At 51.1% G+C, this 142,690-nt stretch overlaps 2 protein-coding genes across 6 annotated transcripts in view; both read right to left on the bottom strand.

Moving 5' to 3' along the window:
• Positions 1-30,989: 30,989 nt before the first annotated feature.
• Positions 30,990-110,269, bottom strand: Fbln2 (fibulin 2). Of its 5 annotated transcripts, none has more exons than XM_076940118.1 (18): positions 110,158-110,269; positions 69,529-70,820; positions 52,129-52,240; positions 50,687-50,816; positions 48,537-48,717; positions 46,595-46,804; positions 45,992-46,105; positions 45,302-45,403; positions 43,271-43,411; positions 39,572-39,706; positions 38,336-38,473; positions 37,330-37,473; positions 37,088-37,216; positions 36,732-36,857; positions 35,039-35,155; positions 34,490-34,618; positions 33,340-33,463; positions 30,990-31,911 (listed from the first exon to the last, which is right to left on the bottom strand). In XM_076940118.1, exons 2-18 carry the CDS (start codon positions 70,805-70,807, stop codon positions 31,554-31,556), a joined length of 3,669 nt encoding a protein of 1,222 aa, XP_076796233.1. In that variant the 5' UTR covers positions 70,808-70,820; positions 110,158-110,269; the 3' UTR covers positions 30,990-31,553. The 5 variants fall into 5 exon arrangements, with proteins under 5 accessions (XP_076796233.1, XP_034367432.1, XP_076796234.1 ...); XM_034511541.2 differs by lacking the exon at positions 110,158-110,269 and adding an exon at positions 90,128-90,241; XM_076940119.1 differs by lacking the exon at positions 110,158-110,269 and adding an exon at positions 84,458-84,681.
• Positions 110,270-127,635: 17,366 nt separating this feature from the next.
• The window catches only part of Hdac11 (histone deacetylase 11), a 17,775-nt gene continuing 2,720 nt past the window's right edge, over positions 127,636-142,690 (bottom strand). Inside the window, exons 4-10 of the mRNA XM_034511993.2 lie at positions 136,961-137,077; positions 136,373-136,415; positions 134,747-134,823; positions 133,716-133,778; positions 133,119-133,215; positions 130,042-130,220; positions 127,636-129,335 (exon numbers count right to left, since the gene is read on the bottom strand). Coding sequence (XP_034367884.1) covers positions 129,120-129,335; positions 130,042-130,220; positions 133,119-133,215; positions 133,716-133,778; positions 134,747-134,823; positions 136,373-136,415; positions 136,961-137,077 — 792 coding nt within the window. The 3' untranslated portion in view covers positions 127,636-129,119. The remainder of the gene's footprint in view (positions 129,336-130,041; positions 130,221-133,118; positions 133,216-133,715; positions 133,779-134,746; positions 134,824-136,372; positions 136,416-136,960; positions 137,078-142,690) is intronic.

Genomic DNA, 142,690 nt, shown 5'->3' with positions numbered 1-142,690 from the left:
AGCAGGCACAAGTCCTCACTCCACACAGTAGTAACTGGCTCAGGAGTACTTTCTTGGATTGGCCACTTACCCAGCCCTACCTCACTTCCGGTCCCTGGGATTGTCCCTCAAAGAGACAAGTTTTAAGCACTTGCTGCCGGTGACAGTTTTCAAAGTGGAAGCACTGGGAGTCTCCTGCATTTGACCTGCTCACATGCAAGTCAAGCATCACTGCCAAGAACATGGGGCTGTGGGTCCACAGAGCCCATGACCTGCTCCATCCCAACTTAATCCAGGGTTGTGATGTCATGTCTTTCTTATCCTGAAGCCACTAAAACTGGGAACTGTCACATGTGACTACCAGATCGTCATCACTCAATACTCCAGACCCCAGTTTAGTCTCTACTTCCTTCTCCCCTCAGTGTCCCCACAAATGCTGTAAGACAGGTTATATTATGATAGGCTGTGAAATTCTAGCCTTCAAAGCCTTAGCTAAGACTAAGACTTTGTTGGACTTATTTGGAGACAGGGACTTTGAAGAGTAGCTAAGCTAAAACAAGGTCGTAGCATAGACCCTCATGTCATTCAGTTGGTGTCTGAAGTCACAGGAAGACAGCAGCCTCAAGCCATAGGGAAGGGCCTCAGAAGAAACATCTTTGAAGGCAGCTTGGTTTTTTACTCCTACCCTGTGGATCTGTGAGGAGTGGGTCTCTGTACTGTGATGTCATAATGGTCTGAGGAAATCTCACACTCTTTGTCCCTACCTCTGGGCCAGGCATGCAGGCCCTGCCATGCTCAGAACCCATCTCTCACCACCCCACCCCGTGTGCCAGCTGTAGAGCAAGTGTCCACCTCCTACCCATAGATGAGATGAACCACACTTCTTCACAGGAGACAGTGAGATAACATAAATTCCACAATGGGTCACAAAGGAAGCCATGCTGACAACCCTACATCCCAAAGAGCGTTCTTTCTAACTGATGGGTGGAACTGGAATCTGCCCTCCTTGGCTGCCCAACCTCACATATCCAGACCTATGTGGGGCTCCTCAGAGACACCCCAGGCCAGCCTGCAAAGACCTGTGCTCAGCAGCAGCTGTGCTGCCCGTACCTCACCAGTGTGGTTCAACTCAGACCCTTTTTATCCTGTTCTGCTGATTAAGAGACAAAGCGCTCACTGTGTCAGCAGGCCTATTCTGAGAGAATCCAGAGAAACTTAATGAATATGCAAATTGATGCAAATGAGCCAGTGTGAAGCAGAGAGTGGTTCCCTTGACGCTTTTTGAGAGCTGTGCTTGTGAATAGGGGAAAATGCCTGTGAGTAGCAAGGCGATGGTCGGCATGGAAACAGGGCTGCCAAGGTGCCTAGGAGACTTCAGTCAACCCCAGAAACAACTATGTCAAGCATCCCCCTCAGCAATCCTGCTCACACTTGAGTCCCCACTTGAGCTGGCGAGTGCTCTGGACAGTGGAGATAAGCTTCAACCCTGAGCCCTGAGAGCAGACTCAGGACATGTGAGCCCCAGAAAGCAAAGCTGGGAGCCCTTCCAGTCTGTAGAATGTCTAAATTTCAGGGGTACTATCACAGGGATTGATTCAGCCTGAAGGCACTGACTGTCCTACCCATCCCTGGACAGGGAGCAGCAGGGCCAGAGACCTGGTCCAAAAGACTTACTCCACAGAGCCCAGGTTAAGGCCAATGCAGAATCAATTCTTAACAAAACATTCTGCCCTTCCTGAGGAAGGACTCCTCTCCAGACTCAACCCATATAGCATGGTGGGCTATTTTTATTTGTGTTCCGGGTGAAATAAAACAAGTTAAAGCAGAACATGAAATTTGAAGATTCCACCTTAAGGGGAAAAGAAAATTCCCCCTTGCAGTAACAAATCTCTAGAGCTGGTGCACTGTGGAGTGGAGCCCTCCCCTCTGAGACAAGTCCAAACGCTTCAGCATTATGAAAACTCGGAGGACTGCTATGCCACTGAAAATTTATGACCCCCAAATCATTCCTAAAAGACTGCGCACATTCCCCACCGAGGGCCACCTTCTGGTACAACCAGCTCTTCTCTAAGTGAGCCAAGAGGGCCACAGCTGCCACGTCAGACACACTCGGGCTGCCTGAGGCATCTGTTCTTTAGGGCCAGGAACATTTTGTCTGTGTGCATCTGCCTAGAGACAGCACTACAACATCCTGGAAGGTCCCCTTCCGGCCCCTAGAAATGACAGTCACCTCCACCCTCAAAGTAACAGAGAAACTCGGTTCCAGCCTCAAACCCTGAGACTACCCTCACATTCTCCTCTGAGAACTGCTTTGCCTTTGAAGATGAACCGGAACACACATAGGCTGAACTTCTAAGGCATGTGGCTCCTAAGCTTTGGGGATGTGGGTGCAAATGGGAGTGGCAGTGCAGGAAAACTCCTTGGCCCACACAGGAGTGGAGCTGAGATGGACCCCTAGTCTTCGGGAATCCAGAGCCATGGCTCTCACACAGCAGGTAAAGTAAGGCAGACAGGAATTTGAATCTACAAACCCAGGTCCAACCTTCTCTAGCACTAGACTGCCCCTGACCCAGGAACATATTTGAGATGACATTTCTGTCAACTCAACGCTATTACAGCAAGTGTGTCCTTTTGTGCCAAAGTAGCTTCAGAGACAGATTGCACAGTTGGTCCCAGTTTTCCTGCCCTCTGTCCTTATATCCCCACCTCATCCCTCTCCCAGAATAGCAGTGTGTTGATGGCACTTCTCTTTGTTTCCCTTTGAAAGGGGCCATTGCCATACTGCCCCTGTTTCTATCCCAGCAGGCCTTCTTAGGGTCAAGTTCTCCCTCCATAGTTCCCCAAAGTAATAGCTACACACCAGACACTTCCTGCAGGAGCTCTCTAGACCCCACAGTCACTTGCTATGAGGCTTAAAGTAATAACACCCAACAAAAACAGGGCCGGAGAGGTCACACAGCCCAATGACAAAGTGCCAACATTAGGGCTCTTCCCTGGCTCTGCCTGACTTACCAGCAGCAGCAGCAGCAGCCCCTCCCCCTGTCCACTGCTTTCATCTGGCAGGCATGAGGGTAGGCCCTGAGCTTACCAGGCTCAGATGCAGATAACCGTGGCATTCCCTAACAGACAGTATGCCAAGGCCTGTGCAAAGCCCTCTCCATTCACACTCTCTAATCCACTCTAAGGCTCAGAGATGCTACATAACTTGCCCGAGGCCACACAGTAGGTAAGGAAAAGATTCTGATGATGGTTAGTTCAGGTGAATTAGAGGTCACAATCTAGGCAACTCAGAGGCCTGTGGAGGGCCCTGGCAGGGGTGCACAGAACATGCCCTCTATGTAAGAGGACCACTCCTCATTCAAGTCTGCAGATGGAGACACTGGGATGATCGTGCTTTCTGATTCTTTGAGAGAAGGTGGAGATGCTGGGGTGTGGCTCTGTGATGGAGTTCTTCCAGTAGCCAGGAAGTTCCAGGTTCCAGCACCAGCATCAAAAAAGAAGGGATGAAGCTAGATCTTTGTGTGGAAAGCTACATATAGGAAAGAAAAAAGTCATCAGATTGACTGGATACTAAGGCTGCCTGCTACATGAGGCTTAGGATGCTTCCAGTTTGAGAAGGTGTGTGCAGTCCCCCACAGATGAGGAAACTGAGGCCTGGATGGGAAGGCAGTAGTATTTACACCATTCTTGGCAGAGCCCGGGGCCAGCTGGTGCCTCAGCAAAACCACATGAAAACAGCAAATGCATATGTCATTGTCTCTAGCCCAGGTACACAGGGTGCAAGGCAGGATAGCAAAAGCTGAGGCTGCAGACCTCTCTGGGTGGCTGAGACACACCAATGTCTCAATGTCTCCATTTGCAAAATGGAGAAGAGCAAAAATGAGAAGAGCTCCTTGTGAAGGCAATGAGGAGGGTTTCCCCTTAATTGAACAGAGCTGGCTGGGCTGCAAAGCTGGAAGGGACACCATGTAACAGTCCTCAGCTCTAAAACGTGTCACGAGGCTTAATCCTGTGTGACCCTCTCCGAGGCTGGCACTGGGACCACTTGTTGCACATGAGAGGATAGAGCTGAACAGAATTCACCAGTGGCTGGAGACCCAGGGCCAGTGGCATCCCAGACTGTGTACTGCCAGCCCCCAAGTCTCTGGGCTGTCACCACAGCACAAGCTCACTCCCTGCCCCTTTGAAGTTCAAAGAATGGGCCTCACCCCTCCAAAGCAGGCAGTAAATCAGGCAGGAGAAAGGAACCTGTCCATCCCGACTGAGTTATGGCAGCCACAGCGAGACAGCCCTCACCCTCTAGGCCGGGCAGCTCCACCCTCACCTGCCCCTTCTGCCCCTTTCCTGGAACTGACCAGCTTCTCTGTTCCCTGCCAACCTAAGACCCCAGAGCACCTGACTAAAGGCCCCACAGGGCCCTTCCTCTGACCCCATCTTTTACAGGATGGGTTGCAGGCCCCTTTATTCTCTATCAAGGAGTAAGTCAGCACTTGCTTGCACTGGTGTTGGGGGCTCACTGCTATACCCCAGCTAGTTCTCTGACAGAGACTCACAACAAACTTCCTGTGGCTTTCCCATTTCCCTCTGGGTCATGGGTTCTCCATCCCACAAGAGTTGTGCCAAGATGGGGAGAGGGCAGCAAGTGTGGCCTCTGGGCAGCGCTCTGTGTCTCAGGGCCACCGAGGGAGGTAAAGGACACCCTGCCACTGGGATGGAAGGGTTTGCTGGTGTGGATGCACACACATGGTTTATGCATAGACACAGTGAGCAGGTCTGGAACAAGAGTGTGCACACCTGGGGAAATGAGGATCATATTTGCCTGTGACCTCAGGGCAGAGGCGGAACTTTCAAACAGCTCCTGAGGCATCGGAAGGAAGGAAGCAACTGGGGGGTGCACACACGTGTGGGTGGGTGGAGACTGTGATGGCTCAGGGTGTTGAGGGGCATAGGTGTGCTTCAGGAAGGAGGCAGAAGTGTAAGAGAGAGTGAGAGGTGGGGAGATACCCAAAGCATTTGTTATACAAACAGTAGGACCTGAGTTCAGATTCCCAGCATCTTCCCCAGGGATGATGTGCACACCTGTGACCCTAGTGATATGATGGGGGTGGGAGGACAGGTCTCCAGCGCTTACTGTCCACCAGCCTAGCCAACTGGTGAGCTCTGAGTTCAGTAACAGACTTTTCCTCAAAAAAATAGGAAGCTTAAAAAAAAAAAAAAGCTACAGAAGACATGGGCCATCAACCTTTGGTCTCCTTGTGCAAACACACACACACACACACACACACACACACATATTGCATGTACACACTCTAACAGGACACACAGAGAGAACATGAGATGAAATGAGGGTTGTGGGAGAGAGTGTAGATGTGTCAAGAACTGTAAGATAGTGTGGCAGTGTGTGAGGTTGTGTATACAGGAGCTGTGTGAGGATGGGGGTCTCTTGAGACTGGAGGTCATTGTGTGTCAGAGTGTGAGTGTGTGTGTGTGTGTGTGTGTGTGTATGTGTGTGTGTGTGTGTGTGAAGAGTTGCCAAAGAATACAGAAGAATGGTGAAGGATGGGCCAGCAGCATGACCAGTGTCTAGTATTTGTGTCTGAATGGGGCATCTGCCTAGACACTGTCTCTAGACCTCCACCCCAATGCCCAGAGCCCAGACCCTGGTGGCCCAGTAAACCCTGGATTGGACTTGGTGGTATGGGCTCCATGGGCAAATGACTCTGAACAGGCCACATCACTAGAGCATTGTTCCTCCTTCTCAGCCAAGTGGTTTCCAAGAGATGGTGGGCAGGTGGATGGTTTCCCTGCCCTGTCCTGCCAACCCCTCCCCAGGGCAGTAATTGTATCTCTGGTGGTACACTTTCAAACGACCTCTCAGGCCAGGATGTGGCAAACTCAGATTAAGACAGTTTGAAACCATCTATCTGTCTGCTGCCCACTGCTTGCTGCCTGAGGCCCACCCCAGCTGTTCATAGCCAGGAGGCATTTAAATCGAAAGTCAATCCTTAGAGCACTCACCAGATAACTGCTCAGTGGTCACTATGGTCCAGTGGGACCCTCTGGAGGGCAGTCCCTCTCCATCTGTCCATCACTGCCCTGAACCTATTACTCACTCTGTAAATGGGAATGATTGTTCTACCTTCAGATGAAGGATGAGAACACAAGATGGTGGCTGAGAAACGCTGATCCAGGGTCCATGGTGGCTACAACATGGTCTGGGGTCAGGTTCTAGCCCCTCTAGGGAGAGGATGTTCTAGCAGATATCACACTAGTAATCTGGTTAGTGTCCATGCAACAGCCATGCGTTTCACCGCTAACAGGACTCTCATATTTCAGCACATAGTCCCAGGGAGTGCCAGATATCGGGGACACACAGGAATAATGATGCTACTCTCATAACTGTCTGTCTGTAACTGGCCAAGGAGTGACCATAAGGGATTCTGCTGGAGGCTTCTGGGAGCAGGTGTTTACCTTGATAACCCAAGTGTATGCTGAGCAAACCCCCTTGTACCCCCATTCTTGCACTTCTTAGTTTGAGTCTAGGTGGTGGCTGCTGCTTGGAAGTCTTCTTGAGAGCAAAAAGCACGACCCTAAAAAAGGATCAGTGGACACACTGTGGAAACTCCATGGAGGGTGGGAGGAACCGGGCCCCAGATGTCTTGGTTGAGCCCTCAAGTCCTCATAACCCATTCAGCTCCTGACCTTGTAAGGTAAAAGTCAGTGCCCTTGGTGAGTGGGTTCCCACAGCATTCTAAGCAACCCAGGGACACACCAGCATCCACCAGGTGGGCAGGACACAGAAACTCCTCCTAAGCAAAGAGGCCAGTGTGCCAATAATGGGTGGCACTGTACCCTGACACAGGACAGGAGCAGGCAAGGCTGTGGGTGCAAAAAAGGGGTGGAGTAGGAACCGCCCCACCAGTGTTCAGGAATGTTGAGGAATGGCTGAGACAGAGGATAAATTTGAGTGGAAGACAGGATAGCAGGAGAGACTGGAAGTGAAGAGGCCAGGGAGACTAAGAGGAGAGCCTCTGAGGCCAGATGGGGAGGGAGAAGAGCAGAGGAGCACAGAGATGTGGAACCAGAGAGGAAGATGAACAGAGGTGCCGAAAGAAGACTGATGGAGCAGAGAAGAGCCATCGTCTCAGCCCTCCATGTCTACCTAACCCCCGCCCCATCTTTCTGCAGTCTATTTTTTAGGAGGTCAGAGAAACTTCAACTAGTCCAACCACTCCCCCATCACTCTCTGAGCAAGTTACAAACCTTCACGACTATCTTTGGGGCCTGATGATCTATCAGCTCCCCACTACTACCACCTCCTTCCCTGGTCAGTGCCTGCTGAGGCTCAGCCATTTGGCCCTCCCACCCCAGGCCCACCTGAGTGCCTTTCCACTCACTATTCCCACTGTTCTGAATACATCCCTTCATGAGTCCCCCAGGTTCCATTCCTCACCCCTTTTGGTGAGGTCTTCTTGACGACTTTCCAGGGCATAGTCCCCCACTCTACCGTCTGCATCTCCTGCCCCACTGTTTCTTTCCACGGTCCAGACATGAAGTGTACCATGTATCAGCTGTGTATTCCCAGCTACTCCATGAAGGCAAGACTCTGCCTGGACACCAGTGTGTCCAGAAGCCTAAAGTAAGTGTCCAGTACCCAAGCATGCATGCATGCTTGAACGCATGCATGCATGATGACCCGTGGGCGGTAAGAACTGTTAATCAGTTCTTCTCGGCCTCACAATGAATTCAGACCATGGAAGATGGATGCAGAGATGGAGGTAGCCGTGGGTGGCTATATTTTCAAGAAGTTTGTCAACAAATAGAGAAAAGAAACAGGAGGGAGTTTAAGTATTGCTCTCAGGTGCAAGTCACCTAAGCATGTTTGACCCAGGAGAAGGAACTGATAGTATGGTCCAGGGGAGATGGATGAGAAAGGGGTTCAACCCTTGAAGTCAGGGTGGATTGAAGAATTTACAAAAGGTGTCCCTGCCATGGGTAACACACCCAGGCACAAGGGCAAAGTAATTGCATGCAGATGTGGGTCATTCTGAGAGGACGAAGGGGCGATAGTCTTTACGAGCAGGAGCAACAACAGTGCTGTCTACCAACACGCATCAAATGCCCACTCTATACCAAGAACTGGGGACAATTCCACTGTGGCATAGTCAAAAGTTGGTGCCATAAAACCTATGGCTGTCTTTGGGAGTAATGACAATTATGCCAGCTCTGGTTTCTCTTCTTTTATAATCTGTGGACGCTTCGAAGGTCAAAGCCCAAACTGCCAATGGATTTCCAAGACTATGCTCTATAGGGCTCTGAAGCCCGTGCGTGCTCATGCGCATGCGTATGCGCATGCTCACTTACTGTCAGGTCTTACATCCTCATAGGTTTTTTTTTTTTTTTTTTTTTTTTTTTTTTACTCCGCTGTGACGCCCCAGTTTTTGTTTGTCTCTGTGGTTTTCTCACAATGAAAAGTCAGGATCCACATAAACTGGACTTCCCTCCTCCGTTGCTCCAGCACAGGTCTGTTGGGGCCATGAATTCCACTCCCTTGGACGCTGCCTCTTCCAGATATCCCATGTTCCAAGAAATCTGCAGAGTTCCAGTCATCACATCTACATCAAAGCTAGAAAGAAGAGCAAATACGGAAACAGGCAACAAAAGGGGTCTATAAGAAGCCCTTCTAGCAACGTCTGCCTAGAACTCACTGGGCAGCACTGGTCTGTCACAAGGTCTGTCCGCAAGGAAGGCTGAGAAATGAAATTCTTTACCTGAGCACGTGGCAGCTCAGACTCAAATCTGAGTCCCCATCCTGATATACAGGAAATAGGCAGGGACAGCCCCATGTTGCCCCCACCTTTCTCCTTCCTCCTTCCTCCTCTGCAAGGAACACAGATTTCAAAGTGCTGACGTTATGTTGCAAGGCCAGGCAGCCTTACGGAGTGTCCGTTTGACCTGTGCTGCCTGGTCTTCAGTTTCCAGAGCAGGGCTGGGCACAGAGCTGCCTCGACAAATATTAATTGGCTCAAAAGGACCTATGCTCCTCTTGGATGGAACGGGTGTCGTCAGACCTATTTGTGTGAGAAAAAAATAGCCACAGAGCCGCCATGCTTACTTATCATGTTCCCTCGCAGAGCAGTAAAAGAGCCTGCTAAGGTCACACTGAAGATCGTGGCCAAGATGAGAACCTGGGTGTTTAGAGGAACATTTCAGGCCCAAAGTTGTCTCCGGCAGAGCTACGGTTTCTCAAGACACTGAAATCTCACTAGTGACCATGGACTCGGCCATGAGTCACAGTGCTGCTGGAAAGCCGGGTAGATGAAGAAAATAATTAATAGCTTTCGATCAGATTCAGGGCGAAACTAGCAAACAATGAGCTTCAGGTGGGAGGGGTTTGTTTTCCCCTAACAGTCCGTCTCCGTGGGTCACAGCATTGTCGGCGGTGAGGCTTTCCAGTAGACCATGAAGACCTGCACATGCCCAAAATATGTAATCCCTTAATAAGTGCCCAAGAAACCCCGCGCTGGCGCCCTGACAAGTTGCCACCCGAATCCCAAGAAGTGTTCCAGCCCCCAGAGTGGAATCAAAGTCCCCGTTATTAAAATGGGTTATTTATGGCTTACGGCAAGTCCTCCAGACCCCTGACAGCTCCGGAATGAGCTCAGAAATGAACGCTTTGATATTATCACGGTCAATCCATCTCCCGGGTTCCTTTACCTCTCGTGCATGGTTTCTGTGTTTTTATTCCCCCAAAAGGCATGTAGGGAAGAGGAATTTCATTCAAAGCACAAAAGAATAATGAGGGCTGCATTGGCACCTTCCTCAAGCTGCCCTCTGATCACAGCCCTTTCATGAAGGCACAGATGACTTCCTCTGGTGAAGGTGGCCAGGGGACAGAGCACCCAGGGACAGCTGGACAGCTCCAGGAGACCACCTGCTTTCGCAGAGGCGTGGATACCTGCCACTACCCAGCAGTCAGCCTGGGCTGAGTTCCTTCCCAGAAGCCTTTGGTCTCAGTGCCCCCCTCTGCAGAGGGCTAAATCAGGATCACAGTGTCTTTTAGTCTCTAAATCCTTGTGTGTTTCTTCCTGGTCTACTGATGACAGATGACAAAGGATCACCAGAAGCTTCTTGAGGCCAGAATGGTTTTAGGGAGCCTCAGAAGAGAAATTCCAGGTTTAGGAGGTAAACTGAGGCCCTGAACTATGTTGAGGCCTTGCAAGCCCTATGGGATGATGGCCACCTCTCTGCTCTCTGGATGTCCCTTCAGGCTGTGAACACTGACCAAGCCAAGCAAGATATGTGAGCCAGTCACTGAGCCTCAGTTTCCCCACAGGACTGAGTGGCGAAGGGCTCCAACTTGAAGAATGGAGGTGTAGACACGGTTCCCCAGCAGCCGGTGCCTTTTGCTAGTGTTGCCTCTGAGTTTCCTCAGGCTTCTCAGCCCATGAAAAGCAAGATGGCCACCAGGTTCGGCGCTCTCAGGAGGCCCCTCACTGGTCTGTTTTAGTCATGTAGTCACCCCCAAGTATCCCATCGCTGGGCCCAAGCATGCTCTTATCTGATTGATCACGTTGATCTCATGTGTCCTGGAGCATGGAGTGATAATTCTCTTGTCTTCCCCTCACCTAAACAGTGATCTTCCCTCAGAAGGCAAAGTGGGAGGTCATGGTGGGCTGTAGGATCTCGGCATGGGGGTTCAGGAAGGGGTGTGTGACTTCCAGGCTAGCCTGGGCTAGAGAGTGAGACCTTTCTCTTGTTCAAAAAAAAAAAGAGGGAGGAAGAGGAGAAGGAAAGGGGTGGAGGAAAGGGAAGAGTGAGGAGAAAGAAGATGGAAGAAGGTAGGAAAGAGGAAGGGAAGAGGAGAGGGAAGGCATGAGGGAGGGGGAGAAGCAAAGGAGGTGCCGGTAAAAATCCACTAGAGACCCAGGGCTTTCAACATGTTAGCATGTACACAGCCCGCACCTGATGTGAGGGGCAGTCGCCTACTTTGAGGGACTAAGGCAGACCAACCCTATTCACTTGCTGCCTTTCCACTCTCTTACAATAGCATGCTGGGCTCGTTACTCAGGACCCCTGTCTGGCCATGCTACCCCCAATGCCAGGAAGATGGTAAACGAACGTGACCCCATGTATGAGTTGCTCTAGTCCCTAGCTTCCAAGGCTAGGACTGGAGTCTGTGCCACCACCACCAGCCTGAAGTCAGAGGCTGCCCTGCCCTTTCCTGATCCACAGTCATCAAAATCATCCTATCTGAGAGCTAGGCCCCATCTCCACCAGCGGGATGTCCACCTCCCTCTTCATCCCCCGGGCGGATGTTGATGCAAGCTCCCACTTGGTGGGTGATTCCTGCAATAGCAATAGTGCTTGCTTCTATCACAGTTATCAGCCTACTGTTAAACATCTGGATGCATGCATGCATGGGCAGATGAATGGACGTATGGATGCATGACAAGCATGGGCAGGGTGAAGGTATGGATGCATGCATGAATGTATGGGTGGGTGTGTGTATGGGCAAATAGGTGGCTGGGAGATTATACGGATGAGTGGATGGATTCACCAGTAGATACACGCATAGGTAGATGGGTGAGTGAAAACGTGACAGGGAAAGAGATAGGGATGGGTATGTGAACATAGAGACAGAAGGTGTTCCAAGGTAGCCCACCCCTCTCCCAGAAACTAGAGCATGGGCAAAGCCCTTACTCAGCCGGGGCTACCTCCCTCTTCCAGACAGACCATTGGCAGAAAGGGTCCCAGCCCACAAACTTGCCTGTCTCTCTCAGCCACTAGCATTTTGATGTAGCCCTGCAAATGTTTGTGGGAAGTAATGCGTGGACCTCTGAAGCCAAGAAGCCTAGTTCCTCCCATTTCTCCTCATTCAGAGAGGTGTCCCTCGCCTCACTGACCCCTCTAAAAGCACACCAGACTACACCTGCATTGTCTCAAGGTTATTAGCTGAAGAATCAAGAGTGGAGGTACCAATCTTCTCTCTTCCAGTGGGCTCTACACCTTAGGTAATATAATCTGGGGACGTGTTTGCTTATTTATACCACAAGGTCTGAGATTCTGAGTACCCAGTACCCAGCTATGTCTTCCCCTCTAGCCGCGTGCAGTCATAACATATGCAATGTCATAACTGACTTTATGTCCAGTTCCTTGCCCTTCACAGGTTTTCTGCCGGTGTCACAAGGCCACCCCATGGCTTCAGACCATCTCCATCTTAGCCTGGATGTCATCTTCCAGGCTTGAACAGAGAGGGGGGTCATCTTCCCTGGCATGGATGACAGCTCAGTGACAACCTCAGTGCCAGAGTGGGCCCCAGCTCTCCTCTTCCCCAAGGTTCCTTACCAGGCTCTACTTCTCCCCTCAGCCTGGGCTTCAGTCCCCCACCTACCAAAAGCTTCCAAAGACTCAGTCACCAGTACACCCCACCCTCCATCACCAGTGACACTGACAGATGCAGAGAACCATGTGTGTATTATGCCTTACAGGGAGTGAGGTCTTCAGAGATGGGCTTGCCCCAGGCTCTCCAAGCACACCAAGAGAAGACTAAATGCAGCCATCAGCATACCCCTGAGTTCCTAGACAGAACACAGTAGATTCTGCATGAGGACTCTCCATTCTAGCCCATGAGTCACGTGGCCTCTCTCTGTAGCCTCTCAGGAGAGCTGAGTTTGCCTAGACATAAACAGGAGAGGAAAAGGACTCGTAGTCATGCAAGTATCATGAAAACAAAAATGAAGTCACCCATGTTGGGCTCAAAAGCACTCAACCGCTGCTGAGCACCTGACCTTTATCCCTCACCACACACACACACACACTTTGAGTTTCTTCCCATTATACAGCTGGGGAAACTGAGGCTCAGAGAAAGGCATGCTGCTCTCCTGCCCTCAAACTGTAACCAATAAGTTTTGTTGAGTAAGAGTGCCCACCTTTGGGTCCCTGCTGACCTTTTCCTAAGTCTACAGTCACCCCCATCCTCCTTCCCAGGAACCAGTCCTGGCTGGAAGAAGCTATAATGGAGGCGGGCTTCCCTGCTTTCTCTGTGTGAGACCACTGCAATGCCCACTCTGATTTTTACCTGTTACTCAGATTCTCAATGGTACTGCACCATGATGACTAAGAGCTGGGGGCAGGACAGGGACCCTGGTAGACCTGGGATGTCTAGGCTGAAGGAACAAAGTTGTCTGGCTTAGAGAGAAGGGTAGGAGGCTGGATTAGGGTTGAGGCTCTGTGCTCCACCTGAAGGGCTCAGGGCGGTAAATGAGGAGAGCGGGTATACTAATTTCCATGGGCTCCTTGCTGAAGGAGCTGGCCTGTGGGTCGATGTGCTGGGATGTGGGGCAGGAAGACACGGGGACTCAGTTGTTGCCAAGAGGTATTGATTCCAGGCACTAGGCACTGTGCTGGGACCCAGCCAAGAGATGAGGTCATGAAGGACAGGACGGTGACTCCGGGGGCGGTGGTGTCCCAGCCGATGACGTGATTGCCAGCCATAAGGAGTCTGCCTGGAAGACGGAGCCTCTCTCCTTCCTTCTCCTTGGCAGCCTCCTCATCCTAGCATGGGGGGAGGCCCATCGGGGCTGATCCGCCTTCTAATATGCTGTGTGACCCTGGGCGGGCCATCACCTCTTTGGGTTTCTAGGGGTACCTCATAGCTCCAAAAATACCTCCGGAATGGATTTTGAGCAGTTCCCACCTATGGCTATCAACAGTGTCCAACTACCACACATAGCTGCCTCAGTTTCTCCACCTTATAACTTAGGTCCTGGGGGCAGCCTTCTTCCCGTCTCCACCTAGATGGCCTCTGTGGGGATGGTGGAGTAAGCAGTGGCAGGTTAGAGCCTGGCTGTGTCACAGGGGGTCTGTGCGGTATGAGCTAAGTTGCCTTGCATTCTGTGCCTGGCTTCCCACCATGAGGCCGGTACAGAACTTCTCTGCAGAGGGCCTGACACTGAGCAAAACCTGAGACACAGGAGTGGGTAGCATCCTGTCCCATGTCCTGGAGGCTCCACTTTGTCCTTCTGTGTCCAGCATCCAGCAAACCTGTCCCTTGTCTGGGGCAATGTGGTCCCCATCCTCAAGAGTGTGTGTACCAAATCAATACAGGAGAGCATTGGAGACCAACTCCAGGGCCACGTGACTAGAGCAATGGACCAGAAACCACGAGCTCCAGGCCCTCTCTGAGCTACAAAACCACAAAGCCACGAGTCTCCTTAACTCTCCGTCTGACTTCACTCAGAGACAAAAGCTTGGCATCTATCTACAATGCAGGATTTGGTGTCTATTTTCCAAGGCATGGCATCTACGCCCCAGAGCTTCGAGTCTATGTCGAAGCTTCAAGTACCTACATTATAAGGATGGTGTTTACACTGTGTAGCCGGCATCTGCAATGGTTTTTGGATGTCATAATGCAGTCCTGGATCTCTACAGTCTAAGCCAATGAAGGGTTGATAGTCTTTGGGGTGAGGACAAAATCAGCTGCGAGAAGATGAGGACTGAGTGGGAAGTGTGGCTGTGGGGAAGCCAGTGGGCCCTCAGGAGAGAGATGGATGGCCTGGGGGTCCATAGTGTCACTGCCATGGCCTCAGGTCTCAACACCTCTCCTGTCTCCCAGTGTGTTCCACCTTCTCTGGCCTGCCTAGAACTTTGACACTCCAGGCACAGCTGCCACAGGGCCTTTGCACTGGCTAGGCTCTGGAACACCTTGATCAGAGGGCTGGTTGTCCCCTTTCATCTCTCAGGTTTCTGCTCAGGTGGTGCTTTCCCAGAAACCCTCTGGCCATGGCACCAGCGAGTAACTGACCAGCAACCTCTGCCATCACGCTACTTTTTACTTCCCACTTGGGTATGTGCCTGGAACCCACACCAGTCTCTTACACAGAACATGAACTTTAGGATGGGAGCTGAACTCCCATGCAGATAACTAACCCTTCACATTCACCCCGGTGACCCCATGGCAGCTGTTTCCCAACAGCCCAGGTTCCGGGCAGAGCCTGCCCTCTGGAGTCTGTGTAGAGCAAGGCTCCATCCAAAGAGTAGGCATTCCTGGGTGCCCCTCCTGTGCCCCTGGCAGGCTGCACATTGGGCATGTGTGAAGGCAAGTGGGTTCAGTGAGCAGAAGGAGCAGCCCGTGGCGAGGGAGATTGCCATCCAAGGGGATCGCCATCACCAAAGAGGGAGTCTCAAGGTTGCACAGGGCTTCGTTCCTCAGTCTGTTGTATAGCTTATTTTTCAGAAACCTGGGACATGGCAGCTTCTTTGAGTCCGCTCCTCAGGCCCTGTAGCACAGTCAGCTGCAGGCTCCAACTCTGATCTTCATTTCACTCTAGACCTTCAGTCTTGCATCCTAGAGTGGTCTGTGGTCAATCCTCCAGATACTTGGATGTAAGCAAAGGTTGCATACCAGCTTCAGGAGATTCTAAGATACCTTCACTTGTCTCCTTTTCCTTCTGTCCTCCTTTGACCTGCTATGTAGAATTAAGATAGGATGACCAGAAACCTGGCAGCCATATTGGGAGTCCTCCCTGGTTTGGTAGAACCAGGAGATAGAAGGAAGTTGGTCCCTTTGTCCAGCATATACCACCAACTAGGAAATTTACATATGAAAAAGATAGACCCCACCCCCATCGTGTCTAAGCCAATGGGGTTTTCTTTCACAGACTAGCTCTTCATTGCATGGAGGGTTTCATGAGGTCCCAGTTAGATGTGTATTGTGTGTTAGCCAGACAATGACCCGGGACAGAGCCAGGCACAACCGGAGCACCTACCTTACCCTGTTTTGTCAAGTCACAAAGACCTGTTCCCCAAGGTTTCCTTGGCCAGTCCCCTCCTCCTTCCTCCTTCCTCCTTCATGTCCCTGTGGCCATCACAAGACCTAGGGTCAGCCAAGAGGGTGGTGAGCCTGAGCAAGGCCCTGCTTGCCCTCCCCCCACCTTGTCCCCTGTGTCTCATGGGCTGAGCCACTGACTCAGATTCTACCAAGACCGTGCACTCCTGACTCCTGATCTACTCTTCAATACAATTTCAGGACAAAGACCATGAGGTGCCCTCTTCTTACCAAATGGTCCCCCAGTTGCTGCTTGGACACCTCAGGGGAACGGTTACCTGCTGTGGTCTAGCCAGTGCTGCTGAGCTGGGACAAGGAAGCTGGTCTGTAGTCCAGGGCTAGAATCAGCCTCCTGCCCCGGGGTCTGGGTACATCTCCCCACTCCATCACTATCCCAGACCAAGACCAGGATTCCCAAACGCTGGACTGCTGTAGGCTCTGGATACCTGCTGTTGTGACTTCTGCACCCCAGAAGTGAGCTCCATCTCCATTTGAGGGGTTCTGAAGCTGGGGGAGGGTTTCAGAGGCTCCCTTCCTTGCTCCCCCAAGACAAAGAGGAGGATTAAATCACTGAGACCAGGCTATGCCCCTGCACAACCTCCCAGGCTTCTCACCACTCACCTGCTTTATTTCCTCACAGGCTCTCATGGAGCCAACCTGGTTTACAGATGAGGACAGTGAGGCCCGAGAAAGCAGAGAGAGGGGCAGTGCCCAGCCTGGCTCTTTCTCCATCCCACCCCTACCCCTACCCGCCCAGTGCTGTCCCGGTCGGGACAAGACTCCAACTTGCAGAAGAGATTAGGACTAAGGAGAAAGAACGCCGTCCTGGCCCCGCGCATGCCCTGAGTATTTAAATTCTTTTTCATAATTATCTCAGATAGTAATTACTGCAGAAGCAGATGCGCTTATCGCAGACAAGAAGCCACCTGCCTTCCCATTTTTGTCAAAAGTGGAAACTGACATTATTTTTTGCTATTTGCTTCAATGGCTGTTTTCACTGTAAATAGCACCTTCACCACAAGAAGAACAACCCTGGAGACATAGGGGGTGTCCAAGCCTCCGGGTGAATACCCCAATCTGGCTGTGGGCACTGCTCAAGGACTTGAGGGGAGAGAGGAGCATACTTCCACAAAACATACAGCTGGGGTTCACTCCCAGGGAGAGGCGGGTACCCCTCCCCCACCACCCCTCCCCTCCCCCGCCCCAGGGCTGTAACCCTCTGGACTCACCCACCCACCACAAACATCAGTGTCCTGGACCTTGAAAGAATTGGCTCCCATGAGAAGTTCTCATAACTCACTCCCCCCCCCCCGGGAGGATGCCCCTCCATGGACTGGGCACTCAAAGCTCTCTCCTCTCTCACAGCCTAGCTCGGGGGTCTTCAGTATCAGGAGCAAGAGGCAACCTGAGAACCCTCCATCAAGGGAAGGTCCTGCAACCAGGCAGGATAATTAACCTTCAGGAATCAGGTGGGAATCCCAGGCCCGAATCAGCCAGCCTCTCTGGTCCCCAGTGTCCCCTCTCTCAAATGGACAATCCCAGAGGATCTTGACCACCTCTTTTCTAAGAAGAACCAGATGAATAAATCATTCCTCCTGAAAAGCTTTTGGTGTGAACACCTGAACACGGGTCTCTTTCCACTCTCAGCCCAAGTCACAAATGGCTTTACTATTGTAATTGTCAAGAACTACACTTTATCGTGGTGGGTACCTGGCAGGCATTTCTCATTAGGTCATTTATCTTGTCCCCAAATCCCACACTATGGGTCCGTTCTCAGTCCTCCTTTTCACTTGAGGAAGCAGTCTCAGGGTGGCTGAGTTGTCCACAGCCTCACAGTAAACCTGCTAAAGCACTCAATATTCTGTTTCCGAAGATGAAAACCTGATTGCTCCCGTTTCCCAGACTGAGGCACCGAGGTTCAGAGAGGTGTACCTCAAGTTGGAGGGAGTAGAGACCCAAGCTTGAGCACAGAGGAACTGGAAGGGAGTCCTGAGGACTTCAGCCTGGCTTCTGGAAGAACCCCCTACTAGGCGTGCCACCTGTCTCTCCTCACTGCTGCGTTCTGCTGCCCCCGCGTGGTCAGAAAGGTTGACCGGGCTTCGAGCTACGAAACCTCTGGGGATTTGTTTGCTGGAGTGTTGGTGGAAGTGCGGGACTTGGTCAGAAGGCAGGAGTGGATGGGTAAAGACTGCGAGCACAGCCCCGCCCTGGATTCTCAGTCACCGCCGACTCCCTGTAGGCAAGCCGCTTCCTATCCTTTGGCCTAGCAGATCTGTCTGGGACAGTCTTCCCTCGCTTTATCTCTTTCCCACAGGGTCCCCCAGCCCCACTCATTCTTGTCTGTCACCATTTGAAGCCATGATGCGGATGTATTGATTGTCTTTGTGCAGAAATGAACCTGGACTAGGTGCCTCGCGGTAGAGGCTTGGACTGGGCTCTCTTCATCATCCTACACGCCTCTGACCTGCGAGCTTGAGCTGATTCAGCTTCAGGCCCTCTTTCGTAGGATCAGGCAACAAGTCACAGCCCCACATGATAAACGCTGGCCCGCTGAGAGATGCCGCCCGCTACTATAGCTGCACTCCGGTGGGCAGCCTCCGAGGGGCGTGGGCTATAAGGCGCAGGAGGACAACCAGGTGCACAAGGACCGAGGGTGACTGTCTCTGCTGGGACAAAGAGGATAGTCTGGAACTGAATTTGCCTCCCAAATCAACCTGGTGGAGCCTCTCATTGATCTTGCCTTCCCACACGGAGAAAAGTTTAGTCTAAATGCTTTCTGGGCCTCATGAACACCTGCCAAGACACGGTGTCACCTGCTCAGCGACCTGCCTCTCTGTGTCTCCACTGCGGAGGCTCCCGCATGGCCCAACCCACTAGTCAACCGTGCTGTGATGGGCAGGAACCTGTACATCTGGGAGTGATCCAGGTTTCTCTGTCGCAACCTGGTGAACCCGCTACTCGGCAGCAAGCTCTTCTCACGAGGCGGGAAACCCAGACACCAAGAAGTCAAGGGTCTTATCTAGGTCTCACAGCTGGGAAACCACAGAACCGAGATCCGATCTCTGCGGGGAGGGTCAGGGCGGTAGGCTGGAGAGTCTACGTCCGCTCTCTACTGAATCCGTTTGCGTACCAGCCCTGCATTCTGGAGCGGAGACCTGCAGTCAACAGGGCTCAGAGTATGTGACCTCCTGGTAGTAAGTTCTAGGATCTGAGCCTCCGCTCTCTGTGGACCAGCGCCTAGCGCCCCAGCTCGGGGGTGTCTTTCTGCCAGAGCCACCGCTCGGCCACACGCACTAACGGACTGCGATGCTCGCAGCGCCTCCTGGTGGCGTCCCGCACCCTCGGCGGCCGTGGCTTTGGCGCACGCCCTAGCTGAGCTCTCCAAAGGCGGCTGGCCAGGCTAAGGACTGGCGCTCACTAGCTGAGCTTCACCACCTGCCGCTGGAGGCCGAGCTCTTCCTGAGAGTCCCGGCAAGCCTGCCCGGTAGCTCCGACCAGGCTGAAAGTCAGAGCCCCGGGTCACCTGCGCGACTGCACCTCGGCCTTCCAGCTCGCCGTGAGCAGCTGCTCCGTACTTGGGTATATGGGCCCTGAGAAGGGACCCGGGGTTGTCCACCTGTGGCCTCGCTGACTGCAATGCGCACCCGCAAGGCCCACATCCTGCCCCTGTGGGCAGGAGCAGGCAGCGGCGCCCACCCTGCTTATCACTGCCGGAGCGGAGCGCGGGAAATGCCAGGGCCCGGGCACGGAAAAGGGCGGAGAGCTGGTCCCTAAAGCCACGTGGGTTGGGAATATGCCTCTGGGTCAAGTGCCCAGGGACCTGATTTTCCGGCTACATTGCCCTGTCCTCGAGAGCTTCACATGCCGGTGACGCAAACAGCAATTTGAGGAGGGCAAAGGGGGAGGGGGGGAGTACAGCCAAAAGATTCCCCCCCCACACACACACACACACATTGCGCAGGCGGCCTTGCCTTAGCTACTGGTCTCTTTACAGCCAGACCTCCGGCAACGGGGGAGGGGGTAGCTGAAGGCAGGCCCAGGTCTAACAAAGGACTGGATGGCTCCCTAAACCCGAGCCAAGCCTGTTTCTATGGTAACCCTCTTCAGGGATAAAGCAAAGGCTTGGTTCCCCAACATGATGCTACTGGCTGTGAGAAGGGGAGCCGGGCCTTAGAACACTGGTAGGGAAACCGAGTTTGGGGGAAGGATAGGAACATGTTGCAAGTTTTCCTACTACCCCAGACACCCAGGCTTCCCACCGAAAGCCCATTTTGTTTCCTAGAGCACCTGTTTCCTAGAGCCCCTGTTACTTCACACTGAGGACAGGAATACTATCCACAAGTGAACAAGCTGTGAGGAAGGCAAACTTCTCTAAGAAGACAAAGTGTAAGGTGGTGGGGAGGGTCATCATGGAAAGACCTGGTGGCCAGCACATGAGAAAACACATGGGGAAGTGAGGCCTTCTGGAAAATAGGAAAGGACAGGAAAGAGGCCTTCTAAACATCAGGAAGCAACATCTGGGGCTGAGGAAGTAGTCCCAGACCAGGCAGCAAGTTTAGGCTACTGAGCACCTCAGGGAGATGCAGAGGCAAAGGGAAAGTGAATCCGAGAGGTGAGCTCCAGGGACATAGAACCCCAAGGTGGGCAGGGGTAGGTTAGCCCAAGTGGCCAGGCACTCTTCAGAGAAAGGGCTGTGTTCACAGAAGCCAGTCTCCTGCAGAGACACGGTAGAAGTGCACACTGGGGCACTGGGGGCTAGCAGCAAGGGAGGCAGGGCAGTGGTCTGTCCAGAGTAGCCAGGTCTGCACACTAGGATGACCCTCATTGGATGGTCTGGGATAGAGAAGCTTATGGAGGGAAGAGGTTGAGTTCTGAAATGTCCTGAGAGTTCGTTCTGCAGGATTAACCGGTAGTGTGAATGTTGGGAACAGAGAGGGAGCGGAGGCCAGGTTCTAGAATGTTCTGGGGCTCAATAGAAAATAGGAGGGTGAAAGAGGAGTCATATTTCTAGCCCAAGGCAACAGAGTTGCCAACGGGCTATCTGCTCTCCCTCCTGTTCCAGCTTGGACTACCATATGCACAACTTTCACGTTCACCCCTCCCACCAGCCCACCCTTCTCATGGTCACCCAGCCCACCCCTGCATTTTGCTCCGGACATTTGACAAACACAACTGTCTAACTAGCTGGTAAAGACCTTTTTCCTGAGCTACATGTGCAAAGTTGTTTGTATCTAAGAAACATTTCTTTTGCTTTGTGCCACGCCTGGGGCCACTAACTGGGACTCAGTTTACCATCAGCCTAGCCCTGCCCACCTCAATCCCCTTTCTCTTCCATGCAGAACCTCACCTTTCTCCTACCTGTTTAGAAGTTTCCTCTCTAGCACCCATGTCTGGAGCCACAAGTGGGACATTGTGCAAAGGCCATGTGGTCTGGACGGGACTCCCCAAGAGGACAGGTTAGTCTGGGGGCACAATTTATATTGTGCAGGTAGTGCATGGTGAGTAGGCCAGAGTATGACTACCAAGTTCACAGTGGAGAAGCTGAGGCTTCCCAGCCTGAACCACAGAAAGAATGGCCCAGACCTGGGTCATGGCATACTTTGCCTTCTTGGTGCTGGTGGGCTTCCCCCAGGAGTTCTTGTCCCCCAGCAGTGACAAGACGACCCTTATTCTCTTTGGGCCTGACCTTTGGAGGCAGGATGGTGTTCAGAAAGCCTTGGTCCCAGCTACCACCCCTCGGGCTCTAGCACCCTCCCACAGGAATGGCTCAGCTGGCCCAAGGGCGTCGGCCTGATGACTCGGCTATGGGTGGGAACTTCAGGCATAAACCCTGACCCTGATGCCAAAGCCCTGGAGCCAGCACAGAAGCACTACTGTCCTTTCCTGTCCCCACCCTTCCTGAGCTTCAAAGGGTGAAAGTCCTAGAACAGGGAGGGCAGAAACCTTAACATCAGCGAAGCAGGACTGGCCTTGAGCTTCCGATCTGATAAAATGGACAGAAAGGAGGATGTTAGTCTCTGACTAACCTACCAGGACACTGACAGTCTCAGAGGCTGAGACCTATACCTGAGGCCAGTGTTTAATTATCAGAAGCCCCTGCCGAGGAGAAGCCAGGAGCAGGTGCTTCAGGGGTAGGAAGGGGATACCCAGGCAACTCCTATTCCAACTTCTGCACCAACCTGCCCCTTCCCCTAGCCCTGGCCCACTCTGGATCTTTTGGCAAACTCCGAATAGCGGGAAAGAGCCACCACCTTCCTCCCAGCTAGTTTGTATTCCGGCAAGAGCACGTCTGTATTGTTGATTCACCCAGTATTTATCTGTGCCTGCTTTGCTCTGTGCCTGGTGCTGGGTGATGGGGACAGAGAGGGGAGGCTCATTTGTACACACCCTGGGAAGTGCTACTAGCAGGCACCTAGAAGGCAGTTGGGGAAGCACCAACTCTGTGGAGAGTGGTCAGGGCTGGGCATTGCAGGACGTATAAGAGTTCCCAGGCTCTCCAAGCAAAAGGTCCAGAATGGGAAGAGGGGTTGCAGGGAGCTGGGAAAGAAGAGTGGCCAAGGTGACTGGTACACAGTTCAGCAGGGAGTGATGGCCATAAGACTGAAGAGGGTGGGGCCAGGATGCTGGGCTGTGAAACTCGAAATTTGTATTACAAGCAAATGGGGACTCGTGGCGAGATTTGCACAAGACGTGAAAAGTAAGGCATTCCCTGCTAATTCCCTGCTAGCTCCTGACAACCCCTCCTGAGGCAGCAAGCCTGGGCAGATAGACTGAGAAAGACCAGCCCCACCCCAGCCTCTCATCAGCCATAGCTGAGGACCCTGTGTGATCCTGAGAAGAATATGCAACCTCTCTGGGCCTATTAGGTGAAGACAGACATAGAAGGGAGGATGATTCTGGTGAGGGGTAAAGATGCACATGCAGCCACCCATCCCTCTCAGAGCAGGCAAAGTGGGCCAGGCCTGGATCACTTCCTACCTCTGGGGATGGCTGGGAATGGGCCTGGGAACCACAAAGACCAAACTGCACAGATCTGCAGGTTGGGTGCCACCGACCAGGCTCCCTGCAATCATATGCATTTACTGAGAGACACCCAGACACCAGGTCCTCCAGGCATCCAGTGTAGGACAGGCCCCATTTACAGCCACTGCCCCAGCGCAGCTGTCAGATCTGCCTGCTCTCATGTGGGTGGCCAGACAGACTCAGCAAATGCTAACTAAGGTCAGCACCCCATACTGGCCACACACAGGAGTCATCTTTCCAGAGGGCCTCTCCCCCAGCATGTACACACCCGTGCCAGTGTCTGCACATGTGGGCTGGCAGCTAGGCACACATAGTACTTCTTAAATGCCAATTACATAGAAATTACAGTTGTCAGAATACCAAGAAGGCCATGGTGAGGCTCCAGTGGGCCTCTTAACCCATATGGTGCACTCCAGCAGCAGGTCTCAAACCAGTATAATTTCCATATACAGAAGGAAAATAGGGAATGGGGGCTCTGAAGAGCCAGACAACCATAGCCAAAGCAACAGTGATTTTTTTGCCTGTGGCAGGAGTGACAGGAAAGGTAGCATGTCCATTAGAGTTTGAAAAGGGTATCATCTGGGCTCTGCACGCCCTTGCTTATGTACTCCTGGGCTACTTCCCAGCAGAACACTGGCTAGAATCATGCTTACCCTATCCGCACCAACCTCTAACAATCCCTCTCTTGGCCGCCAGGTGTCGCCACACACTGCCTATGACCTGGAGAGGCCACAGTCATGGAGATATCAGGTTCCAAGCTACATGAGATTGTTGAAGCTCTGTGGCAGTCCCCAGAATCTTGCTGTTACTGGTCAGCCAATAGGGCCCTTCTTTATCCAGATATGAGTCAGAGAAGGCAAAGAGAAACACTCCAGTTTGAACAGTCCTAGCCCTTGAGTGCTGAGGCGCTGGGAGCTGGACTGGCAGATGTCAGAGCCAGAGGCTGCAGCTAAAGTCCTGAGATCCAGGATTCTATTACTCTAAGATCCCACTAGAAACCTAAAACTGCAGGTGGCCCTGAGTCCCATGGATCTTGTGTTTTTGTTTTGTATGCACACACATTAATAAAATGAGCTTTCATTTTATTAATGGAACATAGTAAGAGATTATGACAGAAATAATACAAGGCAGTAGCAATACCATGGAGCAAACACTATGGGGCGCTGTGATAAAAGCAATGTGACCGCTCTCTCTCCTCTCCTCAGAGAAAGCTTCTTCCTTACATGAGGGAGCACTCACAGTTCTTCATTTGACGGGAGCACTTATGGATTCTCTTTGCCTGAAGGGAGCACATTTGGCTTCTCTTCCCTTGAGGAGAGCACTCCCAGGTCCTCTTCCCATGAGGAGTTGTGTCAGTCACTTTTCTGTTGCCATGATAAAATACCATGACCAAAGCAACTTATGGAAGGAAGAGGGGTTTTGGCTTATGGTTTCAGAGTGATGAGAGTCCCTTAGGGGAAGTATGGCAGCATTCAACAGTCACAGTGACAGGAGCGGGAAGCTGAGCAATCATGTTCAAGCACAAGCACACAGCAGAGAGAGTGTAGAAGTAGGGATAGGTCTTGTGCTCTCAAGCCTCTCCCGCAGTGTAGCTCCTCCCACAAGGCCACGCATAGAAACCTCCCCAAACAGGGTCACCAACCAGGGATCAAGTGTTTAAATATTTGAGCCTATAGGGGCATTTCCTATCAAACCACCACAGGGAAGCACTCCCAACCCCTCTTCACACTGAGGGGAGCACTCCTGGCTTCTCTTCAACACATCTGGGTTCCCGGCATCACTACCCTTCCCCTATGGAGCCAGCCAAGAAAAACAAAGGCCACTTTGCTGGGTATGGTGGCCATGTCTGTAACTCTAGCGCTTGGGAAGTGGAGGCAGGAGTCTCAGCCACCCAGTGAGTTCAAGGTCAGCCGGAGCCACATGAGATCCTATCTCAAAACAACAAGAAGAAATTGAAATTACGCAACAAGGACAACAAAAAACCAAGCTTCATTTGAATGGTGGAACTGGAGTGAGACAGTAGATTCTACAACCAAGATGTCAGGTGGTGCCTGCCTAGGAAGTCATGGCGACTCACGTTCCAAACACGACTGGGTGTGGAAGAACGGCTTGTGCTACTCTACGTGGAAGAGGTCAAAGCCAGAAAATTGGGAATTACCTCTTTTAAATCTTTTACTTTTAAAATTAATTTTCATTTTATGGGTATGGGTGTTTTGCTTACATGCATGTCTGTACACCACATGTGTGCCCGGTGCCCATGGAAGCCAGAAAACCTCCTGGAACCAGAGTTGTGAGTTGCTGTGTGGGTACTGGGAACTGAACCATCTTCACTTGTGGGGAGCACTCCAAACCCCTCTTCCAAAGATGGGAGCACTTCCAGATTCTCTCCACGTGAAAGGCCTTTGCAAGTGCAGCACACACTCTTACCACTGAGCCATCTCACCATCTTAGCCTTCCGGCGTGTGCACGCATGCTGTGCGTAAGTGTGCAACACCTGTGTGCGTCAGAGGTTAACCTGATAAAGTCAGTTCTCTCCTTCTACCCGGTACCTTTACCCACTGAGCCATCCCATCAATCCCTGGATCATTTGTTTCTGGAACTTTCCCTGTAGTGTTCTTGGGTGGCTGTTGATCAAGGAGAACAGAAAGGGAAGACAAGATCTCACGTGAGGGGACTGTGGCAGCTGGGTCTCACTGGCAGTTCCCTGATGACAGAAACAGGATATCTTTTCACATGCTTATCAGCCATCTGCACGCATGCTTGCTGAGGTGTCTGCTCAGCTTTTTGCCCGTGTTGTAATTGTGTCATTTTCTATTGTTACATTTTAAGAGTCCTTTGTATGTGTTGAACAATAGTCCTTTATCAGCTATGTCATTTGCAATTATTTTCTGCCAGCCTGTGGCCTCTCTTATTCTCCTAACTTTGGCCACCCTCATAAAATTTGAAACCTTACATGACCCTTAGTAAGCCAGTACCCTCTCTGCTCATCTCTGGGAAATAGGGGCTGAACCCTCCACTAGGTTGTGGAGGGTGACATGAGACTTGAGCCCGCACCATGGGGCTGCTGGGAACCCTTGGTGAATCTGCATCTCCTTGATTCTCTAGACGGAGTGTGATGCTCACAGACCAGGAAAGCCCCAAGCCTTGACAAGGGGGTTGTATACCAGGAAGACTCTAACATGTAGATAACCGTTAGTCCTAGGTGGAGCAGAGAAGGTGGCCTTAAGGAGACTGTGGTCCAGACATACCGTTTAAGTAAGGACTGTTTGTTTGCTCCAATTTCTCACAAGGACTACCACTCCCTTTCCCCCACAAGCATCCCATTTAACCTCCAACTGTCCCCATAGACCTCTGTCCTTAGCTTACACTAAACCTGCCCCTCAGGGTCACAATGTGAGGTTTCAAAACCTCCCATACCACTGAAAACACCTTTCCCCTAAAACCTACCTGCCCGATTCTGTCTTGGCTAGTAATCATTGGAGGATTGGCTGAGTTGGGATGCAGCCACAAGGGGGCGCCCTTGCTCTCCTGTGCACCAGAACTCTGCAGGATTGAAGAAGCAGCAGACTCAGTTTCAGCCCCAGACCTCCTGTGAGCCCCATTCAACGCCTCCAGAGGAGAGGCTGCCCTGCCCACATCAGAACAATTCTGTGCACAAAGAGCTTTGTAATGGCTCCAGGCTATCCTGCAGAAACCATGTGACCTTCAAAGGCCACCAAATCAGAAACTCTCAAGAGAACAGCTTGACTTAGGAAACTCAGAACAAAGAGGCCTGGGGCTTCCAGAGAAGTTCAAGGCCTAGAAACACATGTAAAATTTCTCACTATTTACTTGTTGCTCCAAACTTCTCTAAATGTCCTGTCAAGAAGCCAGGGGCCACCTGCCACCTCTGCTGCAGGATGAACCCTGGTTAATAGCATATCTGAGTGGCTTAAGTAGAACACCCCAGGTATCTGTGCTATGGACAACCCCCCACACACACACACACACACCTGCACCTACCCGTAGACCAACAAGTTAGCTCTGTGCCCTTCAGCCTGCCATTTTGAGAAACACATTTGCAAGCTGTTGTGGACCACCATTTGCAGGGAAGCCTTATGCAAAGACAAGTCAGAGCTTAGACACCTGCAGACAACATGCACTCCTACATGCGTGTCCTCTACAGAAGAATCCTCACACAAGCCGATTTCCATGGTCATGCTGCCCGGGACCCCACAGCTCTAGTCTAATCCTGAGGATGACCCCTAGCAAACCTAAAGCCTATGATTCATTCCCAGTCCTCAAAGCTGCTGAGATCCAGCCAAGATCATGCAGGATAGGCTGTGGTACCCAGGAGGGGTCTGTGATGGTCTGAAACAGGCACATGGTTTTCATCAATGTTTCTTAGCACAAGAGAGCCAAGCTAGCCTTGAGCTCACTCTAGCTGACAATGACTTTGATCCTGATCCTTCTGCCTTCATCTCTTAAGTACTGAGGTTATTGTGTGCATCACCCAACTGCCATTCCCAGTGGAGTTAGGGCTCTCAAGGAGTTGGCTCCTTGGAGTAGAAAAAAAAAAAGAACAGGAAGTAATGAAAATGTAACTCAAAGTCCTCTGACAGGAGTTGGGCCAGCATGGGCCGAGCCCTCCCGCCTCCAACTGCTTCCACTGAGGGAGAACAGCTCTACCCTTGGAGCCTCCTCCTCAGGGGGAAAAAAAAAAGGCCTGCTGCCAGGAGCACAGTGAAGGTGATCATCAGAGCAGACACACCCATAGGTGAGAGAGAGAAGGACAAAGGGGTCACAATCCAATAGGGGTCATTTCTATGTCAGTGCGGAGGGAATGAACTGGACAGCACAGTCTCATTCTCTGAGACAAGTGAACTGATGGAGTTCCAGCTGTTCTCCAGGTTACAAACAGTTCCACTTAACTCCAAGTGAAGAGGACAGTCAAGTCAGTCATGGGAAGACAAGCAGTGAGTGATGTGCTCACATAAGCGGAGCTCTTGAAAGTTGACCTCACAGAAGCGGAGAGCAAGATCTGGGGAGGGCAGAGGAAGGGCATCCAGTGAGGGATGCAGTGTGGTTGAGGGGAAAATGTTCTGGTGGGCCATGGCATAGCCCATGGGGATGGGCTGTAACTAATTTAGTGTCTCAAAGTAGCCAGAAGAATTAGAATGTAGTCTGCTTAGAGAAACAATGAAAACCTAAGGTTGTATATACTGTAACAACTCTGTGTTGGTTATTCCTGTGGTGGTTTGATTGGGATGCTCCCCAGTCTCAGCATTTGAACACTTGGTCCCCAGTTGGTGGCGCTGTTCGGGCAGGGTTAGGAGGTATGGCCTTGCTGGAAGCAGTATCACTGGAAGCTTAAAGACAAGGTGCTGTTTTCTGGTTCCTTCTCTCTGCTTTGTGCTTGCAGTTCAAAATGTGAGTTCCCAGCTTGCTGTTCAAACTACTTTGCTTGCTGTTTGCTGCTGTACTTCCCGCCATGACAAACTGCTGTCTCTCTGGAACTGTAATCCCAAAGAAACCTTCCTTTTATTAGTTGTCTTTCTCCTGGTGTTTTATCACAGCAACAGGATGAATAATACATGTCAATCAAAAATTATTTTTAAGTCGGGTCTGGTAATCTAATTCTAGCTACTCAGGAGTCTGAGACAGAAGAATGTCAAACTCAAAGGCCATCTAGGCAACTTAGAGAGACCTGATCTGAGGTTTAAAAAGAAAAAAGATAGTAGCTTAATAGTGGAATACGTGCCTTGCATGCACAAGACCCTATGCTTACATAAATAAAGTGAATATATATTCACTAAAGGCTTTACAGTGACCATGGTCATCCCTAAAGCCACGGTCACACAGTTTCATAAAGCTATGCCTGAGAGAAAGCCTGGGAACCCAACACCACATGTACATGAGGATATGGCCAGGGGCTGGACAAGACGCTCTTCAGACAACCTGTATGAAAGCCAAGATGTCCTCATGGGGCTCCACTGGACCAGAGAGACTCAGTCACACCTGGCAGATGGGAGTCAGGGGAGCAATTCAGTGGTGGCTAGAGAGCCTGAACCACTATGAAGAGTGAAAATCTTGTGTCTCCTGGAATGTAATGAGGAGGGATGGATGGCCAGTAATATGGGGACTGCTTCAGCAACTGGAGCTGTGGGGTGGGAGCCACAGAGACTGCCTGGAAGCACGACTCCAGACCAGTTGCTGACCAGCGTGCAGTCAGGTACTCCTGGGCTGCACGTTCCCCATCAGAAGTACTGCTGGATGCAGGCAGCTGAGACAAAGCTCTAAAGGAATCCTGGGGGCCTAATGCAGAAGGTGCAGGGGGAGTAACCATGATCTGGCAGGATAGCCCAGGCTGTGGGGGAACAGGGGTAGCTGCTATGACCTCTGTTGTGTTTGTCAATGGAGCTCCATCTAGTCCTGCAGATGGCTGTCACAACAGAACTGCTAGCTCTGGGAATCTGAAGGGGTGAGGGGTAGGTCAGTGGCAAGGAAGCAACCTCTGCTATACTCCTGGGGAGAGGGGGAGCAGTGAGGAGAAAGGAAGGAAGAGAAAAAGCCACTGGCGATGACCCTCCATGAGCTGTGACCGCAGAGTTTGCTTGACATGTGCCTGTTTTGTTTCCTTAAGATTCACTTGTTCTTTCTTACGTTTGTATGTGTTTTACCTGCATGTGTGCATTTGCATCACGTGTGGGTCTGGTGCCCACAGGGGCCACGAGACGGTCTCAGATTCCCTGGACCTGGAGTTCTAGATAGTTGTGAGCTGCCATGTGGGTGCTAGTAACCAAACCTGGGTCTTCTGTAAGAGTAGTGAGCTAGCCCACACTTATGGTTAAGGGTTACTAAGTCATCTCTCCAGCTCCCGTGCTTATAGTTTCCCTATTTAAAAAAATTGTTTAGAAAGTGTGTGTGTGTGTGTGTTTTCAAACACATGCATGCAGGTGGGTGTGTGCGAGAGCTCACCCATGTGCATATGCAGGTTTGCTTGCACGTCTGTGTGTTTGTGTAACAGAGCACATGTGGTGCAGAGGAATGTCAGAGAACAACCTGTGGGGATCCATTCTCTCCACCATGTGAGCCCTGGGAACTGAAGCCAGGTCATCCGGCTTAGTAGAAGACGCCTTTACCCACTGAGCCATCTTGCTGGCCCTCATGCTTGACTTTTGTTTATTTGTTTGTTTGCTTGCTTATTTTTAAAGTTTCCATCACAGCTTAAAAACAGGAGACTTTACATCCAAATGTAGTTTGCAAACATGTCTTAAAGAATGCTTAGCCACTGAGGGCTATGTGCCACCGCCCCCAGCAGGCCACTCCTTGGGTTCTGCCCACCACTCACAGTAAGAAAGAATATTCTATTCCCTGCCAGAACTGGTGGCATGACACATGTGTGCACAGACACCTACAATGCTGTTACCATGTGTGAAGCATTTCGACCGTGTCTACTCTGTCCTCATCATTCAATTTCCCTGGTGTGGTACTGGGTGTGGTACTCACACATACCAACCAAATCCTCTCCCACTAAGCTACATTTTCAGTCCCCAGCCCCCTGTCTTTTGTAACTCTTTGGGACAGAGTACCATTAACTCTCAGTCCTCCTGCCTCAGTATCCCAAGCAGCTGGGATTGAAGACCTGCTTGATCCAGTCCAGCTTCCTACCACAGTTAATATACTGGCTGCTGCTCGCCACATGTACCTGTTCCAGACTGCTCACAGGAATCTGTCCCGTCCCAGAGGACACTAAGGGCAGCCATGTGGGCATGCCCACTCTGACCTTCACAGTAGACCTTAAGGATATCCCTTCTGCTCTCTGGGCCTCAGTTTCCCACATTCTCATAGCTGCCTTCTTAGCTGACACCCAACAGAGCTGAAATTCACGTAGGCTCAAAGAAAACCTGTCTCCTTCAGTTCTGCCCACATCCATTCCAGACCTGCCATCACCACACCCAAGGTGACCCACCAAGCTGCTGAGTCCACATCTGGGAGAAGGAGGCAGTAGGGGAGCAAGTGAGCACAGGAGAAGAGACAGGGAGATAATAGAAAAGGCCGGTTAGCTGACCTGTGGCTCTCACTCTGAGCTCATCTGGTAGGCTGGGGACCCTGTGACATTCCAAGACTGGTGTCAATTTTCAATGTTTTACAAAAGAAAGGAGACAAACAGGCTGAATAACCTTTCTGTGCTATTTGATCATTTTTAATGATGTATATGTACTATTCTTATCATTAAACAACAACAGCAAAAAAAAAGTTTTAAAATGATTTTTTTCTTTCTTTCTTTTTTTTTTTTTTTTTCCTTTTTGAGACAGGGTCTCTCTATGTAGCTCTGGCTAGTTAGAACTCCCAGTGTAGACCAGGCTGGCCCGGAACTCACAGAGGTCTGCCTACCTCTGCCTCCCCAGTCTGTGCTACCACACATAGCTGATTTTTTTTTAATTGAGGAACACAGTGGAAGCAGGCGTGGAATGTCAGCTTTAGCCATAGTTGAGGAGTGGTGTTCAGAAGCCCCCACGGCTGTTTCCAGTTTGCAAGCCATCATCCAGCCTCGGGTGACCTTGGCCTGTACTCAGTGCCTGTTGGGATGCATCACCCTCCCTCCAGGGTAGAGACTCAAGACCAACCAGGTCAGCACGATTAAGTTAAGTTACAGAGTCACGGCAAAAAGCCACTAAGAAGTGGCGCGGCTGCCCACGGGTCCAGGCGCCACCTGGAGGTAATTGCCTGACATGACACCTCATGGGGCAAACGTGGTGAAGAAGATGTACATCTTGGCCAGGAAGGTAGTGACAGAGCCCTGGCGCCACAGCTTCATCTCTACGTCCAGGGCAAAGTCCCGTGGCTCCAGAACGGACCGCTGCAGGGATACCACACCAGTGTAGGCATTGAGTCTGCGTGTGACGAAGTAGCCCTCTTCGTTACCCTTGGTGATGGTCAGGGAGATGGTGTCCCCAGCAAAGGCGGGAGCGGGGCCGATGCGGAAGATATGCGCGGGTACCAGTAGGCCTGTCTGGAAATTGAGCTGGTAGTGCGTGATTCGAGCTGGTGAGGTTTGACATTCCGCGATATCCTGGCATGTTGTGCGCTCGCACTTCCTGTGAGGGAAGGATGCTTGGTCAGTGGCTGGGGACCCTCACTCCCATTCCAGATGTGGACAGACCCCAGCAGCTGGCTCAGGCACCAGTGGACCAGGGGGTCAAATGTGAGCTCTACCCAGAGAAATCTAGCAGCCACACATACGTTACTTTGCCCCCTCTGGGCCTCGTTCCCACAGCTGTGAGATGATCTCCTGTGGGGGTGTGGCTGACGTGCCTGGCACAAGGTCCCAGCAAGCCTGTCAGCAGCTCTTTTCATCCATATTTGTCCCTTCTTTTCTTCCACTTCCCCCTTTCATCATAACCCCCTGCCCAGCACAGCCTGCTGCCAGCCACACCCAACCTGTCTCCTGTTGTAGCACTAGGTGCTCTCCCTTCCCTGTTAAGTCCCTTTAAGTACTTCAGCTCACACATCTGGTGTCCTGCACAAGGGAGGCCACAGCCCAGGCAGCCCTTGGAGAGGCTGAAGACTGAGCTGGCCAAGGAGTGAGACACCAAGGCCTCAGTCTACAACCTGATGACTGGTTGCCTGGCCAGACCTTGCAAATGCAGGCCAGCAGCCAGATGACCAGGCAGGGACAGGAATCATGGTGGGCTCAGGAGGCCCAGACATGGCAGCTATCCCATGAAGTTGCTCTGGTGATGCTGCTCTGGCTGCTGGTCCCCAGAAACCCCCAGGAGGTAATGAGCATATATGGTAACACTGGGAGTTTGTTACACAGAATGTAATGCATGTAGTGTGTGCCTGTGTGCGTGCGTGCGTGCGTGCGTGCGTGCGTGCGTGCGTGTGTGTGTGTGTGTGTGTGTATAGTTCCCAGCAAATACTGTGTCTGTGTTAAAGAGTCTACAAGGCTGATTAACTGGTTCTGACTCTGAAGAGTTGGAATGTTACAGGTCTTGTAGTCAGATTATCTTGAGCTGTCTTCAACTCCCTTAATATCCAACCAGTGTCCATCTGTGTGTGTGACCTGCATGTGTCATCAGGTAAGTCCTTTGGGGATGCACAAATAGACTCCTAGCTTACGCTAACCTGAAAGTTAAGAATGTTACCAAACAATACCCAAGAGATCCCCCCAGTTTGTGTAACCTGAACGTATTTACCAGTGTTTTTTAAAAGTGTGTTCATTTCTAAGTCTTTGTTTTGTTTCCCTAGAAACTTCATAAAACTGTTTTCATGAACATGCTATTTGAGTCAGCCTGAATCCATGTTCCTGAGACACAGCCATTCATATCTGGCAGTAGATCAAACTTTCTCTCTTTGAGGTGACAGCCCTCTTTTTTTTAGCATGGACAGTTCTATATTTCCTTTCATAGTGCTTTATAGGAAACGGTAGGAGGTGGCCATGGCAAGGACCACCACCTGACTCTTAGCCTGTGGCACAGGGGCAGTAAAGGGCCCTGGATCACACCAGGGCTGAAGGCACTCACGTTTCTGAGACACGGACATAGTTCGGTGGGCAATCAAAGCGCAGGCAGCGGAAACTACCCTGGATGTTGTGGCAGGTCTCAGCCTCAGAGCAGTTGTGGGTACCCAGTGCACACTCATCAAGGTCTGGGGATGGAGAGTAGGGTTGTTAAGAGAATCCTTATGGCCTAGGAACCCAGCCTGAACCACTCCCACCAACACTGGAAGCCTGGGTTCTGGGCAGCTGTGTGGCCTAAGAGCACATCTGCCCCATCTCACCATGGCAACACAGCAGCAGGGTCCTGGCTCTGCTGGCTTCTCAGAGTGAAGTTCATGATCATCTACTGCATACCAAGTTTCACCACAGCCTGGGATGCTGAGCCAACTGGCAGCAGCCACAGCCACCAACCTGAATGCAGAGCTGCCTACCTGCCCTACCCAGGCCCAAGTACTTCTCCTTCAAGACACACAGGGGCAGGGAGAGCTAGCCACCAAAGCCCACAGATCTGCTCACTGGACAAGGCCAACCAGGCTCCAAGTCCCAAACCTCTCCTGAGGGGGAGTCAAGGTCCCTCCCACACCCACCTTGCCTTGCTGGCTGGCCAGGTCCCTTAGAGTCATAGCTTAGAATCCAGTTCAGAGGAACAGTCAGAGTTGCAGATCTGGTCCATCTTGGGACTGTCTCCCCTACAGCAAATCTGACAAACTACTGAAGCAAGGACTTGTGTCGCCAGTGCCAGGATCCACATTCCCCACTTCCTGACCTTCATAGCTGTGGCAGGGAAATATCAACCTGCACCAGACTAATGTTGGCCTCTCTAGGACTCCTTCCCTATCCTCTGGCCTCTGGACAGCACACTTTCCTGTCCCAATAGGCCCCTGGACGGTTTGGCAGAGATTTAAGGACAGCAGCTCAGATTTTCGAGGTTCTCCTTCTAGTATGTTCATAGATAGTCCCCTGCCTCCTCACACCAGGGTAAGGTGCAGATTCAAGGCCAAGCCTGGAAGCTGGCCTGAATGGCAAGAAGCCATCACCTTCCTTATCCCAGGCCTGGACACCGGGACTATTTCCCTGACCACCGTTGTTCTGAACACGTGGGCTTAGTCTAAGCTATAAGCCTGAGGCAATTCACAGCACCTGCTGTGTCTGGCAGAGCAGAGGCTGTCACTCACCCTTGCAGGACCTCCCGTTGGCCATCATTGTGTATCCCTGCTCTGGGCATGCACACTGGTAGCTCCCAGGCACGTTGACACAGCGGAAGGTACAGAGAATGCCAGCGCCCTGTGCACACTCATCGATGTCTGTCAGAAAGGGTCAGCTGGTGAGCCTCACCCATCCACAGGCACAGCCGGGAAGCCCAGGAGCCATTAACAAGGGAAGACAAAAGGGCTCCAGTGGTGGGAGCGAATTGCTCAAAGCCACATAGAAGATGCGGAGCAGAATGGGAATGCACCTCCCAGGACTGTGCACTACTAATAATGACAGCACCACCCAAGGGCTATTTAGGTGCCAGCCCGACTTGGGCCACGTACTCCTGTTGAGATCAGAGTATCATCTCACTTTACAGAGAAGGAACTTGAGGTCAGAGTAGAGAGACTGAAGGACTCACAGCAGGCAAACTGTGGGCTGGGATATGAACTCAGACCCCACACTAAATCCCCTGGGACCCTGGCATATGGGGAAGGGGCCCCTTCTTCATGTGAGTCCTGGGAGGGGCTCACCTGTGCAGGTGTGCCCATCCTCTGCCAGCTGGTAGCCTTGTCGGCAATAGCACTGATAGGACCCATAGATGTTGGCACACTCCTGGCTGCAGCGCCGAGTCTCACACTCGTTCACATCTGTGGGGACAGGGTCTTCATCATAGTGAGTCCTCCCAGACTGTATGCTGGACTGGGATGGCTCACCAGTATCCTTGTTTGGAGAAACATTCCTTTTGGCCACACTTTGAAGAAGGTGGGGCCAGGCAGGACACTCAGCAAGGGCAAGTTTTCTGTCCCCAGGACAAACCCAGGCAAAGCCTGGTGCTACCCTGCTGGGAACATGCAACTACTGGAACTCTTGAGTCACCTAGGTACAAGATTGGCCACCAAGAGCTGACACTGTGTTGAAGTGGGGGAGGGTGCAGGAGCTGGTATAGGATGAAGAAGGGAGAGTTAGTTCATGGCTTCCTCAGAGCATCTGCCCACTGAGCTGTTTCCGATTAGACTGTGCCGGGCCTACACTGGACTTGGGGAAATGGCCATGAAGAAGACAGACAATATCTTCACCTGGAAGAGCTAGCTCACATGTGGAGAGAAGAGGGAAGGGGAGGGACTGGTAAACATGATGGGCAGCATGCCTGAGCACATCAAGAGACATGGGGAAGGCACATCAGAACAATGGGAAGGGGTATCTCACAGAGGTCTGTCTCATGTGGGCTGCAGCCTTAAAGTGGTCAGGGAGGATGCAATTGGAGGGACAGGACGATATTGCTATCTAGGAAAGAGGCTCTGCAGGTGGCCAGCACAGCATGTGCAAAGGTCCTGAGGTGGGAGCTTGCTGAGTGTTTTTAGGAAACATCAATGAGGCAAAGGTGGCTGAGGCAGAGGAACTGAGGGGCATGCAAAAGGAGGCAAGCCACAGCCAACTGTGTCTAACTCTTGAACTTTACATCATTCACTAAAGACAAGCAATGTGTCAACATGTGGCTTGTCCACTCTGCTGTGCTGTGCATCTGACTGTCAGAATCCATGCTCAGTTCACCTCCAGGTCTCCAACAGGCAGCCAGTGGAAGCACAGAGGTGAACACAAGAATCATGCCTAGGCAGAATGCGGGGGAGGTAGAGGCCCTGTCTGCTCCAAATTGCCCACACCAAATCTGGTATGAGGCATGCCCACAGTATAATGACACTAGTGGGTAAGAGTGACTATCCCAGTGTCTTGATATAGCCAGCCCCCCCCCACACACACACACCCCAGGGCCACAGAGGTCTTAGCAGATTGGTCTCACACAGAGGAGAATGATGAAGACCAGTTAAGAAAATGGAGCCAGAGATGCCATGGTCTCTCAGTTGAAGCTCAGCTTCTCACTGAGCCACCACATGGTTTTCTTCCCCAGTGGACCTGATCCAGCTGCACTAGGGAACTACTGTCTGTGGGAACTCTGCGATGTCACCCCCCCAACTACAGGCCCATCACAGACTTGAGGCACAGCCTGTGCCCACACTTGGTTTATCTCGGTGTGTGCTCCAAGGCATCATCCCTGGGAGCCATGTGACCCTGCTTCTTCACAGCTCCTGAGCTCTCCTGGTTGCCCCGTGCCATCTTGGCAACAAACTCCCCGTGATCACAGCAGGAATCAGAGGCTGTCTGTCCAAGTGGGAGTTAGGTGCATGGGGTCACAAGCCAGGGGTCAGAAGTCAGGGTGGGCAGTACCTTCACAATGCTTGCCATCTGCGGCCAAAAGGAAACCAGCAGCACAGGAGCAGCGGTAGGAACCCGGCGTGTTCTCACATGTGTGCTGGCACAGGCGGCCCGGCGAGACCCAGCATTCGTTCACATCTGCGGGGGAGAAAATGAGCAGCAGGCACAGAGTGGCCAGCCAGCAGGGAATGTCAGAGGGTGCAGAGGACCAGGAGGACAAAGCAGTAAGCGGGCTACAGCATGGAATCTGAGCCAAGAGGAGAGGGGGTAGCTTGAAGACAGCCATTTGGGGAGGTCCAGGCCAGAGAGCTGCTACAGAGGGGCAGGTTCTTTGTGCCCAGGGAATCCCAGACCCCAGTATCCCTTACCAATGCAGGTCCTGCCGAATGCATCCCTCTGGAAGCCAGGTTTGCAGTCACATCGGTAGGATCCAGGGAGGTTATGGCACAGTTGGCCCTCACCACAGCGGTGCACACCTGTCTCACACTCATTCACATCTGTGGGGCAGGCAAGCAGGACACCCTGAGGTCCGGACGGCCCCTCTACGGGGCCCCTTAGGCAGAGAGGTAGATGGGGAGGCCGTGTGGAGGCAGGGAGGCTCCAGCCTTACCCACACATTCAGAGCCCTCCTCGTTAGTGTGGTAACCACGACTGCAGACCAATGGGTTCCTCTGACAGGTGTAGGAGCCCACTGTGTTGATGCAGCTGAATCCTGGGCGGCAAGGTGCCAGTAACGATGTGCATTCGTTGATGTCTGCAGAAGCAACAAGGTGATGGGAAGCCTGGCTTGCCCCTCCTCCACTCATCTGGCCAATTCCGGGCTTTAGGCCTAGACTATACCACCCCTGGCACTTGAAAGTCCCACCTCCAGAAGTCACAGTCAGTGGGCTGACTACAGTCTGTACAATCTGTCCAATGGAACAGCTAAGCAAAGGGAAGACAAAGCTGATCATGGCTATTTATTATTATTATTAATCAAAGTATAAATGAATTCCTGGTGTTTTTATGAACATGGCTGCCTATTTGGTCTCCTCCCCACTAAACAGTTCAACAAACACTACACCTCCCCACCCCCGAAGAATCCTGGAGCATAGTAGGTACTCAGAAAATGCAGCCAGGCCTTTGTCTCTCTGTGCTACTGTCCCCCTTGCCACCTGTGTTCTAGCAGAAGACAATCAGAAGCTGTGGGGATATGGTATGCTCTGGCTGTTTAGAAGGAGTGAGTGACATCTCGGACCTTCTCAGGACAATGAGGCCAGCATCTGTCACACTGTGTGTCTCAACCATGGCATGGAGCTAATCTAAGACCCTCACAGTGGTCTTGGACAGTGAAGGCAACTGTGGGTTTCACTTCAGTCGGGAACCCCGTGATATTGTATCCCAGACAGTTCTTTCTAGATCAAAATACATGATCTGTATTCTTTTAGTTTGGTCCCACAAGTAGGTAAACTGAGGCCCTGAGAGAAACAGCTCCAAGGTGAGCAGAGTAGCTATCATTCTGCACATACCCACTCAGTGGGTAGAGACATTGAGGCTGGGAGAAGGGAGTAACCAGCTAGACCCACCACAGCTCTAAAGCCCACAGGATTTGGAGCCGCAGCCCGCAGCCTGCTTACCCACGCAGTTGCCCTCGGGGTCCTGCAAGAAGCCATCCATGCAGCGCTGCCGGGCCTGACAGTAGAAGGAGCCCTTGGTGTTCTGGCATGAGAAGCCTGCCTGGCAGTTGTGTGTGCCCGTCACACACTCGTCCACGTCTGCCACACAGAGGCTGGGCATTAGGGGCAGGAAGCAGGGCCCTCACAGCCAGAGGTGGGAGGCAGGAGGCCCCACCCTCACAGCCAGCAACCCTGCCACACTTCCCAGCTTCACACCATTGTAACCTCAGCAGCCATGAAGGTTTGCATCCCAGTAAGGTGGCAGAGTGAAGTCACTGGGGAGGACCAAGTCCCAGGAGTAAAAGTGACATAACCACATGCCCTGAACTTCTCCATGGTCCTTGCCATTATTCAAAGCATGCAAAGTGATTACATTTACCCCATCCTCACAGCAACACAAGAAGTACATTCTGTGACTGGCCCATTTTATGGAGGAGGAAACTAAGGCACAGGCAACCTTCCATTGCTACAGAATGCCAGGCAGTCTGGCTCTCTGCCACCCATCACACTACATCAGTGAGGAGCAGACAGAAATGTGTGAGAGACTGTATCCCAAGGTCAAGTCACACACGTCACTGGAGCACAGAAGCTCACACCCGGGACTCTTGCCACCATCCTTCCTCTATGTCACAGGCCTCTATGCTTGCTGTTCTCTATGCCCATGACATCTTTCCAGGTAGCCTCCCATTGTTTATGTCTCAACTACACTGTCACTTTCCTGAGAGCCTTTCTAGATGCACACCAGAGACACATCCTTCCACCTCCCGTGGTCACTTTGCCATCTCCATATTCCTCATATCCTCTACCTTGAGGTCACAGAAAGATCACCTCACACCAGTGAGGGTACCCAGAACCCCGGCTGGCATTAAAAGAAGCTTAAGAAATATGTAAGGCACTGAAAAAAAATTACTCTTACTAGAAAGCTAGAATTTTCCAGTGAAAGAGATATGAACAATCCTCTGTGGGGCTCCACTTCAGTGTGAAAATGGCGAAACTGAAGCCAGGAGAATGATCAGCAGGTGGTAGGAAAGCCGGGGCAATGCTGCCCTTGTCCCTGCTCCCATCCCTAGCCTCAGACCCCCACCCTCACCCCAAGGAAAGCCAAGTCAGGAATGTGGGGGAAAGACAGGGCAGGGGTAGGGACATCCCTGGGGTGCAGTTAGCCTAGGGAGCAGACGTGATTCAGCCCTTTCTTACCTGTGCACTCGCCGTCTGTGAGGACATAGCCCGGCTCACAGGTGAGTGCCTTGTAGCATTGGAAGGAGCCTGGCGTGTTCACACAGTGCTCGGCCCGGGTGCACGTATGCAGGTCCGTCACACACTCATTGATGTCTGTGTGGAGATTGAGGCAGCTGTCAGGGCCTGCAGGGGCTCCAGGTACATAGGCCTAGCACAACCAGGCATGGGGAGACAGGAAGCACCAGGCTCTGACCTCAGGTACTCACCATGCAGGGAGAAGCACGAAGCTGATGTCCCCTTATCCAAGTATCCCTTCATTCAACAAAGATTTATCACACCCTTCTATGTGTCAAGCAAGGCTCTTGGCAAGAGGGCTGGGTGTGTGAACAAGACAGAAATGCCTGCCCTTGGAGCAGATGCTTGCATATGCAATGGGGTTGCTCAGAAGGGACTATGGGGACCACAGTGGGAGGAAGGTAGGCTGAGGTGAAGACAGGGCAAGCAAGTGTAAGGCAGGGACGAAGAGCACTGTCAGAAGACATCTGAGTAGGAAGATGAAGAGGTGACAGCAGGAGCCGCTCTGACAGTCCAGGCAGAAGGAACAGTTATATGACAGCCCAGGCAGGTTCAGGACTAACCCAGAGGCAGGTGTGGCTGTAGGGGAGAGAAGAAATGTGAACAGATGAGGTTACATCAAGGAGAGGATGGGAGCCATAGATGATTCCTGGCATAGGGTGAGGGAACCCTGGTAGGAGCTGGTGAAGAGACCAGGAGGAGATGTAGTTTATCCACAGAAGGATGGCGGCCACTACACTGGGAGAGAGCAGAAGCAGCCAGAGCGACTGATGGCAGAGGAGGAGGTGAGAGAACCAGGAGATCAGAAAAGCTTTGGGCTGAGCAGCTGGATAGATGCCAGCACCTGGGGAGCAGCCCGTGGGAGCAGGTGCTGAGAAGGTCCCAGAGTTCTCAGGGGCTAGGAGGCAGCTAATGACCTACCTCTGTGCTCACAGGGCTAGCCCCCCCCCCCCCCCCGCCCGGGTTCACTGAAGGAGCCAAGGGTAATGGTCAGGTGGCTGAGGTCACTTGAGGAAATTGGTGCATGAAGAAAAGGACAAGGACAGACACTGGGACACTCTAGTGATAAGCAGCGGGGAGTGGGGAGATTGCAGCCAAAGGAAGCAGAGGTGACAACCTGTAATTGCCTCCAGGCCGGGGTGAAGACCCCTTCAAGCTCCACCCAGCCCTGCGTCTCCTACCTGTACCTGGCAAGTAATGGCACTAGGCACATCCTACTTGCTCAGTGCTACACTGGCCAGTGCTCATTCTCCACCGTGTCCCTGTGCCACACAGTGGGTCAGCACAGCCTCTGACCCAGGTGGCTGGGTCAAGGCAGGCAGGTGGAGACACAGATGAACGGGGGTCCTTGGGGCTTAGATCAGAGGGCTGTCTGCCCTGGTCCTGCAATGACAGCTGCTTCTCAGGGGGTAGTAACATTTGAGTTGGATCTATGAGGATAACTAGGGGACCAGGTAGGAAAGTGGGGGTAGGGGAAGAAACCCTTCCAGGCAGAGATGACATAGACAGGAATGAGGATAGGGAAAGGACAGTTTTGAGTCAAGCTTGCACGGAGGTCTGACCAGGTATCACAAAGACATCCAATGTACAGCTGGACAGGCACAGGGAGGTGGGCACCCAGGACCCTAGGAGTTTCCCACAGCTAAGAGGCCTCAGAGTATTGAACGACAGGACCCACCACTCACAGAGGATCCCTAGGGGTCAGGAAGCTGAAAGAACTGATCAGACTCACTGTCTTATAATACCGGCGTGGCCATTTCACAGATGAGATCTCTCTCCCCAAAGGGATGTCACTGGACTGAGTTAGGCAGTCAGCAAAGATGGAACCCAGGACGCTTGCCCCACGCTACTACAGCCTTTTCTCACTGCCTGCCTCCCGCTGCAGAGATGGTCCTAGAGCTGAGGCTGTGCCATCCCCACTCCCTGCGGTCCAGCTCAGCTGCAGAACTCTCTCAAAAGTAAAGCACAGAGGGGACCCTCGCGGAGGCCACACTAAGCTGTCCCCAGCTTCTAGGCCTCAGTAGCTCAGGGAACCCTGCCAGAGTTCCTCACAGGTACTAATGCACCTGACCTCCAGGGTGACCTTCATCTTCCTGTTTCATGGGGGTTGGGGGGACCTAGGGTTCAGAGTGATTATGAACTTCAGTGAGCCCAAACTTCATCCCAGCATGATCTCTTGCTCTTCCCCTGTCTGAGTTACTGCATCTGAGCGGAGCAATTGGGGAGCCCCCAAGCCCCCAAGTGATGTTTGCTTGAAGCAAGAGGAGAGTGGCTGATAGCTTGTGCAGAATGAAGAGGAAAGAAATGCAGAGCGTGCTCATAAATCTTGCTGAATGGAATGTATCTTGGCTTTCTCATCCTCGGGCTCATCTTTCAGCTGCTAAGGACCCTGCAGCATAGGTCTTAGCTGCCAAGCCAGGGAGTGGCAAGTCAGGGGACATCCTGAGAAGGGGCACACATGCCTCCCAACACGCACACACAGACCCAGCCCACCCAGGAGGAGCTGCCACCACCGGCAAGCACATCAGGAGGGCCATGTTGTACCGTGGGTGCAGCTAGGCAAACATGTCGGCCAGTGCTGCCACCCAGCAGTGCAGGGGAGGAAGAGGACATGTCCAGGCTGGACATGGTCCCCAAGCACAGGCAAGACAGACAGGACTCTGGCCGCAAGCCCTGAGCACTGTGTGCCCCGTTCCCACCTCCACACTTTTGTCCCAGCTGTCTCCTTCCTGCTTTGTGCCTTTCCCCATCTCCAAGTCCTGCCCATTCTTGGGAAAAGATGGACATATTCCTCCTCCCCTGGGTGCCATTGGCAAGAGCGAAATCTCTCTTTGCCTCTGTTCTTATTATTGCATCAGCCAGTCTGCCTGACTTCTCCTCTATTCAGTGTTATCTCTGAGATGCAGGAAGCCAGGGCTTATTTTTTTTTTTCCCTCAGTGAGAATATCAGGTAATACACAGACACAAGACAGTATGGAGTCCTTCCTTGCCCGCAGAATTCCAGAATCCCAGCCCTGGCCTATATAGGCCCAGACATGTGTAGGTTGACACAAGGCTCACATCCTCCCTGTCCATTGAGGGAAAACTCAGAGGGAAAAGTGCCATCTGCTGAGTCACACAGCAAATGGATGCTGAACTGGGTCAGCTGGACCAGCACGATCTACTTGCCTCTCGGGAGATTCCAGATAAACCTGCAGGCAATCTAACTGGCCGAAGTAACAGGCTGCATGAACCAGACTATGTGCACACAGTGCATGTACCACAACCCTCATAGGTGTCAACAGCTTCCAATAGCTGAGAAAAGACAAGGTCCAGAGCCTCTGGGTCCTGCCTCCCGCCCAGGCTTCCCTGCCTCCACACTGCTACATGGCCCTGCTGCCCACATCTGGCCTTCCGGTCTCTGACCCATCCCTGAGATACCCTATTGGCTTCTGAGTCACGGGCACATCTGGGAACACAGCCATGGAGAACAAGCGGGACAAGACACCAGGACACAAGGGTATGACACAGAGCTCAGCAGGCTGCTGTGTGGGAGCACACATGCAAAGGGTAGGCCCTTTAGCATGTGGCACTGTGTGGTGGGTTGGCGTGGAGCAGAGCAGACAGCCGTGACGTGGGCGGCAGACAGGGGCTCCAGCTTACCCACACACTTCCTATGTGCGTTGAGGATATAGCCCTCTGCACACAGCACTGTGTGGTTGACACAGTAGAAGGATCCCAGGGTGTTCACACAGAACTGTTTCCAGCTACAATCGTGAGTGCCCATCAAACACTCGTCTTGGTCTAATGACAGCCACGGAAGGAAAAACAGAAGGCTGTTAGAGAGGTAAAGCTGCAAGGCCCGGCTGCCAGGGGCATCCAGGGAGAGATAAAGAACCCGTGTGCACCTGTCAGGGGACGGCGGAACCTTGGACCCAAGTTGAGTTTGTGAAACTCAAAGATGTTAAGAGCTGCCACTGCTGCCCAGTGAGGGCAGATGGAGAGAGGCTCAGAGAGGGCAGGCAGCCCACAGTAAAACCATGGGCCGCAAGCTGCCCCAACCCATCTCTGTAGTGCCCAAGTCTGCAGCAACCAAGGAAATCACAAACAGAAGGGTCTGAAATTTCCAGGGCTCTGGGGGCCAGGCCAGTAGCATTCACAGAAGGGGATGGAGGGCTCCTGAGGCTGCCAGGCTAAGGGCTATGCAAAAGGCCTCCATGAGAAGCTTTATGAAGTTTCTCTAGAAACTCAAATCTGTAAATATTTTTAAAATCCTCAGGCTGTCCCAGCTGGGAATTCCTGTGATTATTCCTGAGAACAAAGGGAGGCAGGCCTCCTCCTGTGTGTGGGCTGTACATTCCCCTACAGGTGTGCTTTTGCAACCTCTGCCTTGTACCCTTCTGCTCTTCCCCCTGGAGTGCTCCACGGGGCGCCAGCAGAGGCAGTACACTGGGCCTCAGGCAGCAGGTCACTGAGAGGGGTTAGAGCTGAAGACTTCTGAACCAAGATACTTTTCTCAGTCTCCAGAGCCCTGGGGCGAATCAGATCCCAGAGAACACAGAAGACTTCCCCTGGGCCTGTTGTCTCTGCCATCAAAGAGAAAGGCCAGTCAGTTCTCACCAAGCTATGTGCTTTAGCTGCCTTCTCTGGACTCACTGGAGGGTGTCACTCACATACAGAGTCTCTAGAGTGATTGAACTTGGGATCTGAGCTTCAGAGAAGAATATGGGCATCCTTTTGGACAGACTTGAACATTATACACAGATATTCAGACCATGTCTTCTGAGCCTGAGCCATACATATCCTGGACTTGGCTCTCTATCCTGCTTCTGCCAAGACAGGAGGGGTAAGGTCCTAGGACCCCTCAAGCGAGTTCAAACAAAACTCACCGAGGAAGCCAACCAGTAGGAGCCAGAACCACTGTTCCCATCGTACCCTGTGTACTGAGAGATCCTAATCCGTGGTGGCCCCACTGAGACATACCCTCACCTATGCTGGTCACTGGGGTAAAGGGGATGGACTTTGTGACCATCACTTTTCATGTACTTGTGAACAGCAGAGGAAGTTCACTGTCACCAATGTCAACTCCCCCTCCATGACCGAGGCCCTTCTCCCCACTGCAGGGATGTAGGGTGGGAGTGGGGGAGGTAAGGTCACTTCTGGATGCCGCCCCCGACACATTGACACATCGCTCCCATCTCTCTTTCTCCACCTCGGGCTGGAGCATGGATGAAGTCAGAGATCACAAAGCAAGCTCAGCCTTTAGACTACACCAGCCCTCAGGGAGCAGTGAGTTGAGAATGGTCTGTATCTGGCATGAGTCCTCATTAGAACACAAGTTCAAAGCTTATCCAAACCCCTAATCAGGTTGTCTGGAGGTCCAGCAGAATTCCCAGGAATCTATATCCAATGGGCCTTCAGGTGATGTGGGTAAAAGTTCAGTTCTGAGAAGCATTCAGTCCTTAGAAAGCAGCGGGGCAGCCAGACAGCAGCCCAGAGCTCCAATGGAGGGCCAATACCAAGGGCTCGGTGACACCGGAGGGAACCACCTACACTGTCCTGCTGGGCTTCTCTGTCACAACAGCTGAACCTCATGATTAGGGTGAGTTTGAAGTCCTGGTCTCCCCTACCCTAGGCTCTCACCACAGGCCAACCAGACCTGCAAAGCTTAGAGGGTAACCCCAAAGTACTTACCTTCACAGGACACACCATCTGCCATGATGTCGTAGCCAGGGAAGCAGGAGCACACGGCTGTGTCTCCAACAACACGACACACCTGCCGGCAGGGCCCATTGTCTGAGGAAAAATTCCTGAGTCAGAATACACAGGCCTTGGCCCTTGGCCACGTTGCTCATCCCCCAGCTCTGAGGTATAGGTTGGAGTTTCCACTGCAGGCCCAGAGAGGCAGAGGTGTGAAAAGGTGAGAGCCTCAAGCCTGTGCCTTTTCATAAGGTCCCCAGAAAGCGGCTCCAGTCCCAGCTGGCACAGGGGACAATATTTTGAGTTTCTCTCACACACCACTCAGATGTCAATTCATCCCTCGAGTGCCAGTGAGGTCAGTGAAAGACAAAAGCAGAAGGCAGGAAGGGAAGGCTTCCCAGCATTCCTGAAGGAAGGCTTGGTTTTACAGGAATGAGACAGAGTAGGTGGTCCTCCCTGACCAGGGTCACATAGAGACCCAGAATCCCCTGATGTCTCCTTCTTCTTCTTCTTTTTCCTCCTCCTCCTCTTCCTTCTCTGTCATCACCAGATAGGCCCTTTCACAAAGCAGAGGCACCAGATAGCCTGGCCCAACCTACACACACCCAGCCCCAGAGCCTACCACCCCACACGGCCCAAACACCTGCAGCTCAGGCCCTGCAGAAGGGCCATCTTTCCACTCACCTTTGCAGGTGTTGGGCTGTGGCACTGGCAAAGGGATGGTGTTGGGAGATACCTGGGCAGACTCAGACCTCGGTGCAGACTCTGGTGCAGTGTCCAGCTGTGGGGCACCTCCATCTATTGTAGGTAGAGCATACAGCAGAGGGGGGGCTCACGTCTTCTGCCAGGGCTCGGACACTCACCATACCAGGCACTGACTGATGACCTTACTGAAACTCCCTTTGCTCATTCACAGGGGAGAACACTGAGGCTCGGGGTACAGACACACCTTGGGCAAGAGCTATCTCACAGCTACTAGGAAAAGGCAAAAGAGTGAAGGGAGAATTAGGGGGTGTCTAGACTAGAAAACAGCTCCACCCATACAACTGGCATGGAGAAAGCCCTGGTGCTGGGGACACAGCTAGGCCTGCTGAGGGTCTCTGAAGCCTGAGCCTGCTCCAGGCCTGTCTTCAAAGGGAGCTCCAGGCAGTCTTCAGAATTCCCAGGGCTAGGAGCCTCCTCTGGCTTCTGCCAGCATCAACACAGGGGCAGCAGGAAGAGAGGTAGCCGAGGAAGGCTACCCTCCATTGGCAGGACAAGCCTGTCCCTGGGCTGTATACAGCTTACCTGGGCGGCAGGTGCGGCCATCACCTTGCAGCTGGAATCCAGGGAAGCAGGCACAGCGGTAGGAACCAACGGTGTTGATGCAAAGGTGCTGACAAAGCTCCCCGGGGAGCAGCAGACACTCATCCTGGTCATCTCCCGGAAGGCTATTGGGCAGCTCAGCCTCTGTGCCCAGTGACAGGGCCTCCCGGCTTCCCATCTCCGTCTCTGAAACTGGGGTGGTTGGTCAGCACTTGGAACATAGCCAACATGGCCAACGGGTGGCTGAGCCCACAGGACCCAGGAAAGCAGTTGGGGCTCAAAAGATGATAAGGATGGAGAAGTAAAGGAGGGAGAGAAGGAGGAATGGATGGATGGCCAGATGGGTGGGGAGGTGGATAGGGGTGGGGTAGATGAATGGATGGATGGACAGATGGGTAGGAAGGTGGAGGGGTGGGGTAGATGAATGAATGAGTCTGAGTCTTCATCACCTGGGTCCCCTTCAATAGGATAGGGTCGTGCTTAAGGGGGATTCTGACTAAACTGGAGCCATAGAAAGAGTGCTAGCGTAGGTTGAGACAAATGAGGATGTGATGTCTGATTGCAGCATCCTTAGCTGTGTCAGCAGTAGGTCTCTTTGGGTCTCCAGGCCCTGGGATGCACTGTCTATTCCCCAGAGGGCAGCAGGTGAGTGGATGACAGGGTGCTCTGCACTGGCCAGATGCAACACGAAACAGAATGTTGGCATAAAACTGCATCATCCAAGGGCATGTCATAGGGAAGGTGGGGCATCCATCCTGAGGGGCCCTAGCCTGGTGATCACAGCTCTGTCCTGAGGATCTGTCTGTGAGCAGACAGAGGCAAGGACAAAGGCTCAGGGATCCTGGAGCCCACCAGCATGGACTTCCATGCCAAGCCCAGTTCACTGTCATCTGCATGCCCTTCTGACCAACTTCCCAGCAGAAGAGAAACAAGGAGGATATGCCTGAGGCTATTTTCAAATAGGTCTTGAAGCAGTACAATTTGCTCCCAGCACTTGCATCTTCCATACTTAAGCTACTCAGAAGTTCTACACAGGAAAAGACACGATGCTACAGTAGGTGGTTAAGTAAGGGGATGGATGGACCTTGCCAAGCTGTGTGGTCCACCTGGTGTCCCACCCCCACCCCCACCCCACCCCATCCCTGCGCCTTGTTTTGACCTCTGATGCTGGGTTTCCTCCTGAACTCTACCTAAAACCACTCTCTAGGTAATAGCTTGTTCTTCATAAATTATTGTCTTCAACCAGCTTCTTGGGTGAACTGGTGGATAGGTGTGTGGGTGGGTAGGAGAAAAATAAGTGAATGAGTAGGGGAGATGAATTAGTGATGAATGAGTGGAGGTGAATTGAGAGATGAATGAGGAAGTGGAACAATGAATGGATGGACAGATAGGCATGTGGATGGACAAAGGTGTTTGGATGGATGGATGAATGAATGGATGGGTAGGTAGGTGGGTAGGTGGGTGGGTGGGTGGATGGATGGATGAATGAATGAATTGATAGATAGATAGATAGATGAATGGGTAGATGGATGGGTGGGTGGAAGAATGGCAGATAGACAATGGCTTGATGGACAGATAACCAGATAGAGAATGATATAAGCAGAACATGGTGACCAACTCGGGAAACAGAGGAAGGGTATAGAGATGGTCAGAGCAGCCAGGGTGGTGAAGGGAGGGTAGAAGGGCAGATAGTCACTGGTGATTGGTGAATGGTACAGAGAACTGTGTGGGACTTCCAGGCCAGCACAAACAGGATTAGAGTCCAGTCAGCAGCTGCAGAACTCTATAGAGCAGAGCTCAAACCTCAAACTACATACAGTAATAGACCAGGGTCCCCACTGTGGCCCGAGGCTACCCAGCCCAACCACCCTAGGAGCCCATCTGTCCTCCTTCAACTGCCTCCACCTGGGAGAACAGCACCCACCTCTGCGAGGAGTGTCCTTAGGCTCTGGTGGTCGCCGGACCTCAGGCACTATGAGGGGCTCTTCACCTTCACAGCAGGAGAGCATGACATGGTTGCAGGGATAGCCCAGGTTGGGGTTAGACTCACACGACTGGCCCTCGGCCCGTACTCGGAGTCCCAGGCCACAGCAGTCACAGCATTGCTGAGGGAGACAGACCGTCACGACCAGGCCCTCAGAGTGTGCCTGGCTTCCCACAGTCTGTGTGCCTGTGATTCATTCAGGGTCCGTGGGCACATCCTGGGGCAGTCTCTGTGGTGAATTAATGTTGTCTGGTTCCTCTGTCTGCCTGTGTGCTCTCCCAGGGTGGAAGGTGGCCCACCCCTGCATCCCAAGTCTGGAGAAGGGTAGGACTAATGTTAATTTTCTTTAATGAATGAATAAATGTCCCTTGGAAAGAACTACAAATGAAGACCAGGCATGCTCACCATGCCCTACCCTCAGAAGCAGACACTAATCCTTCCAGCTCAGCAAAAAGACAGCATTTCCCAAGTGCCCTTGCAGTCTGGGTGACTTCATAAAGTATTCAGGAGAGGATCTACTTGAAAGTGTACCTATCTTGCTCTCCCTGGTCATCCTCCTTAGAGTAAATGTGTTGGAGCTCCTGGTGTCACATCAGGTTATGAAGGGACCTGAAGCTAACACTACACACTGACCATTCAACAAACAAACAAACAAACAAAAACCAAAAAACAAAACAAACAAACAAACAAACAAACAAAAAAACAGAGGTTGAGTCCCTAAGAATATGCAGACCTACCCAGTCCAGACTACCATCTTCCATGGGGAAATCTGGTTTCCATTGTCAAACTATGGCAGTGGACTGGTGCAGCAAAAGCCCAGCTGACCAGCCTCCCCGGCATCCACACTCTGGAGCTGAACAGCTCAGACTCAGAGAGTGAGCATGCACCATCGACCTGAGGTGCTCAATGACTTGCTTTGGTCATTAGGGTGAGACAGAAGTGATCATGTGTCCATTTGAACCTAGGCTTCTAAACATCTTATATGTCACTATAGCTTGAGTTTGGCCTATGCCCACTCCAGACCTCAGGACGGGCCTAATAGCAGATCCTGGGTCACTGAGGACATGCCCTTGAAGGGGACTTGGAGACATTGGTCTCTTCTCTCTTATATGAGAAACTGGCTCTCCTATGCATACCATGCCATGCCGTGCCACTTCATCACATGCCAAAAGGCAGCAGGGCCAAGTGAGGCAAATGGAACCAAAACCTTTCACTCACAAAAGGGGTTATCTCTGGCATGTTGTCAGAGTGAGAAAAACTGAGCAACTCGTATGCTTTCAGTCACTTTCCTAGGGCCCATCTGAACCAGGCTCAGCCAGCCCACTGTGGGAGAGACTGCAGGGAATGGAGACAGTTCAGCTGGGCCACCTGACTCCTCAGCAGCCACCAGCCAATGACAGCTACACAGGCCCAGTAGAACAAGCCAGCCACAGGCACAGATGAGTGACACCCTTTACCTGATGCTTCAATACCCACTGCCCAAAACCTCATGAACCCAAGCTCCAGGTATGGGCACTGGGCCAGGATAGGGATTCCTTGCCCATGTCTTATGCTTGGGGAAACTAAAGTTGAGAGAAGGGGTCTGGACTTGGGATAAAGGTAACCACAGAAGAAGGACTCTATACCTGCCTGCAGGTGATCCTATCCTAATATCAGGTCCTCTCCTCTTCCTCCTGCGCTCTCCATTGCCCCTGATGTAGCTTGGTTCTGCCTGCCTCCAGCCTCCAGCCCCCAGCCCCCAGCTCCCAGCCCCCAGCCTCCAGCATACACATGCAAAGAAAGCCAGCATCCTAGGATTTTCCATTGCTGGCCACCACACTGCTCCTAGAACCGTTGTGCACTCCAGCACAGCCTCTGCCCACAGACCTTTTCACTACCTCAGGCACACACACCTGCCACACTCAACCTACTCTGCCTCAGAGAGAGCAAGATGTCCTCTGGGTTGTGGATGGGGTTCAATACATTTATGGATTTGTTGGCCAATGCTATGACTGTTAACATTTTCTGGGCAGGTGGTGATTCTGTCCCCATCCCCACTCCAGGATGTGGTGTCACACATCTCTGCCATGATTGCAGCCAGTGGGACTTGCCTTGTACAGGGAGACACCGCAGGTATCATTGTCCTCGGCTCCACAGGTCTCACCCTCCTTGGCCCCCATGACCCCAGCCACACAGCTCTTCTCTTTCAAGTAGGAGATGCAGCATTGCCTCTGGGCTATCCTGAAACAGGGGAATACCTCAGTCCCTAGTTGGTGGGTCCCTCTCTAGGAGGGTGACAGTCCTTGACCTCTGGAGGAAGGTGTTGGCATCAGAGTTTTACTGCCAATCCTCAGAAAGTAATAGAGACCCAACCTCAGAAAGGATGGGGTAGATCTGCTGAGAGAGTAGTGCCTGGGTTCTTGGTCATCTCCTGCCCCTCTCCATATGGATAATCTGTCAGAGAGGTGGTTGGTGAGTCAGCCAAGCATGGGTCATGAGAGGGGGGACTCAGCACTACTTGGGAGGGACATGTGCAGGGGCCAGCTGTCCAGTGATGGAGTTGTGGTCTGTGTGGTGGTGAGTTCCATCTCAGGAGGGATGTAAGTATTTACAATGGCGGCAAAGGTCAAAACTTACGGTGTCTGATCAGTGTGCATGTCATTCAGTAACCCCAAATGGGAGTGGCCAAAAGGAAAGAGAGGGGACAAGGTTAGTTCTCTAAAGAAGGCCAGGCATGGTAGTGCATGCCCTTAACCCCAGCATGTGGGAGGCAAAGGCAGGCAGATCTCTGTGAGTCTGAGGCCAGCCTGATCTACATAGAGTTTCAGGTCAGCAGGGCTATATAGTGAAGCCTCATCTCAGAAATGGAAGAGGAGGAGAAGGAGAAGGAAGAGGAGGAGGAGGAAGAAGAAGAGGAGGAGGAGGAAGAGGAGAAAAGAAGAAGAAAAAGAAGAAAAGGAAGGAGGAGGAAGAAAAAGGTGAGGAGGGAGAAGGGAAGAGGAAAAGGAAGAAAAAGAAGAAGGGAGGAGGAAAAAAGAGGAAGAAGAAGGGACAGGGGCAGGGAGGAGGAGGAGAACGACCAGGGACAGAACATGGTGGACATTAAAAAATATGGGTTCTAATTCTGACCATACTAGTGAGCTGTGCAGCTCCAGGTGAATCACACTGCTTCTCTGAACTTCATGAGTAGGCCATGAAAGTTGAGAAAGAGAGATAACAGAGGAGCAATCCTGGCAAGGGATTGGAGACACCTGGAGCACAGGTGTCTGAGCCACAGCAGAGGTGGCTCCGGGGGAATTAAGGTGGCTGATCTGAGGGAGGGAAGCTGCTGTGAGTGGGGAGCCCTGATGCCCCAAGGTGATGATGATCCTTTGAACTTGCTCTAAAATGGCGCACCATTTACTCACTAAGCTGGGTACAGATCCATGTGGTTAGCTGACACTCAGGACTGGTCAGTCTTCAACATTCACTTGGCAAAATGGCTCACTGCCACCCTCATACATCTGGGGCCCAGGGAAGGCAAGAATAGTTCTGCCCACCCCAGGCCACTTACCTGCAGACGTCACTCTGGGCACCATTCTCGGGGATCTCCTGGCACTCATCGTTGTCGATGGCCCACTGCTGGCCGGCAGCACAACACGTCTCCATCAGGTCCTTGGTGGAGCCTGTGGGTTGCAATGAGGAGCTGTGGTTGGGTTTCAGGGCCACCAAGTGCAGTACATACTGCAGGCTCTGTGCAGGGGAACCTCTTACGGCAATCCCCACCCATCCCTGTCCTGCACTTCTAGCCCTTCCTTTGTAAGGAAGCACTGGGGAGCCTTGGTCCTCCAGCAGGGTGTGTAGAGCAATGGGTAGCCAATGACTGGCTCCAAGAGCAAGCATGTGTGTGTGTGTGTGTGCGTGCGTGCGTGCGTGCGTGCGTGCGTGTGTGTGTGTGTGTGTGTGTGTGATGGGTGTGTGTGTATGTGTGATGGGTGTGTGTGTGTGTTTGTGTGTGAGATGAGGGTGTGTGTGTGTGAGGGAGGTGCTCACTACAAAGCCCACAGGACCAGCATGCAGAGGCAACAGCTGACATGTGATTTGTCTAGCCCCTTCTCCAACCCCCAGACTGTTTTTGCCAAGACATGTTCCTAAATAAACCTTTGCAGACACAAGAAGCCCTGAGTTTCATTCTTCTGATCCAAGTAGCCCAGATGGGACAGGAGACAGAAAAGAGCCTCAGGGGTCTTGTGGAATTGTATTAAGAGCTATCTTAAGTTGCTTTTCTCAGAGATTTGGTTATAATGATGAACTCTAATTAATAAAAATGAATACTAATAACAATTATTATAACACAATGACTAAAACCAAAATTGGTGTATTCAAATAGTGGTTCTTCTTAACACGGTAATAAAAAATTAGTAGAAAAATATGCCATTTAAAAAAAGAAATCCAGAGGAGGTTTCTGGGTGGTGGGAGGAAGTGGGATAAGGGGATAAAATCTGAAAGGTAAATATAATACCCAATTTTTAAAAAAAAGAGATGAAAAAAGGGAAAAAAGAAAGAAAAATGAGAAAAAAAAGAAAGAAAAATAGGAGATTTAATAACAGAAAGGAAAGGATTTAGAAATTTAGGAGGCAGTTTATGTTAATGGAAACAGCATCATAGAAACTGGAAAATCACACCCTCATAGAAGCACAAGGATGGGGGATGGGATAAGGGGTTCCTGGGTGGTGGGGGGAATGGGATAAGGGGATAAAATTTGAAATGTAAATATTACAACCAATTTTAAAAAGGAAAAAAAGTTGTTAGAACCAACATCTTTTTAAAAATGTCAGCCCTCTAGGGAAAAAAAATTTTTTTTCTTGATACTAAAACTTGTTCTGAGAATTGTATATTGCAGAATACACAGCCTTGGTGTATCTACTCATCAAGCAAGCTGAGCAGACCTGCCCAAACCTCCGATGTCCTGGAATTCCATCTGGATGCAGTGAAGACACAGCATCAGAGGCTTATCAACTTACTCTTCCCCCTACTCCTCTTCTAGTATCTCAATGCCCTTAATCAGCTTGAAGAAGTTAAAGAAGAGTCAGCACCCTTATTCCCTGGGCTTGGAAACTAAGGTGGTTAATATTGATCTGTCTTTCTAGGGAAAAGTAGTGGTTCTGTTGGAACAGGGAGGATTAGCTGGGACTCATTGCATAGCCATAACCTATTGGTAGAAATCTGTATAATTGTTATCAAGATGAGGTTATAATTTCTTAAATGGTACAAAATTTACTTTGATTTCAAAATTAAGGTTTTCATTGGTATGAGCTTCTTATTGATATAAAAGTGAGATGAATATTGATACTCTCATGGGCATTGTGCCTGTATAACACATTTAGGAATACAAGGCTTAGACCCAGTCCTTCTTTAACTTTTTTAACTGATTTGGGACGGTTAGCCTATGAGTTAAGGGACTATAGCAAATTCATGGCTTGGGGTTTATTGTTAGGGTGTTTTCCATATTTTATTTAGAAATAGCTGAGAGGAGTGAACAGACAACAGTCCAGGTTACCTTACATGGATAGTTGGTTTTCAAAACGTCAGAAGTCCATAGAATTGACGTTACAAATATTTATATATTAATGTTCATTTTGATTAGAGACCTGTCTGCTCCTGACAGCTTCCTGTCGTGGATTCTAAGAAGAAATTGAGCATCCTTGGAATTACTCCAGTTGTGTGGTGACAGCCACTAGGCAGAATTGCCTCTTTCCATCTACAGACAAATTACTGTCCAGAAAAGGACACACTTGTAGAATAGTCGACTGATTATATCTGCCTAGACAGAGTAATCAGCCCTTAATAATTCTGCATCACTAAGGTCTGTCAGATGATTCTGGGCCAGAAGGCTGAAGATTTGATGCTCCAACATTTGGTAGTATAGGGGCTTTCCAGGTGTTCAGCGGTCTCTATAAATTGGCTAAGTTTTAGAAGATATGCTTAGTGCTTCCCATAATTTCAGTTAACTCAGTCATTCTGGATTTCTGACGGGGTTGAAGACCTATAGTCTCATAGCCAATCCTGGCCATTTACTTTGAGAGAAAAGATCTGAGTGGATGGTTTTCAGCTGACATTCATTCTAAAGCCAAGAAAAAAGCCAGGTTCAAAACTAAATGTTTTAGTTAGGAGAGATGACAGAGGTTCTGGTTAGTCAACAAAATGATGGACTGGGTATTAGGTTTATCTTGTACCTTACTGGTACAATTAGGAATAATTATGCTCTAATTGTATTTTGAGAGAAAAGTTTTATTTTAACAGGAAGGGTGATATGTAGGAGGAGCTAAGGGGCAAGGAGTACAGAGAGGAAAAGACGGAGTAAGAAGAGGAGAAGATGAAGGAGAGGAGAAGCTAGGTGATGAGAGAGAGAAAGAGAAGGGGGGGGCATGGAGGCAGATGTTCACGTGTCTCCACCAGTCAAAGATAGTTTATATATCTAGGTTGGGTATTGGGTTACACTTCTGATTGAGCATTACCAAACTTATAAAGCCTTTGATTAACATTTTTTAAAAAATTGTATAAAAGCAAAAAGGAAAAGGGGGCATGGGATAGGGGTTTTCTAGGGAGAGGAAATGGGGAAAGGGGATGGCATCTGAAATGTAAATAAAATATAACATTAAAAAAAAAGAAATCCAGAAATACCCAGCAGTAAGCATGTTGACCAACCTCCTCCTCCTCCTTCTTCCTTTTAGATCTATTTTATGTGTTACTTTGCTTGCATGTATATATGCACACCACATGAGTGCAGAACCCAAGAAGCCCACAAGATGGCATCAGATCCCCTGGAACTGTAGTTACTGGTCATTTTGAGCTGCTATGTGGATGCTGGGAATGAACCTGGTTCTCTGCTAGAGCAGCAAGTGCTTTTAACCACTTTTTTTTTTTTTTTTTTTTTTTTTTTTGAAACACATACCATGTACGCATACTTGAGAGGAGGGACAATGTACTCAAGATGTGAATTCTCCTGTATTTAAATACAATTGTATTTAATTTAAATACAATTATAACCGAACACACAGTCTGCTTATGGGACTTGTCAAGGTGATTATCAAATTCACACAAATAGCCAGGCCAGGGTAGAAACAGCCTGTAATTCACACTCATAAGTCTGTGCAGCAGGATTGGAGTTTAAGACCAGCATGGGCAACCCTGTGGGACTCGACTCAAAATGAAGACTTAAACACAAAGAGGCAGAATTGTGGCTCTTAATCAGGCTGGTTTCTTTCTTTTTCTCTTTTCAGGGATCAAATCTCCTCAGAGAAGATCTCTCTGGCACCTATGTACCCCAACCCTATCACAACACCTCACTCAGCCTCCATTTACAATAATGACTTAGTATCTAAAAGTACACAAGCCAAGCATGGAGGTACATACCTATAAAAACTAGCCCTCTGGAAGCTGAGGCAGGAAGATTACAAATTTGAGCCTGAACTCCATAAAGAAAGCCTGTCACCAAAAGAAGGCAGAGGAAGAGGAGGGGGAAGAGGAGAGGAAGAGGAAGAGGAGGAGAAAGAGGAGGGAGAAGAGGGGGAGGAGGAGGAGGAAGAAGAGAAGGGGAGGAGGAGAAAGAGGAGGAAGAAGAGGAGGAGGAAAAGAAGAGGAGGAGGAAGAGGAGGGGAGGATGAGGGGGAGGATGATGAAGAGGAGAGGAAGAGGAAGAAGAAGAAGAGGAGGAGGGGTAGGAGGAGGAGGAAGAGGAGGAGGAGGAGGAAGAAGAAGAAGAAGAGGAGGAGGAGGAGGAGGAGGAAGAGGAGGAGGAGGAGGAGGAGGAGGAGGAGGAGGAGGAGGAGGAGGAGGAGGAGGAGTGTGATGTCCATGTGACCGAGATGCAGAGATGGTCCGCTGGCTGAGGACCTGGGCTTTAACACATAATGAGCCTATATGGTGGGGACATTTCATATCTAAACCCTAACACTTTATTTCCCTTTTACAGGCTGGAATCTTCCCTCCCTAAGGCTTTTCTAAGAAAGCCTTATGGGATTACCAGATTGCGCCAGATCCTGGGGTCCTGGCCAGGCAATATATGATAGATGCCCTAAGAGATAACAATGACAGCCCCAATGAGCTGAGCACCAGTAACAACTCAGGCACAAGGCCAAACACTCCAACTGCTGTTATTCCCTCTGCCCAAGAGGAAGTGGAGGATTAAACAGCCCAGCCTCACTTTCCCTCTTGCCTTTCCCTCTCCAGGCACAGGCAACTTGGTCCAGCCCATTTGAGAGAGCTCACTCGAACCGAGCCTCCAGCAGGCCAAGGTGCCACCTTCACGTGGACTCAGTGGTCTTCTAGTCTCTTGATCTCAGGCCAGATTTCAGCCTGCACTTGGTAGACTTCCACTATTCCCTGGCTTCTCCCACCCTTGCTCTCTCATTTCGAAAGCATCTGGAGCTGTGACCTCATGCTGGAAGGTCAACCTACTGGGAACATGAGAGAGACTGGGTCTAATGTGGAGTCAACATCCAAGATACGGAAGGCAAGGTCTACCTCATAACTCCCAAGGTGCCCCTGAAGTGGCTCCTAAAGGCCTGTCTGCATCATGACCCCAGACACCCTAGCCCCTCTCTCTGGTGATTTCTTGACCTCTGACTTCTGGCCTGTGGAGTGAACATCCTCCTCACACTCTGACAGTAGTGATATGCTCCAATCTCTGGGCTTCCTGTATCACCTTGCCTTGGCCACTCCTACAGTTCTACCTAACTTGGTCACAGGAATTTGTACCCCACCAGCAGCACACTTGCTTCAGGTTGCCCCTGGCTTCCCAAAGCTAGGGTGTTTGTCTCCTTCTGATCCCTAAGCTGCTTCTTGTGCCAGTGAAGTCCCTCCATGGCTGTTCTAAGGACATACCTCCTAGGGCCACCTCTGAATCACACTCAACACACCCACATGTCTCCTTGCCTCCTGACCCTCTGCTCCAACCGTCCTCCAGTCACTTCCAGGGTGTCACCCAGGTGACTGTCCACACACAGGAATCAGACGAGGACTCTTCAGTGCCTGTGCAGCCCCACAAAAGGCTTCTGCCTCTTCCTTCCTCACTTGTCCCTTCTCTCTCACAAAAGGCTTCTGCCTCTTCCTTCCTCACTTGTCCTCTCTCTCTCTCTCTCTCTCTCTCTCTCTCTCTCTCTCTCTCTCTCCTCTCTCTTTCTCTCTCATCACTCATTCCTTAGTGTCCCAGGCTCATTTCTGCCCAGGGCAATTGCACTTGCTATGATGTCTGCCCAGAATCTTCCACCCTTCGCCCTCACCTGCCTTTCCCCACCTCTACTCACAACCAGGCCAACCCCTTTCCCCTTAGGGATCACTTTTCCTCAGAGAGGGTCTCCCCAACTTTTGTGCACCCTAACTCTACCATATCACTTCACTTAGCCGTTCTCATACTGCACTGGCCTTGGGTAGCTCTGAGTCATTTGGGGGCACCTTGGAGTTGCAAAAAAGTCATTACAGGACAAAGTACCACTCCTGAGTGTGACAATCAAGGTCTTCAAAGCAGTCCTTGACCCTCTACCTCAGCCCCCTGCTTACTGCTGCCTAGGTTGGTGATGGTCTGTGCTAGAAGCAACCTTCTCTTCCCTATCCACCTGGGGAATATCCATTCATCAGGCCTAAAGAAGCCCATTCAATATGACTTTCCAGCCCCTCTATCTGGCCAGTACCCACCTGCCTCTGGGCAGGCCAGGCAGCTCCTGCTTCTAGCCACACACACACACACACACACACACACTGCACCATGATATCCCTGCCATGTGACACACTTATGCCAACACCATCTTTGGAAGGTCTTGTGTCCAAGAATGGGCCTGGGTCACCTCAGGTCTTTAGTGGGCAGCACAGGGTCCAGCACTAACTAAAATATCACAGATTCTGCTTCTAGGAGGAGTGTTCAGGATCTCAGCACCCACCATAGTTCAAAGTTCACACCAGCCCATGATGCCTGTATGTGCAGTAAAGGGGCCACCCTTGTGCTTCAGCACACGTAGTGTGATGCGTTGTACCTTTCTGAATGAACTAAACTACCACTGGAACAGAATCAATCCCTGGGTGGAAGACTGGGCCACTGTCCATTGAGTGATGCCCATCTCCTCTTTGGCTTCCTCTGGGTTGGGTGGGCCTCCCTATTCCTCCCAAGGATGACTGAGGTCCCTCAGCTCCTGCTGAGCAGTTATGTCTCAGCCCTGGACCACTCTGCCATGGTCTTCAGAGACTCAATGCCCAGCCAGCCAGTATGATAGATCCAACCCGCACCTCTCACACCCCTGGGTAGCAGAGAGAGATTGATAGTGTGGAAAACTTGCCCTGCCACCTGCTGAAAGGGAAGCTGTGCAAATTTATTTTGCATAGATTTTGTTATCAGAAAGAAAAAAAAAAAAAACAGAAATAGATGCCCAGGGGCCCCAGGCCACTGAAAGACCCATGCTAGAGATGTCTTACAAGGCGTGGTCCCTATGCTTCAACAAGTCTAGCCAATGATGGCCACAACTCCCGTGCAACGTGCTCGTATCCCACAAGCATGACGTGGGGAAAGACAATGGCCACAGGAAGAGACAAAAACAGGAATAGATAAGGTAACAGGAGTAGAAAATCCCGTAATGAAAACAGGCCTAAGATTTAGAAAACATAGAGCAGGGAGCCCACCGCAGATCACAGATCGTAGACAGCACATGTTTCCACTCAGATTCGGAGACGGAAAGTAGTGTAGCAGGCACCAGGGGCCAGGGCTTAGTGCTCAACAGGACAGTTCTAGCTTGGGAAGATGAGAAGTCTCACTCCACTATGACTTCATTTAATGCTGTTGAGCTACAGACTCGATAGCTGTAAATTTCATGTTATTTTTGAAAAATGCATTACAGTACAATATAAAGAACTGTGATCTGACGCTTCCCTTGCCAGGAATGTAATATACTGACACACACACCCCCGGTGAACCCAGCCAGGAGTGTCCCAGAAGCATGATGTATTTGTGACAGCAAAGATTCCAGAAATACCTAACAATCCACGATGAAATAATGAAGCTGCTCCCAGCCAATAGCACGCAGGTGTTAAGGAGCCAGAGGCGTATGTGTGCTTGAAATGAAATCATTCCTGAAGGTATTTCAGGCAGAGCTCAGGAGCTATATAAACTGATATTTATCTTAAAGGATTACATGGATATACACCAGACTTCTGAGTGGAGACCTGATATCTAGCCACAGATGGTATCTTAGGGAGGAGCCCAGCCTTCTGTATACAGCAGACAGGTATTAGCCATTCCAGAGCAGAGATCCGGATCCTTTGATCAGAGAACAATGGATGTCCCAAACAATCCAGGCCAGACACCAAGACCCCTGGACAGTCCCCTTTCCCTGACATGAAAGCCCTGAAGAATTCTGGCTTTGAAAATGCTGCGGGGCATTTTGTCTCCTGGCAGGAGGGCAGCAGTAATGTTTGCTTTGTGGCCTCAACACAAAGCCCAGAGAATGACAAGGCATTGTAGGTCCCACCAGACTTCAGGGACACGAAGGCATTTACAGCAGAAGCCAGGGCCAGCCCTTCCGGGCCACCCAGGATCCCTGAGCATCTTTCTGAGGCCTGAAAAGTAAGCAAACCAGCAAGGGTCCTGGCCTCCTCTCTGCCTTCTGCCCCAGGTTCATGGGAGGGGGCAGAGGAGCCGCTGGGATGTGGGTCCATCTGAGCCCACCCAGCCTTGCTTCTCTATGTCTAGGTCTCCATTCCCTTGTTCTTTCCAGGTGTGTTAGCACACACATGCTATGAGCCTGCCTTCCCTTAGGTTCACTTAAACCTAGTCAGTCCTACTGTGTGCTGTGCTGAGCCTGCACTTGTGGCCCTATCCTAGGGCTCTCAGTAGAGGGTCCTGACACTGCTACTTTTACAGATGGCCAGACAGATGCCTGACCTATGGTATACCACACATACTCACAGGCAAATGAGAACAAAAAGGGTCAGCTACAAGGAAAGGTAGTTGTCGACACCATTCTCAGGAATGTGACTTAAGACCAAGAAGGTGGTAGTTATGGGGATGAGAGTGATGGGAACCCACCCTCTATGCACACACATGTAAACTTAGTGCATGTAAACTTTGGGGTACCATGGAAAAGCATTGAGAAGCATCAATCATTGCCACACACCCTCCAGTCAGCAGATCCCCACCTAAGTGTGCAGTAAATACTCAGGGACACCTCCCGCTTCCCAAAGACAGAGAGACATGCTGCCAGCAGCACAGCCCCCAACTGTCCATCAGCATCAGAGCAGATCAACAAGCTATGATTCACTCCCATGGCAGAAATGCTGAGACATTCCAGTTGCCATCGCAACGGGGGCTGCAATTAACTGCTCTATACAGGGACATGGATAGCACCCAAAGTGTTTCCTTCCTCCAAAAGAGTCAGGGGCAAGTCATTCCCATTCTACAAAATAAACTCAAGAATTGGCAAGGACACTGGCAAGTCAGAGCAATGACTTTAATGGGGCCAGGAGAGAGTAAGAGCTGACAAGCTAGAAGCAACACCTGGGAACACTGGTTTCTGTCTGCTGGGTGGAGCACAGGTGTTATCTCCTTGAGCTGTCCAGCGAGACCCAAAGCACTGCTGTCTGCAAATTAAGCCCTGATAGGAGATTTGGCAAAAGCTTGTTCCATTACACTACATCAAAAGACACTTGTGAGTGCTGTGTGTATTCAGGAGAGTTTCAGAAAAAGCAAACCCAAGGGACGTAACCACCAAGGTAAGCCAAACAATGGCTAATCACCCTTGATTAGATATTGCCTTTACAAAACAAGCTTTACAGCCCACCTGGGGAACAATTAGAGAAGGCAGAGCCTTATATGGCATTAGGGAATTAACTGGGTTAGACAGAGTATCTATTTTTTAGAATTTTAAGATACTGAGCCAAGACTGGAGATGTTTCCAGCGTGCACGTGTCTAAAGGCTGGTCTTCCTATCCACCGACTATGCAGCTGTGGACACAACTAACTCAGTGTAGGAGAATATTTCTAAAAGACCTGTATCTGTGTTGAGCAAAGGTGCACAGACATTCTTTGCTTGTTCCTCCAGACAGTGCAGGATAGCAGCTATTAACACATCGTATTCACCCTGTCTCTTAATAATCAGTGATCTCCAGGTGTTTGAAGTAGGATTCACACTGGTTTAGTGCATGGGTTTCATGTAAGAGACACAAGCATCCTCCAACTTAGGTACCCAAGATAGAGAGGGGGTGTTCCTGGAATCAATTCCCCGAGTACTACTGAGACAGTCTACTGATTAGTGGCTCTCTCTCTCTCTCTCTCTCTCTCTCTCTCTCTCTCTCTCTCTCTTTCTCTCTCTCACTCTCTCCTGTCTCAGTCAGGGTTTCTATTGCTGCAATGAAGCACTGTGACCAAAAGCAAGTTGGGGAGGAAAGGATTTATTCAGCTTACACTTCCACATCACTGTTCATCATCAAAGGAAGTCAGGACAGGAATTCAAACATGCTGGAGGCAGCAGCTGATGCAGAGGCCATGGAGGAGTGCTGCTTGATTTTCCATGGCTTGCTCAGCCTGTTTTCTTGTAGAACTCAGGACCACCAGTCCAAGGATGGCAACACTCACAATGGGCCAGGCCCTCCCCCAAAATAACTAAAAAGAAAAAACCCTACAGCCAGATCTTATGCAGGCGTTTCCTCCAACTGAGACTCCCTCCTCTCTAATGACTCTAGCTTGTGTCAAGTTGACATAAACTTAGAAAGGATGGTGACTCTGTGCATGTGTGTGTGCATGTGCGTGTGTGTGCATGTGCATGTGTGTGTGCATGTGTGTGTGCATGTGTGTGTTGGGTGATGCTGTCTTCTATGTATGACAACACTATTGCTACCTTGAAATCAAAGCTGCAGTGATTGTGCATGCAGTACATTCTGAAGGGTGGGCCTCCTAGCATTCCTTTGTGGAAGTGAAGCATGAGCCTTGCCCATTCCCCAAGGATGTACCAGCAGTTAGCAATTGCTGCTGGGACACACACCCTGTTAAGTTGTTCATGTTCTTATAACTCCTAACATTGCCCAGGCCAGGGGCTAGAGGAGAGGCCACAGCCTGCCAGCTATGCACCAGCCCTGCCCTGCCTAATGCTGCCAGTGCCCTATAACAGTTACAGAGCCTCCATCTGGACAATAGGGACACATTTGCTTGCACAGTATAGCTGGACACTCAGAAAGATGGCATACAGGGCTAGAAAATACCAGGGCAAAAGGCCAAGTGGTTAGTCAGCACATTTCTCTGCTTCATTGGCCTTGGGACCTTGGACAGTTCCCTTCACCTCCCTAGGTCTCGGTCACCCACTTATAAAATGGGTATAAAGATAGCAAACCTCTGAGGATGCCTCTTAAAATGATCTATACATAGCTACCATTCAAGCTGGTACCTGAGACATAATCTACCCACCTGCTCTTGCTAATGGAACCTCACAGCCAGGCAACACTGTAGGTAGACAGGATTGGAGGCTGGACATCTACACACAGTTGGCAAATCAATGTCAGGGGAAGACAGTGTGAGAGACAGGCAGGGAGGAGCACTCAGCTGGAAGGTGGAGCACAGAATAAGAAGGGGCAGGCAGGGAGGAACACTCAGCTGTACATCTGGAGGCAGCTGGAATGACAAACAGATGGGTAGGGCAGGAAGTTTTCAGCTAAACACAACCCCAGCAGGCCTGGCCCTTAGCTCTGTAGCCAGAGGAACAGGCTTCTGACCAGCAGAAACAGACACAGATCTGTTCAAACAAAAGTACAAATCCATCCTCCTTGTACTCCCAGAGCATAGCAACCCCGCTGCAGAGAAGGCAAGGAACACACTACACAGCTGTGGGCAGCCACTCTGAGCTGGCCATTGCATCAGTAGATCTAACAGGACTTCCTACATCTCCAGATACAGAACTGAGGCTCAAAGTGAGTCCCTTGCCTGAGGTCACACAGCCAGGAGGAGCAGGGGCTTGAATCCACTCTCTGAGAGTTAAACTGGGCTCTTTCCCAGTGTAATGCAGCACCAAGCTGGAAAGCATTGTGTGGTCATGGGGGTGAAGGCCCTGCAGAGTTTAATCAACGCTGCCTTCCGAAGGCAGATGAAGGAGGCAGTGAGGCCACTATAAACCCCTTTTACAGGGCAGCCAAGTGATTTACCTGAAGGTTATACAGTTGAGAAAGAGAGAGCTGAGTCATCCAAGCTAGGGAGACTCTCAGCAGGACCAGAGGACCAAAGCACTTGTAGGGATCAAGAGGAAAATGCTTTTGTTGTGGGGAGCAAATACAATAAGGGCCCCTGAAGCCCCTGCCACAGGGCTGAGGGCTGACACTCAGGTATAGGAAAAGTCTTCGCCCAATCTCCCAACACTGCTCATCCCTCAGCGTCTGCTGAGGACTTTGAAGTACCTTCCATCCGGTCATTGGGCCTGGCCAGTTCCTGACAGGGCTGGCTAAGGAGAGCATCAAAAACAACCATGTTGCTGGTACTGAGTCTGCACACAAGGATCTCCTTGCACTCCTCAGCTGTGGGTTAGGATAGACTGGAGCAAACCGACCAAACATGAGAAACCACAGAGCACAGACGAGTCAATTTGGGTAAAGACAAGGCAACAGGGAGCAGGAACAAGTCAACAGAGCAGAAACAAGAGCACAGTGGAGAGACGAGACAATGGGGATCAGAAACAAGAACAAGCAGAGCAGAAACAAGACCATGTAAAGTGGAGATGAGACCAGGTGGGGCAGGCAGAGAGGACATCTGTGAAGAATACCAGAAGAACCAGCAGTGGTATGGCTTGGGAAAGTGGCAGAGAGATGACCCTATAGCCCTGAGGGTGGCATGTTGCCTGGAAATCCTGGTAGAGAGGTTTCTGAGTATTCTAGACCATCTGGAGTCCACACTTCCAATGGGCAAATGGGAGTGTGAGTAGCAGCCAGAGGCTGTGAATGCTGGGGCAGGACATGGTGTCTCTAGCATGATGGGAATATTCTGGAATTAGATTTAAATGACTTTTGCATTTCTGGAAAAATATTAAAAGCCACCAAACTATGCACCCAAATGCAAGGGACTTTATGGCTATAAATATGTTCTCAGTAAATCTGGTTTTAAAGAAAGACATTATAGAAACAGAAAATCTAGAGAAACATGGTCCTAGTGGAGTAACAGCTCTGGGCGACATCATGGGGACATCCCACTTATGGAAATGACAGAAACTCTAGAGAAACCTTGATTCCCGTGGTCTTGATTCCTCAGGCATTGTTGGGTACATCTGTGCTGGGTAGTGTGTACTGTCAACCTGACATAACCTAGAGTCACTTGGAAAGATGGAGTTTTAGCTGATCAGACTGGCCCGAGGCCATGTCTGAGAGAGACTGTCTTGATTGATGATGATGTGAAGGACTCAGCCCACTGTGGGCTACACCATCCGTAGGCAGGTGGGTCTGGACTACATAAGAAAGCTGTGTCTGAGTTTGAGTCAACAGACAGTGTTCCCTTGTGGTTTCTGCATACGTTCCTGCCCTGGCTTCCCTCAGTGACGTACTGTGACCTGGAAGTATAAACCAAGTAAATGCTTCCTTCCCCAAGGTGTTTTTTGATCTTGGTGTTTACCACAGAAAGCAAATAGGATAATACCTATAATCCCAGAACTTGGGAAACTGAAACAGGAGAATGGCAAAGTTTAGAGCCGGACCAGATTACAGAGTAAAAGTTTGTTTCAATACAAAAAAAAAAAAAAATTAAAGAAACCTTCCAAAGGCCCATCCTTGCCTTCAGACCCTCACCGTAGGGACAACTATAAAATGTAACCAGTGGTTATGGTACTAGAGCCTAGGAAATCTAGATGAGCTAGCCACCTGTGAGTCCGCCATGGGATCTAGAGCCCACTCTTCTCACAGGGAGGCAGAATCTATCTGCCACCATCTCTGCTATGATCTCCAGAAAAGCTCCCTGACCTGAGACGACAGTTTGCTATGCTAGAGATGGCATATCCTCGTGGTGGCTTCCCGAGCTGTCTCTTCCTGCTTCAAACATGGTCTCAGAGTAACAGGCCAGAGTCCAGCCGCCAACCACCAACAGCAACACCAGACCTGAGGTGGAGGCTCAGCAGTAACCAGTCTGTCTGGTGGGAAGGACAGCTTCTCCTTGCCTGCTCAAGGGCTGGCCCGTGGTATGTGGGCCCAGGATGATCATACCTGCCTAACAGTCCACAGCGTCAAGCAGAGTGGATCTGCTAACATCCTGAATGTCTCACTTCCAGTATCTGCAATCCACGGTGATCACAAGGATTTTTGCTACAGAAGCTGACAGGTAGACCAATGAGGGCAAGGATGGCAGGTCAGCAAACCAAAGGCAGGGCACCAGGATCACACTGCTCAGTCATCCCTCAGGATTCTAAGGGCAGTGGACCCAAGAAACTTCTGCAGAGCCCCCAAATACCAAATGCTCCAGCCCCATACACGAGCCTGCCTGGCCTCTACACGGCCGTTGTACACTTTAAATCATCTTTAGACTACAGTCACATATAACTATGCAGAGTGAACAGCTGTCACACTGTTGTTTGGGGCATAAGGACCAAACTATATGGTCCATACGGTTCCAATTCTTTTCTCAAATGTCTTGCATCCAGAGCTGGTGGAAGGCACCCTGAGGTCCTCCCTGTCTCCAAATCTCAGACAGGAAGCTCAGCACACTCGCTGCAGCTGACGGGCTACAGTCAGGGCCTTGCTGAGGACAGGAGAGGCTGCAGAAGCTGGAGATGCCATGGACATCTCAGCATGCACACACGTCCCAGCAGCCCTGGTGCTTCCAATGCCTAGGCCCTGTGAGCTGGCAGTAGGGAGAACAGAGATTAGCAGAGCCCCAAGTTTCCCTTCCCCCACAATTCTTCCTCATATAAGCCACAGGATCTCCTCTTAACAAAATTTCACTTCAATTGGCTGCAGAGGCTTTATATAGACACTCCCCATACCTGGAGCTCCAGTTTCACAGCACCCCCACCCCACCCCAGTAGCCACACTAACACAGGCACTCTCTCCTCCAGAAAGCCTCCCTATCCACAGAAGAAGTCAGAGCCCCCCCCCCCATGGGCACAGGGCACTGCCACCTCATCCCCAGCCTCCCCTCACTGAAGCCTTCACACTGGTGACCGATGAGCCTGGGACAGCAACCTGGTCACCCAGAGCTCCCGCAGGGCAGAGATGTGGATTTCACTAGGCAATTTGTATTCAGCATCTTAGAAGCTGGGTCACTGGACAAAGAGCAACGCAGGCGTCAAGATGACCCTGATTCTGCTATTTCCTATCACCGTGTCCTCAGGCCAGAAGGCAGAGCTCTCTGGAACCCTCTGGGCTTTGGTGGGGATGAAAAGGCTTAATAATCACTGAGAGAAGCTGGCATCTGAATTTGAGCACCAGTGTACAGACACCTGCCCTGCAGAGTGAGGCCCCCCAAGGAAGGAACTCCTTCCTGTCTGGCTTTCTGACAGCCTCTTCAAGGTCAGGGTCACCTCCTACTGTTTCTGTGGCTCCCTCTGCTATACCAGCACATCAGAGACAGCACCCTCCCAAAGTCTCTTGAATGACAGCAGAAACAGACGTCAGAGCCCTTCTCCATGGCTCAGAGAGGCAAGCATGTGGCTTCCATTTAGGCCACATCTGGACATGCTCAGGTCCAGGACAGCCCAGCTGAGGCAGTGGGGATCCCTGGTACAATTCTGACTCCCAGGCAGGCTCCCCGCCCCAGATGGGCCTGGACAATGGATGAAAACCACCTTCTCCAGGCCCCAGGGCTGCCATGGCAACTGGGCTGGGGTCATTTCCGGCCTGCCTCTCAGTAAGCCCAGAGGGTCGTGTAGGGCAAAACTGTCTCTCCAGCCCCTCCCCCACCCATGGCCCCCAAACTCAAGTCCTAGAGCAGTCTGAAGACCCTAAGTTCCAGACTCCACTTTCCTCAAAAGCTTGGCAGACCATCAAGAGCCCCACCCGAGTAAGGCCTGCTGTCACCCACCCTCACCAGCTGCATGCCCAGCTGGCTGCACCTTTATCTGTTTAATGAACTCTACCCTGCTAGGCCCCTAAGGGAATGGCCTTGTTCTCTAGCTCAGCCCCGGCATAGCCAGGGCCCCACAAACGCCTGATTAAGGAGAGAGCTGTAACTGAAGAGCAGACGGGAATAAAATCACTACCGTATCTCATAATCCTCAGTGAGCACTCAGTTCATGCCAACCACAGCCACAAATGAGCTCACTGCAGCCTCAAGGCAGCCTCAAAGCAGGGCGTCTACACTGTCTGCAGATGGAGAAACTGAGGTATAAAGGGCCGAGCCGTTTGCCCGTGGTCATGGAGTCAGCACATGAAGTGGTAACCATGGCGAGCTCAACCAAAGGCTAAGCGAGAGGACAGTGGCTGGGAACCCTCTCCAGCCTGGCCCTGCTCACTATAGTCTTCCCGGCCTTTGCATGAGCTGGGTGCTTGTTAGGATGGCCCATCAGTTGATGGAGGTATTCCAGGCCTAGCTTCCACCAGCCTTCACCAACACCATAGCCCAAACACATCTGAGAAAGACAGGCACAAAGATTCACAAGGTATGCAAGGCTGGCCCCAGGTCCCACAGGGCCACTGGCAACAAGCAGCTAGGGAAGCCAGGGCTGTTTCTATTCTGGAAACACAGAGGCTGCAGGTCCATGGCACTAAGCATGCACACGCACATGTGATCTCTCCTCTCCTCTCCTCTCCTCTCCTCTCCTCTCCTCTCCTCTCCTCTCCTCTCCTCTCCTCTCCTCTCCGTTAGAGCTTCCCTGCTCCCTGCACTTCCAGGCTCAGAGCTGGGTGGAGAACAACTGGGGCTCCCAGTCAGTCACAGGCCTCCCATTTATAGCCATGCCTCTCCAGCAGGCTGCAGGCAGGGAGTTGCAGGAAGGAAAGCAGGCTGGAAGCAGAGGTACTGGTGGTATGAGGACCCCAGGAGCCACCTGGTGTGAAGAAGAATAAGGAAGAGGGGAGGTAGACATGGTCTCCCACCAGCTCCATCCATCCTCCAGCATTTATAGAGTACCAACTACGTGTGAGTGGTGCTGGGGCCCCCAGGCTCAGCACAAAGTCTGGCTTGTGTGATGCAAAATACCAGAAAGCAATAACCAAGGACCCAAGTAATTCTGTCTATAATGTAAGCTGTGACTGAGAGAGATCAAAGCTGCAGGAAGGAAGGAGGGTCACAGAGGTGACCTGGCACAGAGCAAAGCACCAAGTCATCCAGACATCTGCAAGAGCATCTCAGGCAAAAGCTGTAGCAAATGCAAAGGCCCCTGGGTCAGAGGCTGCCCAGCCAAGAACCCAGTGGCCTGGGCTGACTGTGGGAGCATGAGGGGCCAGGAGAGGAGGTGAGGAGGCCACTGGGTGGATGAGAAGGACATATAGTCACCACAAGGACCTTAGCTTCTACTTTGTATAAGGTGTGAGCCACTGTAGTAGCAATGAGAAGAGAGGACTGATGTGTTAACCAGACTCCTGCTAGAAGAAGCAGCAGAGTTAGAGCCACGACACAACATGCCCCCTTTGCCACCAGCCCACAGTGGGGCCTCTGTAGGAGGGCCTTCATAGGCAGTTGACTATTTAGATCTGCAGAGCCCTGTGATTACTGCTAAGACACTGTTGGACTCTGGTAGGCAGGACTGGGCTCTACTCTAACGAAGAAAACCTGTGCCTTCAGCCAGAGCCCACCATGGGCCCTGTACCTCCTAGAGCAAGGAGCTCTCTGTGCCCCTCTGTCTCAGATCTATGAGAAAGCAGTTGCTGAGACCTCCCCTGGCCCATGCCACTCTGTTTTAGGCCTGCAAGAGAGCAGCCACGGGAACCTCCACCAACTCATAACACTTTGTCCTAGCCCTGAGAGATAGCAGTTGCAAAGAGCCCAAAAGATAGTCAGTGACAGGCCCTGCAGTTACACAGGAAAAGGTCTTACCATCAGGATCACCTCTGGGGATAGAATGTACTGAGTTGGGGTCTGTGTCTTCTTCTGCCCGGGATCGAGGTAGCAACTTCGGATGCTGAGGTATTTCTTCAGGCATCTCTTGGGAGGGTGAGACCTGGGCTCGGTCAGGTGGCAGTGTAGATAGAGTGGGGCGACTGCTGGACTTCACTGGGTCCTCTGAAGAGCTGTCAGTGGCCAGAGATGGACCAAGACCAGCCAGGCCTGACCTAGGAAGAGGTGCAGCACCCTCCTGCATGACACTACGAGAAGTGGCCTGGGCATCAGGAATAAGGTTTTCCTCAGGTCCTGCCTTGGCTTCAGCCTCCTTCTCCTGGACAGGGAGACCAGGTCTGGCTGGGGATGTTGTAGGCAAGCTGTCCAGCCTTCCAGGACTACCAGCTACTGGTGCCTCAGTGGCCAGTATCTCCTCCACTTCTTCCTCCTCTTCCTCTTCAGTGTCCAATGTCACTCTCCTGGCTTTAGCCTGCACGGGTGCTGGGGGACCCAGGGCAGTAGCTGCCGTGGGTCTGGGGAGGGCAACTGGCCATGGGGTTACTCGGATGGAGGATGGTGGCAGATTCCCACCTCCCAGAGCAGCTGGGGGGCCCTCTGCACCTTCCTGGACCTCATTCACAATGGCCACAGTAGCTTCTGCCTCAGCCACCTCCTGGTCATAGCTGTAGGGGTCTTCATACTGCCTCTCGGAGTCACCCTCCTCAGCATCTGAGAAGTTTCCGTGGCAACCAGGAAGCTGGTAGCAAATGAGCTCGCCACCAGCGTCAGGACAGTGGCAGGCCCGGCAAGATGAGAGGTGGACGGTGTGGCCGGCAGCATACTTACGGCCACTGTGGACACAGCCCACCTGGCCACACTGCGGGCAGCTGTCAGATACTACCACCGCCTCAATGCAGTTGGGTGGTAGCTCGGGGCACAGCATGAACTGGCAGCTGATCTTGCCACCACCCGGTGGGCAGGAGCATTCAGTGCTGCCAAAGTCCACAAAGTAGGACTGGCCGGCTGGTACACGGCCATCCACAAACCCTCCCTGCACACAGTCATAGTACTGGTAGCCTTCACAGGCACAGCCCTGCTGCACACAGGTAGCACAGCAGGCTCCTGGCTCCAACGCCTCCTCGATGCAGTTCTCCAGCAGGGGACACTCGGCACCTGTGCAGTCCTGCCACGGGACGGCCATGCTTGGGCTCGGAGTCAGAGCTGTGACCAGAGCCAATGCCAGCCACACTCCTGCAGATCCCTGGAGCAGCATCATGTCTCAAGAGGCCCTGGAAGGATAGAGACAAAGCCTGTCACACCAAGGACACAGAAGAGAGATGAGGTGCATGCCCCAGCATGTCTACACACAGCATGCAGCCGCCTCTACCTCTAGGCATGCCCTCCTAACCCACACTCATGCTCTTTCACACACACACACACACACAGAGAGAGAGAGAGAGAGAGAGAGAGAGAGAGAGAGAGAGAGAGAGATACAGGGAAGACACAGGAACAGGAGCATGTGTCACTCAGGTGCTGAAGCAATGTGGCTTCACATCTGTGTGCTCAAGGTGACTTGAGCCTTCTGAGTCATCTAGCCCAGTCTCACACACAGGTAAAGCTAAGCGAGTACACACGAGTGTACGGTCACTCAGTCTATTGCTGTGTCCTCCCTCTGCCCAGTCACCCAGATATACCCATGGGTTATCCTGCACACACTCCCAAGCCCATGTCTGCATACAGCAGCCAGAACAGTTTTCCTCCTCTAGACACCTGACTGCTAGTTAGTCATGGGGTGACATGGGGGTGGGGGGTGCTGGGTAGGAACAGACCCCCTGCAGGGTGGCACAGACATCCAACCTTGTGTATACTGTACCCCCAGCCCTCAGAATCCAAAGCTCAAGATCATCTATCTCATGAGACCCTGGGACTTCAAGGTCAACCTGGGATGCTCCTGCCACCTCCTTGTAGCGTCTCACTGTCTCTGTTCTGTCCACTGCCAAGGCCACAGCTCTCACTATTCTGCTGCTCCATGCAACACCTCCCACCTGTCCTGCCTGGTGCCCAGCTTATCCCTCTCCCCCTGTCATGCCTCCCTGTCTCCCTGGGACACCAGAATGGTCTAGGAGCCACTTCCATGCATACGGACTGTCTGGCTTCCAGGAGCCTCTCACTCCACGTTCTCCTCAAATCCCTCCACAACCACTCAAATGCCATCTTTCCACCAATCCTCCCTCCTGCAAAAGTTACAGGTCCCCACAGGCAGCGAGTGACCCGGTGTCAGGGCAGCCCCTGGACAGCACAATCCCCTGAAGTCACAAATGGGGACTTTCACACCATCAGTTCCTTCTGAGGGTACCTGTTTGATGTGTGTGTGTGTGTGTGTGTGTGTGTGTACGCACGTGCATGCATGCATGCACGCACACACAGGTATGTATGTGTATATGCATGTGTACACATCTGCACATGCGTACAAATATTCTGGGGGGACACCTGAGTGCACACATGTATATGTGTAAGTGTGCCTATTGCACATGTGTGTGATTACAAAGAACAACCTCAGATTTTATCCTCAGAAATGCTGTCTACCTCCTTTGAGACAGGGTCACTCACTGGCCGGGAGCTTGACAATTAGGTTAGCCTAGCTGGCCACTGAGCCCCAGGGCTCCTCCCGTCTGGCTCTAGAGAGCTGCAGTCACAGGGACATGACACTGAGCCCAGGTCCTGGTGCCTGTCTTACTAACTGGGCAAGCCCAGCCCTGTATTTTTAATCTTTCAAAAAATGCAACGAAGTATAGTCCCTGAACCTCAATATTTATCCTATTTTATAAGGGAAGATACCTTTGTTCTAGAGACAGATCTCACAGTGTATTCACAGCTGTCCTTGAACCCAAGAGAATCTTCCTTCCTCTGCCTCCCAAGTACTGGGGTAGTAACAGGTTTGTACCACTCCATGCTACTCTCACTTCAAACATTAAGAAGATGCTAACTTCTTGAGGGTCCGAGGTGAGAAAGAGGAGCAGAAAGAGCACTGAGCTTTCCAAAGAATGGATGTGCTTGAGTTGCTCAGCTCTCTCTGAAACCAGCCGGGGTAAGTATGGTCTGTCCGCATGGCCTGAGCCCTGAAGGCAGCAGCAATGGAATAATGGCAAGTTGGTCAGTATCAGCTGAAGGCACCAGGAATCTGTGCTAGGAATGTCCAGGGGCTGAGAGTTTGTCAATTAGATGGGCCACCTGGCTGACCTCCCGTGGGGCAAGTGGACCGTGCCACCAGACAGAAGAACTGGTAAGCTTGAGTAGGCTCAAACCCCAGGGAATCTCAGAATTGAGAACAGCAGGTGTAGAGCCAGCTCCCTGCCAAACTACCTGATCTGCAACATGTAACCATGACACCCCACTGAAAAGACCATGACAATCGGTAATGTAGCATAAAAACCGGGAGTTCTCCATGCTGTTGAGGTATCTAGATAGGCCCTGAGCCTTCCTGGGCACTCCTCTCCACAAAAGATATTTAATCCCTGGTTCACCCTTAGTAAGAATTATGCATTTACATCCTCCATCAAATAAAAAGATTTGCATGAGCAAGGACCATCTCCTTCATCAAGGACCGCAGTGGGGGTGGGGCTGCATTGGAAAAAGCCATGCCTAAATCTCCTGGAGAAGGGCTTCTCTCTCTCTCTCTCTCTCTCTCTCTCTCTCTCTCTCTCTCTCTCTCTCTTCCACCACTCGGAATCAAACCAGATTCTGCCTATATCTCAGCAATCCCCTTCTTGCCTGGCGGTAGAACCCCTGAGGGGAAGCTCAGACTACAGACGCCTCCCCTTCCAGTCTCCAACTCCCAGCGGTACCTCAGCAGCATCTGGGCACACAGGAAACTATGAACCATAGCATCCAACTCAAGACTGCTGTTTCTCACCTGGGAAAATACTGACTGGGACCCCTCTTACAGACTGTGTTCTGCCTCCACTGAGTGGCTTGCTGGTGACACTTGGGCACCCCACCAGCAAGGCAGACACACAGCCTAGCAACCTCCCAGAGTTGATGGCCCTGAGGGTAGATGGTAGGTGCCCACCTGTGCTTTAAAACAGTAAATAAAGAGAGAAACTGGGAGGAGTCGGGAAGCCTGGTAACTCAGGGAGCCGGGGAAGGTTTCTGAAGGTTTCAGGAGGTGGCATCTGACTGAGGCTGGTTGGCTTGCTGGAGGCAAAGTGCTTCAGGTTCTGAACAGCAAGTGCACAGGCTCGAGGCAGGAGCAGAGGAGGCAGATGAGGAACTTGGATAGGGAGGAGCAGCCTTGAGGGGCCTGGCGACAGGTGAGCAAGAGAGAGAGAGAGAGAGAGAGAGAGACAAAAGCAGGCCAGATTTCTGCTGATGAGGGACAAGTGGGATACCAGCAGCCCAGGTTCCTGACAAAGACTGTGTGCAGTCCCCAACAACCCCCTTATCATCTGAGAAAACATCCCTGGATCCTCAGGGGGGTGCCTGAAATCTCAAACATCTCCATGTTTGTTGTGACTACGTGTTGTGACTTTAAATGGAAGCACTTTTAGCAGCAAGCATCCTTCCTCCTTTTTTGCAAACCTTACCCCTTTCCTGTCAACAAGCACTTCATCCCTTTTTGGCATATCAATTACCATTGTCAGCTCTCCTGTCAGCACTTCTGTGCTTTGGGGCTATGATTAAGTGGCATGGGACCACTTAAAGACAAGATCCATCACAGCTATTAAGTGACTAGCGAGAAGGTAGTGAACACAGTGTGGATCCACTGGACAGAGTGGCTCAGGTCCCAGGCAGGAGGGCACTAGATGTCATCACTTGTCCCAGAATTCACACCATTTCAAACCTGTGATATTCACTGCTGAGATTTTCTACTTGATATTTTAGACCATGGTTGGCTGCAGATAATTTAGTTGTGGGAGTTGAAACTGTCAACAAGAGAGTATTCTGCATGTGACTTGAGTTACACAGTAAGATGAGTCCTTTGCTTCTCCAATTCTGACAACTTCTGACTCTGACAAGAAGAGGCCTGCTAGAACTAGGAAATAAAATCCCAGGACATGCAGTCATGCCAAGATTTCAGAATAGCAATGAACACTAGTTTAGGGTAAGTATGCCCCTGCAATATTTAGGACATGTTCATTTGCTGTGTATCTGAAATCCTGTTTTAACTAGTGGCCTGCACTAGATGGGCAGCTCTGGATGAAAACTTCAGCCTGGTGCTGTATGCCTTAAAACTTCTCAAGCATTTGGAGGGAATCTCCCTTAAATGACAGGCAGCTACAGAAAACCCTGGGGCTTGCAAACAGCTGGGCTGACAGCTGGGAAATAAACATGCAAGCCCTTTTGGTTGGTTACTCAGAACAAGCCCTGGCCAGGGGGCCACCCTAAGGCTGCCAGACCCATCCTCACATCCAGGCAGGGGACAGCAAGCCAGCAGCCAGCCCATTGAGTGCAGTTCCACCCACGGGACCTTGTATTATGACACCAAACTGTCCACACTGCCACAGCTGCTCTGAACGAACTCAGCCTCACCGGCTCTCTGTGAGATCTGAGAGCTTCCAGTCTTGACTCCACAAAGACTTAGGCTTCTCCTCTGTTTGTGATATAGTCTGCCATGTAGCTCTGGATAGCCTGAAACTCGCTGTATAGGCCATGATGGCCTTAAACTTCAGGGTAATTATTCCTCTCCTTTGCCTTCTTTACCCGCTAGGCAGTGGCCACTGTGTCCAGCCTCTAATCACCCTCAATGTATCCGTCTCTTCAGATCCAACCAACAGCCTACAGTTCCCCAAGACCCTCAATGTTAAGAAATGTGTCCTAAGTCCCCGTTGGTCTCAAGTCTGGAATATGGATGTGTACGCAATACATGCCTCAGCAGGTCATAGCTCCTGGGAAACCAGGGTCCCAGCCGCAGTGCAGCACCATGGATCCTGCAGGGTAGAGGGTCCAGAGCTCAGCCCTCATACTACCAAAGGCAAGGGACAGCTATGCCAAGATGAGGAGACACCTGCCATCCAAGAGCAAGCAGCTGGAGAAAGTACAGGTGTGAGTCATTAGTGACCAACATTTGACAACAGGTGAAGGGAACTGGAGCCATGCAGAGCCGTATCTAGCACACACATAGACACATAAAGAGACAAAAGCAAACACATGCCCTGCACAGACCCACACATACAAAAACATACAAAGACACATAGAACACATACATACAGCCAGAAACACAGTCAGACACAGACACACAGAAAGAGAGAGAAATGCACACAGAGACACACACAGACATACAAATGCACACACAGAAACACACACATACACACAGACCCACACATACAAAGACACACAGAACACACACACACACATGCACACATACAGTTAGACACACAATCAGACACACAGAGAGATGCACACAGAGACATACAAATGCACACACACATATACACGCAAAAGCACTGATTAAAAGCAATTTTAGCTTGGTTCTAAAATTGTCCAGAACCTACTTGAAATGCATAGATAATCCTGGGTTCGCCTAAGGTCCAGAAAGATAAGACCGTGTCTTTTAAAACTAATCCCAAATGCCCACACTCACCACTGCATGCTGCCCACTGGCAGAGAGGCCAGGAAAGACAACCCACTTATCCTGACACTGGAGACTACCAGCCTCAGCAAGGACGTTCTGGCACAGATGCCCCTTGAGGACATGATGTCCAGTAATAAGCTAGCCAAAATGGACACCCACTAAAGAGTCCACTTACAAAGCTACACAGAGCAATTGGACTCAGACGGAACGCAGACTGGCGAGTGCCAGGACACATGGAGGGAGCTGGTATTGAATGGCCAGAGTTTCTGTTCAGGATTAAAGAGTCTAGAGACAGAGATGGTGAGGGCTGAGCAACACTGCAGCTGCTCTTAATGATGCTGACCCACACACTCAAAAAGGATAAAAATAGTGTGTATATTTTCCCAAAACAAACAAACAAACCAACGTGCACGCGCGCGCGCGCGCGCACACACACACACACACACACACACACACTCACTCCAAAGCCAAAAGCTCAAAGAGAGTGACTAAGTCACAGAGAGGGGACAGGGAAGACCTGACAGGAAGCAACCACTGCTCCTGAAGCATGACTTTAGTAGTAAGCTTCCTGGCAGGCAGTGCCGAAAGGGAAATTAGAGGGTGACCTGGCAGTCCTCGTCTGATAAGAGGAAGTCATTAGTTCACTGAGAAAACAAGCTTATTCTTGGCACGGGCCATTAGTCGGGAGCTTCGAGGTTAATCAGGTTCATACAGTGCCAGACCCCAGGCTGCGAGGGCCTGGGCATGCTTATCTCATTGAACTGCATTCGCTGAGGAGACCCACAATCAGACCTGAATGACAACAGGAGCCCAAGTCCTTCAGTTCAGCAAGCACGTCTCCACCTCACCCCCAACAGCCCTGTGCCAGATGCCAAGCTGGGACAGTGAAGATCAACAGAGTTCCTCCCTCTGAGCCATAACTGTCATCCCAGCACTTTGGAAACTGTGACACAAGATCATGATTTCAAGGCCAGCCTGGGCTACATAGTTGGACTACTACCAACAATAACAACCAGAAAGCAAACAGATAGATAGATAGATAGATAGATAGATAGATAGATAGATAGATGGAGGGAGGGAGGGAGAGAGGGAGAGAGGGGGAGGGAAAGGAAGAGAGAGGAAGAGGGGAAGAGGGGGAGGAGAAAAGGAAGAGGGAGAGAGGGAGAGGGAGAAAGGGAGACTGATTCTGACTTTTATGGAACCAATAACCTAATGTAGAGAAAAAGCAGGAAAGAAATCAGGAAGACAATTGGAGATTGTGACAGAGAACTAGACACACTCTCGGTAAAAGAGGACAGAGGGGGCTGAGGAGGTGACCTTTCAACTGAGACTCAGCCCCCTCCCAAAATGTACAGCCATCCAAAGGTCTGGGGGATGGCAATGGGCAGAAGAAATGCATGTGCAAAGGCCCTGGGGCATGAATCAGTTTGACTCCCTGTGGGTGGCTGCAAGAGAGACAGCAGGAAATGGGAAATAGGCAGCAAGAAAGTAGGTGGTCAGGGACAAGGGAAAAGTGGTGCATATGAGGAGCTCGGCAGAGCACGGGGCTCATGCTCTTCTACATAAGGACACTGGGTAGCAGCATGCTTGGAATTCAAAGAGAAGCTGCACACATCCCCTTCCAAGGTCTGAGGACAATCCCAGTCCTAGAAAGCAGGAAATCTAGAAAAACCCAGTCTGCCAAGTGGGCATGTCCAGCCTCCAGCCTGCAGCCTGGATGGTTCCAGCAGATCTGTGAATGTAGCCCACTGTGGAGAGCTTTTGGGGCTGCTTGGCAGGAATCTGACATTGGCCAGGGACAAGGAAATGGGCTTTAGGCAAGAATCTGACATTGGAGCCATGACAGGGAAGTAAGTTCAGGCAGTAATCTAAGTCTTAGGCTAGAGCAAAGAAGTAGGCTTCAGGCATAAATGACTGTGGGCTAGGACAGGGAAGTAGGCTCAGATATGTTTGTCATCCTGATGAGCCCTTAGAAACAGTGATCATGAGAGTGATCACAGGAGTGATCACAAGGGACTTTGCTTATTGCCTTGTTTGTTCCTTGACTATTTGTATCTATTGTATTGTTGGTTCCTCAACCTAGAACTGACCTAAAGGTTTGCATGTAATTAAAATGGTTTAAAAGAAAAGTGGGGGAAAAAATAAACCTGCCTCAGCCTTCAGCCTCAGAACTGGCTGGGGTCATGCTGCAATTTTGTCTAATCGTCTTTTTTCTTTTTAATCCTCACTCTTGCAATGGAGAACCTGTTGACTGACTGAGTTGGCTTGGTCAGCCCACACAACTGTAGGCAACAATGGCAAAAGGCTGGACACCCCTATTTATAGGATGCCATACCTCCCTGTCACCAAGTCTCCTGGAAGAAGGGCCCACAGAGCCACAGTGCCTTCCAGGGACAGACTCTTGATTCATGAAGGTGGTGCCACCCAAGGGTCTGCTCTCCTGCTGTACCCCAGTGCTGAAGCACGCTCTGTACGTGTGCTTTTCCTCTGTAAAAATGCTTTACAAAAGAAAAAAACAAGTCGTTCAGAAAAAGGCAACAAAAGAGGTCAGGGAGCTGGGGAATGGACAGATGTGGAAAGGATGTGAAGCCACATACGGCTGCCAACTGTCGTCAAGTCTGCCTTCTATCTGGAACTCTACTTCCTTTCTTTCCTGTGACCCAGAGTCACAACACAGGATGGTGTGATTGGTCACAGACCAAGGATGCTTGGAAGGAATCAGCAGGGACTCAGGGAAGAGTCTGGGGTCCTCTGGGGCACAGAACTGGAGCAAAGGGGTGGGCCAGGAAGTAATGTGGACGCTGATGATGGTGAGTGAAAGGTTATAGGACAACGAACCCCCAATACTCTGGGAAGAGAAGGAGGGAAATGCCAGGTCCAAATGCATGGATTGAGTCATGCCCCAGCCTCAGGCATGGTGGAGCATGCGTATGGTCCAAGCTACTTGAGAGGCGGAAGAAATGCTGGAGCACAGGTGTTTGGGGCCAGCCTGGTCTACATAATAATAAATTAAATCTTAAAAAAAAAAAAAGAAAAGAAAAAGAAAAGGACAAAAATTGAATAAGCTTGCTTGGCCCCATGTGAGATTCAGGGTGCCAGGCAGCTCCTCACCCTCTCTCCAGCCCCTGGGCTTTCCTTCAAAGGGGTGAGCTCATGAGAAAGTTGGAAAAACAAACTCTCAATAGAGCAGCCAGGCTTCACCCTCCCTTCCCACTCCTCCCTAAGAAAGAAAAGAATAAAATTCTGCCAAGTGTCGGGTGAGGGCTGACCCTTGGATTCATAGGTATGAACTGCTAATCTCATAACCAGGACAAGCAGGTGAAAAATTACACAGCTTAACGCCCAGCACTCTTCATTAACCTTCGAGAAAAGAAAATGTTGCTTTTGGCTCGGGGGTGCTCCATCCGTGCCTTCCCCTGTTACTAAAGCCTACAAAGGGGAAGCAGTCCCAGGGTGGAGCAGTGAGAAGAGCTTGCCTGAGCCAAGACTGATCTCAGCATTCCTACCTGGGGCTCCATCCAGCCTACAACTGTGCACCCTTGACCTTCCTCTAGCTAGCTCCGGGTCTGCCTGGCTGGCTGCCTCCGCTGATCCCGCTCAGTGCCCTCTTAAACACTGAAGCTCTATGGGACACAAAGAATGGATGTGACTACCCAGCACACCCCTCTGTAAGTACAGCCCCTAGATTACCCTCTGGGGCTCACTGCATGCAACTCAGCACGTCTCACTTCCCATGCAACAGTGCTCAGTGGTGGTCACCAAGTCAGTCAGAGCTTACAGGACCCAGCTCAGGGGAGACAGTGGAGAACAACCTGTGTCTATTGCCCTGTATGAGGCATCAAGAATCCCTAAAATCATCCTGTCCCCAGAAGGAAACTGAGAACACTGGAACCAGTTCAGATGGAAGGAAAGAAGAAAGGAGGGGAGAGAGAGAGAGAGAGAGAGAGAGAGAGAGAGAGAGAGAGAGAGAGAGGACAACAGCTGCCTGGCACCTGCACTAGCTACACCTAAAGTTAATTGAAAAGCCAAACCTTGCAATGATCTAACTCCAACGGGGTTGTCACTAGCTCACAAGTCTTAATAGACATACAGGCTTATTCTGTGGAGACAGTGACTTACTTGTGCCTGGCCTCCCAGTTGAAATGAAAAAGTCCAAAAATCACTCTCCAAGCCATCCATCTCTCCCAAGCTGCCTCCCTCTGGAGCCCTTCAAAGAACCAATTCCTAAGAAACCAAAAGATTCTTCCTGGTTCCTCAGCCCTCCTCTTATCATTATCCCAACCTGAGATGCTTCTCCTCTGAAGTTGCAGCCCCTAGTCCTATCCCATGCTTACAGACAAGCCCAAAGGGTTAGGAAGTGGCTAAAGGGGGAGTTAGTAGATAGTAGTGGGTGGATGGATGATAGATGGATGGATGGATGGATGGATGGATGGATGGATGCATGGATGGATGCATGGATGGATGGATGGATGGATGGATGGATGGATGGGTGCATGAATGGATAGATGGGAAAGTGGATGAGAGGCTAGGGAGGTGGGTAGATGGATGAATGCATAAGTTGATGAACAAGAGAATATATAGGTATAGGTAGTAGGCAGGTGAATTGGGTGTGTGTTGGGTATGTGGATATATGGGAGGGTTACCGGGGAGATGGTAAATGGGTGAGTAGATGAGTGGACAGGTAGATAGTGGATGGGTGGGCCGACAGATGGTTTGGTGGGGAGTTGAGTGTGTCAGTGAATAGGTGAGTGGCTAGTTAGCTGAGAGGATCAAAAGAAGAATAGATGGATGAAAAGGTGAGTTAATAGATGGACACATGAGCTTGTCCCCAAAAATGTGGATAAGAAAATGGATACTCGTGAGCACAGGGAGCTGGGCAGGCAGGCGGCCAATGAATGGAGGACAGACGGATGGGAAGGTAGATTCATGGGTGGCGGTTGAGTGGATGAGGACATGGAGGATGGAGATGGGTGGTGGCCGGGTACATCAGCAAGCAATGAATGGAGTTATAGGCCGGTGGACAGTGGCTGTATGCATGAGGGTGAAGAGTCAAGCTTGCCCATCCCATCCATGTTACAGACCAAGCAAAGTCCTGAGTCATATAGTTCTTTACTTCCCCAACACAGCCCGAGGCTCCACCACTGGCCAGCACCTCAGACAGCTCCCTGCCCTAGGGACCAGCACTGGTACTCAGGCCCTGGAATCAGGCAGGCCCTGTTGAGGTCCCAGCACAGTGAGCTCCCCTGCTGTGTGTCTGCAAGTGAGAGGCTGAGGCTTTCTGAGCTCAGCCTCTAGCACGGTGCAGGGGAACACCACCATCCTCACGGGAGCCCGAGAATGAAATGGAAAGCCTTTTGACAGAGGCCAGCATGAGACAGCACAGACAGGGCCCCTCAAAATTTCCACCCTATTAAAAGATTGTTTTAAAAATTGCTCCAGGCCTTGAAAATGGAATGTGCCTCCCCCCCTCCCATTATAAAACCAGGAAAATCCTGAAATCTAAAGCAGACACAGACAGTACAAGAGAAGACCTCACTGCCCACTCCACTAAATGCATCAGACGCCAGAAGCCACACAAGGCTGGAAGTCAGCATGGCTCTCCATACTGCCAGGCAAGAGCTGAAAAAAAAATTCTACACAAACATCTCTAGATGCTGAAATAAGAGCAATAAAACCCAACACTGTGGAATTCAAGCCTCTGAGAAGAGCCAGACCATCTCTTCCTAGAGAATGAGATGGCTTTTCAAGGATGGGGTTGGAGCCAACAGGGCTGTCGATGACATAGACCCATAGTCTCTCACAGCCCAGGCTGCAGAGCCAGAGGCCTCCCTCACCCACAAATTGCAGGTCCAGCAAGAGCCCACTATGTGACAAGATAGGGAGGGCCACTCAGGGGCTGGGTCAAGCTCTCACCTGCCCTGGCTCTCTCTGAATTGTCTTTCCTTTTTATTCGAAGCCTTTTTGGGAGAAACATGAAGATTAGTTCTAGGGCCATGTTTGTGTAGCCACACAGGTGATGGGCTCTGGCTCACCTGGCCACTTCCCACCTTTTCTGAGTAAGAGCCAGCTCTCCAACTCTGGATGTCCAGCATAGCCACTCCCCTCTCCCCAGACCATAGAGCCTTCTGGGTTCTTCTGTGACTGACTGGCTCTCTGCACCCATCTTCCTTAGCTGCCAACACAGCTGAACAGAGATGCCAGCCAAAGGAGAGAGCAGCTGGTTTCTCTACAGCTCCCAAGGGCCTTTGCCAAGTAACAATTATTGGCACATACCTGGAATTTGGGTATTAAGATTGCCAGAGAAGCAGGTAGTGTGCTAAACCCAGCAAGATCTGGTCCCAGCCCTGGTACAACCACCAGGCCGAGGATCTGAGAAACCCTACCCTACCTCCCATCCTGCCAAGAGTCCACCACTGCTGAGGCAGAGACAAGGGATCGGGACCAAACTGTATGTTCCTGAAGATGGGGCTCAAAGGGAAACACAACCCACGGGTGCAAGGCATGAAAGCAGGTGCCCCAGTGCCCCAGAGATACTCCCCTGCACCATCACTGTGGTCCTGTGAGGGTTGCAAGGTAGTATGGAGGCTGAAGAACCCAGTGACTCATTCCACAGGCAACTGCACTCACATGCACACATACAGGGACACTCGTAAATAAAATTAAAATAAAAGGGAGTGCTTGTCTACATAAATAAAATTAAAATAAAAGGGAGTGCTTGTCTATGGGTACAAGTGATTATGGGGGGTGTTCCTGTGTGTTTTCTTGTGTGCATATGTGTGTGTGCATGTCAGGGACTGGAGTGTACTGGCAGGTTGTGTTAAGAAGACATTCTATATGTTGAGATCACATCTCTCAATGCCCTGATCCTCGGGTCTCAGGAGAACTTCCCCTTTGGTTATCTACCTTTCTGTATGTTCTACACTGTGTGTTCTCTCTCTCTCTCTCTCTCTCTCTCTCTCTCTCTCTCTCTCTCTCTCACTCACTCTTTCCCTCCCTCTCTCCCTTCTTCCTTCTCTCTCTTTCTCTCTCTCCTGCGCTCCCTCTCTCCCCTTCCCCTCCTACCTCTTTTTCCCTCTTCCTTTTCCATCCCCTCCCTCACCACCTCCCTGGCTCATCTCACTGACCAGTTCTCACAATATAGGTCAGACCCAAGGGAAACAGTAGGGAGTGTGCAGGGCTCTCAGGGGCTCCATACTGCATGTTTTTCTGATGTGATTTTAGGTTGAGAGGACCCTAAAGCCAGAACTTTCTAGATTTTCTGAATGCTCTCTTAGATAAAAGTTAGGGCTAAGCATTCAGGCTGGGGGGGGTCACAGGTAGGGGACAATGGACTCTGGGGGCACCAAGGAGCATGAGGCCAAAGATCAACTTGACAATGACACCTCAGCAACCAGAAGAGAGAAGCCACCATTCAGTGCCGCCCACCTGCCTCGAGTGTGTTAGGGGCGGGGCATGCAGATTATGACCATCCTTCTATCTCCAAAAGCCTCTGGGAGGAGGCTGTCACTCAACCCATTCCCCAGATGGAGACTCTGAGGCTCGGAGAGATATCCTGTGACTAAAGTCAAAGGCAAGTAGCCAGCATTTTTCCACACATCCCACACACTACCCAGCCCTCTTCACACTTCAGAGCCTCTTTCTACACACAAGCCATTCTTGAGCCCAAAGGTCAGCAGAGCCAAGAGTGCTGTTCTCTCCTCAGAGATGAGGCAGCTGAGGCCCAATGGGATGAGAGACCTTGGAGGATCAAGCCTGACACAAGCAATGTCCTCCTGTGGATGCAACACACGGTGCTCAGTGCCCCAGCCCCCACCTCCTGAGGCTCCCACCATCCCCTTGGCCTCTGCCCAGTACTGGTGGGTGGCACCATTTCCTTGCCAGCTGGAAGACATGGGTGGGGACCCTGGCCAGGGACAATACAGTCAGGCTCCCACCCCGAGGAAGGAAGCAACCTTCCCCTAGACCTGCACTTTCTCTGCAACAATCAGTCCTCATGCAGAGGCATTTCTGTACCGTTTCCAGGTTACAGTAACTTAGAAGACAATGGCTGTAAATGACGCACAGCTTGACCCTCAAGGGGCCCTGGGAAAAGACAAGCCAAAAGGAGGCGGGTAGCACCCACCACTGAGGACATGGAGAAGAACAGAGCTGGCTCTGGCCCACTTCTCCTCTCTAGTATGACTGCCGACAGTCATGTTCTCTCAGAGCCTTGGTCTACCTGCCCTGTCACCTCAGACTTCTGGCCTTGTCCCTCCATGTTCAAAGTATTCTCAAATGCCTGTCACTAGCCCTTTGCCCATCTCTGGGGAGTTCTTTATTCCCAGGGTCCTCCCTTCTCATGATCAAACTACTCACCAAGAGAAACAAGACTTTCTCAGGGCCTCAGTCTCTCATTCTTTCTTCCCATGGAAGTGATGGTTGCACCCTGTCCAGGAAGGTCTCCAGCTCCCTGGGGCTCGTCTGGATGTGGCTGTCCCATGAAGTGGCCTCCAAGACCTCTGAACTCCCTGCACTCTCCTCCAAATTGGCTGTGTACATAGGTAGAGTGTGCTGCAGCCCCCAGCCCTCAAGACTGCCACAAGAGATGTCTTGTCTTCCTCGGTGTACCGGCTTCATTTGGCAAGAAAACGTGGGGAGATAACACATGAGCCCCAACTCCAGCAAGCACCTCCCTGGGCATTTGCACAAAATGCCCTCTCAACACTCAGCCATCCCTAAGTGTGGCCAATCAGTTTTCACTTCTCCCATTGAGGCCGACATTCCACAATCTCCATTTACCCCATCAGTGTGCAGAGCCACCCTGGCAACAACTGTAGTAGGGGTAGGAGATAACCTGATGAGGGAGAGGAGACAACCCAGATGTCACCTCCAGCTTGCTCTCCTCATCACAGCCGTGGGGATCTTGCACCTCAACCAGACCTCTCCCTGATCCATCAGAGTCCCCTAGCAGTGTGGCCTCTAGTGGCCAGCTCCACCTGCATCAATAACTATCCACTTCCATAATCCTCAGTCATGGGGCTGGCAGAGGTCTCATTCTGTAGCTGGTTCTGGTCACTTGCTCTTGACAGGTACTACCTTCTGGCAGTAATACCCAGGGTGGGGTCCCTAATGTTGAGTCCCTGTCCTAGGTATTCTCACCCACCCATCTGCTCACAGGGACATGTGTACTAGTCTGCCTCCCATCCCTGTCTCCCACCAGATCAAGCTCTGTGATGTGGAAGAAGTGGCCTGGGTTCACTGGGCTATCCTCAGCACTCTGAAGCATTGACATACAGTGGGTGCGCAGGAAGCACCTGCTGCGTGAAGGCACTGCAGTGCCCAGTTTTCAGTTAGGAAACCCAGGCTCAGAAGCTGAGTGAGGCCACGAGCCTGAAGAAGCACAATATTTGGGGAGCAGAGCCGTGAACCTCATAGGAGGTCAAGAGGGATTTTCTTTCTACACCAGCCTCTCCCTGTGCAAGAGTGGGGTCTGAGCTGCCCCCCTGGGCTGAGCGATATGCCTAAGACCAAGTGAGGACATGGGCTTCCAACCAAATGCCAAATGCCCATTCTAGCCCTCGAGGATTAAACAGGAGTGCACACCCCAGGAAAGGAGGCAAGAGGAAAGGGGGAGGGAAAGAGGGGGGAATTTCCTTTTGCTCATTGGCTAGACTTTGCAAAGCATGACTTTGGCACCATACAATGTAATCACCATGGAAACTTTCACAGGTCGTGCCAGGGAGAAGTCCATCTGTTCATGGAGGTCACGAACACAGGGATGTGAATAGCAACTCTACTTGTCTCCCAACACTTCACAAGCGAACACACACTCACTGGTGGTTTTCAGCTTTGTGTAGTTTGGAGGTCTATTTTCTGTGTCACTAGGGGTCGCTCCCAAGGCCTGTGCTCTCTACCCATAGGCTCTGCTACTGATAATACCAACCAACCTCTCCCATATGTTCTGAGCCGACAACACTGACAAGGCCCCAAACCTCAAATGTAACAAGGCATACAGTGGGAAGTCTCACCTCCCTTGCACTGTCCCTCCCAGGTGGGCACAAGTCATACCTCTTCCCTGGGGTAGTGGCTGCTGTTCGTGCAGGCCTGAGTGAATATGTATTCTGATCTGACAAAAGGCAGCTCAGCTATACAAGTGGCACCTCCTCCTCTTCTTCCAGCAGACCTTCTAAATCTTTCCACATAGCCTACCCTCTAATTTTCACAGCTATATAATATGCCACAAAAGACTATGCTGGCCTCTGACCAGCTCATGTCACAGGAAGCTTAGTGATCCCTGCCAAACCTGGCTCCCCATTCGCGTGCATTTTTTCAACATGAGACCTGCCCTGACCCACCAGGCCTGGCTCTAAAGAGGGCTCGGTCGTCACATAGTACCATTCTGTAGAGGCATGAAGCCTCTGGAGCCTGCACACATCCAGAGCATCTTCACATGGGCCTGCATCTTGGGGCTTTCTGGTTCAAAACTTCCAGGAACTTCCGGGGCTTGCTGACACACTCCTTTAATTGGAACACTGAGAAGGCAGAAGAAGGGAGATCTCTGGGAGTCTGAGGTTAACCTGGTCTACATAGTGAGTTGAGGACAGCCAGAACTACATAGCAAGATCCAGTCTCAAGAAGCAAAATAAAGCAAACAAAAAACTTCTAGGAGATTTCAAACTCCCTGCTGTACACCCTGCATCTTCTCTGTTCCTACTGTCCTCTTCCCACAAAAGCTCCACCTCCTCCCTTTTTCTCCCACACTAGCACCAAGGAGAATCTTCCCTGGGCCCCTTGCACTAGCTGTCACTATTGTTCATATCTCAGTTTAGAAATCCCTCCTCAAAGGGCTCCTTAAGCTCACCCCTAAGCCTAGGCTACAGGATAAGGGCTAGACCAGCCCTCCAGCCTTTGCATAGCAAGATAGCCTTTGTTCTGTTTCAAAACAAAACAACCAAATACACACACACACACACACACACACACACACACACACACACAAGTCCACCTAGCCATATGCCTAGCTGTCTTTCCTTCTTTCCACAGTATGTTCCTATCTGAATCCCACCCCACCCTGCCCCACCTCCTCCAGTTAGAAAATCAGCTGCATGGTAACGTGCACAGCATCTGCTTCACCCACCCTGTCTCCCACCAGATCAAGCTCTGTGATGTGGAAGAAGTGGCCTGGGTTCACTGGGCTATCCTCAGCACTCTGAAGCATTGACATACAGTGGGTGCGCAGGAAGCACCATGAGCTCTGCATCTGTACCTGGCCAGGACAAAACGCTAGACAGTCATCCCCATCTCTGCTTCTTCACTGTAAGCTCATGAGCACTGGAAAATGCCAGAAATCTCTACTGTACAAAAGAAAAGACTGAGGCGCAGAGAATAGGGTGGGGGTGGGGGGCAGAGCAGGGCCCCACCCCTAGACTACCTCCCTAGCTGGAAATCTCCAAGAAGCACCAAGGAGAGGCCAGTGAGTGGCTGCTCCTTCCTCATGTCCCCTGAGCCATGGACAGGCAACCACATGTCACAGGGGTGCCTGGCATACCTACGATCAGCCTCATGCAGAAGATGAGCATGGAAGACCACAGAAATTTCAGCTTGGAATAACACAGTGGCCACCATAACCTGAGCCACCCACCCATCAAGCAGCTGCCTGCAGGAACATGAGCTTGGCCTGCGTGGTATCCTGAGTCCCTCTCTGTGTGGCATTTCGCTTGCCAAGGCCAGCTAGGGAAATAAGAAAAAAAAAATATTCACAGCCTAGCTTCCAAATATAAGGCACAAGGCCAGCAGATGTCCAAGAGGCCGCACCTGAGTGGTGCCATGGAAGTATTTCGACTTTGTGATCTCCACTTGAGGGCCACAGGAGTCACAGCAAAGGGGGCTGTGACTCTCATCAGACATCAAAGGATCACATGGGCCAGGCTGTGTGTGATCTTACTCCTGAGCCTTGGGTTCTGCTCCATTATGATTCAAAGGAGCAATCTCCTTGCCTTAGTCATGCCAGGAGCGTTAATTGAGCACCTACTGTGTGCCAGCTGTAGACGAGACTCGGGAAACTCCAGAGTCACTGACATCCAGGTCTCTGTTTCTCAGAATTCAGTACTGGATGGGCAGAGAGCTTTGTTCCAGGGTGTGAAAAGGCCTCCTTTGCTTGCTGAATTATTTCGGAGCCTCCCTTCTCCAGTCAGGAGAACCAGTATGGCGTCACGAAGTGGCTCTTAGGATAATAAGGAAAATGCTATGCGAGGCCTGTCAGGTCCACCAGAGCTCTGGCATTCCTCCTATGGGGACAGCAGGGCATCAACCCCACAGACCAGCACAAAATGTCTATCTCATCACCAGGATACTCTGTAAACATGAGTACTGGACACTCCCACCTTTGTAGTGACCAAGGTCCTAAATGGTAGAAGGCTTACTTAAGGCATGGCACAGCCTAGCCTAGGCTCACCCTTGAGACAGCAATGGATTTAAAGGGCCACAGGTCTTCAAAGGCCAGACAAGAGCCCAAAAGGAAGGCCTGGTAGAGACTGCAACCAAAGGTGCTCCTGGCCCATCCCTAAGGGAGGCAGCCGGCAGTGCTGGTTGAAGCACACCACAAAAGCAGATGAATCCTGACCCTCCAGTGCTTGCGTTTTTCAAGAAAAGACGGAAATCCGGACTTTTCTGTGAAAGCTGCCAGTTAGTAAATGCTGGCAGCTAATTAAATTTTTAAAAACAATAATAGCATACCGAGAGCCAAGCAAAACATGCAGAGCTAGTCACAGCCGGGGCTGGCGGGTCTCTGCCTCCAGTCAGATGCTTTCTACATACTACATAGAGGAGTGGGCAGGAAGACAAGAGGGTACCCACCCTTGGCAACATCATCTCCCATCCTGCCTTTCCTCTTGGGGGTCCTGCGCGCGCGCGCACACACACACACACACACACACACACACACACACACACACACACACTTGGTACCTCTGGAAGGTGAGGCCCAGAGCTCCAGTCATTCTATCACAAATATGCATTAGTTCCATTCAGCGCCAAGCCCAGGGAGCTCTCTGCTGCCACCCACGTCACCCGGGCTGGCCTGAGGAGGGCCGGGTTCAGCACCCCCTGAGCAACAAGCACCCACACTACAAATTCCTTTTTGTCTCTCTGGCCTGACATAGAACACCTGCTGGCTCAGACAACTTCTGACTGGCCCAAGTGCCCATCACTGCCAAGCAGATGGGCAAGATCTCAGGACGGCTGAGGAAGAAGGGATGGACCCTTGCCTAGGAGACGGGGGGGGGGGGGGGGGGCACAGAGGGGGGCGGGGGTGAGGAAAGGGAGAAACAAGAGGTGGTGAGAAGCCAAGCCCACCCCTGAAGTCTCAGCCCCTTCTGGGCCCCCCAGGCCACTGCAAGAGTGAGCCAAGACTAACACCAGCAGCCACCTCCTTCTCCCTAGGCTGAGGCTCCCACTCAGCAGGAGAACCACAGATGCTAGGGACCATGACACTCTCTGTGCACCTGAGTGTGGGGCCCTCTGTGTTCAACACAGGCCTGTGTGGGAGATGTGTGTGAAATAGCCAATGGAGATAAGCATGGCGTTGAACCAACCGGCGTTGAACCAAACTTTCTATGGATGTCGAATGCACACGTGCTTAACACGGACACATTTGCATGTCTGAAGGATGCCTAAAACAGGCGAGTGTGTGTGTGTGAAAGCACGCACGTGCAGTGGGATGTGGGAGAGGTGAGCGTGCACAGCCCCTGCCATGAGAGATCCCGGACTGGGAGTTGGGGTGGCCTGTTCCTCTGCAGAGCTTGCAGTAACTTCTGCTAGCGTGAGTGCATGTGTGGCAGTTTGTGACTGCGGGTGGGGTGGTGCCAGACTGAGAGGCCCAGTCTTCCCCGCTGGGGGTTGGGGGGGAGAGGTTGAGGGGAGTGACCCTGGGAGACCCTGAAGGACAAGACTAGAGTATGGAGGGCCAGAGAGACACAGTCAGCGATCAAGAGAAAATGACCGACCTAGAGGGAGCGCGGCGTGAAGACCCGGAGGCTCCGTACTCACCGATGCTCTGTATTGAGCTGCGCCGCCGTCAGTCTGTCCGTGCGCCCGCCGTCGGTGAATCCAGAGCCCCGGTGGCGCGCGGCGCGGGGTGGAGAAGAGCGGGACAAGCCAGGCCTTGAGGCCCCGCCCCACAAGTCCCGCCTCAGGGCGGAGCCTCTATTTGGCTAAGACTTCGCCCAACCCTAGGCTCAACCCGCCCATATAGGAGCCCAGGAGCCAGGACTCTCCTGTCCAGGTCTCTGAGCCCCACTTTCCACTCTCCCTCTCAGTGCTCTGGCTACAATGAAACTCAGATATCTCAGTACTACGCCACTCTTTAGCTTCTCTTCCTGGACCCAGCACCCTGTGATGGCCAGACGTGCCCAGTCTCAAAGCTGCCCGGGGACAGGTCTGCAAAAACTAGGAGTGGGCACTTTCCCATCTCAGTTCTGCACCGTCTAGATTACCCTGCCCTTTCTTCTTCTCCTCCTCCTCCTCCTCCTCCTCCTCCTCCTCCTCCTCTTCATCTTCCTCCTCTTCATCTTCCTCCTCTTCCTCCTCCTCCTTCTCACTCTAATTTTGTTGCCTGTACCATGTTGTGGCTTAGCCAATACCCTTGACGTCTGTGGGTAGGGAGCTATGGAGAACCCTGTCACCCACAGCACAGTGCCTAAGAGGCAATCGGTACTCTGTAAGATACAAACTCAAAACATATCATTACTGGGCCCTTGGCTCCCTTCCCAGCAAATGAGGCAGGTATCCTAGTGTCTGGTCACCACTGTCTACTCTCAGCAGGCCCAGGGCCTGTGCATGGTAGAAAGCCAGCAGTAAACCTCACTGTCTGAGATCCAAGACTACAAACCACCTCCCATACCTGCCAGAGATGGATGCCCCTACAGTCACAGCCCGTCCTTCTAGGAGCAGCTGTGGCCCAAGAGTAAGACCTGTGGCCTAGAACAGGTGTGAGGCAGCCAAGAGCAAACAAAACAAAGAGAAGAGCGGTCATCCACCAAGGGTTACGTAGCTGAAGCCAGAAAGAGCCAGGGAATCACAGAGGAACCAGGATGGGATGTGGAGACCAGAGCTGAATGGAGAAGTCTGGCCCAGCCTGCCTCTGTGGGCCCTTCCCACAAATGCCTCTGTCAGGGCCTTTGTGTGTGCTGTTAACCTTTACCTGAACATCTCTACCCCAGGAGCCTAGGGCTGGCGCATCCTTGTTTTGAGATACAGCTAAAATATCCCCTCCCTGAGACCATATCAGAGCCCCTCTCTCCTACCGTTTGGCAGCCTTATCTCCCTGGCTACCTTTTTTGAGATTGGTTTATGATGTACAATTACTTAGCAGCTAAGACTCCTATCCCATGCAACTGTGTGTCCTTGGGCAAGTCACTGTGGGCAAGTCTCTTCCCTCTGAGGTTTGGCTTACTTCCTCAGCTGCAAACTAAACAATAGGCTATCAAGTCCCAGAGGGGTGTGCTCAGTAAATAGCATAGGAGAATAAAGAACAGATGAAATCCTTCCTTCTATGGCCAAGAGTAAAACTGCAGCAAGCATGGACCCTTTCCCCACTACAAGTCCCGGGTTGAGGGAGAGAAGGGAGGCAAGCAGCCAAAATTCAACCTCAGGCTGCAGACAAGGAGCCTGGGCCTGGCTGTCTTTCCACCAGATAACACAGAGGCTGTTTCCCACCTCTGTCATTTGAGCCAGAGTTGTGGCTGCCTCAAGAGCCTGCCAGGACTCTTATCAAGACAGGGTATGCATCACCCACCAGGAATTTGGGGCCGGGGCTTGGCTGACATAGAGTTGGAGGAAGTTATAGGCTGATAAGGTCCAGACAGAGTGCCATAGGGGGCAGAGGTGTTATTCACACCAGTGACGATCTCATGGCCTCCCTGGGCACTGAGGCGCCAAAGCCAGCAGGCATGGGGCTCACCTACACCACCTGGCCAACTGGACTGGGGAGAAAAGGCCCACAGTCTTTGGGGAAGGGGCCTGAATCTGTACCTGGCCACCCTGCCTCTTTGTCTCTCCTGCCCTTCCTTTAACTTTTCAGCCACAGTGCTGGAGGGAGCACCAATCTGCTGGCTCCCCAGCTGCAGGGAAGAAGAGGACAGTAGATGCCAGAGCCACCAAAGCTTTCCAGTGGGGAGTCTGCTGTCTCCCAGCCCAGATGAGGCTGCTAAGGCTTGAATACCCTTTGAAAGCCCTCAGGCTCCTGGGCCCTGAGTGTCCCTGAGGTTCCTGGGGAGGGGTGATCTAGAGGGTAAAATGTTGCAGCGATAGAATCTCCAGGAAGTGGGCCTGGTGGAGCGTGGCTAGTTTGTGGGGGCTCCACCCTCAGATGGGATTAATGAGTCTCTCTCAGACCCTGCTCAGTGAGACGTTGTTGTAAAGACCCAGCCTGCCTGCCCCCCACCCCCTCTGACTTCCCGTCTCGACATGTGATCTGTCCTTCTCACAGAGTTTCCGCCATGATGTGGTGCAGCCCAGGGGCCCTCCCCAGGATGCTGGCCCAGTAATCTCGGCTCTCCTAGACTCTAAGCTACATAAGACTCTTTTCTTCATACAGCAGCAGGAACTGAATGAAAATAACTTTCAAAGATGATGGCCAGAGACTTTTAAAGGCCAGTCCACACACTGAGGAGTGGTACGACCCTTCTCAATCCTGCTGTCCCACAAAGATGCTTGGCAGCATTACCCCAGACGGTGGTGTATGACAATGAACTGACTAATTCAGTACTTTATGTTTTTATCTGAAATACAGATGTCTATTCTGCCTAAATCCAGTTTTCCAGTGGGTTTAATCCCCAGGCACCTGATAGGTATAAGCAATTCTGGGCAGAAGGCTTTCCCAGCTTTGCCCCTTCCCAAAGAGAGGGGAGTCTGCAGGGAAAAAAAAAGGCCACCTGGAGCCCCCGAGGCTCTCCTCCTTCCTCCAGCCTTCTAGATGATGGTTCACCAGCACCTGGAATTCCTGCCTGTACATGTCCTTCCTGCCTCCTCCCCAGAGTGGCTGTACTACCAGCCTACATACCTCAGGCCTCAGGGATACATGGGCAAAAACTAGCATTTAACATGAGCAAGTCCTGGAATCAGAGAAACACAGTTAATTGTTTGGGCCAGACTCAGGCCCTCTCTGATCTGGATCCCCATGCCTCTAGCCCTTCATCCACCTACACCCCATCCTCAAGGTTAGAACTTGGTCTTCGACAGTGAGAAGCTGTTTTGCCTTCCTGGGAACGTCTCCACCTCTCTGCTTTCCAGCTCACCATGGATCCGTTCCACCCACCCAACCCTTTCCACCTGTGGCAGGAATTAGACCCCCTCCCCACTGTTTAGTGAAAATCCACCCACAGGAAGTTTGGATGGGCACAGGAGCCTGGCTAAGGTGGCATACCCTGCTGCCACAGCTACAAACCCTCTGGACCACTGGAGAGGAGCATGATATGACCAGCTCCAAGAAAGGACAAGCCTGCTCTTTCCTTTCACTTCTGGGTAGCTTGACACAGGCCATGCCCTACTAGGTAGCACAGATGGCCTCACCTGCCCTGGCCTTTTACTTGGAAATGCAGCAAAGCATAGGCCCCTTTGTTATAGCAGCCTGACCTGTACCTAACTAACTTAAGATATCTGCTAAGAAACCTAGATGCACCATGCTGCACACAGGAATCTCCCATGGGCTTAGGGGGAGCTAGGATGGGGTTTGTATTGCATGAAATGCATGCAATCTGCATTTCAGTTTTCTGCCCAGGTACATCCCCAGGTACTAGGGCCTCTGCAGAACCTTCCTGTCTCTCTTCTGGGCCCACATAATGCATTTGGACTGGGAGAATCCCCCACTTCCTGGCTGGGGCCTGCTAGAGGAGTCCATCCCCAGCTTCAGTGGCTAAATCAGGGAAGGGAGGTAACTAAGAAGGACTCTAGCAAGGAGCCCAAAGAGGACACTTGTGTCTGGTGCTTTTTGGAGCCTGAGTTTGTGCCCACTGCCTTACATGTGATGGGCCAGGAATGAGCAGAGAGCAGCAGAGGAACGCAGGAGTGTCTCCCAGTAGCAGATGTTGAAGCTCAGCCTAGAGCCATCCAGTCTCAGATATCCACTACAGGGACTGGTACTTACTTGTTTCTGAACTAGTTGTTTCATTTGAGACTTTAGTCAATGTGAACAGTAGTTTCTTTCTTTCTCTTTTTTTTGGGGGGGTGGGGTGGGGTTTTGAGACAGGGTTTCTCTGTGTAGCCCTGGCTGTCCTGGAACTCACTCTGTAGACCAGGCTGGCCTCGAACTCAGAAATCCACCTGCCTCTGCCTTCCAAGTGCTGGGATTAAAGGCGTGCACCACTGCCCGCCTAGGAGTTTCTTATTTACCAATTCTCCTACTGGAATTGCCTGATAAACTTGATTCGGTGAGACAAAATGGCCTCCACGTGCATCCCATGCTCTTCCTAGGCTCTCCCCCCACCCCCCAGTGCTCAATGTCCAGATTTCCATTACTGTCCCTGCTTTACAGTTGAAGAGGCTGAGGTTCAGCAGTATGGCAGGGTCCCATGCAATCAGCTCATTCTTTCCCCCGTCTGCTGTTCCAGGTTGTGAACAGGGACCAAGTACCCCTTGGAAAGCTGCTTAGAGGGTCTGAAGCACATGGAGCCCCTGGGGAGGTGGGGAGCCATTACTCTTCCATGAGTCCCCCTGCATGTTCCAGGAAGCCAAAGGCCTGACGACTCCGTCTGGGAATGGTAGGCTTCCATCTCTGTGGCCCAACTCATTACTGATTCATCTGACCCTTCCCTCCGTCTGGTGTGATGAAATTTCTGGCACTTCTCAGAAGTTCTGGTCACCCAGGACAAGACTTAGCCCAGCCTGGCCATTCAGGCCAGCTTTCCTGGCTTGGGGAAAAGGGGCGGGTAAAGAGGCAGGATGCTGAACTCAGAGTGAAGATCTCACCATGGGTTAGAAAGCAAGCTGGGGATACCCAGAGCCGTCCCCCCAACACACACACACCTTTCAGAAAAGCCCAGAATGAGAAGAGACCTGACAAAGACCAAATAACACAACCCTCAGGAGCTAGCTCAGGCAGTAGAGAGGCAGGCCTCGGGCTATTCCCAGCCTTGGGTTTTTTTTACCTGTGAAATGTTAAAGGCTAGCTCTAATTTTAATAAATACATTAGAAAATTTTTACCAAACCAGCAGATGATGTCGTCTCAGAAGAATCTGTTTCAGTCACTTTTGTCTTATACAAATGTATCCAACTCTAACCATTTATAAACGTTCTTATCATTTAAAAAATGATTTGAAAAGAATCTCTGGGTTTAGATTTGGGCACCTGTCCAGCTCCAAGAAGTTTCTGTGGCACAGGACGCACGCATCTCTGGATGCTTTTGACACTTGTGTGGATAGACTCCTGGAGCTTGTGTGGACAGCCCCTAAAGGCTGTACGCTTTCCTCCGCCCCACCAAGAGCTGCACTTCTGGCACGGGGTGCCCAGCCTCCAGGCTACCTTTACTCTGGGGAGGGTGCCTCAGCATCTTCAACAGACTGTCCTTCTGAAATTCTTTTCACAGAAGGGGGTTCGCCCTTTTCTGCAGACCCTCCTATACTTTGGCTCAGGGAGGAAGGCTGGGAATGGAGCTCGTGTGATTTTTATATAAGGATTTTTTTTTTCAGTTGATGTAGATGGACCCACTACAATACTTTTCCTTAAAGCTATTGTTCTCAACCTTCCTAGTGCTACAACCCTAAATATAGTTTCTCATGTTGTAATGACGCCAAATCAAAGACTTATTTCTGTTTCTACTTTGTAACCGTAATTTTGCTACTGTTATGAATCACAATGTAAGTATCTGATATGCTACCCTTGTGTGTACCCTTTGGGTCATTTGACCTCCCAAAGGGGTCTCAATGCACTGCTCTAAGGCTTCAGGCCCTGAGGTTCTGCTTAGGACGCTTGCTCATTCTTACATACATACATACATACATACATACATACATACATACATTGCCCCTAAACCTGACCCCAGCCCCTCCAGCTCCATTCTACATGCTGGTGTTTGTTCTTTAGCATGTTGCCTGAGGATGAGGTGAGGGAGACTCCAGGATCCTTCTGCAAATAACCTCCATCTGCCTGACAGTCTACAAAATCTACTTTTGGGAACTCATGAGTTTGTGGTTATAAGCATCTAAGGTTTGTAGTGGCCACAGGAACACGTCTCCTCGGAGGTGACAGATCCCCTCCATCATCACACTTGCAACTGAGTTGACGCCCCTGTGAGCTGCTGCCAGCTAATGGCAGCACACCAGCACAAACACAGGGACACCAGCAAGTGTCAGGACAGTTCCTTGGACCTCAGTAGTCTGGTCAGAGCTTCTGGAACTGAGCGCCATTCCCAGCCTTCCTCCCTGAGCTTCTGTCTCAGTCCAGCATGTGTCAGAGCTGTGCAGCTGGTAGCACCTCTCCTGCTCCCCAGGGCTCACATGCTCTGAACCATCTGATTCACTTGACCATATCTCTTTGGACTGCACAACAAGTCAAACTCACTCAGTGACAGGACCAGAAGCTCACAGAGTCTATGTTGTAGCACAGGCATCTCGTGTCTCATTTTACCACACTGGAGCTTAAGCACCATGCCCCCACTTCACAGATGACAAATTGAGGACAGGACCCTCTGGAATCTCAGGCTCCTTTGTCTTAGGTCAACCCAGTAACATTTATTTCCTCAACTCTGACAACGCTGGGACCAGGGTAACATAAGAAAGCATGACAGAGGTGCAAATCCCCTTCCCTGGGTTGGGGTGAAGCAGCTGGGCTCCCTACCCACCTAAGCCCAGAGGAAGGAGTCAGATGGAGCCAGGAGGACCTCAGTCTCATATGCTACAGCTACTCGAGTAATGGGAGATGGTTTCTTCACACAATGAGGTGACTCTGTTTGGGAGTTCAGACTTGCACTCTGGTCCTCTGTTCAGCTTCTTCTCAGCCTCGGCTCTTATGATTGCTTTCCCCTGGATGGGCCACAGTGACCTCAGTTTAGCTTGCCCTGACCCAGGGCTATGCCATGCACTGAGCAGAACAGGGATCTGGTACACAGCCATAAAAAAAAAAAAAAAATCCCTTTTCCACACTGCAACCTTTAGGATTTAGGTAATAGGACCCAAGCTGGTAGTAGTTATTTGGGATGAGCATGTTAAAGTGCCAGACATGCTGGCCTCCTTGACCTTCCAATAAGGGGCTTGGCAATTCATATCTGTCCTGGCTGTTTGTACTAAGTTTCCTTCTGGTCTATTCCCACTAGCTTCCTCCTGGAAGCTGCTTCAGCCTCTTCTTCCTCCTGGCCTCCTACTAAAGCCCAAATCAGGCACCAGGCAAGGACCCACACTCAGGGACCACACTGACCAGCTGGCTCTAGCTCCTGGAAGCCAAGGAGACCCTAGTGAGGTTCTTCAGTTCTTCATCACCCTCAGTCCAGCATAGGCTCCTGCATGTTTGGGCTCTGATCAGTCTGCTCTACACCCTGCTGTCTGCTCCAGACCCCCCAAAGCCACACAGCCTCAGCATCTGTCTACCATCCATCCCCACAGGGATGGGAGAGCATGGAGGGAATAGTCCGGGCTGTGACCAGGCTGCCTGGCTGCAGGTCCAAGTCCACACCCTGTGACCTGGAGACATTGTCTGTCCTTCACAGTGGAAAAACTTGGTGAGTCTTGAGGGGGACCTGCTAGAGCTACTGGAGTCCTCCATTGAGAAACACTCTGTATTCAGGACTCTCTCTCTCTCTCTCTCTCTCTCTCTCTCTCTCTCTCTCTTTCTCTCTCTCTCTCTCACTTTCTGTCTCTCTCTGTCTCTCACTTTCTGTCTCTCTGTGTATCTCTCTCTGTTTCTCTCTCTCTCTCTCTCTCTCTCTCTCTCTCTCTCTCTCTCTCTCTCTGTGTGTGTGTGTGTGTGTGTGTGTGTGTGTGTTGCTCAGGGCATGACTTGTGCATAGTGAATGCATCAAGCAATGTCTGGCCATTCTGTGCCTGACTCTGTGCAGCCCTGTGGGTACCGTTAACAACCAGAACACATCCCTGTCTGCGTGGCATTCAAGCTGCAATAGGAAGACACAGGCCATGAGAAGCACCAAGAAGCATCAAGGTAGGGCAACCCAGAGAACCAAAGGACTCTCCTTAGACAGGTCTGTCCTCTCCAGGCTCCCTTGTGCCCTCTAGGAAGTATGGGCAATGATCCCATGCCCTCCTGTGTTAGGATGATAAATGTATGAGCCAGCCAGAAGAAGAGCTGCAGAAGGTACCCTAGGCAGTAGCTAGGTCCAGGGCAAGGGAGATGAAAGCCAGCCATTTGGAAGGAGGATTGAGGACAGTGGATGAAGGTAGAAAGAGTTTGTGTCTTTTCTGAGAACCAAGGGAACTATAGTAAGAGGTTGGTTCAAAGGAACAGGTAGAGATGATCTATGAACTTCAGACCGTGGCAGCTTCTGGGAAGAGGAAGAATGGGGAAGATGCTGATGGGAGAGATAGTGTACACTGGGGTGATGTTGGGAGCTGGAAGAGGGAGAAGCAGGGGTGGAGCCTTCAGCTTAGGAATGAAGCCATCAGTGATGAAGTTGGGAAGGGTTGGTTGTAAATGTGTGGGGCTTTTCTATGTCCTCTTTTGCTCTGAAATAATGCCATGGGGACTGGTATATTCATTATGAGCTTCTTATACTATAGCTGGGCAGATAGATACTGAGCCATCTTAGTCTTGCTCTGGCTCCCCCTGCTCCATCTTTCCTCTCCTCACAGTGACTCTCTCATCATGACCTCATGGCCAACCCCCATGGCAAATCTCTCTCTCTCTCTCTCTCTCTCTCTCTCTCTCTCTCTCTCTCTCTCTCTCTCTCTCTCTGTCTCTACCAGAGACCTTCTTGCTGGGATCAGAAGTCCTGCCTTATCCTGTCTCAGTCAGCTATTGGATGATCAGCTCTTTGTTAACCAATCAGAGGTGGTGGAGTCACACAGCATTGAGACAGGAGATGCTTGAGTGCAACCAGATCTCTGGGCTCGGTAATCAGCATCTGAACACACAGTTCACAAAACCATTCCCCAAGAGCTGGTTAGAACTTTCTACTTCAAACACACAGAGTACTTGACTCAAACATGCTTATGCCAAAATGGAACACAGAGCTTCGGTACTGACAATAGACAGGTGGGCTTCAAGCACAGCTGGATCCAGGTGCTCAGATGTGTCATCAGGGTGAAGTTCTTTGCTCTCATCTCTCATACTGGATCTTTACTCCACTTCCTCCAAAGCCATTCCTTCTGGTGACAAAAATCAGCCTGAGGCACCAAGAATAGTCCTAGGCTTAAGGTAGGTACCCAGGCCTGAGCCAGTTACTGCAGTGGGAATGGGCTGTGTTGATTAGCTCAGTCCAAGATTATTGCTCTTCAAAGACCTAAGGCAGGGAGGCTGAGTGGGGATGAGCCTCTGAATTCTAGCTGCTTCACAAGAATCCATAAATGGCCCTAATGGTCCTTTATGAATTCTTTTTGAAGTCCGTACCCTCTGTGATTCAGACTCGGCAGGACATTAATTGCTTAACACACATTTTAGAAGTACTTTCTCTGCAAAATTCCTGACAGGCACAAAGGACTTCACCAGCTTCTCAGTGACTGATTCCCATCAGGAGAGTTTTACTCACCAACAAACCAGCCAATCAGAACCCAGGGATAACCTCTCCCATGATCATCCATCGACCACCTTAAGTTGGACCAGAGCAGAACTTGGTGGGTCTGGTAGTAAAGCCAGTTGCCTGTGGCTGATGACTAATGGACAATCATGTTACACCCATCACAAAAATGTAGCCAGCAGGAAAGAGAATGACTTGGGCTTTGGAAGCTGACTGAAGCTACATGATCATAAAGGAAGGGGGTCCTGTGGCAGGCAGGCATGTCCCACCCAGATCTCCTCTCCTGGGACTTCTGGATGGCCTCCTATTTCCTTAATGGAGTTCCTCTCTGAATGCATTCATAATATGATTTCAGCGTGTTCCTAAACTTGATATGGAGGCGTGTGCTGTAAATGTCCCTCACAGCACTGAAAATAGGGTGTGTCCAGATGAACACCTGTGACTTTTCTTTATCTCTTTTCAATACCTAGTAATATTTCACAGTCCAGTTATTACATACTGAACAAGTCTCTTGTTGAAAGCAATTAGGTTGTTTTGTTTTCTTGGTCCCCATTACATCCTTGGTCCTGCCTCAGTACTTTCTGTAGCTATCTCCCTATGACATCTGTAGGAGTCCTCTTGGGCAGCCATCCAGGACATCAGGGGCTGAGTCACGGAGTTTACACTTGATGGAATTCAATAGCCCAGGCCAGACTGCTGTTTCCGAATGTCCCTACCCATGTGTGACCTCGCTAGCTGCTGCCTCCCTTCCCGTCTCTTGCTGACATGCGCCCATGCAGTAGGTGTTAACTGGTGTCTCTGTGTGGCTTTCACTCACATGACCCTCTTACATGAGCTCAGCCATCTGCTTTTTCTCTCTGTTGAAGTTTCTGCCCATGTCCTTTGCCTTAAAAAAAAAAAAAAAAACTGCTGTTTTCTTTTCTGTGATTGCTCTTTCCGAAGCGCAACCTAGCCATGTGGCTCCTTGCCCTGAAGCCCTCCCATGGTTCCCCTGAGTCCAGAAGCAGAGACCACGCCCGGCAGCCTGGCCGGCAAGGCCTTATAGTGGTTTGGCTCCAATTGTGTCTCCATTCTGAGTAGAAGATGCTTTCTGACTCTTTCCCCTCCCCTTTTTAGGTTTTTAGGGTTCCTCTGTGTGCCTGCCACATCCTGCTCTCTGGCACCCTCCAGGTTGGGGATCATGCTATACTACTGGCCAGGAACAACCAGCCCACAACGCCCACTTGGCTATTCCCTCAGTCTTTAGGTCTTGGCTGGAACATCCCTTATTTTTTTGGAAGCCTTCTACTCAGCTCTCCTGTCCCTACTTCCCCAACTCATCCCAAACACCTGGCAGCTACACCTCAGGCCACTGTCCCAGCCACACCTCAGGCCACTGTCCCAGGCTGTATTACTAACAGGATCCTCAGGCTTTTTCCATAAGCAGCAAACCTCCGACAAGCCAAGGTCATGACTGTTTGGAGGACATGTATCTGCACAGGGCCACCTCTATACCTTCCCAAAGGCCTCCAGAGGTGGGCACAGAGATGACAGAGGAGGGACAGGAAAGCATGGAGCTGGTCAAGAGGGATGGCTGTTCCCACAAAGGCCCCAGGAAGAACTCAGAAGCCACCAGGAGCCCAGAGGAGAGTACAGGAGGGAAAGGCTCTAGGTTTGGACGCAGTAAGCTAGCGCTGGTCCTGTCTGCCAGTAACACACTTATCTTTCTGGACAGGTATTTTGTTCTTCCTGCCTCAGTTTCCCCTCTGACTCGGGAACTCTTGGCCTCTTTCCTATCACAGACAGTGCCTCTAATGGCCTGCTTGAGGCCCAACCCACAATTCTAGGCAGAGGGAACAGGCAGACCCTGGAGCAGACAAAGGGGCCTTGTTTCCCCAACTCTTTGCCGGAACCTCCCCCACCCCCAAACCCTCCTGCCTCCCAGCTTGGCTCCAGCTGAACAAAACCAGATGCCAACATGTGGGAGGAGGCAGAGGGCGGGCAGCGTCCCAGGACCCCTCTCAAGGTCTGGGCCCCTGCCAGAAACTCCAGATGCCATGGACTCTAAAGAGAGTTCCCCTTCCCCACAGCCCCAGTGGCACCAGGCCCTTGTCTGAATCTCTGTCTGTCTTCCCTAGGCTGAGGGAGCCCGTCAAACCCTGCTCTCTTTGGTTTTATGCAAGGCATGCCCAAGCCTCCAGAAAGGTAATACTAGCCAGCTCTTTTTCAGATGAGAAGCTGGGAACCCTTAGAAGTCGTGGTCCCCAGCCCACAAGCTCAGTTCCCAATGACTGGAGGCATCCAGATGGTACCACCATCTTATTGCCCACACCAGACCCATCTTTGTCTCCCTCTGAGAGGACAGCACAAGTGAGTCTCATATCACAGGAGGTCAGCTGACTGGCTTCCTTCTGCCCCACCCCATGGATACAAATCTGAGGAGGCAAGGAGACAATCCCCAGTGTTGGCAGTCCCTGTCACAGGCCCAAGGACTGAACTGACACAGCCAGGGGCTGCAGCTCAAACCCTGACAGCCGCTGCCCTATTGCTCCAGACCATAGCAGCCAGAGACTTGGTGCTCTAGGTCCTCAGGCTGGAGGTTCATTGCCTGGGCTTGAAGCTCTGCAGCCCAGCACTGGGCTATTGTGGTATCCTGAGTATCTGAGACCCTGAATCCTCAGGGCTCCGCAGCTCCCTGGAAGTTTTAGCTCAGTCAGGTTCTATTCCACTCTCCCCTTTTCTCATCCTCAACTGCCTCTGCTGCCTTTCTTCCTAGTTGATTGTACACAGCACTCTCTGACACACTTTATATGTTCTCAGCCCTTCTTTATGTGCCTCATCTGAGGCCCAGGTGAGCTTACGAAGCAAGAAAGGGGCGTGGCCAGTTGTCAGAGTACAGTCTTTCATGTAAACGAAGGACTGGGTTTTTTTGTTTGTTTTTTGGTTTTGTTTTTGTTTTTGTTTTTTTTTTGTTTTTTGTTTTTTTTGGGGGGTTTTGTTTTTGTTTTTGTTTTGTTTTACCAATCATAGATCTCTTGCTGAGTACCAGGAGAAGTGTTACTTCTATCCCCAACCCAGGGCACCAAGAGGGCAGTACCAAGGAAGTGTCAGATATGGATGTAAATTGGCCCAGCCCACATTTTAGCTTATTTAAAGGAAAAATACACACTAAAAGGGGGTGCTTAGAGCAGAAGCCTGCCATTCACATTTATAGCAGTGCCCACTATTTTTTTTTTTTTTTTGGCTTGGTTGGTTTTTTTGTTTGTTTGTTTGTTTGGTTGGTTGGTTGGTTGGTTGGTTTTGTTTTTTCAAACAGTTTGTGTAGCCCTGGCTGTCCTGGATCTCACTCTGAAGACTAGGCTAGCTATGAACTCACAGAGATCCACCTGCCTCTGCCTCCTGAGTGCTGGGATTAGAGGCATGAGCTACAACTGGCCAGCTTCACCTACTAGTATCTCACAAAAGAAAAAAAAGTAATGAATTAGATTAGAAAAATCATATCTAACAACTAAAGGAGGGGTGGTACCTCTGATTTGTCTCACAGAAACAGAGGCCACTTGACAGTTGTGAGACATCTTCAAGGGAGAAGTGAGTCTAAGCTCTCATCTATCAGTCCCCAGGGATCAGCTGAGCGACCAGCTGTGGCCCCCTTGGCCTACAGCAAACCAGCTGGCAGAAGACCTCCTGCAGAGTCCAGCTCCAGGCAGAACTGCCACCCACCCGCCAGCTGCTTCAAAGCAATGAGGGATCCTCTGGGTTTAATTCCCACAAAGCAAATGAGGGCAGCAGGGGGCATGGAACACATCTCTGTGTGCATATGTGAGCTGAGGACATGCCCGCTGGCTCCCAGGAGTGAGATGGAAACCAGAGAACAGGCATCAAATGGAAGCAGTGGGGGTTCTCTCCCACCGCAGTGGGAGCTCAAAAGGGACAGTCACTGGGGAAAATGGTTTGTCAGGGCTGTAGAGATGGCTCAGTGGGTGAGGACACTTGCCACCAAGCCTGATGACCTGAGTTCCGTCCCGGAGACACAAATGGAAAGAAAGCAGTACCAGGACCAGGCTCTAAGGAGCCAGATGTAAATGGTGGCACTGCAACAGTGTGTATTCTGTAAAATCCTACAGTAGGAAAATGTTCTGAGCTGTTAGGAGTCAGTGTGGAGCCTTTGCCTAGAATGTTTCAGACTTGGATTCTACAGCCAGGTGTGGGTATCACTAGAGCCACTTGGGTGGGGAGCAGGGTGTCAGGTACAGAAAGGCGTTTGGATCATGAAGAAGCAGCACATTGCAGACATGGGCCTAGAGACTTAACAAGTGCCAGGCTGCTGCACACTGCTGTACACTGCTGTTTAATTCTGCACACTGCTGCACTCTACTGCACACTGCTGCACACTGCTTACACTGCTGCACACTGCTGCACACTGCTGTACACTGCTGCACACTGCTGTACACTGCTATATACTTCTGCCCACTGCTGCACACTGCTGCTGAACACTGCTGGATACTGCTGCACACTGCTGTGTGCTGTTGCACACTGTTGCATGCTTCTGTATACTGCGGCACACTCCTACACAGTGCTGTACAATGCTGCACACTGCTGTACATGGCTGCACACTGCTGCACACTGCTTCTTGACTCTATTCCCTTTATCCTCAGTCCCAGAGCCAGAGGTCATTTGTTGCCTCCTGTTTGATCTACCCCTTGGTACAGATGGCTTCTTGTCTACCTGCCCATGGACAGAGCAACCTCAAAAGCCCATAAGAGTTGCTCCCAGCAAGGAGGTAGGTTGAGTGGGTTGACAGCTTACCCTAAATCCTGGGCTTGCTGGGATGTACCTGGGTGTACCCCGCAGAGCCACTCAGTATCCAGCTGCATTGAGCCCTTTGCTCCCAGCAACAATGGATCTCCCTTATCCCGTCTCAGCTTCACCCTGCTCTCTGTCATTATCTCCCCATTAAACTGTTTCCATCCAACTCTGGCCTCATCGTCTGTGCCCCCAGAGTTAGGACAGGAGAAAATGAACATGGTCTGTACCTGTATGTGGGTATCAGAAGGAGGATGCCAGTGTTGGGTCTCACCAGGGTGCACTGTGAAGATGTGGGCAAGTCCCCAGCCTTCACTGAGTCTCACTCAGCAGATCAAGATGTTGGGGGCAGACAGTTCATTCTGCAGTGTGGGTCTCGCCTCCACACTCAGGACAGAGAAGCATCCCCAAACTTACTTTCTAAAGGGAGCCAGAGCCACATAGGGATCAGGCACAGCCTGCAGACCACTGGAGATTAAGTGCCTGCAAAGAGGGGAGATGGCCTCTGTCATGAGTGAGTGCCTTCCAAGCCATGCAAAGGCTATCATGGGGGATTCAGCAGAGCCCTCTTAACAAAACACCATCCCAGCTGGATTTGTCAATGGTCTATATCCTCACACAGAGAGGTAGAGTAAGTCTGGAGAGTCTTGCCTGCATGGCCAGTTGCTCCCTACTACCAGCCACACTGTAGTGGCACATGGGAGGGGCTAGAGTATTTATTTACAGGCAGGAAAAGACTGAGTAGGAGGCTCCATCTATGGCTATGGGGGAAACCCTCATCCCTGCTGGTAAGGCTTTCCAGATACAAGCAGTTAAGAGAGAAGTACTCAGATTCTTACAGGTGACCCCTTACCTATGCTCTATATGGAAGTACAATAAATACATTGCTTCCCTAGAGTAAGTGCCAAATTGGCAAAAGAGTGCCCTTGGGGGAACCCTCTCTTTCCGCTGGGAAGGAATTTTAGCAGCAGCCTCCCCCTCTCTCTGGGGTGTCATCCCATGCTGTGATCACAGCTCTGTGTCCTGAGAGGGCTGTCAGGCAAAAGTTTCTTTGGGTCAAGTGGCTGTACTATAGGGAGTCTGGCATGGGTTGCCTTGTCTCTTTCTGGACATGGGGACACAGAAACAGTCTGAGGGCGAGATGGGTCCCTTTGGTGCCAAAAGTCCCAAGCCAGTCCCCAGGAGAGAAGCCTCCCCCAACAGCAAGCACTTCTGAAAGAGTATGCTAGAGGGTGCCTCTTCAAGGCTATTTGCATCACTGATAGCCAGCCACTGCAGCTAGGGAAGTGCAGGGGGGCCAGTAGAGTTAGACTGGCCTGGTGGCAATCTTCCACCTTAGAAAAAGACTGACCATAACTTCTCCTCCTCCCTCCCTGTTCCTGGAATCACAGGACACATGGTCGCAGGTGGAGGGGGGCGGGAAGGGGTGTCTCAATTAACAGTGACTAAGCTGGGCTTTTTATGTCTGAGCACTGTGAGTTCCAAGAGATGTAGATAAAAGCATGGGTCACCAGAGCCTGGTGTTCTGCAAAGTCCAGGCTGCTCAGTATACCCATGATATATATGTTTGGACTGTACTGCCTAGGGAAAGCAAGAAAGGATATTTGGGGACTTGGGGTGAAAAGAAGTCAGGCTGTGGCCCAGGCCACACCCACCATGAAAGGCTCTGCTCCCCCTCAAGCAGGGATCCACTTCCCTCATTGACACTGAGGCCACCAGACTCTTAGCATTCAGCTGAGCTGCCTACCCCTTTGCAGGCCCACTCGTGCTCATGAAGCTTTGTCCTAGCTTAATGGACAGGTACTCAATCTTGGGGACATACCCAACTGAAGTGACTGAGGTGACTGAGAAGTGGAGCCCAGTCAGGGTTGTGGGAGGCTCAGGACTGAGCAATAAATGCTCCTAGCAAAAGCAAATGACAGGCCACCCTCACCAGACAGATGGGGAAACTCCTAAACAAATACCAACATGCTAATCCAGCCACTTCTCAAAAGACAGCAAAGGCAGGTGGGTAAACAGTGCTTTCCAGAGCCAGGCAGCCCAGAAAGGCTGACGGTACCTGGCTAAGCAGTTAGGAATAGAGACTATTTCCAGCACACAACTGCCTGTTACTTCAGCTTTTGAGAGATTCAATATCCTCTTTTCACTTCCTTGACATCTGCACTTACAGTGTACCATGTGCGTACACGCACGCACACACGTATGCTCATGCACACACACACACACACACACACACACACACACACACACACACACACTCGATTTAATGTTTTTTTTTTTTTTTTTTTTTTTTTTCCAAAACAGGGTTTCTCTGTGTATCCCTGGCTGTCCCGGAACTCACTCTATAGATCTGCCTGCCTCTGCTTCCCAAGACTGGGACTAAAAGTGTGCACCACCATAGCCCACCCACCCCCATTTTAGACAGATCTCACTATATACCTTTGGCTAGCCTGGAACTCATTATGTACACCAGGCCAGCCTCAAACTCAGATCCATCTGTGTTTGCCTCTTCCTCCTGAGTGATGAGATTAAAGGCACCACCATGACAATTAAATAAAATAAAATAAACCTTAAAGGGGGAGTATGGGGAGAGATGGCTCTGCAGTTAAGGACACTAGCTGTTCTTGCCGAGAACCTGGGTTAGATTCTGTAGTGGTCTGAATGAGAGTGGTCCCCATAGGCTCTTATATCTCCCATAGGCTTTTGTATTTGAATGTTTGATCCCCAGTTGGTGGAACTATTTGGGAAGGATTAGGAGGTGTGGATTTGTTGAGAGGGAAAAAAAAATGTGTTACTAGGAGTTAGGCTTTGATGTTTCAAAAGTCCACACCATTCCCAGTTAGCTTTCCTGATCCATGGTTGCTTTAAGATGTAAGCCCTCAGCTACTGTTCCTCCCTACGCCTACCTGCCTGCTGTCATGCTCTCTGCCGTGACAGCCATGAACTTTACCCTCTTAAACTGTTAGCCCCAGATAGACCCACATTAGTCATGGCAACAGAAAAGTAACCAAGACGGATTCCAAGCACCCATATGGCAGCTTATAATCATCTATAACTCCAGTCCTGGGGGAGCTGGCACCCACTTCTAGCCTCTATGGGTACTCCAGGCATGTGGTGCACAGACGTACATGCATCTATGCACATAAAATAACAGAATATTTAAAAAGGAGGAGGAGGAACAGAAGAAGCCACAGCCATCTTAATACAGACTGAAAAGTGAGATTGATGACGCCAGGCTCCTCTTACAAAGGGAGGCATGGAAAGAGCTGGAAGCTGACCCTACCTACACGAGCAGTCACTTCTCCAGACTCCACTGGCTCCACAGCCTCTGGGATGCCCAGATCCACAGGTGCTGAAGCCCTCAGTGGCTTTCTGCACCTACCTCTCTCTTCCTCCATAAACATCTCTCACTTTTCAAAAACAGTTTTGTGCTATGATGTTTATGTGACCCACCACTGGGGCTCAATAGAAAGAGGCAGGGTCACAATGCCCCAGAGCTTTCCATCTTCCCAAATGGCAACTCTGTCTCCTTTAAAAGCTAACTCCCCAGCCCCAGGCACACACTATATGCTACCTTCTGACTTGAATTTAACTGTTTGAATTTAACTTGTCATACAAGAAGAATTATCCAAAGTTTGCCTTTTTATGAGCAGTTTGTTCATTTAATAACCATAATTCACTCATAATTCCATCTGGTGTCCATCCCCTTCCTTTTAGATGTGGGTGCCTATCGTATAGTCTGACAGACGTGCTGTGCTCATTGGTTCATTGTGGACACTTGGGGCTGTTACAGTCACTGTATGACAGGCACGGGTGTGCAAGCTGCTTTTTGCCTCACCGCTATCATGCCTTTGGGGGCTTACATCTCTGCTTTCTCCTACACAGACTCTCAGGTCTATCCAGGGGTCTCAGAACCCCCAGTTTCAAAGAAGCAGGCCTGCTGTTTGCTAGGCGAGGAGTGAGGTGAGATGGGAATGTGGAGGAGAAGCCTGTGCTGTCTTATCATCTTCACAGCAATCCAGAGCTGGGCCACAAGTGCCTGTGCTTGTCCAGGATAGTTTTAAAGTCAAGAGATTCACAGAGTCTACAGTCTGGCTTCTCTTGAATTGCTAGTGGGTGTATCTGGGCAGGATGCCCATAGTCAGAACCAAGCTGTGGCCCTAATCTGCCCTGACTGCACTCTCACCTTGTTTCCTGAGTTTCCTATGCTGAGCTGAGAGCCTGAAGCTCTATGTCCTGAGACACATCCCCCAGGGCTCTCTAAGGCCATGCTGTTTAACTATAGCTGAACTTTGGGGGACCAGGGAAGAGGCTAGATGCTTGAGCCTTAAAACCAGATGCTAACTGCAAATTCCATGTTGACTGAGTTCTGTATACCAAGACAGTGGTGTGCTGGCCCAGAACACAGTCCTCATCCTTGTCAATCAACTTGACACTCAGCCTGATTCTGGCCAAAGGGAAAGCTCTTCCAGAAGCATACAGGTGGCCGTGCCACACCCTGCCTGGAAGCCCTGATGCCCCCTATGTCATCAGGCCAGAGTCTGGGTGACTCAGACTGGTCTTCCAGGATTGAGAGCTGGCTCTGTGGTTTCCTTTTTTCCCATACCCACACCATACTCCTTCCTTCACCTTGAGGCCCTTTCCTATCACTCTTTATGAAAACTCCTACTCAAACTGCAGAACCCAGCTCAGGAGAAACCCTGCAAGTAGCATGGGATGGGGGCTGAGTGGGTTGGCTGAGGATGGGCCATTGCTGCAGGCTGGGCTCTGGGGAGAAGCAGATACACTGGTGGTGGCCGAAGAAGAAGCGCCCTTGAGGGAACAGCAGTGAGGAAGAGAAGGAGAATCCAGTGAGAGACTGGGGTAGGGACCCAGGGTTGACTACAGGGAGGACTGTCTAGCAGGAGCCTGCTGGGTGTTCTGAACAAGAGAAGTGGCCCCCATGAGACTGAGATCCACATGGGACTTGGCAGGAAAAGGAGGAGGATGATGAGGCAGGATGGACTGGCTTAGAAAAGAATCAGAGGATGCAAACCAGCTGGGAAAGCAGGAAGCAAGGTACCAAGGTGCCACAGAGCGCATGCAGTCAACATTATGCTCTCCCTGTGGCCTGGGTCCATATTGCCATGCCTTTAGGTTCAGATAGAGGAGGGGAGAAAAAGGTGTGAATGGAGTAGGGCTTGGGCCAATCAGTTACCACATGCAGCAGCGGGGCATCGGGGCATCGGGGCATCGGGGCATCGGGGCATCGGGGCATCGGGGCAGCCGGGCAGCGGGGCAGCTGGGCAGCGGGGCAGCGGGGCAGCAGCAGCCAGGTGTCACTTTAACAGAGATGTTGTCTATAGAAAGTGGGAGTAGTAGATAGTTTGGGCAAACTCCTTTCTTGGGGTTACCTGGATCCTTATCTCAGCCTCTATTTCATCTCTCTTACCCCCCACTCGGCTCTGCCTTTCGGCCCCTCTAGCCACCTTCATTGGCTGTCCTGGGAACGATGTCTACCCTCTCCCATTCAGTGCACTAGCGGCTTTGGCCTCTTAGTTCCAAAGAGTGGCGTTTCCTGCTGCCCCTTCGTAGAGATGTACCCCGGGAGACTCCAAATCCTCTTGGCTGTTACCCTACCTGTATACAGCCTGGGACACAGCACAGTCTTGAGTCGAAGTGGTAGTGAAGGTTAGAAGTCTCCCAGGACCAGCATACCTCTGGGTGTGCCCTGTCACCCCAGGAAGACCATATCTGCCACCTCATTTTCCCAGTTCAGATGGCTATGAGCTAGCCACTCCCACAGCACAGCCTGCTTAGCAACTCTCTTCTCCCCAGCCATTGGGCCCAGCAGGGACCCTGGATCAGCAGTGCTGCTCACCACACTGGTAACCCTAATCCTATGTGCAGACAGGGCTGGTCCCAAAGCCTTCCTCTCACAAGAGGTGTTTGTCTGGCTGGTCTTCTGCCCACTCCCCCATCTTTCCTTGTCCTCTGCCAGGAAGGAAGTTTCCTGCAGAGCATCTCCTACCACAGACCTCGGGTCAGCAGCTCTATCCTTCAGTAAGAGTCTTGAAGGGACAAATGTGGGCTCCCTCCTATTGTCATGTCCTGATGCAGAGCCCTGGGCTCATTCCTGCACTGTTCTAAGCCCACTCCTTGAATCCCCTGATGCTTTTCTTCCCAGAACAGATTTAAGAATAGTAGGTCATTCTCAACAGTCCTCAACACTACAAGCCCATTACAAACTCAAGGTCTAATGCTCATGCAGCCCCAAGTCTGAGTCCTCCTGCACTGATGACTTGCTAGGTTGTTGCTGTAGCCCTGAGCAGACATGATGGCAATCTCCTTTCATTCCTAAACTGGCTTAGTTACTATTATATTCCTGTGACACCATAACCAAGGCAACTTAGAAAAGAAAGCATTTAATTTGGGTAATTTTGGTCTTACAGTTCTAGAGAGTCTATGACCATCATGGTGGAGAAGTGGCAGAAGGCAGGCATAGAACTGGAGCAATAGCTGAGAACTTACATCTGATCCACACGCACAAGGGGGAGAGAGAGAGAGAGACAGAGAGACAGAGAGAGAGAGAGAGAGAGCGCTAACTGGGAATGGTGTCTGGTGCTTGTGGTGGTCAAAAATGGTGTCAGATCCCCTGGAACTGGAAGTACAGATGTTATGAGCCATCATGGGCATGTTGGAAATCAAATCCAGGTCTTTTGGAAGAGCAGCCAGTGCTTTTAACCACTTAGCCACCTCTCCAGTCCCCAAAAAGTGTTTTTTAAAAATTCAGTGATGGGCTAGGGAATGTAGCTCAGCTAGTAAGATGCTTGCCTGGCATGCACCAAGTACTGGGTTAGATTTCCAGCTGTACATAAAAACTGGTGTGGTGGTGCATGCTTGTAATCCCAGCACTTGGAGGTTGGAGGCAGAAGAATAAAGAATTCAAGGCCATCCTTGGCTACATATCAGGACTGAAGCCAGCCTAGGCTACAGAAAACCCTGTCTCAAAAGAGAAAAAAAAAAGAAGGAAGAAGGAAAGGAAGAAAGAAAAGTCAATAGAAGTGTGATTATTTTGCAGTTTTACAAATCTCTTTAGTGTCTAGCTTCATCAAAAACAGCTGGATTCTTACAGCTGCTTCTTCAGTCTGTCATGAGATCTGATTCTTGCTAAACCTATGTGGAGAAAATCTGGTGTTTCACAAATGTGGGGTGAGAAAACGGCAAGGTGTCTTTGCTGCCTTTTCTGATAATCCTGGATGCTTCCCTTTGCTGTGGCACCCAAAGTCAGCGAGTGGTGCTTTCCTCAACCCCAGCCGCAGCGTGCTGTGTCAATCAGCTGGTGGGACATTTTCATCTGCAATTACTAGGAAACTGGTAGATTGATTTCGCTCTCCAAATGGCTCTCGCCCACACAGGGATGTCTTACAACTGGCCTGTGACATTTGGAAAATCCTCATTTGTGCATCGTTCAAATGGTGACACACTCACTCCAGCATCCACTAAGCCTTGAATGTGATGGTACCTCTGGCTTCACCAACAGACTAGTCTCTATGTCTATGTATCACCTCCTGGAGCTGGTACACATTTTCCAGTATTTTAATTTCAAACAAAAACTGGTATCTAATTGTTGGAACCCCAGGTCCAAGGGCAACAGAGACAGAAAGATCACAGGAGCTTGCTGGCTTCCAGCCTTGCTAAGAAAAGATGAGCCTGGGGTTCTGAAAAGATCATGCCTCAAATAGGCACAGAGTGAGAGAGAAGGACTCACACATACATAGGCACACATATTCACACCCAGAGACACATACACACATGCACAAAGTACAGCTGTGCACAATCCAACTCACACTTTTCCTGCCTTTCTATCTTCGTTGCAAATGTCAAAACTAGCAGGCGATGCCCACTTCTAGAGCTGTGGGTTACAACAGTTGCCTTGACCCAGTGGCTGGATAAAGCCTAGGGCAACAGGCCGCCAACCTGAGCACCTGAAGCTATAAGTCTCTGTCTTCTACAGCCTGGAGACACAGGACTCTCAGAGCCTAAGCCACAAATCTCTGGCTGTGCAGTCCAGCCTCCCATGCTCAAGCACCAGAACAGCAGGGATGGAGTACATCCCCAGTTGATTCCTATGTGGGCACAGGAGGACCACCAGCTGAAAGGTGCCAGCTGAAAGCAGTTTGGTGTTGGGGAGGGTGTGAGACTGGTCCTTTCTAACATCCTCTTTATGGCTCTTCTCAGTGATGTCTATTTCACAGATGAGTAAACTGAGGTTTGGAGAGAGAATGGATTCCCTTTTGGATCACACAAGGAGGCTACAATAGAAAAGCCATCAGATCCCTGAAGTGTTGTGCCCTGACCCTGACTAGGACTGGAATTGTTGGGGAACAAAGCCCCCCCCCGCCCCCACAAGAAGGAAGTTCACAATATTGCTTTTTTAGATCATCTATTTTCAGACCTTATTCCATGTCAAGCCCAGAGAGGGGTTTCACTGAGCACAAACTAGTCTTAACTAGTGACCGGCAGAACTAGGGAAAGACCTAGGTCTCCTGACCCCCACACCACACCCCACCTGTGACTGAGAGGAGGTGGCTTTGAGACAGTAGGGACAGAAAGGCCACCATTAGAAGGGACTGAAGTAAGGAAAAAGACTTTAGAAAAACCCTCCACCTTTCCTCCTGTCCTCAGAATCCCCAGTGCTTAGTTGTAGATATCTACCAAGCTTCTTTATGCCTGTGGAATTTTACATATGCTGTTCCTTCTACCATAATCAATGTTCCTAACACAGGAATACTTTATTTACCCTTCAAGGCTTAGCTCATGTGCCTCTTCCTTCAGGAAGCCATCCTGGACTAGAAGGGTCTTCTATAGGCTCCCGTGGGCACGTTGATTCTGGTGAACTGTCACAATGGACTGAAGCTTGAGTTTCTTCAGCTAGGGACCCTTTCCAGGAGAAAGAAAGCCACTGGCTCTGGCCCCACTGGGGCTGCCTGAGAGGTTTCCTGTGGGAGTGCGTTCTTCCCAGTTTTGACTTAGCTCCAATATTCCTGCAGCCAAAAGGACTGTAGTACCAAGGGGTTTAGCAGCTGAGCCAAGTTCCCGGTCCCTACCACTCCTGTCATGTCTCCGGTGCAGCCAAGAAGTGGGCAGAGACCTGGAGACCTCAGCCTGGCTCCTGGAGGTATCAAAAGGAGAACTCTGACTCAACCGAGCACTGCCAGGGGAGGAGGTGGCAGATGTGGGACATCCAGAGTGCCACAAAGGCTAGGAAGAAGTGTGCTCAGAGCCCTATGATGAAGAAGGGCAGGCAGCTGGGGGGAAGTAGAGCATGAATCTCAGAGGCAGCCAGGGTGGTGGAGGGGAGGTAGGAGGTTGTTCCCCATGGAGCAGGGTCAGCAGCATTCATTTCCTCCTCTCTCCTGCCTTTCTGTTTTCTTCCCCTTGGTCTTGACAACTTTCTAAAGAGCCAACCATTGGTGGCACAGAAGCAGGGCAAGATGGGTCTGAAGTCACTGTTGAGGGAGTGGAAACAGAGACACATCAGGCATGGGACCTACTCTCCAACCCAGGAGGCCACTGCTCCAAAACCAGCTTTTAGTGATGGCTCAGGATAGCTCATGAAATAACCCCAGAGCCCTGGGCTGAGAGACCCCAGGCAGGGCTTGCCTGAGTTTTGCCAGCTCTTCCAAGCAAGGAAGTTTAGTCCTAGAGCCAGATGCCTGGGCTCAGCTCCTTGGTTCTCAACTCTGACTCAGCCCACTGGGTAGCCCGACACTAAGCAGGTGCCACCAAGCCTTCTCACCCACTTCTGGGACATCCCATGTTCAGCCACCACAGAGATCTGGCTAAGTTCATTTTGTTCATGACACCCTTTAGGAAAATCGGCTCCCATGACTAGCCCTTTGTGGGCAGCACCCACCCTGGCTCTGGCCTCTGCCCACTTGCCATCTCATGCTGACCCTTTGACAGAGTACTAGCCGAGCCTCTGGCCTGCCTTTTCTCCTTCCCACAGTCTGGCCTGCATCCCTGGGACAGATCCAAGTTCCCATATGCACAGTCAACCCCTGAGATGATACTGTTTTCTAGAGGTATCCAGAAGCAGCCTGGAGGAGGCTCCTAAGGACATGGAGCCATTGCATAGTCCAACTTCCCAGGGACCTCTTCTGAGGTCCTCTGTGAAAACCCTGGCTGAATTCGAGCCTTCAGTCTTGCATCTGAGATTATTCATCTCTGGCATTCTGTTGGGAGTGTTACTTTCCACTTGAGAAAAAAAAATGGAGAAAGAGAGAAGAATCATTTTGTTCACAGTCTTGTGGTCAGAAAGCATTTTAGGCAGGCTGCAAAACCAGGACCCAGACTCAACATCGCCAAGGCCTCCCTACCCAGGGACTGGTCTCATGTGAGCAGACCTCCCGCCTGCCAGTAGGGGGAGCTGGAGGTAGAAGCAGGGGTGGTGAGGCCACTAGCCACACAGTGGCCAGTACTCCTTGGGTCTTGTGTATCTTGCTCCTACGTTGGTTTCCTTTGTTGCGTAGAAGCTTGAGTCTTGCTGTTCCTCCAGGACCCAGAGGACAGTTTTCACATGGTCTCCTGCCTCTGCCCTGTTGCCTAGCCAGGCTCCACTTCAGCCAAGCCAGCTAGTAAACCTCTCTTTTCCCTTTCCCAAGGTCCTCTGCTTCCTTGTCCCTCTTCCTAGAGACCACAGCCCGCTGTCAGCCTAGGGAACAAATAACTCTACCCCTCCCCCTCCAAGCCACTTTGGGTAAGCATGAAACTGGGGTGGAGCAGGTGGGCTGTGCACCGATTTTGGGGAGATACCCTACTGTCAGGTGAGCCACATGGTCAGGGCATCTGTCTTAGTTTGGATTTCTATTGCACCATGACCAAAAGGCAACTTGGGGAAAAAAAAGGCTTATTTGGCTTATACTTCGGCATTGTTGCCCATCACTGAAGGAAGCCAGGATAGGAATTCAAACAGGGCAGGAACCTGCAGGTAGGAGCTGTGTCTGCTTCTACCAACAGTGACAGCCACTTAATCCCTCCAAGGTCATGAAAATCCTGAGGTGGCTTTAGTGTGTTCTAAGTCTATGTCAGCATCCCACTCCCACACTGGACTTCTCACCGACCTTGAAATGAAAGGCCCCTGAGCTCCAACTTTTTTTTTTTATTTTTTATTTATTTATTTTTTTTATGGAGGTAAAGGGTAGCAGGCGGAGAGTCTCGAGAGTCTTGGGGCTCACCCAGGTCACCTCCTGAGCAACAAATGAGAGCTCAGACAAACAACAGCAAGGGCTGCTGTTGCAGAAGTCAGGACAGTTTGTTCCCACAGCAGGGCCCCAGGGAGCCTGGCCTGGCCACACCTTAGCTACATTGTCCAGCTGCATCAGTGACTCCGCCACTCTGGTCCAGCTGTTTTTCTCCTGTGTAATGGGAGATGGAACAAGGCAGTTCTTGCTACTATTTGGTCCCATCCCCTACTCTGGGACTCTCCTAGGCTACAGGACAGAAAGAAACATCCCCCACTCCTGAACTCCTTCTGAGTGGGGCCATCACATCTGTGGGTGTTCATGAAGTAAAGGGTCCTGACCTGACCCTGTATCATTTAGCTGCCACCCTCAGGGGTCAGCACCAGCTCCCAGGCTGAAATGACAAGGCACTGATTCTAAGGACCTCTGGTCCCTGGAACATCCACTGTACCAAGGCATATCCTGGTGTCTCTTGTGGAGCAGCTGATTGAGAAATAGCCACACATATTCTTAAAGATGGAGCTTTGAGACTAGGGGAGAATAAAGCCCTAGTTCAAGGCCAAAGGACAAGGATCACAACCAGCCACCCCAGCCCAGGTGCCATTGCATACAGAGGAGAATCAGTGTCCTCTTGTACCCCACAGACATCTCAGACTGAGCCTGCTCCTGCCTGCCAGTGGTTCCTTGGACACTGCAGGTGGAAAAACAATCGTGGTATTGGCTGAGTTGGGGTGGCTGGAAGACCTGGGTCTTTTTCTCCAAGTCCTGCAATGCCAGGCCTGGCTGATAAACCTGGGAGGGAAAGAGGGACGTGGGAGGCCTGTTCAAGTATGGGAGTAGCCACATGGATCTGAAGGAGATGCCTCCCCCAGAAGCAGGGTGAGACTTGAGCATGTCTCAGTCCCTGGCTGCTGCTGGCCTCTAGCCCCACAGTCAGGAAGGTAGGGAGCCCCAAAATGCACCAGCTAATTTCATTTCTCTCTCAACTTATGAATGACAGGGTGTTTACTAAGCACCTACTGAGTGGCTGCCGCTTTGTTCTGGAACCGTGTTAAAAGCACAGGCTCTGGGCAGGAAGAAACAGTGAAGCCAGAAGTAATTGAAATGTGCTTGTTTCCAGCAGCGCAGAAATCCTCTCCGGACAAGTCTCAACGCGCATGTGCCACCACAGGAGCTCAGCAAGGTACCCAGAGTCAAACCCTGGCATTCAGCATCTTGGCAAGCTCTTAGGGGCCACGCTGGTGACAAACGGTCTTGTTAAGTACCTGCAGTGCGCCAGACTGTTTTCATGCCCACCTGATCCCCCTATGGCCCCTCAAGCATGGTTAATGCCAGAGAAATAATGTCTGAGGGTTCAGGTCGGGGACCAGCTGGCTGGGAAAGGCATTGCTGGACTCTGTTCCCAATCATCTGACCTCAGGGCCCATAGCTAAGCCCCAAATCTCCTCTGAAACCTACTACCATTTAGATAATGAGAGGTTGCTGTCTTGGCAGGGCACAGTAGCGTCAGGGCCCTGGCTGGGAAGGTGTATGGGGGGATGGGCTCTGCCTGCACAGCGGACAGCTGGGAGCTGGACCTTGGCTGACACCATCTTCTCTTGTACAATGGTATGTTATTAATCTAGCTCAGCCACACATGTGAACTCCCTAGATAATTCTGACCCCTTCTTCTAAGCAACAGCCCTGCTATAATTTATGAATTGCAAGAGGAAGCGAAGCCAATGCAGTGTCTCTTCTGTATTTCTAAAGAATTTGATCATAGCTGACACTTGTCAGGCCCTTGCATGGGACAGCAGGGGCTCCAAGTGGTGGAGTAGGAGAGACTCACACTTCTACATAGATGGCCCCGGCATTAGCCAGTTTGTGTTATTATCGAGGTGGTACATGAAGATCATCACCTGTTCCCAACTGGGTTCTTGTCCCATTCTCCTCCCAGAATGCAATGGGCAGACAGCATCAAGTAAGCACAAACGAGATACTTCATTACAGATTCAGGACCAATAACCTCAACCGAGGTAAAGGAACTTAAAACAGATTGTCTCCCAGACCAAGTGACCGGTGTTCTAAGACATCTGGAAACTGGAAACTGAAGCCTTGGGGTTTCAGAGGCCATGGCAGGAAGGTCCCCTTGCAGGCCCAGCTCTAGAAGATCTATGGATCTTCCTGCCCAAGGCAGAGGTGTTTGTGTGCACGGTTAGGTAGAGAGCTCCATCTCTTATGAGCCCATCTCAGGCAAACTTCCTCTTCACCCTTGGTTGGATTCTGATGCTTTGATCAGCTGACTGTGGCCAATGCCCTGATTGGCTGACTGTGGCCATGGAAAGAGCGTGAAAATGACACCCATTTGGGGAAGAGCTGTCAGACCTGGTGGGGAAGAAAAAGAACTCTCTGCCATCCCTGGAGCACAGGAGTCCTCCCTGGAGCATAAGTGGTGCTCCCATCCTGAAGCACACTGAAACCTGCTAAATGTGCACAATCAGGCTGGCCAGTCTCTCTGGATACTTATTAAAATGTTTCCCACAGTTCCCTGGGCCTGCCACTTCCTTGTTTTGTTCAGCCATGGCTTTCTGTGGTTTTTACAGAGGAAACTGGACTAACAGTTATCAGCAGTATGCTTTCAGGACTTGGTCTGTTGGCTGTCAGAAGACTGGCTCTGTTCTGGACTCCCACACACACCTAACATTAAAGCAAAATACCCAAAGCTAAGCAACTTTATAAAGAAAAAAGCTTTGTTAGGGTCACAGTTCTGAAGCTTTGGGATGACTGAGGACAAGAAGGAGAAGTCACACCACCTGGAAGATAGCCAGAAGGTGATTCAGGTGACAGGTTCTTAAAAGAACCATTTTGGGGTCCCATAAGACCTACCCCAGTTGCTTCTGAGGGCAGCATCTCCAGGAATCCCAGATTCCCCTGCTGAGACTCTACCTTACAAAGGTCCCACCATATCCGTACAGCCATCTAAGCACCAGGCCTCCTGTACAGGAACCCTTGGTTTCTCAACCTGTGGGTCACGACCTCTTGAGGGTCAGACTGACCTTTTCATAGTGGTCACCTAAGACCATTGGAAAACACAGATATATTTACATTAAGATTGAAAACAGTAGTTAAACCACAGTTGTGAAATAGCAATGAAAATAATTTTATGGTTGGGGGTCACCTTAACATGAAAAACTGTATTAAAGGGTAACAACATCAGGAACATTGAGAGCCACTGCCTTGGAGGATAAGCACCACATCCAAACCAGAACAGTCCTGTCTGCTGTTCGGTCACTGGAGGCTAGGGTCTGAGAGGCTGCCCAGCATCCTTTACTACCAAAACAGTTGCACTGTTATTTCTTTGCCCTGGAAAGCGGAGCACCAGCAGGAAGCACCTGGGTGACTGGAGGGTCAACATCTCCACTGTGAGCAGAGTTAACAGCAGAGGGTGTTTATCACTCGAATAAACGCTGGCAAGTACTTACCAAGCTAGGGAGCTCTGGGGCCATACAGTGATTGAAACTGCAGGCTTCAGGAGCATGGCTGTCAGCCTGCATGGCAGTTTTGGGCCAGGTAGTGAGGGATTCCTTAAGACACTTACCTAACCTCTCCTGGAACGCTGTGCTAGTCACGAATCTACTGTGCCTCCTGGGTACTCGCAGCTTCTAGAGTTGTGCAGTGTGTAACCCGTGTAGCTGTTCACAGCAGCCGTGCATTGACATCACCGGGATCTCTACTGTCCTTGCATTTACCTGGCCATACCAAAGACAGACTTTCTCTCTGCGGAGGGGACTATGGTTGTTCTAAATGTAATAACTCTATAGACGAGGCCCCTTCTCCCATCCCAAAATAAAAACTTATAAGGATTCTGGTCCAGTCCATGTATTTCTAAACTGTAATCATGGAGCATGTATCAGTCACAGTGGGCAAGATTATGCTATGTAACAAGTCACCCCAAGGCCTCCTTAGCCCAGACACAAAGGTTTGTTTCTTTACTGTCCCTGGATTCAAACTGGATTCAGTTAGAAGACTTCTTCATCCTGGGATCTCAGAGACCCACAGTGTCCAGCACTGCAGCTTGAGTTGTGTCCCAGCACTATGCTGGGGGTGGGGGTGGGGACATGAAACACTGACCACCAGCTCTTAAAGTGTCCACAGGAAATCACTCAAACCACTGAGCTCACAATTCATAAAACAAGTGTACAGCCACACGAGACCAGTCTTGAACTACACCTTGCTTCTGTGACAGCAGGAGTAGCTGGGGCTGAGACCAAACTGGAACTCCAGAGAGAAACTTCCTCAAGGAAGGGACAGGGTGCCAGCTGGCCCCAGACAACTGCCCAGGACAGCAGCCAAGGGTCAGTCAGCCTGGAGGAGAGACATCATGGAATAGCTCCCCAGCCTCTGGACCTTGTGGCCAGCTGGACCCCCAAGGGACCCAAAGGGACAAGAATTCCTAGGCAGGAACAAACACACACCCCAGCCAAGGAGCAGTGTAGGCGTAACCCGCTGGCCCCTCCAGATGCTTTAGATATGGAATCCAAGTTTGGCTCTCACCTCTGGTTCTTGGGTGGCTGTGGATAACAGCAGGGTTTAGACATAAGGAATAATCATTAGCTTAGCATCCCTCAGGTGGCTTTTCCTGATCAGGCTTGGACCAGCCAAACAACCTGTTCAAGCTTATTATACCCACTGAGAAACTGGGGGCAAAGATCTGGAGCATCCTAGAGCCAAAGGGGTCACCTTTGAAGCATCTGCCCTACCTAGGCACTCTTGGGGTTCTGGGGCCTTGGGGGAAAGAGCAGAGTCACTTTAAGACAATGATGGGCGTGTCCACAATCGAGCAACTGGGGAGCAGATTGGGCAGCTGCCGGCTTGTGTTTAAGTACATTCCTAAGCTACGAAGGAAGAAATAAAAGTGGTCCTTGTCTGAGAGCTGAAGAGACAGCAATACTCTGGTGTAACTAGGACCAGATGGGCTCTGGGAATTTCCAAAGGCGTTTAGCATATTAGACAAAATAGCCTTACAGACACACGCCATAACTGTGTCTGGCTGCCTGCATATCAGTTACGGAGACAACAGACCAACAGGCTGTGTCTTGGCTGGAGAATGGAGAGGACCAGCCTCTAATTGGGCCCTGCCCATTCCCCTCTGCCCAGTGTGAGCCCCCTGGCCATGGCCCCTCACCATAGCCTGAGAACAACAGAGTCACAATTGAGAAGGGGCTGGAAAGGTTTTTGAAGCTGCTTAGCCAGATTGGTCCAAATGCCCAAACCTTCCACTGACATACTTATTGTGGTACGGGAGCCTATGGGGAGCCTATGCTCTCCAGGGGAACTCTGAGGTAGAGCTAGAGCAGACAGAGCAGCTCTCAGATACCTGGGCTCTTCCACCCTGGCCAGAAACCCATCAGTGAGACTTAACCCACCACTGATCAGGCATAAAGGCACTTCATATGCCCCCTGACATTCAGGGGTACCTCAAAGCCAGACCACTCTATTTGTGATGCTCTCCAGGCAGTGCTAGCTATAAGGAAGCCCCTCCCATTCCAAACAGGATATTCTTGGTCAATATGGTATGGCGTCCCTGCAGTGTGGTATGCCCAGGTGGCCATAAGGGAAAGCCTAGCCTCTGCTTCCCTGAATCAGCCTCCTGTTGGTCTCTAGTGCCTGCTTGGGGCAAGGCTCCCTGTCTCTCTGGATCTCAGGTCCCCATTTGCAGATTGTCCTAATTTGCTTTCTGTCATTGTGATGAAGCACTAGACTAAAACCACCCCGAAGAAGAGAAGGTTTATTTCAGCTTAGAGGCCACAGCCCATCTCTGAGGGAAGTCAGGACAGACACTCGAGGCAAGAACTGAAGTGGAGACCACGGAGGAATGTTTACGGCTTTCTCAGCCTGCTTTCTCACACAGTGTAGGCCCACCTGCCCAGGAGTGGCACCATACACAGCAAGCTGGGCCCGCCCACACCTATAGGCTCCATAAATTCATTTACAGACCAATCTGATATGGACAGTTCCTCGATTGAGCTCCATCTCCATGGGTGACTTTAGTTCGAATCAAGTTGACAAAAACTAACTAGCATAGACGTTAGGTTCTTGTCCTGACCCTTGTTGTCCTGTTCTTGGGTTGCTTTAGAAACACAGCAGGTAGAGTACTGCCCTCAAGAAATATAGAGTGTAGTGGGAAGATAGATGCAGTCTATGGCCCAGCACCCAGCACAGGGCCTGGCGTCTCTACACTGAGAGAAGTGAGGGCCAGTGATTTACCTGTCAGTGACCTAGGCCATTGGTGACAGTGCAAGCTGGTGCCAGATGAAGTTTTGGTGCCTAACTGGGTTTGCTCACCTGTCAACCTAGCACTTATATGACCCCATTTTGCAAATGGGAAAACTGAGGCACCAAGCACCCTGTCACTTGCCTGAAGGACTTGAGCCTGCTGCCCATCATGCTCATCCACTGCTCACCTGCTTCTGAAGGGAGCCACTGTCTCGGGACAAGCAGTGTGAACGGTAGACTCTGAGTGGGACAACAGTGGCAGGCACCTGGGGTGAGGGCCTAGACTCTACTGTCAAGGCACACTTGGAAGTGAAGGCCCTAACACATTGGTGGGAACTGGAGTGGGGGTGGGGTGGGGACTGAGGCACAGAGAGTGATGTCATTTGCTCACAGTGCTTAAAAACTGTGTTCAAATCCAGGTATAATTCCAGACTTTAATTTCCCTGGGACCACTGAGACCACAGTATCCAATATCAGAAAGCAGCTGTCCTCTGGGCCAGAGACAGAGACTGTTACTGTCACAACAGGCTTCAGAGAGACTCCCTACTTCCTAGAGGCCAGAGGCCAGGCCCTTGTTCCCAGAGCTGACAACCTTGCTAACTGCCCAGGCCTTACCTAGCCCCAGGTGAGTGTGAGGCAGGGGTCTGAGGCCTGCTGGGATGCCCAGACTACCAACTGAGAAACAACTCTGCCAATTTCTACATTAAAGAAGTAGGGAGAAAATGACCTTTCACATACATTATGGTGAAAAGACACCTCTTGGCACCCTGCAGCTGCCTACTTCATTTCTGGAAAAAACATCTGGCTGACAGACAGTTCACTCTTCAGAAACTCTGTTTTCCACATGAAACTTTCAAAGGTGGCAGCCCCCTGCACTCAGTTTTGTAACTCCCATCTCTCCCCAATGCCATCACAACTGACATTTCCCTATATCTCCCGATCTGGTCTGGACTACAGGGGTGCTGCCACCTCTCTCAGGATTTTTGGTAAGCTGGGAGCTGGTGGAGTCAGAAGAGGGGGTATGAGGAGACTATAGTTCACTGAGACACAATTTGCCAGAGGACCAGCTATGAGCAGGGCACCATATTAGGGTCAGATAACAAGGGTCCATTCCTCTTCCCATGGCCTGACTGTGACCATGAACAAGTTACTTTATCTCTGTGTTCTTATCTGAAAAATAGTTCAGATTAGGCTGGGGATATGGAAGTTCAGGGTGGTGCATTCATTCTGTCTTTGAACTCTCTACTAGGGTTATGTTAGAATAGACTTGGGGTACCCTGTCAGGGCCCTGACAGCTGGGCACTACTGTTCCTACCTCATATGAAGAAAGACTGACTCCAAAGAGGAGATCCCTTCTTCAGTCTCACAGCCTGGTAGCCAGGCAGGACACTGTGCTGGGGAGTATGGCGATGAGGCCAAAGAAGCCACATACAGGCAGCACATACTTAGTGTCAGGCCCTGCTTGCCACCTGTATCACCCTCCCAGACTCACACCGCTACTCCAACCCTGCCAGCTTAGGGCAAGGACACCACCAAGTCAGCTGAAGAAGCGAGGCTGTAAGAGCCATAGTCCCCACCACCAGGCCCAGGTCAACAGGACTTTGCAGGTAGTGAGAGAGGCTCTAAACTTGACCAATCCCTGTGCACAGAGGGCTCCACCTCATATGCTGGGGTGGAGTGGGGGTCCCAGGATCTTATGGAGTCACATGTAAGCATGGGATCTGAGCTGCTGTGAGCTGAGGTGCCAAGGCTGATAGCTTTCCAGGTTCTCTCTCCCCCAGGACCCTGGGCCTCCAGCCAGTCTCCACTCTTGCTCAGCCTCTGCAAAAGTCCACATTCTCCTAGGATTATTCCCTTTTTAATTTCTCTCTTCTCTTCTCTTCTCTTCTCTTCTCTTCTCTTCTCTTCTCTTCTCTTCTCTTCTCTCTCTTCTCTTCTCTTCTCTTCTCTTCTCTTCTCTTCTCTTCTCTTCTCTTCTCCTCCTCTCCCCCTCCCCCTCCCCCTCCCCCTCCCCTCCCCCTCCCCCTCTCCTCTCTTCTCCTCTCCTCTCCTCTCCTCTCCTCTCCTCTCCCTCTCCTCTCCTCCCCTCTCTCCCTCTCCCTCTCCCTCTCCCTCTCCCTCTCCCTCTCCCTCTCCCTCTCCTTTCCTCTCCCTCTCCCTCTCCCTCTCTCCCTCTCTCCCTCTCCCTCTCCCTCTCCCTCTCTCCCTCTCCCTCTCCCCCTCCCCCTCTCCCTCTCCTCCCTCTCCCTCTCCCTCTCCTCCCTCTCCCTCTCCTCCCTCTCCCTCTCCTCCCTCTCCCTCTCCTCCCTCTCCCTCTCCCTCTCCTCCCTCTCCCTCTCCCTCTCCTCCCTCTCCCTCTCCTCCCTCTCCCTCTCCTCCCTCTCCCTCTCCTCCCTCTCCCTCTCCTCCCTCTCCCTCTCCTCCCTCTCCCTCTCCCTCTCCTCCCTCTCCCTCTCCTCCCTCTCCCTCTCCTCCCTCTCCCTCTCCTCCCCCTCCCCCTCCCCCTCCACCTCCCCCTCCCCCTCTCCCTCTCCCTTTCCCCCTCTCCCTCTCCCTTCCCCCCCCCTCTCTCTCTCTCTCTTTCTCTCATTTGTAGCCCAGGATGGCCTAGAACTCACTATGAAGTCCAGGTTTACATTGCACTATCAAATAGTCCTTCTTCAGTCTCCCGAGTGCTGGACCTGTAACCCCAATGTTTTTGTGTTTTGTTTACTTTGAGGCAAGTTCTCCTGTCGCCCAGCCTGGCTTCACACAAGCTTGATCTGTAGCCAAGGATGATCTTGAACTTCTGATCCTTGTCTCCACCTTGAGTTCTGAGATTTTAGGTGTGTGCAACCATCCTCATTTTGTGCAATGCTGGGAATGGAGCCCAGGGGCTTCATGGAAGTTAGGTAGGTACTCTACCAACTGAGCTACACCCCAGCCCTCCCCTGGTATAATGATGAGACAGTTATATACATGGGCCTCATAGCCAGAACCCTTGCCCCCGGTAGCCAGGACGCTTCCATTGGTACGTGCTGTTACGTGCAGCAGAACTCACACTGTGTCTTATGCAGAGGTATCTGGACAAACCTTTTCATAGCTCCGATTATACAAATGAGATAGCTTGCAAACTATTTGAGCTGAGACCTTGGTTCAGACCCTCACTCTTCTACTTCAGGGCTTTCATCAAAGAGCTAACTCACCCCTCCCTTTCTACCCCCTTTTCTATATCTATGAAATGGGTACACAATGGCTCTGAGTGCTAGGTGGCTGTTGAGGGTTGGTCTGTTGCTATGTATTATAACACGTGAATTCTCACATACGCCAGCTTTTGTTGTGAAAACTTTGCTCCTTAGTTTAAAGCTTAATTAGGGCTGGAGAGATGGTTCAGTGGTTAAGAGCACTGACTGCTCCTCCAGAGGTCCTGAGTTCAATTCCCAGCAACCACATGGTGGCTCACATCCATCTATAATGGAGATTCAATACCCTTTGCTGGTATGTACAGCTAGCTACAGTGTACTCATATACATAAAATAAATAAATCTTTAAAAGAAAAAAATTTACAGCCATTGGTTGAATAAAGATGCCTACAGCCTGGAGCTGGAAGAAGTAGGTGGGGTTTCACGGGGATCTGAGGCAGAGATGAGGAGAGAGGAGGAAGGAAGAGGGAGCCATGGGGTAGGTGAATCATGAGCACATGGCCATTTGGAGTAGGAGCAGCCCAGAAGGAGGATGGCAAATGATATCTCGGGATTACTGACAGGCAAGTGTCACGGCCTGAGCAAAATGTTGAGGCCCGGGCTGCCCCGCGTTTGGCGGCCACTGTTTCCTGGCCCAAGCTGTCTTCAGTCTCTCTTCCTAGTCCAAGTCCCAAGTTTTGAGTTCCTAGTTCCTAGTTGTACTCAATCTGTTCTCTTCCAAGTGTCTAATGTCTACTCCTACTCCTAGTGTCTGAATCTCTGTTACTCCAAATTGTTCTTTAAGTTGTACTCTCTGAAGTGTCTGATTCTCTCATCTCCAAATTGTTCTCCTGTATTGTCCTAATTGTTCTGACTAGAGCCAAGTGTCTTCTACCTAATGTCAAGTAATCTGTTCTCTGTCTGCCTCTAGCCTTTTATATGTCTCACTTCTAAGCCACGACTTCAGGTCACGCCTTTAATCATGCCCTTAGGTCTTGTCTCTAAATCTGATCTCTACACTTCTAAATCACACTCTTAAGTTACACACCTTTAATCCACACACCCAAGGTATCTAAACCAAGATTATCAGAGTGTGCTCAGCTGTTGTAGGCTATTGTAATCCAAGTCTCATGTCAGGGTATATGGCTCAAGATGGCTGCAAAGCTGATAGCCGCTTTCTGCTAAGTTGGCCCCCAACAGGGAAGTAGATAAAATACCATAGAGGGTTGATATCTGCCCAGCTCTGATGCTTTAAAGCTTATTACACAGATAAAGGTTTTGTGTCTTTTATTTGGGAACTAAATGATTTAGGGCAAGGTAGAAACCCCCTGTGGTGGTTTGGATATGCTTGGGCCAGGGAGTGGCACTATTAGAAGGTGTGGCCTTGTTGGAGGAAGTGTGTCACTGTGGGGGTGGGTTTGAGACCCTCTTCCTAGCTGCCCTGGAGACAGACTTCTCCTGGCAGCCTTGAGATCAAGATGCAGAACTCTCTGCTCCTTGTCCAGCACCACGTCTGCCTGGACACTGCCATGCTTCCTGTCATGATGATGATGGACTCAACCTCTGAATCTATAAGCCAGCCCCAGTTAAATGTCCTTATAAGAATTGCCTTGGTCATGGTGTCTCTTCACAGCAATGGAAACCCTAGCTAAGACACCTCCAAATAATGTTTACCACAGCGGGAGGCTCTCAGATAAATCCAGACACAGCAGACTAGAGCCTGGCACCTTGTGCAGTTCTGTCAATGGCGGCCTCTGTCACGTGCTCACACCTACCTGCCGCCTTGGCATTTCATCACAATCCAGACACACCAGACTAGAGCCTGGCACCTTGTGCAGTTCTGTCAATGGCGGCCTCTGTCGTGCTCACACCTACCTGCCGCCTTGGCATTTCATCACAGATCACAACCAGCTATACCACTGGGACATATCGGGTCACTCTGCCAAGCTGACAAGTTTGTCATCCCTGCCTGCCTGCAGGCCCACCCTGGGACAACCCCCCACCCCCACACACACTATGTTCCAACTGCTTCACAGAGCTGTATGGTCCCTCCACCTTCTGCCCTAGCTGGGCCCCACCCACCATACAGAGTAGGACACACCCGCTGTACCATTATCCCAGCCCAGATCTGCCTGTCACCCCTCACTTTCCCAGATCCCATCCCCAGATGATTTTATTGCCAAGGATGCCACACCTCCTTTGACTGGTAACATCCCCCTCCCTGACCCCCAGCAAAGGATGAGCCTCACATTTTCACAGCTGACAGAACAGAGTCACAACCCTGCTCATTACTCAGAAACATGTGTGGCCAGGGGCAAACTCCTCATTTCCCTTCTGGAGCCTCAGTTTCCTTATCTGCTAAAATGGGAATGGTGCTATCCTCAGACCTTTGGCGATGGAAAAGAACAGCAGCAACAGCAACAACAAAAACCACTCATCTCGGGCAGCAGCCCTGGTTAAGTGTCTGGATTGGTGAATCTTTATTTGTGGTCCTCAGGAGGCAGGTCTGTCTACCTCAGAACACACAGCAACAACCTGGAGCCTGTACGGCACTCAAACTCCACAATAACAAACTGTGTTGTCACCACTCCCCAGTGTCCTGGGAGGTAGCTCCAGTCAGATGCAGAGAGGCCATGGCGGAGGGGTGTGGGGCTGCATGCTGTCACCACTCCCCAGTGTCTGGGAGGTAGCTCCAGTCAGATGCAGAGAGGCCATGGCGGAGGGAGCTGTATTACTAGTGCTGTGGGGTTTGGTCCAGGTCAGTGGTTTAGACAACTGGTGACTTTGGCATCCTCTCAACTCCAGCAGAGGGAGTACGAAGGACGCCATGAAGGCTGTGGGAATGCCCCACATGGTAATGAATATGAGTCCTGTAGTTGGGGCAGATCCAGGGCAGGAGGAAACCCAGCTGGCCCACATCCTCTTACCCCTGTGCCTTTGGTCATGCTGCCAATCACTGGCTAGGGGTGGGTGCTTTCCTGCCTACATCACGGAGGGCCCTGACTGTCCCTTCAGGGTAGAATGGCCAGAGGGCAGGTAGACCTTGCGGCCACAGACAGAGATGAAAATTGGGCACTTTGGGTGAGCCCAGTGGAGACTGCAGCTCACCCAAGGTCTGTGCGGCCACTGTACCTAAATGTTAATTTTGCTGCCCTCCCTCCAGCAAGCCCCACCTAGGTTTAGCTTGGCTGCCAGCCTCTGTCTTGTTCCTGTCTGCTGGGTCACCTTTTCCTCTCCATCCTAGTCAGCAGCCTCTTATAAACTCCAGTGTGGAGGGTCACTCCTGAGCTAAACACTCATCCCAAACTTGTTTCCATGCTGAACAGAGGAGATTACTGCCAAAGCTGGGGGCCTTGGGCATCCTCATCATCCCACCCCATCTCGATAGGAGGGCTTGGGAAAACAGGTCTGGACCTTGATTTATTGAGGGGAACCCAAACTGGAGAATCCCAGCTTCCTTCCTTAGGCCTCCAAATTCATATCAGGGACTACTACCTGTTAGCTGAGAACCCAGTGCCCCCTGGAGGCTAGCTATGGAAACTTTCCTCAGACCCATGGGTACCATCATCCTGGAGGGGATCCTCTCCAGACTGAAGGAAGTAAGCCAACCAGGTGAGAGAGGGCCCTTCTTCTGGCTGATCTGGACAGCAGGCACCCCCATCCCAGAGGTCCCTCCCTGTGGCTGGAGCTAAGCTGTCCTTCCTGACTCTTGATAGACTGCATCCCACATGGGCTCCTCCCCGGGACTCAGCTCTTCCACCCCAAGGCCCAGAGCCCCTCGGGCACCTGGTGGGGAGTGGAGGAGCGGCCAGCAAGGCTGGTTCCTGCTCTTCCTGCCCCTCCACACTCACTGGCAGCTGTCTTCACAGCAACAAACACAGGCGGGTGGGCGGGTGGATGGGGTTGGGGGGCAGGTGTGATAATGTTCTGTGAGTAGCCGTCAAGGCACAGCACAGGAAAGCAGGGGGATGTTTGAGTTGTGTGCCGAGACGCAGGGATACTCAGGCCCAATGAGCCCCAGGTCATGCAAATTGAGGATGGAGTCGGCGATAATACGGGCTGTGCGCTTCTGGTACCCACCCGAGGTCACCATAAGGATGGGTATATCGTGGGCTCGGACCACCCGGAAAACTACTTCATCCCTCTTCACGATGCCCTGTGGAAAGACAGGGAGGGCAAATTCAGATAGGCCCAAGTTCCCATGGTATCAAAAAGTACTACTGCAAGTCTAGCCCTGGTGTGGATTGCTGCTGCTTTTAGCATCTCCTCCAGACATAAGGCTGCCCATATTTTCTAATTTTGCCAACCTTCATGCATGACTTTCCTGCTCTTTTCACACAGCTTGGCAGATAGACAAATGCCTAAAAATGCCGCTCTGGTGGTGGTGGGGTTTGCAGAATGTGTCTCTGGGCTGACAGATGCATGTTGTAGGTGGCCCTAAGGTCTCTGAGGTTTGGGTATAAAATGTCCCCCACAGGTTTGCATGTGTTTGAACACTTGGTCGCCGGCTGGTGGTGCTGTCTGGGAAGGTCCCAGACCTTTAGTTGGCAGAGCCTGCTGGAGAAAGGGCATCACATTTTATACCTGGGCCCCACTTCCTGCTCTCTTTCTGCTTCCTGTGTACAGATGAAATGTGGCCTCTGCTTCCTGACTACGCCACCAGCCCCATGTTCCTTACGATGGCTTCCCTGACATGAGCAACCCCACTGCTTCAGGAACTGCGAGTTGAAATGAGCCCTTTGTCCCGAGTTGCCATGTTTATCAGAGGATTCTCTCACAACGACAGAAAAGTGACTAATAATGTAGTCAGACTGTGGCCAGGCTACAGGCGAATCCTCAGGTGACCGCATGCTAGGACATACCGCTGGGCTGACGGACAGTCCCCCGAGGCGGTCTCCCTCCAGGACGTCTGTGCCCGCATTGTACACCACGACGTCGGGCAGGTGCTCCTGGAGGGACCTCCTCACATTCCTCTCCACCTTCTCCAGATATTCCTCATCTTCTGTGCCCCACTCCAACTCCACCTTCCGCCTGATGGCCTCTGGGAAGGAGACACAAACAGCACCAAGTACAAAGCAGGGAAACCGAGGCAGAGTATGATGCAGGGACTTGTCAATCCCCACAACAGGACTGACTCCACCTCAGTCTGGCCTCTCACTGCACCGAAGCTGAGTGGCGGAGGGGCATCCGTGGGAGGACAGGTTATTAAAGCTGACACTATCCCTGAGGGCCTAGACGCCCTATCCTTGAGCCCTACTAACACTGGACACCCCACAAATTTAAGCCCAGGCTCCAAATAGTCCAGAGTCAGCTTAGGCCGAGTCAGCAGTGCCCTTACCTCACCACCTGTGCATACATGGCCCTGCCATGTTTTCATCCTAAATGTCCCGAGAGGCCCATCTGTTGAAGGCTCAGCTCTCAGCTATGGTGCTACTGGTACTGACGACTGGACCTTTAAGAGGTTGAGCCAAGTGAAGGAAGTGATACAACTTGGTGGTGATATATCAGGACTATGTCCCTGAATGTGCTCTGGCTCCAGTCATCATGAGGTGAGAAGCTTTTCCTACCACATGTGCAGCATTGGTACCCTGTAACGTGATAAGCCCAACGCAACAGGGCCTACTGAACTGAGATCAGGACCTTAAAGCCATTAGCCAAGGCAAACTTTCCTTCTCTCAAGCTGTAGCCAGCTTCACTCCACGGCTGCTGCTGACCTTGGTAGTGGTCCCATGGTACTGGCTTCTTCAAAATCATCCTACATATTCTATCACAGAGACAGAAAGCTGACTGAGACGCTACTGCCAGTGGGGCAGGAAGGGTACTGATTTCAAATTTGGTCTCAGAGTCTTTGGGTTATGCTTGAGTCTATTTTTGCTTTTTTTTTTTTTTTTTTTTTTTTTTTTTTTTTTTAAGAAAACATTTGTTATATTTTAATTTATATTGTATCTTATTTTAATTACATATATATGGGAGGACACTTATTAGTGCCTGCAGAGGCCAGAAGAGGGCATCAGATCCCCTGGAGCAGGAATTAGAGGTGGTTGTGAGCCACCTGATATGGGAGTTGGGACTTGAACTCGGTTCTTTTTAGCTGAGCGTTTTCCCCCAGCCTTCATTTTGGTACCAGGTTATGGAGTATTGCTGCGACAGCTTTTAGGAATATTATGTTAACTTTTGAACTTTGAGCTGGAAAAGCCACTGAGTGTGGGAGCTTGGAAGGCAAGAATGTTGAAAGCAATGAAGACGACGGAGGCCTGGCTTGTGAACTTCCATGGGGAATCGTAGACTCTATCAAGGGCCATTTGTGTGCTGTTTTGTGATAAGAATCTGTGGTTCTGGTAAGCTGGAGCTAAAGAGTCAGCTGTGACTAACAAGAGGACAATGACACTGAAGTAAAACCTTTGCTTTGGGGATGACTGACACTAGTCAGATAGGACTGAGATTTAGTGATAATTAAGAAGAGACCAGCATCATTAAGGCAAAAATCTGGGAACTGTTTCGTCAAGGTTAGCACACCAAGCAGGAATGCAGAGGAGGCCAAGGCTGTATATTTGCTGGAAGCTGAGTTCTGAACTGTGTAAGAGTCTCCCACATGGTACTGGCTTTGAAGGCATAAAGGGGATATGGAGGAAAAGTTGAGGCTTGGCACCACGTGGAGGGATAAGATACCCTAAGAGAGGACAGGAAGGTTATTGGTGAAGGTGTACCTAGTCAGACTGTAGACTCCAAAAATGTGAAGATTCTAGTACATGGATGACCACCAAGGCCAGCAACAGCTGTGGAGTGGCGCTGGCATGGGCCTAGGACACAGGATGTGTATACTGCAGAGGCTGGAGCTGGAGAAACAGACCAGGCCCTTCTCAGGCCAGAGAATTATGGGTGAGTCCCAGATGTCAAGCGTTGAAGTTTTTACACTATTGCTTTGGTTTGATTGTGACTGTGCACTGGTTCTGGTTCTTCCCTCAAAGAGTGTTTAAAAAGCATTTAATTTGATCTTGTAAGAACCCAGTCATCAGGCTGTGGATACTTCAGAGAAACGTTGGAGTTTTAGAACAAGCCTGGAGTTTTAGAGAGACTCAGAAATTTTGGAGAGACTTTGGATATCTTAGAGAAACGTTTTTAAATGTTTTGGAGAGACTGGACTTTTAAAGTACTTGAATGTTTAAAGTCTGGAACTCTCAAAGGTTAGAACATTTGATATTGTGATATTAATATTAACATACCATCCTGGGGACAAATGAGAGAGGAAGGCTGGGGTTGAATAGTGATGTTTGTCACACTGACAACAAGGGGACAATTGTGTTGTATTTTAGGGGTGGTGGCACCCCAGGCAGGTGGTCCCAGGGTTTAAGAAAAGAAACTGAGCATGTCAGGAGGAGCCAGCTAGCAGCATGGCCTCTGCTTCAATTCTCACCTTGAGTGCCTTCCCTGACTTCCCTCATAATAAACTATATATAGACTATAAACTGAAATAAACTTTTTCCTCCCCAGGTTGCTTTTAGTCATGGTGTTTTATCACAGCAATAGAAATCTAACTACGGCACAAACCCTTTCTTCTGCCATCTTTATGTTTTCTATTGCACTCTTGTTCTTTCTGTCTGTCTGTCTGTCTGTCTGTCTCTCTCTCTCTCTCTCTCTCTCTCTCTCTCTCTTCTCTTTCCTCCTCCCCTCTCTCCTCCCCCACCTTTCTCTCTCTGTCTCTCATCCTCTCACCTCTCTCTCTCTCCCTCTCCCCCGACTCTCATCATCTATGCTCACCTCTAATGTGAAGAACCCTTGTGTGTATTTCTGTGGTCTTGGGGTCAAGTGACTTCCTTAGGTCCCCATGTGCTTGTGGGTATAGTGGAAGCACTCAAGTTGTGGGAACACTATAGATAAAGGAGTGGCACAGTCACACCCACCAGGGACACACTGAGGACAGAGGTGGGGATAAACTTACCTTTTGCAAAGCGATCCCCAGGGTAGATGTGGCGGTTGTACACATCCATGATGTATACACGCTTGTCCCCCATGAAGTCTCGCTCGTGCCCATTGCCCTGTATGCAGACATAACTGTCACTGCAGGCAGCTGCTCTCAGGAAGGGGGACCCCAACCACCACAGGAACGGCACCCTGCTTTGTCAGGTTGCTTGACCTTAGGGGTCTAGTGTCAGACAGCGGACAGGCATCAGAGCCAGACACACTCCAGACATGACCCCATAGCCTCCTTCAGAACCTGCAATCTGGCCAGCCCTATCTCTCAGCCTCTCTGTGAAACAGGGCAAGATCTGGCCTCATGACCTTCTTGGCTCTGCAGGGCATCAGTGGAATTGGGACACAGAGAGAGAACAAACTGCCAAGGGTTGTGTATGTGAGGCTTGGTTTCCCTGGTGCTGAGTAGCTGAGGCTTGTGAAGAGCCTCCTGCCTGGCATAGGAGTAGTCAGCAGGAGGCAGTGAGACCCTTTGGGTTCCAGGACAGAAGCTACCAGGGATATGGGAAGGGGACTCTCTCACCAAAGGAAAGCTCTGGTGCCTGGACTCCTGCAGAGTGCTCACCTGGTGGGCATCAAGATCAATGATGGTAGCTCTGGAAATGCCTTCCACACGTTCAAACAGGAACTGACAGGGAGAGAAGATGTGTGAAGACCAAACAGGCCAGAGGACCCAACCCTTTGGGGACTAAAGGGTTGCGGGGTGGGGGGGGGGGAAGAGGGGGAGAGGACAATGGGCAAGACATCACTTTCCCAAGAGTGCCGGGGTGCTAGGAGAAATGGGGGGGGGGAGTGGTGGCTGGGGAGGGGAGGCTCTGGAGGCACAGAGTGTGTACTATGGCCTGAAGGTTAAAAGATCAGATCATGGATCCCCTGGGTAATATGGGGTTGATAGATTAGCCCCCCAGTCTTAGAACTTAACTCCTCAAACTTTACTTTATTCTCTAATGCTAACTCCTGATGCCTCTTCCTTCACTAGGAGAGCCCTTCCCTGTTCCCCTCTAAGTCCTAACAGCCAGGTCTGCTGGCGGCCTATCTACATGTCTGTAAGAACAGAGACTCCATTAGCCTGGCACCGGCATGAGACTGGGCAGAGAGCACACTGGGGGCTCAGGGGCTCCACAGAACCACAGACTGGGCAAGCTCCCTTCACTTGGCTTCCTCAGAATGATGCTCAAGGGGTTGGTGAGGGAGGAGCAAGGGAAGGAGCTGGGTCCAGTTGGGATATGAAATCGACACCAGCTGCGTGGAGCTCTGTCGTCACCAGGATCCTAGCTTGTCCTTGCCTCACTCCTCCCCACTTCGGCCACTCTTCTTTACACCCACATCCTGAAACCTGTCTGTCCCTCCACCCACACCTACACCTAGCACTGGGGAGGCTGTGATGACTCCCTCCTGACACAGACAGGCCTTCTAGTGGCTGGAATGTGCTGGGTCCAGTTTGGGTCTTGTCCAAGTTGAGCAGCTAGAGAAGTCCTACTCCACTGTGAGGAATACCCTCCCTGCTTCGAGCCCACCTCCCTCCCCTGGAGTGTGTGATAAGCTGTGGGACGATGGAGTCTTTAGAGGTAAGGTACCACAAGTTCAGAGACACACCTTGATGGCCAGTGTGATGTCTGCATAGGCACAGAAGCCCCCTCCACGGTCACTGGAGCAGTGGTGGAAGCCACCACCTGCAGAAAGCCAGACAGCGCTGGTCAGAACCAGGTCTGGGTGCCTCTACCTCCCTACCATCCCCGCATCCCTCTCTTGTTGAGATTCTAGGTTGGCCAAGTGAACAGAACACTTGGACATGTCATCACTCCAGACCAAGAGGTAGCTCGATGCCATAATCACCTCACCCTACAGTAAAAGCCACTTTTCAGGGAGACCCAGCCATGCCGGCCAGCTGAGCTGCCTGCCCAGGGTTTGCACACCAGGGAAGGCGCAGCATTAGCAGGCTGGCTTTGGACCCAGGTTTTCCTCGTAGTGGACGGAGATGACTAGGAAGGACACCCTCTGCTGGCCACAGCTGCCCACAGCTGGCCACAGCTGGCCACAGCTGCCCATGCCATTCCAAACCTCGAGACATAGACTGGGAGTCCCGTTTGCTTTGGACCAGAAGCTGCTGTTGCCTTCCTTCTGCTAAAATGGCTAATAATCTGCTCCAGCCCGTTTGTATCCCTGGAGACCCTGGGTTATAGAAACCTTCCGAAATGGAGGTCCAACATTATCCCCATCCTGACAGTGTGAGGCTGGGGCTGTGCAGATGAAGGACCTGCCTCTTCCACTCCCTGGGGACTCCTAACAGGGCTCCCAGCTTGCTGAAGCCTCTCTGTAAGTCAGAAGAGAGCTCCATCTAGTACCTTTTACAGATGAGCTGTCCTGGGCACAGAGAGAGCCAACAACATGCCATAAAATACAACAAGCAGACAGCATACCATTAGTGAAGGCCAGGCTTCACCAGGACCTAGATGCTCAACTAACCAGGTCCTACTTTTCATGATAAGAGTTATCACTGAGGTCCTCCATGAACTGGGAACTATGTTGCAGACACAGGGGGCATAAATTACCCATGTGCTTACGCAACTGGGTATCTTAACACCATGGCTATGCCAGCTCTAATGCTGGGTACCTGGCAATGTAATCACAAGAGTCATGGCCCCTGACCATGCAGAGTTCACAAAAAGGAATTGGGTCCTGCTACAGGGTTCTTCACAAGCCAGCGCCTTCCTCATAAGACAACTATGCAACAGCAAAGGAAAGGCTGCTAGGAAAAAGGTTCTTCACTGTCAAGGACTGTGAAGACAGACTGCAGAGGCCACACAGAACCGGAAAGCACTGGCCCCCAGAACCCCTGATGTGGCACTTAGCCTTGGCTTATCCATTCATCCCAGGATCAAGCCCTGTCCACTGACCTAGACCCCAGAAAGACAGACCCTTTCAGGAGAGCCACATGGAGGCAACTAATTCCATGCCCAGGAACCTACCCGAGGGATGTCACAGGCTCTCTGGGTGGAAGAGAACTCCCTGTCATTGTAAATATGTAAATGTTGGCCGGGGGCATTCTCAGAACAAATATCTCAGAGCAGATAGAGGAACCCATGGGGCCTACACAGGAACAAAAAGGCTATATACTACATAGGCTACTAAACTGGCTCTGAGGGCTTTCTTGTCCCTCTGTCCTCATTCCCTTTCCACCTCCACCAGGACATCCAGACATTCTGAAGCTCCAGCACTCACCAACATTGATGGCCCAGCCTCGTTCCACAGCCAGCTTCCCCGCCTTTGGAGACAAGCAGAGAACAGGAGTTCAGGCCTCATCCTGAGGCAGACAATATAAGCTCTGGGGCAGGACAGGCCACAGGTAGAACGAGGCAGCACCTCATTCCTCAACAAACCAGTGGTAACCAGAGGAAAAGAACCAAACTGCCCGAGTGGGGAAGGGTTCAGAGTGGCCCTCCCAGTTTTACAGGGAAAACACCAGAAATTCAAGTGAGGTGAACTGAGAATTCCCACATGGCTTTTTAAATGGAAAAAGAGGCGGTCTGCGGTCTGCTTGCGGAAATACTGCAAGTTGAAATCCTGCAGGCATTTGGGGGGAATGGCAATTAATAGAAAACGTGGTAGTGCCAGAGTGCAGTGACCATGCGTGGGACAGACCTCCTTGATTCTGACACAAAGTGTCCCTCAACTCGCTCCCCAGCACTACTGTAGGACATATGCTTGTTGGGTTACAAACACAGTAACTCAAATTGTTATTGGATGGGGCAAGTCAATACACGGCAAAGTAGGGTAGGGGCCTGGAGCTGCACATCCCACACAGCCTACCATGATGGTGCCGCCAGTCTGAGTCCGCAGGGGCCTTAGCACCTTCCTCTGCACAAGGAAGTTGGGGAGAAAGATGACAGGGGGGATCTCAGTGATGGTAGCCACCACAAAGGACCACTGTGGAAAGAGACATGGAAGTCAAACTTGATGCCAGGCCTGGACATAGTGGCTCCCCTCTCTTTCTTGGGAAGTGACAGCTGGGAGGCACCTTTGAGTCCCAGCTTTGTGCCTGGGCACAGTGAAGTTGATGGCATCGTTTTGAGGCACTCTTCTGCCCTCTTGTGTCTAGAATAAGGACTGCAAGCTGTGCTGAGACTGCATGGGGCTCCTCTGCTCCCTGCAGCCCAGTACTACTAACCAGGAAGACCTGGTTTCTGAGGCCAAGTAACAGTCAGCACTTTCTAAGTACTTAGGGCCTATGAGACAGCCAGCTGGGCTTGGGGTCCTGTCTTGTGCTGGGACACTTGTAGCCAAGGCTAACAAGCCAGCAAGTGCTATTACAGAGAAGTATCAGTCTTCACAGGAAGGGAGAGGCCCTTGTGGAGAAGGCAACACCTATAAAAGGTAAACAGTGATCAAGAGTCCCCCAGATGTAGGCTTTAGGCCAAAGATACCATTTAGGGCAAGGGATTGAGTTCAGGAATGCCAGAAGCCGGACAGGGCAGGGCAAGGAAGCATCTTCTGTGGTCTGTGGTTCAGGACCTGGTCTGCAAGCACAGGTTCACAGCATACTTGTCAGAGCAGTACAGAGGCACAGGAGGAGGAAAGCCAGAAGTAAACACTAAGATGACAGCAGGGACTTCTGAACCCCATCTCCAGCTGATGTGAGCTCCTTTGTTATTTTCCCTGCACTTCCAATCCTGACTCCACTCCTTCCTGCTCGGCTCTGCGGAGGCAGGTTCTGATGTCTCTGGCTCCCTCTGCTGCTCCTTGCTCTTTTCGTTGGAGACAACAATCTCTCTATATATCCCTGGATGTCCTGGTACTATGTAGACCAGACTGGTCTCCAACTCAGAGACACCTGCCTTTGCCTCCGGAAGGCTGGGATTAAACGTCTGCGCTACTACGCTTTGCCTCGTCTACCTTTACAGACAGCAGCTCCACGCTTTCACCAGGAGACTGCTTCTTGGCCAAGATCCATGAGGACTCCAGGCCCATGTGTAAATGGAGTCATATTTACATGGAACCTGAGCACACCCTCCTGTATAAATCATCCTACATTGCTTATAACGTGGGTCGTGTTACTACTCTGATTAGACGTTTATGCCAGTTTAGGGAGTAACACAAGAAATGTGTATGTTAAGATGGACGCATCACTGTTTTGAGACTATCCTCCCTCTGTGGTTGGTTGGACCTGAGAACTAAGGACCCAAATATATGAGCCTGTACTTATCAATTCTAAGCTAAAGGTCTCGTGGTAGCACATGCCTGTCTTCCCATCTTGGGAGGTATAGGCAGAAGATTAAGGAGTCCAAGGACAACCCTGGCTACACAAGACCCTGCTTCAAAGAAACAAAACAAAACACACATGTTTAATGGGAATCCCGTGCCTCAGTTACTTCAGGCATATTTCAAATGCTGGCCAGACACTGAGGCTGGTAGATGGATGGAGCTGAGCTAGGATTTCCCCATCATGACAGCTGTATCAGGCAGCACTGCTCTGGAAAAAAAACCAAACAAACAAAACATTGATGTAAGGTAGGGGCGGGTTGTGGCTGTGCTCTGGAGGAAGAGGGAGCAGGGGGGTTGGCAGTGTGGGCCATGGGCCAGGGAGATGGTAGTTACAGTGGTCAGAGTGAGCAGATATAGAGCCTCACAGTGACACTGACACTGGAGGGTGAGCAGCAGAAGAGAGAACAGCTGAGGACTGGTGTGTGTGGGGTGGGGGCGACAAGGGACAGATAAGATTATCTGGGATGTGTGGTAGGCTGCCAAGAGACAGTCTAGATGAGTAGGTAGGACCCACCCAGAATGCCATGGGACAACCTTGGGAGGGCCAAGAGCTCTGGGCTAGTCAGGCTAGACACAGGGCTGGGGCAGGGCTCTCAAATCCCCTCTGGGCTCTGCCTCAGTTGTATGATTTTTCATGCAGCCATTCCCTCTGTGCCAGGCTCCTTGTCTGCAAATCGGGGTCTGAAATGAGGGTGTAAGCCTGCTGAAGGGGCCCTGCTGGGGAGGCCTGTCTGTCATTACCTCCTTAAAATACTGTCCTAGATGCCTAGAGACTATTGTAGACCTGCACACAGCTACCAGCACATCTGTGTCACCATGCAAAGATGCAGGGCATCTGTGTACCTTCAGAGGTACATTAGCACTATCAATCCCTAATCTAAAATAAAACTGTGGGGCCTAGAGGCCTGTGCCTGTAAATCCATCAGTGTGGGAGGCTTCGTGTAAAGATACGAGCTCACACCAACTTTGTCTCAAAATTAAAGGATTTTTTAGAATTATATTTTAAAGAGGGAGAGATTGATAATGTTGTTTAGTAACTGAGTGCCTGCCTAAGATTTGACAGACAGACAAACCTAAACTCCCAGGGATCCCTGGGCTCTCTTGCTTTTCTTGCACCACCCATCAGGTGAATCCAATGCTTTGTGCTGGGTGCTGTAGGCTCCCGATTTGATGTCCTCTTGGGCTCGCTCCTGCTTTTGTCTGCTATCTGTTAATTTTGCTTGCTATAAACGTAATAAACTCATTCATTCAAAATTAGCATGGCTATGCTAGATATCTTCTTGGTACAGAACTGGTGTATACCCCCCAATAAGCAAAATTAGGTATTCAGACAAATGTGTATGGGCATATCCATAGCAACACTACTGACCATCATTAAAACTGAGAAATAGCTCACACGTGCGTAAGCTAATGGACGGACAAACAAGATGGTAGAGTATTATGCATCCATGAAGAGGAATGTGTAGGGGGTGGTGTGTGGCTTCCTGGCAAAGCACTTGCCTTGCATACTTGAGCTCTCAATCCCAGCCACTGGGGAAGAAAAATGCATGGCACCTGCTCAATAGGCTGTGTGGTGAGGCAAGCCAGATGCCAAAGCTCACACACTGTTTGATTCCATCTATACAAAGTCAAGTACAAAGTACACGAGTCTGTGGAGGCACGGCAGAAGTGGGTGGAGACTGTACAGAGGGCGGAGAATACCAGGGAGCAAGTGCTCTGTGGGACCAGGTTTCCTTTCAGAGTGGTAGGAACAGCTATAGATTGTGACATCACATGGATGGATGATGGAGACGCTGCCGAACCTTAAGACAGTGGACTGTGATATATGGAATGAGCCACATCTTCTTAAAGGAGAGATGGGCCTCTTGGGGAAGCACTGACCCGAGCTCCCATCCCTTCTCTCATCTTCTGCCCTCTGGGTGCCCTGAGGTCAGTCTCCCTCCCTTCCCTCCCACAGGGCCTTTGCACTTGTGACTCATGCTTAGACTGTCCCTCATTCCCACCCTTCAGGCCGGCTGGCCTCACTGTCCCCCACACCCTGCTTTGCTGGCCCCCCTTTCTGCAGGTGCTTGGCACCTGTTTGGCAAGTTATATTTCTTCTTTGCTCTCCACTGGAGAGGGACTCGGTCTCTGGTTCCATCCCTCCACCGTAAGACCCAAAACAGTGTGCACTTTGGTTATGAACTTGCTGGTGGTGCTCAGGGACAGCCATCAGGAGCTGCCCAGCCTGACCTGCTCCCAATGGCAGGGCCCTAGAAATCACAAGTAAAGAGCAGTGCCGCTGCTGCCAAGATTCCAGTCTTAATAGGTCCAGCCCTAGGCTGTACACACAGTGGGTGTTCTTGAACCAGTGCTGTCTTTCTCTTTTGGGGCCCTGGTCACTGGGATGGGAGACCACAGCACTGTAGGTTCCCCGGCAAGTGTGTGGGAGAGTAGATGCAACCATGCAGACATGGGGTGGGGGAGGTGTGACTGAGCTGTGCATCAGATAGGTCTCACCTGAGTGGCACCAGCACTTCACTCATCACTCTCCCACTACAAACCTGTTCATGGTACTCAGGATAAAACCCATGTTTCCTCCTCAGCTTGCCACACTCACTGTGGCCTGGACACACAAGACCTGGTCTATTATAAAATTATGTTTCTCCCTTTGATCTGGCTCCCACAGGGCTCTGAGCTAAGTGTTACATTGCCATCCCCTTGGTAAACAGCTATGTGTTACGCTCATATAGCTGAGCAAACCCCGCCCCTCCCCCACTCCCCACTCCCACCCAGACGCCCCGTTCTGCTCTTATTTTTTATTTGGGAATCCCAGACTACGCTGCTTCCAGATTTTTGGGACACCTGCCCTGTAAGTTTTCCATTAGGTTTTATAAATGGGTAGAATCGTAGTAGCCCCAGCCTCTGCCTCATCCAGGCCCCACTCGGTTTTGGTCTCTCCCTGTCCAAACTCAGAGCATCCTACCCTTGCTTTCCCCCTCCCCCTCTGACTCCTGGCCAGGCTTCTGGGCTGGGGACTAATCACGCATGTCTGGGCCCCAGGAAACCAGGGCAGCCAGGCACCGGGCTTCCAGCCAATGCCTCACACCTCTCTCCTGGGAGCCAGGGCTCAGCTTGGCTCAGTGTCTTCCTGGCAATCTTTCCCAAGCTGACACTGCCATGGCCCACCTAGAATTCTCACCAGCTCAGGCCATGGTTGGAGGGGAAAGAGGCAGCAGCTGTGGCCCTGGTCCTGAATAGATGCCTGCCAGGGCCCTCCCCCTGCTTAACAGCACCCCCAAGTGATTTTGAGAAGGCATAGGCTACTTCTGAGCCAAGGTCTTTCCAGAGTGAAGCAGCCTGTTGACTTCTGCCATCTGTGGAGTCCTGAAGCCATAGGCTCTTGACAGGAAACTTGGGGGCCAGAACTTCCATTCTCCGAGGCAGAGAATCAATGGCACCCAGATGCAGTTCCAGCCAGGGCAGACCGGCAACCATGCTCTCCCCCCAACACCAACCTGTTACATAAGGAATGCACTAAAGACCTTGACTTCCAATAGTTTACACTCTCCTGTGCAAAGAGGCCATAGGCAGACAGTGGTAGCCCAGTGTGTCCTACAGTTGGGATTTCAAAGCTTACAGTTAGCATTTTCAGAATCAGAACTGGAGCTGGGGCTCAGTGGTAGGCTGCTTCCCTAAAATGCTCAATCCCAATAATCACAAAAACTAACAAGAACACCCCCTGAAAAGCCCAAAGCAAAAAAAAAAAAAAAAAAAAAAAAAAAAAAAAAAAAAAAATAGAAAAAAGAAAGGAATCTGAGAATATCATTTAATAAACGTCATTCTGGCTTCTCTTGAAAGAGCAGGTCCTGTAGTCATGTTGGGCCCAGCAGTGCGGCAACCAACCACATGGCCCACATGGGAGGGAAAGAACTTCCACAGCTCAGCCCAGATGCCTCCGCCTGGCCCCACCACCATCTTACGTTCCCTTCTGGCCCCTGGGGACACTTCAAACCCATTTTAGCCCTAGAGTTTTCATTTACAAGGAGGCTTTGGAATAGCATCTCAGGCCACTACAGAAGCAGAACAGAATAAAGTGGCCTAGTGGACAGGACAAGGGCTAATGTCCCCCTCCCACTGAAGTGACGGCAGCAGTGTCCTTTAAGCCCTGTCCAGAGCATAGGCTGAAAGTCACTAATATGCCCAAAGCCTCTAAGGGGTTCTGTCTGCACCCCCCTGTCTGCACATACCCTGAGAATGGGGAGCTAACTACCCACAGAGAGCTCTTCTTAGGCTCCC

This window comes from Arvicanthis niloticus, chromosome 9, assembly GCF_011762505.2.
Source record: "Arvicanthis niloticus isolate mArvNil1 chromosome 9, mArvNil1.pat.X, whole genome shotgun sequence".
Taxonomy (NCBI): Eukaryota; Metazoa; Chordata; class Mammalia; order Rodentia; family Muridae; genus Arvicanthis; species Arvicanthis niloticus.
This window is presented reverse-complemented; position numbering and strand designations above follow the sequence as displayed.

Bases quoted from the DNA above. Each gene is read 5' to 3' on its own strand.
- Fbln2 (XM_076940118.1), bottom strand. From the start codon at position 70,807: ATGATGCTGCTCCAGGGATCTGCAGGAGTGTGGCTGGCATTGGCTCTG. The intron at 39,707-43,270 runs GTAAGCTGGAGC...ATCTCCACACAG, and splicing joins CGCACATAGGAAGTGTGTGG to ACATCAATGAGTGTGTGACG. The intron at 33,464-34,489 runs GTGAGTGACAGC...CTCCATCCCCAG, and splicing joins CAACGGGAGGTCCTGCAAGG to ACCTTGATGAGTGTGCACTG.